Raw genomic sequence first — 121,896 nt, forward strand, 5'->3', positions numbered from 1 at the left:
TTCCAGAAGAATCTTACCTCTTTCCCCACCATTAGATTTTAAACTTACATGGGTCCCAGATTGTGGAGGTAACACAACATTAAGTTTGGAATTTTGATTATTACTAAGATTGAATTGTGGCATTTTAGAACTATAATTGGTTGGAGAACTTTGTATTATCTGAGAGTCATGGACGTGTTCAATGGAAAAGATTACACCAATAAATAAATGCATAAAGAGAAAGTAGGAGACAAAATTGCATTTTCTATGCAATCAAAATGTGTCATGTTTATTTAACTTACCAGGTACACACAGAAAGGCATATAAACACACACAAACGATTTTTCTCTTTTACGTAAATAGGATCACATTATCTCAGTACTTTGTAACTTGCTTTTCCCTTTCAACAATGTCATTTTTTAATGATATTAAATATTCTTACACTTTATCATTTTAATGGTTCCATAGGAAACCACTGTGTAGTGGTATTATAATATTCAGCCAGTCACCTGTTGTTCTATTTGGATTTCCAGTTTATTATTATATAAATATGCTGCACTAAATATCCTAGAAGCTGTCTTGTATGCAACTATAATTATTTCTTAGAGATAAGTTCCTAGAAGTGGAATCACTGTGTCACAGAGAACATCTATTTTTTAAATATGTTTGATGTACATTTAATGATTGGTAAATCAATGTACAGCCTTTAAGATTTCCCAAATCCCAACTTGGTCTGTCCACTTCAGCCAGATCAATCTCAGTAAGGTAATGTTTGAATATTTTACTCTCTTTCAAAAATGCTTCAGCAGTTTCTAGCTTATTAGATCAATTTCAGACCACCCCTTACTCAAATTCTAGGGGACTCTTGGGAAAGCATCTTGCCTTAGCTGCCCAACCTGACCTACTCATTTTAACTCCAGGTAGAGCAGACCCTTCATTTCTGTCCATTCCGCCACTTGTTTTTTTCTTTGTCTACATAAGAATCCTGTTCCCTTTTTTTCCCCTACTAATCTAAATCTTATACATCCCCTGAAGTCCAGATCAAATTATACCTCTTACCAAAAGTGTTGCTGGGATAATCCCACCCCCAAATTATCTTTTCACACATGAATCATATTCCTCTATAATTTTAGATATATACCTAAAATTTCCTTGGGGTGGGCAAGCTGTTCCTAGCAGGTTATTTTTTTTTCTTTAAATCTGACTCCTACAGCAAACACAGTGCTAAGTACTGAATCTTGAAAAGGATTGTAAAATTGTGCAATATGTTCCTGGAGAAAGTTCTAGAATATTCTTTGAATGTGTTTAAAATTAGTCAGAGTCCCCTTTGAAATTAGGTGAATGGACTAGATGAGTTTGAAAAGTGGTGTCAGCCATACTTTTCTAAGAGTGTAATCATAATTGTCATGGATGAAATATAAATAATTTTTTGCTGGTTCTACGTAAAACACCTCTACTTACAGAGTATGGAATTCCATAAAAGACAAAAATCTCTCAAAGATGACTGAATCACCACAATGAGTAAAATATTTAGTGATGATCATATGATATGGATTTTGAAAATCACATTAGTGAGGTTCCATTGTCTAAAGATACATTTGTTCATGACTTATAAATAAAACAAAACCAATGAAATTTAAAATTATCCTAGACACTGAACATTAAAAAAAACTTAGTTCATATAAAAATACACAAATTATTTTCATCCCACCTCCCCAAAGTATGGTACTTCACTGTTCCAAAAATACTACGCATTCAAATAAACTGTAATTAGGAACACATATAGCTTCTCACAGTTAGAACTTTAAAAATGGATTGTGCTTTAAAAAATGCATGTTGTGCAATATTTAAACATGCTCTAAAGTAAAGCATTATTGCCGTTGCAGTGATACATACCCCTAATCTCAGCTACTCAGGAGGATGAGGCAGGAGGATCGCAAGTTCCAGGCCAGACTCAGCAACTTATGGAGACCTTATCTCAAAGTAAAGAATAAAAAGGGCTGGAAATGTGGCTCAGTGGTAGAGTGCCCTGGGTTCAATCCCCTGCACTGAAAAAAAAAGAGTAAATCATTATTTTAGTTAAGCATGTAATTACTACAGTTTTAAGAAAGTTTAAACAGGAACTAAAACATACACGCGCGCACACACACACACACACACACACACACACACACAAATAAAATTTCTTCACCTTTTGACCAATATTCGATGAATAGATATTGATCATAACTCAGGTCTCTTAACCCTCATTCAGGGTTGTCTTAGACAAGGTTACTGGCATGAAAAATTATGGAAGGAATAAGTACAGACTAAAAGAGAAGTTCTGAAAAATAGAGAATCTAGAAATAACTAAGGCTTTTGGCAATGTAGAATCAATTAAAAAAAAAAAACTATCTTTACTGGGAAAGTGGTGGTTTTGAATCGTATTCCCTATGGTTTAGAGTAAATATTAGATTTCCAAAAGAGGGGGGTGTGTTTTGGTGAGAGTGGCGGGAGAAGTTGTCTGTGGAACCAAGATGCATTCATCAACCTTCTGATGTTCATAATTTCCCCTGAAATTTGTATCCATTTAAATCCTGGATGCATTGGCACCTGGCAGCTGAGCTCTGCCTGCCTGGGTTCCCTGCAGCTACAGCAAATTGGCAGTAAGTCTTCCTTAGCTGCTGCTAATGGCTGAAGGTACCATCCAGCAGATCCCACTTACCCGAAATGAATACAAACCCATCTATTTTTTTTTTTTGTGTGTGTGTGTGTACCATTTCCATATGCAAATGAAAAATAGCTAACATGTTACTTCTGGTGAGAAGACTGGGGGAGAGGTCAGTGGGAATTTTCATATTATAGTTTGAATTTTTACTATAAGAATGTAAACATGTGTTCTCTGACTAATTTTCAAAATTAACAATCAAGAAAGCAACAGGGATGTCAGCCTATGCAGAGAAATGTAAAAAACATGTAGGGAGATTTTCACCTAGTAACAAGGTAGCTCACCACAGAAATCACATTACCTCTTTCTTGAAAGGCCACTGACTTTATGAGTGATTACATCTTTGTACCTGATGTCCTTGTCCTGGCTTAGGTACACCTTCCTGCTGAACATTTTACTAGAACATCTTGCTGCGACTGCAAACCCTTCCAGCCTAAAACCACATACACCATCATGGATCCCACACCACTTTCCATTTTTTTTGTCGATTTTATTAATTTTTAATGCTTAATATGTTGGGATATTTGGCCACTTTATCTTCCCTGCCCCCCATGTCAATTTAGTCATCAAGTTATGTTTATTCTATCTTTGTCATTTGGCCTTTCCTTGTCTATTGTACACCTTCAGGCTTTTATTATCTTATATGAGAACTCTTGTAACAGTTTCCCAAAAAATCTTGCTTCCAGGATCTCCCATTGGTCATTAATTTTGTACACTTGTGCCAGATTAAGTCTTCTGGTAGAGTTTATTTTACTACCTGGGCAAACACACACATGCACACAGAGAGAAACACATACTCCCCCTGTACTTGCCTACTTACTTCATATAAAGTCTCAAATCCATTCAAGGATCCCTGGGATCTTACCTTAAGGCTTCAGCTTTTTTTTGTTGTTGTTGTTGTTTAATTTTTTAGTTATAGTTGGACACAACACCTTTATTCACTTGTTTATTTTTTTATGTGGTGTTGAGGATCAAACCCAAGGTCTCCCACGTGCAAGGCGAGCGCTCTACAGCTGAGCCACAACCCCAGCCCACGTTTCAACTTTGTTAATATTTTATTCTTGGAATAATTTGTTCAAAATCCCCCTTTACTTTCCACTGAACATAGTCTCTTTTTCCATTACAAACTTTTCTTAAGTGGAAAAGTCAGCCTTTTATTTTTGTGAAGAGTTTGTTGTTTCTATTTTTAAAATTAGGTTAATATATTGGGTTTATTTATTTATTTATTTATTTATTTATTGTGTGTGTGTGTGTGTGTGTGTGTGTGTGTCTGCTGTGGATTATGCTGTCTTCAAGGCAGAATTCTTGCTTCTTCCTAGCCCCCAATCTCATCCCACCAACTCAACTATCACAATGTATTCATCAAAAAAGGCATTCAATAAATATTTCTGGGCAGCATTTATAAGGATGTTTATATGCTTCCAAAAGTAAAAACAAGTAAAAGTTAATATACAGCTACAGTTAAAATGCACATTGTATGACTTTGAGTTGGAATATATGTCATGGGAAGTTGATATTTGTGAATGCCAGTTCCATTCTTTCAATAGCATTTTTTGAGTGCATAATGTGCCAGGTACTTTCCTAGACTCTGGGACTATAATAGTGACCAGACTGACTAAAATCGACACTTTCATGGAGCTTATATTCCAAAGAAAATAACAGCACATGAAATAAGTGAAACATAGTTTGTCAAATTTAATCAATCAAAATGGGTATTTAGAGGGTGTAGGTAGTATAGTTGTGTGTGGGGTCAATAACTGCAATTTAAAATACGATGGTCAGTACTTTCCCTATTTGGCATAGAAAAAAGTTGATATATCTAAGTATAATATAATCAAGTTTGGCTTGAATCAGTTTGCTTCAGAAAATATGACTAGAAATATTTTTCTCATGATTTAATTTTAGTTGGTTTTTAACAAAGACTTCAAAATGGCAGCTCAGGTTCATTTTTAGTTCAATGAAGAATAGCTCTCATACATATGCAGCCTGGAGTCAATTCTATTTCTTGGGTTGGATTATTACCAAGATCTTAACAAGGAAAAGGAAGAATTATGGATGCCTCAGGAATTGACTAACCACTTACATCCTGCATTAAACACATTGCTCTGAATCCAGAAGCTCACTAGTACCAGATTAAGAACTAGAAAGGATTTCTTGGCAAAGGATCCTTACTTGCAAAAATAATTCCAAGATTTGGGCTGAGCTCAAATTTTAGGATTTATGAGAAAATTCAAGACTTATCTTTTTATATTACCATGTGAACAATTTGAACAAGTAATATAAACTCCTGGAGGTTTGGTTTCAAAAGGCCTAGAGTTTAAGATGAATATTTTTTTTCACCTCTTCTATTTAGCATTGTCCTTTTGCAAAGTAAAGCACTCCTTTCACAATGTTATACAGTAATACCACTAGCAAGGAAAATAACATTTGAACATCATAATTCATCATTAACAATTTTGTGATTATAATAATAGAGAAGGCATTGGAATGCATTCTGGGGGGTAAAGAGATTAGGTGATGGAGTATAATATTATTTAGCTAAAATAATACCGATATGAAGTTACCTCATGTCTAAAAGCCATTTATATTATGCGTAATTCATTAATTATTTTGTTAACTGATGACAGACAATTTCTAAGTTTTAATAGGGATGGAAAGAGGACATTGAGACCTGTAGACTGAGGGTTAGAGGTGAGAGATGTATAGATGCTAACAGGGAACAAAAGAGAGGAGGAAAAATGAGAATGCCAAAACAAACTTACTTCACAATTCTGCTTAGGGTTGGTGCTATTAGCAGTCTTCTGTGATGGATAATTGAAAGCTATGGTAGAAGTGTGTGTGTGTGTGTGTGTGTGTGTGTGTGTGTGTAATTTGAAATGAATGACAACAAGCTAATAATGCTTCTCATAATTTATTCAGAATTTTTTCTTGCTCTTTGTCTCCTCACTCAAGTATTGTTGACTGGGTAGGAAAATGTTTAGTCCTCAATAATTCTATAATGAGGCATTACATCACTGGACTAAATAAAGAGATGCCATATAATTATATAAAATAAAAATAGATTAAGTAAATTTCCTGTTCTTAAAAAAGCACAGAGAAACTGTTTACCTGATATACATTAGTGTGAAACCTATTTTTGGATACTTCCTGTACCAATTCAAACTGATTTTTCAATTAAACTTTTCAGCAAACAATTTGCTTTCATTTCTCTGAGAACCTCAGCTACAGGATAATGGGCAGGTGTGTTGTTCGAGAAGTAAAGCTGACATTTTAAAGACTATGGAAACAAGGAGGCAAGCCTCTGTAGGGTAACCTGAGCTCATGGAATCAAGGAACTCCTTCAATTAAAGATTTCTATTGGTCTGGAGCAGAACTCATATTGCCCCATTTGACAGCACAAAGCTTGTAATAAATACCTTAATGTATTGACAAATCCATTTGCTAAATAGCCAAGTCTCACAAGAATATTTAGAAATGCTTCATAATATATAAGTAAGGTGCTTCCAAATCAAAAGTATAAAAGCAAAACCACCAATTTAAAGTTAGTAAGGTAACTGAAGTAACACATTTTAGGCTTACTCTGTAAAATAGAAAATAGATTTTCTTTTCTTTCCTATCTCTGTATTTTTCTTTAGAGATGGGTTTTTGCTGTGTCACCCAGGTTAGCCTTGAATTCCTGGGCTCAAAGAGATCCTCTGACCTCAGCCTCCCAAATAACTGGAACTATAGTTATATGCCGTTGCACCTGGCTTATCTATTTATTTTATTTTTATTTTTTGTATCGGGGATTGAACTCAGGGGCACTTGACCACTGAGCCATATTCCCAGCCTTATTTAAAAATTTTATTTCGAGACAGAGTCTCACTGAGTTGCTTAGCACCTCGCTTTTGCTGAGGCTGGCTTTGAACTTGCCATCTTCCTGCCTCAGCCTTCTGAGCCACTGGGATTACAAGTATGCACCACTGAGCCCAGCCAATTTTGGAATGAGTGATTCTTTTCAAATTTGCCGTCTTTATACTGGAAGGAATTTCCAATGCAAGATCTAACAGTTATATATTATTTGGTGAGGTGAAGTGTTGTTTTTATAGGAGCAATTCTCAGTCTCGATTCATACCACGGGATGTATTTATGCCCTCCACGTCATGTTATGAGTTCTGGTGCAACATCTAATTTCAGCTGAGTCCAGGTAATTTTTGCCAACAGCTACTATGATGGATTAATTGATCTGTATAGTCTCATCTTCTTTACAAGTGATATATTCTGGTCATTTAAATTAGCTTTAGATTACAGGTACTAATGTGTCTAAGGAATTGTTCTATGTCAACAGTATAACAAATGGATGTACTTTTATAAGCTCTCATTCCTTTGCTGGGGGTGAAAGATTCAATTAAAGAAAGCAAAGAGCTGGAGGTGTTTGTTCAGTGGTAGAGAGTTGGTGTAGCATGCACGAGATCCTGGGTTAAATTCCCAGCACAGCAAAAACCCCAAACCCCAAACAAATGAATAAAACCCCAAGAAGTAGGTACATGGAGCTAAAAACTTGAGTAAAAAAAATTCCAGTCAGTTCTTATGTCAAGAGAAATAGAAGAGAGAATTTCTTAGTGGTCCTAAGTAGCTATTCCTCAGAATATGGTAAAACTGACAATCAAGGAAAGAAGTTATAGACCTCCCCATTCTACCCCCAGTATTGCTGGGTTTGTTAATCCTGTCAAGTATTTTTGTTTGCTTTTTCTTGCAAGTGATGAATTAGGGTTAAGTGTGGAGGCTGCATTTGGCCAAGGGCCAGTTCTGTGAAGTTACTTGGCCCAAATAAAGATGAAAATGGAAACTGTGGCCTCATAAATTGCTGCTCTTAGGCGGGTCTGCTTATGCCTGAAAAGCCAAGGAGGGTTCAGTCACTGTCTTTTCAGAAAACAACAAAAGCTATGTGGATTTCTTAACATTTTCAAATTGTTTCAAGATCCTTAGATGAGATACTTGATTAGATCAAAGCCTGATCTCGACTCCAGGCTCTAAATCCAGCTCTTCCTCTCGTCTGGAGGAAATGGAGTCTGGTGTGGAGATATGGAACAAGAATATGTATTGTCTTCAAATCTACCTGGAGCAACACACTAGGATACTAGAGCTTGCAGACTGACACTTAACCCATAGTAAGATTGAATTGCATGTTCAAGGGTAAAGTCCTCTTTCTCAGTTCATTTGTGAAGGCTATGAATGGGGGTGGTGGTAAGAAAAAAAAATTGGGTGGATATTAAGCATGCTAGATGAATTGGACCCTCTTAGAAGCAGAAAACTGTGATAAAACTAACTCAGAGGAGGAGATGAAAGGGGGTACAGTTTGAATGATATGCATACTTGTCCGATGGAAACATCTTCATTTTTTAAGTAGCTATTTATACATATAACAGTATTTTTAAGTAAAAGATACAAAAGCAGTAGAAGACCCTCCCACCCCCAAACCCCACAAAAAAAAGTTCCTGAAATGGTTGATCATCCAGCCCTGCAGCTTGTGTGCCAAAGGAAGGCCAAATGTTTGATCATAATTGAGTTAGTGTTATGTTCTGCTCTAGTACTTAACTCCAATTTTTAGTGGAATCAGGCATAACTGATGACATATAAATGTGTAGAAATAATAATAGAAACTAACATTTATTAAATATTTCTATTTATTAAATGTTTCACTTATGTGTATATGTTTACATAGATTATTTCATTTAATTTTACAATTTTTTTTTGGGGGGGGGATACCGGGGATTGAACTTGGGCACACTCAACCACTGAGCCATATCCCCAGCCCTATTTTATATTTTATTTAGAGACAGGGTCTCACTGAGTTGCTTGATGCATCACTATTGCTGAGATTGGCTTTGAACTCAGGATCTTCCTGTCTCAGACTTCTGAGTCGCTGGCATTACAGGCATTCACCACAGCGCCCAGCTTAATTTTACAACTTTATAAGGTAGGAAGTTTTATTTTGGCCCTGAACAAAACCATCATTAACACTAGAGAAACCATCCACACATGGTAGATCAATAACACCACCAGGACACATTAATGAGCTCACACTAAGGCATGCCAAAGTATTGGCCTTTTCCTGGAACACTTCACTAGGCTACCAAGACACCTTCCCAGACCTCTTCCTACCCCTCTGGCTGTTCTTCTTTTATTTCCTTTGCTGGATCTTCCTCATTTTCTTAATGTTGGAGTTTTCCCAGGCTCAGTTCTGGTTCCTTTGCTCTGGCTACATTATCCAGTTGATGTCAACCAGTCCCATGATTTACATACCAACTACCTACTCACAACCTTCAAATTTATGTCTACCCCATACATACATTTTAACTCTCTACACTTGTCTTCATTTAAATGTTTAACAGATCTCAAGTTTACCATATCTAAATCAGAGTTCAAATACTCCTCTCCCCTGTTTGTTCTTTCAAAGCCTTTCCACCCCCAGGAAAGCAACTCCATTCTCCCTAGAGCTCAAATCAAAACCCTTAGGATCAAGGAAGGTTCAATCCTCAGCACCACAAACAAACAAAATAAACCAACCCCCAAACCCATAGGGTCATGTTCACCTCCATTCTTTCTCTTTTGCTATATTGAATCTTAACAGCAATTCCTGATGCTTTTTCCAATAAATAGATCAGAATCTAACTACTTCTTTCAGTCCTTCTGACTCAAGTCCATACCATCCTTATTTTTCATCCCAGTCAGGCTAGTCTTGCTTGCTCTCTTGCCTCCTTTTGTATATTTCCCATACAGCAGTCATCTTTAAAACAAAAACTTTTGGACATTTTAAAACATGTACATAAATACACATAAATGATAATCATCTCCATACACCCACCACTTAGCCCCCCAAATTAACACTATGTCAATCTTCTTTAATCTATGCACCTGCCCTTTCTTTTTTTAAAAAACTTTTTTTTTTTTTTTTTGCGGAGTATTTTTAAACAAATTTCCAAGTCAAGTCATCCTTTTAATGATCTGATCAAGCTGCTCACAATTTTCCAATTGCTTCTCATCTTAGTAAGCCATAGCTTTTCATCATGGCTTACAAAGTCTCCGTGGGCCTGACTATTCCCTATGCCCCCACACCCACTGCTAACTCTGTTTCCTTTGCCCTCGATCTGCCTCAGTTGTATGCTAGAGGGACTTTAGTGGGCACCAGAACCATCAGGAAGGCCTTGTCTAAGCACAGATTGCTGGACCCCACCTCCAGGGATCCTGATTCAGTAGGTTTTAAGTGGGACTTGAGAATTCCCATTTCTAAGAAGTTCCCAGGTGTTCAGCTTCCAGCATGCACATTTGAACAACCAGCCACTTCGGTCTCCTTCCCATTTAACAGGGCAGGCAGGACCTCGGCATTACTCTTCCCTCGGCCCTGGGGCAGTCTTTGTATAACTGAAGGTTTATGTTATTTTATCTGTGTTTAACTGATACCTTTTGAGAGGCCTTCCCTGCCCACTCCTTCTAAAACAGCACCTCCTCGGCTCACCGGATTTATTTTTCTTCATAGTAGGCATCGTTTGTCCATGGTTTCTCTTACCACGTCTAGATGGACAGCTCCACAAACGCAGAGACTTGGTTTTTTTTGCTCTCTGCCACGTTCCCAGTACCCGAACCTTGCCTAGAAGGTGCTCACTTCACTTATCCAAGGCACAGATAGTATACTGAGGAGGAGGACCTAGCTTCTTGCTTGGGACACCCTGGACAGGCATGTACATTTCTTCTGGCCTCGGTTTCACCGTTTGGATAGGCTGGGGATGGTTATGCCTACTCTTTCCATCTTCCTGGGCAGATGCTCAAATTAAAAGAATAAATGTGAACAAGCCCATGAACGCAGAGCAGCAAGTGAATACCAAGCGTCATTACGCGGTGCTTTCTGTCGCCTTTTTCTTGCACAGAGATACCCCTCCCCCCATTTTTCAGCTCCCCCGTCCGGGTGACCCACAGGCGCGCTGCGGGCGGCAGCCGCCCGCGCTCCGGCCCCGCGTCTGGGCCCGCCCGCTCCGCTCCGGCTCGCGCCCGCCCGCCCGCCCGCCTCCAGAAGCAGCACAGCAGAAGCCGCCTGGGCGGCAGCAGCAGCGACAGCACCACAACAGGAGGAAGGGGAGGCGCCGAGGGAGGGGTCCCCGGCCGCCGCGGGAGGCCGCATCGCCGTCCCGTCACGGCGTCGGCGCCAGCCGGGGCCGAACCCGGAAGTGGCCGAGCCCGCGCGCCCGCCCGTCCCGCCGCCGCCGCCGCTGCTGCCGCCCCGCAGTCGGGCGAGCGCGGGAGCCGCGCAGGCACACGGAGCGCGCCCGGCCGAGCGGGCCATGGCCGCGGGGGCCGCCGCCGCAGGTGGTGGCGCGCGGTGAGGAGAGCACGGCGCCCCCTCCGGGGCGGATGGAACGCGGCTCGGCGGGCGGGCAGTGCCGGCGTCCGCGGCTGGAATGGTGCTGGCGGCGGCGGTCGGTGCCTGCGTTCTGAAGCCCGAGAGGAGCCACAATGGAGACGCCGCCGCTGCCTCCCGTGTGAGTGAGCGGGCGGGCGGGTGGCGGGCGGGCTGCGCCGCTGCGGATAAGCGCGCCCGCGCTGCGGCGCGTGTCGCCGGCCACGGAGCTGCTCGGGGACGGCCGCCGGGTGCCGGCCGGCGGAGGACGCCGGAGGCGGCGGGAGGTGGGAGATGCGGGGCGTGACGAGGCGCGGTGCCCGCAGTCTGGAGCCGAAGGCGACGGAACTCAGCCTGGCCAGGCAGTGACTTCTAACGCTGCCCCGGGTTTCCAGGGTAGTCTTCCCAGTCCCAGGCGAATAGAAGATTCGGGATGGGGCTGTGCTTGGGGTGGGGGGGACTCTGCCCATTCTGTGATTCCTCCCTGAAATGCATGGGCTGCCGGTGCCCGGCTCGCCCACCCCTTTCTAATAGGTACAGACAGGCTGCTCGGACTCTGGTGAAAAAAGGAAACTGGAGAGTACCAGACGCCCGGTGTCTAAATGAACTGGTCTTAGGTCGCATGTTTCCCCCAATTTCTAACAAAATTAATATCTGAAGAGCTTTTACATCACTCTAAATGAGCTGCGGCCGTTCAGGGCATGTGACCTCCTACCTGGCACTGCAGAAAATTTTATCCAGAAATCAAGAGCATCTTCTGTTTCCTTGTTACCTGGGGCACATTAGTAGTCTGTCGACCTGCCAGGCACAGGTGTCTTTTTCCTGGGTGTTCAAGTACATTCAAAATCACCTGCAACAAAATTTACTTTGTAGGAATAATAAAAGCTGAAAAATTATGTGTGTACGATATTGTATTATTCAGTACGAGATTTTTTTTTTAATTTTAAAATATGTTGGTAAAAGCGGACTGTAAATCCCCATGAGTTTTGAAAATTTTGGTTTTGATCTGCTTTCCTTAGTTAAGCCTTTATGAAGGAACAAGAGCCCTTTGAATTTGACTTTTCAAAGCGCAGACAAACCTCATTCTAAAGAACGATGTACCTTTTCATGAGAGGTGATTCATGAATCCTTACCGTTTTTCAGTTAGATTTGGCTAGCTTCACTCCATGGCAGTTGTACCACATCAGCCTCTTGTGGCTAGTTGGCAGAATTCCAGCCAAAATATGGCTAAATTGTTCGGGCTGAAAATGTCTTTGATGTTGAGCCGTTTAGGAGAACGAATGAGATTCTGGAGCTACAATTTCTCAAAGTGCATTACAGAATTTTTAGCTGGAGTGGAACAGGTCATGGGGATCTGAGGGACAGATGATAAAACTCTTGAATTGACCCTCCTGGGCTGATAGAAAAAGCAGGAGCTCAGCTGCTTCTTGATTGCTGTGGCTTTGAGGCTCTGTGGTCTGATCCTGTTCTCCAGCAGGTTGAGGGTAGCCTCCTGAACCCCTAGGAAACACCATAGTGGATTCAGCAGCAAGAACATAGCAGAAGCATATGAGGTGTCTGCTCAGGTTCAGAAGCACTTATGGTAGATGAGTTCTCTACATAGACAACACATAATATATAATATATAGTATGTAGGATTGTTATGTGTAGTAAACCTGCCCCCTTTTTATATCAGTCCTCGTAGTCCCTTTTACTTTTGGAACAGAGTGAACTAAAGCAAGAACAAGGGGATCTTAGAATGCAGATGAAAAGAAAGGTGTGGAAAATCAGGCTGTGGAGGGAGGGAGTAGAGACAGAAAATGACTTACATTGAAGTATAAAAATGAGATAGATGTGTGCATGCTAATGTTGATAAACTGAATTAGGGCAGATCTGTTAGCTGTGATTTTGATATTCAGCACAATTCTTTGGTATTGAGACTCCATAAATAGTGCTGGAAGGGTGGTGGATGTCATGTAATTCCAGGGACTTAGGAGACTGAGGCAGGAAGATTGCAAGTTCAAGGCCAGCCTGAGCAACTTAGTGAGACCTTGTCTCAGAAAAAGATAGGGATGAAGCTCAGTTGGTAAATTGCCTCTAGGTTCTGTTCCCACTACTGGAAAAAAAATGCTGAAACAATGTGAGACTGAGATATAAGGGAATACCTGGAATGCCAGCCAGCAGGATGAAAGAATTGTTGGAACTCCTTTCAACCATGGGTGGCTAAAGTTGCTGAGACTTTAAATTTTTTCCACCCATTTAATTAAAAATACAAATAAGTTTTATTTTCATTTGGTCTGTCTGGAATTAACCTTAATTCCAGACCCTGTTATAGTATTACTTATCTTTGTGTAGGTCAGAGCTAGTTGTTTTTTTTTTTTTTTTCCTTCCCCCTGTGCTCTATCCTGTTGCCTCTGCTCCCATTAACTTCTTCCCATCCAGGATCAAACGTACCAGATTTCAGAAAGGCAGGTAGGGTCTTTGAGAAGAGACTTCACTGCTAGCCCTGGTATAGGACAGAGACTAGTGGAAGTTATTGGGAACACTTGGCTTTTCATGGGTTAGATTTTTAGCTTGAGCGTTAAGGCAAAGAAAGATGTTCTCCCTGGACTTAAAGTGCCATGGATGATGTGGTTGGAAGCAGAGACTCAAAATTCTCTTTGTGTAAGTGTTTATTAATTCATTCACTCTGCAACTATTTGAATGCCTGTCTCTGCCTGGCACTGTATGTGGTGCTTTTTTAACAGCCAATTTTATGTTGTTCTCCAATCTACCTTGCCCCCCTTTGGCCTGTTAGCATCTTGTAGCAGGCATCTTTGCCCAGATTTCTTTCCCTTTCGAGATGATCTCCTTGACCTTTTGATCTCTTGTGCTCATTCCTTGCCTCCAAGTTATCCTGTCCTTTTATGATTCTCATATTGTCAGTGGACTTTGTATTTCTGCTTAATATTTTCTGCAACCTTGATTAGATGTGGCATTTAAATTCTGTTGCATTTTGAAGTCTGGGTATATTAAGACATGTGACATTTGCTTTTGGTCAAACCTGAAGGGTATGCAGCTATACCCTAAATATAGATTATTAGTAAAGGAATTTCAGGTAATAAACTGCTACATGCAGAAGGAAATGTAAAATGATCAGCCCTGTCCACAGGACTGTTTTATACCTTCTAACTTTCATAGTTATTTGTTTAAAGGATTTTCATAGTTGTTAAGTTGCAGGAAGACTGTGAGGCATAGGACTGAGTGCATCCCTTTTATCTCCCCTCACTGAACAGTTTTCTTTTCTTTTTTTTTTTTTTGCCTTTGTTTTCTTACTGGCTTCTTTATCTCAAGTGAGGTTACGTTTTATTTTATTTTTTAGAGTACTGGAGAGTGAACCCAGGAATATTCTACTGCTGAGTAAAAAAGAGCTGAGTAACCCTAGCCCTTTCAGATTTTTTTTTTTTTAAATTTTGAAACAGGGTCTCACCAAGTTGCGGAGGCTGTCCTCTGGCCTCCGCCTCCCAAGTTATCACCATGTCTGGCCCAAGTCAGCGTACATGCTATAGGCTTTCCTTTTTTGCTTTTCCTTAACAAAACCAAGCAAACATGCCTCAGATAGAATGATATATTTTTCAGTGGATGATTCTACATCACTGGAGACCTCTTGTCATCAAAGGTGTTCAAACAAGCAAACAACTTGTTGGCCATGCTCTAAGGAATTTGGGCAGCAGAAGATTGGTTGGATTAGAGCAGAGGTTCTCAGATTTTGGTTTTCTTTGAGCTGCTTTTTTTTCTTTAAGTGAAGTCCAATTACTGCTTCTTGTTTTGTCAAGTAAAATAATTATTGACAAAACAATAATTACCAACTATTGTCACTTTTTTTTTTAATGAAAGAAAGGGCATTTTACTATCTTCCTCAAATATAAGAAAGGGTGTAATATCTGAATAAAGAATAGTCCTTAAGTTGAATACATTTAGTTTTATGAAAGCTTGTTGTTTTGTCTTCATTTTGTCACAGATAAGTAAAAAATTAGTGGAGGGGCTGGGGTTGTGGCTCAGCAGTAGAGCGCTCTCCTCGCACGTGCAAGGCTTTGGGTTCGATCCTCAGCACCAATACCTTTATTTTATTTATGTATAAATAGGGATAAAATACATAAATAAAATAAAGATATTGTATCCAACTACAACTAAGAAAAAAGTTAAAAAAAGAAATTAATTGAAACCTGGTATTTGTAATCCATTGAATCGGATGACTTTAACGTTCTAAGAGTCAGTGATGCTCAATTGGGAACCTTGTTATGAGTTACCCCAATATGCATTTGTTTGTCTTTTATAAAGTGTATTGGAGTGTATTTTTCTTTTGTAACAATTAGTCCTAAGAGTATGCTGTGCATCTCTCATAGATGAATCTCCCCAGTAATAAGCAAAGGTATTTAAGATAGTTAGGAGTAGTAGTAGCCCACAGGATAATAGTGAAAGAAGACTTATAGATATCAACATGTGTTAAAGGAAGTGTTCTCTATAGGCCATGCATTTGGAGATGTATTTGGAAACTTAAAAAGTGGATTCTGAAAATAGGTAGATTCAGAAGGTGGATTCTGAAAATAGGTGTGTAATGGTCTTAACATTTTCTAATGCTTAGAAATCTACCTCCTCCTCCCAAAGCCCCAAACCTCTTGTTTTTGGTTCTATTTTGTAATGCCTAGTAGGCATTCAGTAAATATTAGTAAGTGTACTTTTGTGAAGGTGCCTGTAAATTTACTCCTGTGTGGTTATTTAGGTTTGCACTGGAGTGTTTATAAAACCATTGAACTTAATATCAGGCAGAAGATTCTTTGACAGTGATACAGAAAAGGAAAATTGGCCTTCAGGTGCTTTTCTAATGTATTCCACAGAATCCTATATGCATTTACTACTGTTTATGATGAAGCAGTGCAGGATTTTTTTCATATTCATTGAGTCTTTAATGAGGACAGGTTGGGGATATCTCAGAAAGCAAAAGTCCATTTTCCTCGTGGTCAATTTTATTTTGAAAGAAAATAATTTATAAATTGGGAAGAAAAGACAAAAAATATTCAATAAAACATGAACAAAGGGAATAAAGATGATCATGGTCTAAATTAATAGTAAACAAATATATTGATACTGGTAGAGAGTAATGAGGGGCAGAATGATAGTTCAGATAAGGTCAGGACATCTTTGATGAGGTGATATTTGAGCAGAGTTCAGAAGAACAGTATTCCAGGTAGAGGGAACAGAAAGCACAAAGGTGCTCTTGCATTCTTTCCCCACTGAGATAATTGCTTTAGTGAGTGGGTCAGTACACTTTCTGTGTGTTATACACTGGACTTTCTTACAGTTTGGACTATTGGCATTTGGTAAATGATTCCTTTTCTAGTTCCTTTCACTGATTCTGTCTTGAAAAACAAGCCCTTGCCTTCACTTTTACTTGTTTTTCTCCTTTGGTTTTTAGTTTGCTAAATATGATTTACATACTTTGTCTCATTTAATCTTAACAATCTTATAGTGTAGTTCTCTCTTTTTTTCTTTTTAAAAAATTTGTTCTAAATAGTTATACATGACAATAGAATACATTTTGACACATCATACAGAAATGGAGTATAACTTCTCATTGGTCTCTTATCATTATATATTTTTCATCTGAGGAAAAAAGAGATTAAGTTACTTTCCCAAGCTTGTAAGTATTAGAAAAACTGGGATTCTAATCTCTCATGTGGCTTATCTTCTATTACTGTTCATGGGCAGCAGTTATTCCTTACAGAAGTAGATATTGGTCAGTTCTTCTTTTCAGTCAGTCACCTATTAATCTCTGTTATGGCTCAATCTGTATCTTAAGTCTAAGTCTCCATTCAAATCTATAATTTGTATTATTTGGAATTTTGAGCTACAGCTTTTTTTTTTCCCCCAACTGGGAATTGAACCCAGGGGAGCTCTTTCACTGAGCTACATCGCCAAGCCCTTTTTATTTTTATTTTGAGTAGGGTCTCCCTAAGTTGTCAGGGCTGATCTTGCATTTCAGATCTTCCTGCCCCAGCCTCCCAAGTTGCTGGGATTATAGGCATGTGCCACTGCACCTGGCTGAAATTTTGAGCTTCTAATGGAGTATCTACTCTTAGCTCAGACCTAAAACTCAGTATCTCTAAAATTGAATTCATGACATTTGTTCTCAAACTTCCCTTTGTAACCTTTCCAGTCATCAGTGGGGCAACCATTCTTCTGGTTGTCAGTACACAAAACATTGGAATAGCCTTTGACTTCCCTCTATTTGGCTTCCAAATTGTAACAGTTCAACTCAGTTTCCACAGGAACTGTAGTGTCTTGGTTTCAAGTGTCTGTTTGACTGTTGTCATTCTCACAAGTGGATTTCATCTCTTGATACCTGAATTTTGTTAGTCGTCTCCGTGTGAACTCTATTCTCTCCTCTCCTTTCTGTCTAATACTGTTTTAACTTCCAACATTTTAGATTCATGCAAAATGACTTATCAAAAACAAAGTCATATCCCTTCATCATTTCTACCTTGTCTTGTACATCTGGGGTCATTAAGTACTTTAACCTCCTAGACCAAACACTGCCTTATCTTAATCCAGAATTCTCTATAGTCTTCCTATTGTTGCCATCATCTTAATCCAGAATTCTCTATACTCTTCCTATTGTTGCCATCCTCCTGTTCCCAGTAAAAATGACTTGGAGTTCCTTCAAGGCCCATTTGGAGGCCCACTCTTATTTACTCCAGCTCTTTCCAGCTCATAGTTGCATTCCTATAACATTTCTAATCAGTAGCCCGCAATCTCTCAACTGTATACCTATGCGGGCCATTCCTTGGTGTTTTCGGATATGCCTCCTAGACAGATGGAAACTTAAGAAGGTCCTGATTCAACTTCCCTTAAATCTCTCATCCTGTTTAGTACAAGTTATGTAGTGGATGTCTATGCAGCATTTAACATTTGATTTATTAATAGCACCGGTCATTTTGAGAATTACTAAAAACTTTGATTGAATGTTGTAATTTAAGTTGAGGAAGGCCAGTAACAATCGATAAAAACATATCTTCATATTTAGTTTATCTTCTAACCTTAACATTTCTCCTCTGAACTTCATGTTTATATCATATGGTATTTAATGCTTATAGAGCTTCCTGAGATAAGTAGGTAAGGTGTTGTTATCTTTGACTTTCATATTACATTCCATATTAGACATATTTGTTGGCTAAGTTTTTAGAAGTAAACAGTCTTAAGCTCAGAGAGGTTAAGTGACTATCCAGGGTCATTTGTTTAGTATTTGGCATAGACAGAGCTACAAATTGGGTCTTTCACCTGTTTCCAGTCCTCTTCTTCGTTCAATTGTTAGAAACTTTAGCCCATCAACTGAATTGCCAGGCAAGTCATATTGCTGCCTCTTCTTGCCAACAAACTGAGGGCAATACTAAGAAAAGTGGGAAAAGAGAGGTTGAAAATATGAGTAATAGAAGACACGGACATATTTGAAATGGATCATCATCCCCCCTTTCCTAATTTAGAATTTAGAATTTCACAAATATCCTACTCTGCCAGTACTTTGTTAATTGTTTATAAAATATTCTTTAAAAGATTGACCTTGCATAAGATATGCTTTTACCCCATCCCCTTCCTGGTTAATAGTTACTGTCAGGGACAAAAAGTGCCTGATTGTGCTGTTTGTCATGTAGGTGGGAGGGAAAGAGGGAGAGAGCTGAGTTGAACTGAAGCAGAGCTTTTTACAGCACTATTGTTCTACTATCAGAGAGCAATTATACTCCAACTTCCATCAACCTCTCCACCTCAGACATCCAGCCTCCTCCTCCTGCCAGTGCTTCCCCACACACTGAGCATAAAGCCATACTGCTAACTCCAGGAGGGACGGGAGGGGAGGTGTGCTTTCCCTCTGTCCTCCAGGAGGCTCAGGGCTGTTTTTTTTTTTTTTTTTTAACTGCTGATCCATTTTAATAAAATGAGGCATTTCTAGCTTTTTTAGATTTTTTTTTCCAGCTGTGGGAATCATAAATATATCTTTTAGCAACATATGTATTACAACTAATGTATTCAGTGGTATTGTTGTAATATTATCTGTGAGGTATTCTGTGACTTGATGGAGAATAGGAAGTTTTACTTATAAGATGCTTCATATTCAGTTCAGAGGGTTAAAATTCAAGTTTTTTTCTCCTTTGCAGTGCTGGGAACTGAACTCAGGGTCTCATGAATGCTAATAAGTACATGCTCTATCTCAGAGCTATATCCCCAGCGTAATTCAAGTTCTGTGTCTATAAGGCAGACAACAGCAATTTTTTAAAGCCATATTTATTTTGTAATATGTTCTCAAGTTTGTGGATTATAATTTGTCTACTGGCTTTTTGCCTAATAATTAAAGGTTTAAGTTTCATATACTTGAAAAAATTTTGCAGAGTGTCTCTTTTGCCTTTATGTGATTGCAAAAACTGAAGCCACAACCCAGCACAAACCAAAATATGGGCTTTCCAATGAAGAAAGCCCTCTACTTTCACAGCCTTTAAGTAATGTGTGGTTATTTGATTGAGGAGAAGCATGTAAGAGCATTTTGTTGGGAAACCATAGAATGACATAGCAAATACTAGTTATGATATTAGGTGTGGTTGAATCTGTACTTCTCATATCCTATACTTGTGTGTGGGAGCAATGTTAATAAGATACCAGTTTCTTAATGCAAGTTGAGCTGGGAAGACAACAGAGAAAATAGGAGAAATATTACAAAGTAATTGGGAAACTTCAAAGCAGTACAGCATGGATGGTGACTTTGAAAACAACAGCTGCTGACGTGAACTTGGCAGAAATTTGTGAGTAATGGTGGGTGACTCATTGCAAGCAGGGGAGTCTTGCAGCTTTTGAGGTGAACAGGCAGAGGGGAGAACAGAGATGGCGGCTACCCAGGGGCCAAGTATTTATGTCCTGAATGTGAAAATGTCTTTAGTCCCCTGTTAAATTTTACAGCTGTGTCATTCTCATGAATTGTAGCATTGTTTCCACCAGAAAAACCTAAAAAACATAAACAGCTCATATTTTCAAAAGTGCTACATCGCAATCTGGGATGATTGTCCTGGGGTGGGAGGGAAGTGGGTGGTAGAGCATATTACATCACCTATTTTTTGGGGATTGTTGTTTTTAAAAATAATACATAGCTGCCTTTTGCTCCTACCCCTGGAGATGCCATCATTCTGATATACCCGGTCCTAAAAAGGACTTACCTGACCCTTTTTGTGAGGGTTGTGTGTAGTTTGAAGAAATTGCTTGGACTAGTCACATCTGTCTGTTCTCTATTGAAAATCATGGTTCCAAAGCAAATAAAAAATATCTAAAGAAATTATCTCTTCGAAGGTGTCCTCAAAATTGTTGTAGTAGGTTTAAACTATTGCCTGGTTATGAAATCTTGACTCTCTGAGGAAAACAAACCTGCTAGAGTATTTTCTTCCTCTCTGAGAACTTAGTTATTGCCAGTAGTGTGTTTTTAGGCAATGACCAAGTCATCTCATCTGAGAAGCCAGCCTTGCCCACAGCTGAAAATTGGTGGAAGTCAGCCATTTAAGAAGGGTTTTAGGATTATCTCTTAAGAGCATAGCAATACACCAAAATCTAAATCCTTGGAAACCTCAACTTTTTAAGAATGTTTTGATAACAACAGGCTGTTGGGGGGCTGGAGTTGTAGCTTAGTGGTTGAGTGCTTGCCTCTTATGCATGAGGCACTGGGTTTGGTCCTCAGCACCACATAAAATAAATAAATAAAACAAAGATATTAAAAATAAAAAAACAACAGGCCGTTGGATAATTGCAAGACTAGCTCTGGAGTGCAGAATTGGGGAAAGATCAAGTTGGGTGAAAGAACCGTGAAAAAGCATCTCTTTTTGATATTTTTAAAGAGGGTGAGTCTCAGAATGAGAAGCCTTTCTGGAAGGGATAAAGCTTATTCCCTTTTTTATCAGAAGGGAAGAAAGGAAAAGGTGTAACTCTGGGCTTGCGTGGTATAACTTAAAGGGTAAACCTTTACCTCCCACTTAGCTCGTGTTCCTAGTATCTGTACATTTTTCACATGTATAGTTTTAGACTTGATGTGTCATTTTCTGTTACTCAGTTCTGCTTCTGAATGAGAGATCATCTAACACAAAGCCACATAAGAAATGGAAAATTATGGAAAGGGCATCAGTGTTGAAAATAGACCTTTGCAGTAGGGGTGCTGTGTTTGTAAGTGGCTGTTAGTATAGAGAACACTTAAAAAAGAAAATTCAGTGTAATTTTGTACTTATTCTTTTAAGCATTTGAGAAAAGTCTTTGCAGAGTTTCTGGAGCACATCAAAAAAGTGGGAGCTGAGAATAGCTTTTCAGACAACACTAATATGGGTATTGATTGTTGTGTGCAGCTACTTTAAAAGTTAATTCTGTAATGCCAGGAGTTTAAATTCCTAATTTGTTAAGCAAATATAAACACACTTGACTCTTAATAACAACTTTTTCTTTTGAGGACAGAATTTTTTATTATTTTTGCTTCTACTCTTGAGCATTGGAAACTCCTCTATGACAGTTTTTGCTAATTTTCAGTTTATTTTCCCTTTATTGCAAGCTCTTAGTTATTAAACTAGAAGCAGATATAATTATCTTGTTATAAATGGAGGTATTCAGTGCTTTATGGTCAGAAAGTTTATATGGGTTTCTTATATCTACACAAATCTCCCTTTTACCTGGTTTCCTACTGTTTTTTTTTTTAAACAGTGAAAATGAATATCTTCTTTACATCCTATAAAGTATCTCCTCAGTCTCTTCTCCAAATGTGACTGTTCCTTTATTTTTGGCTTCTAGATTTACCCTTCCTAAGGCCTTAACCCATCCTCCACCTTCTTCCCCAACTCTCAGAGGCTGTAGTTGGTAGAGTACACCTCATTCTCCCATTCCAGCTGTGAACGAGCGTTGTTTCTGAGGCGGTGGCCTGTGCTAATTAATTTTTAGATTGCTTTAAAAACTCTCAAGTGGTGAGGAAGTAGAATTGATGTCTACTTCTAGTAGGCAAGCCCTCACAAAATCAAGTACCTCAACTAGTGCTAATTTGTATGGGGGAGTGAGCAAGGATAATTTATATGGTTAATTTCAGAGATCATCTTAATATTGAATGCCTCATTTTCTTGGCTTCATACATCATCCATGTAATCAGTGATTCCAAAATTTCCATCTCCAGCTAGATTTTTCTCTCCAACTCTAGACTCCAATCTTTATCTGTTGACTTGATATCTTCACTTGTATGTCAGATGTCTTAATACCAACATGTATAAAAACTGAGCTGTTGTATCTTCCTACTCCAAATCTGTAGCCTTCCCCATCTCAATTAATGGAAATTCAATTCTTCCACTTGCTCAGGCCAAAAAAATTGGGGTCATTCTTTGACATACATATTTATTCTGTCAATGAATGGTTTTTGGCTGTATCTTGAAAATATTCAGAACCTAGCCACTTCTCATCACCTATTGCTACTACCCTGCTCTGAGTCACTGTTATTGCTTACGCATTACTGCAACACCCTCCTAAATTCTTTCTCCCTTTTCATCTTTGACCCATATAGAGTATCTTCAACCAGTGGTAAAGTGATCTTTTGAAAACATAAGTTGGATTGTGTCATTCCTTTGCAGTGCCTTCCTGTTCCACTCAAGGTAAAAGCTGAAGAAGTTAAAATGTCCCTCAAGGCCCTACACAGCTGCATCTGCTTCTCTGCAGCCCCACCCCTTTGGTCCAGCCACCTGGGCCTCAGAGTTCCTAGAGTATGCCGGACACATACTTCCTTCCTTCTGGACTTTCTTTCACCTTCTAGTTTCTTGTTCAATGTCAGTTCTCATTTTGGCATTGTCTGATCACTGTATTTCATACTGAGAGTTACACCCTTCACTACACCCTCCATACTTATGCTTCTCATTCTATTTTCCTTGCCCTACTTTTCCTAATAGCACTAATTTTCCAACATGCCTTCTACTTTACTGATTGGTTTTGCTTGTTGTCTTCTCCATCCCACAGCTAGTCTTCAGGGACAGTGAGGACAAGGGTCTTTGTTTTATTCATTGATGCATCCCAAGTGCCTTAAAAGCAGTGCTTGGTAGATGGTTGGCACAAACAAATTTGAATGAATTAAGAACCACAATACAGTATTTAAAAAAAAAAAAAGGAATCATCTTTTTTTTTTTTTTGAAAAAGGGTTAGGAAAGCAAACAAAGCACAGCAATAAGTGAGAATAGTGCAGCTATTCCTTATGTTTGAATGTTATTCTTTGTGTGATTTATATATAAGTATGGTCTTTTTTCAGGCTTGATTTGGTATCCTGATTTTCATTGAATAGCTTTATTGAATAATAATTTATATACCATAAAATCCACCCATTATAATGATACAATCCAATGAATTTTAGTAAATTTATAGAGTTGTATAACTATCACTTCAAAAATTTTCCATGTGTCCATTAGTTTGAGTTAATTCTCCACATTACCCCATATTCTTACTTTGTCAAGTTTTGGCCCCAGCTCTTGAAAGAATAATTCATAAAACAATACTAACATAGCTTGTCACCCTTAAATGTTGTAAATTTAAATATGAAATTAAATAACCTTTGTTTAATGTCAGAATGACTCAGATTGGGAGCACTCTTATCCAGGTGTACCATTTACCAAATGACCCAAACTTTTTTTGCCTTAATCTCTTCATGTGTTAAATGGGGATAATAATAGTAATTAGCTTACAGAGTTGTGAGGATTATAATGAAAGTAAGCACAATGAATACCATATGGTAAGTACTTGATAAATGTTATTTAACATGATTAATCTCTTATTAGTGTAGCTCCAAAATATGGGGGGGGGGAACTATCCTTGTGGGTGGAGAGCAAACTTTAAATTGAATTCTAATTTTTTGAAGTTTGTGTAAATGATGATCCTGCTGCTGTCTTGGTTTGTAAATAAAGTGTAACTACAGCAGATTTTAAAAGCAAGTCAATTTCTAACTGACGAGATTTTTCAGCATCTTCATTGGGAGATATCTCTAAGCCACCTTTGTTGATTTTTCTGTTTATCTTTGACATAACTTTTGACACCAGGGAGGTAATTAGCCAGTTTTTTTTTTTTAATGTCAAAAGCATAGTTACCATCAAAAAGTGTTCTTAATTGTGTCTTAATCTTACATTGGGATGTCCTGTGAGTGAGACTTGTAAATGAGTAGAGGAGGGAAGCATTCATTTTATATCTCGATAAGCTAGAACCAAATTATCTTTAATAAGATCTTTTTCTGTTTTTTGTTCTTTTCTTTTGTGTACAGATGCACAAAGCAAGGTCATCAGAAGCCTCTAGATTCAAAAGATGATAATATTGAAAAACACTGCCCTGTGACAGTGAATCCTTGGCACATGAAGAAAGCTTTTAAAGTCATGAACGAATTAAGAAGGTATCATTGCATTAATATACTTTACTGTCAGTCTTTTCCCTTTATTTTTGAGTTGTTTGTAGTGAATATACACCCTCTTCCCTCATTGTTCTTTGTTTGATACAGGGAACATCAAAAGTTTTTTTGTTGTTGTTTTTTGCAAATTTTTTAAAGGAAGAAAGAGAGCATATAATTTATCAGAATTATAGATGGTTTAGGACACTCTGTCTAACGTGATAGCCACTAGCCACTGTGGCTAGTCTGAATTAAGATATTATATAAGTAGAAAATACACAAGATTAGCGGAAAAAAGAGTGTAAAATATTTTATTAACAATTCTTTAAAATGATGATTACATATGAAAATGATAATTTTAGATATTTTGGGTTAAATAGAATAAAATGTAATTCTTTTTGGTAGTCATGGTGGTAGTAGCAGTAGTTTTTAGGAGTGGTGACTTGTCCATTGCTGAGGTAGTTCTCAGGTGTGTTTCATTGCCACTACAATGAAAAGAGTGACATTAAAAGCTGATTGACAAAGGGGAGGGAGGGTAAGGAGGGGGTATGGGGGCAGGAAAGATGGTGGAACGAGATGGATATCATTACCTCAGTTACATGTATGACTGCACGTATGGTGTGATACTACATCTTATATAACCAGAGAAATGAAAAGTTGTGCTGCAATTGAATACAATGAATCAAAATGCATTCTGCTGTAATATATACCTAATTAGAATATATAAATAAATAAAAATTTAAAAAAGCTGATTGAATAGTTAAAAGGATTTTAACTATTAGTTAAAATAAATACTTTTAACTATTAGTTAACTAATAGTTAAAAGTATTTATTAACCGTCTTGGTTTTTCTTAGCATTTTATGAAGGATTTATTGTTTCCTAACTTTGCTTTTGTAGAAGTACTTTGTATCTACCTGAAATATTGAAAGCTTGGCCAAGCAGGGAGTGGCTTAAATTGCTAAGTTTTCCTAAAAGCCCACTCTTTAGACCCATCGTTTGGATTGTGTCTTCTTTAAGTAAATTAATGATTCCAAACATTTATCTTCCAGGTACTAGAGATACAATGATGGGCAAAACCAGAAAGGATTGCTGTGCTGTCCGCCTGGGCTTATGGTTGACTGTAGGAATTAGACATTAAGCAAAGAGTCAAAAAATTTTTTTATTGTAAATTGTCACAGCAGTAAGGAGGGCTGTTTTGTGCTATGAAGGTGGGGATTCTGGTCAGGAAAGGATTCCTTGAGAAGACAGGATTCACTAAACTATGAGGTGGTAACACCTAGTGTCCTGAGGTGAATGACCTGAGTTTGGGACAAGCTTTCTGGCCTTAGACCAATTATTTCACTTCTTTTGAGCCTTGATTATAAAATGTAGGGAGTAGAATGGATGGTGTCTGAGGTTCATTGTTGCTCTTAAAATTCTTTGAGCGTAGGAGATCTTTTCTTGCTTACCTGCTAGTCTTGTGGTGTGCTTGCCTTGTCCTGGTATCATTTAGCTCTAGCTTTCATTCACCTATTTGCCCTATTTTGGGTATGGATTATATGGCTGTGAAATAGTACCTTGTTCTTTGTATTGCACCATTTCAGGCCAGTTAATGCTGATTTTCAAAACAAAGAATAATCTTTGAGTAGTCAGAGCTTTTACTGCCAGGTCTATTGGGGTTGTTTTAATGAAGTTACTAATCAACAGTGTTTTTTTAAAAAAATGAACTGTCTTTAGGGTTCATCAGAACATTTTTTTTCCCAATGTCATTCTCTTCTTAACTTTTATAGCTAATTTGAATAGTTCTTAAAAAGAAAGAGAGAAAGAAAATCTCTGAAGAGGCCTATTCCTTGTACAGCTGAAAGTCACTAATATTTCCTGTCTTGTTTCAACTTCCTGTTGCCAGGAAAGGGTAGCTGAGAGTGGTTTCCTGACTTCTGGGAAGGGAGAACTTCTTGTTTTCACCATTCTGCTCTTAGGCCCTCACCTCCCGGTGGAAGAATAACAGCTATGCACAAGAGAATGCTTTTGGGAACCTTTGGCTTCTGGAAGCACAGTTTGAGGAAGAAAGTCAATTTCAGTTACAGTTGGTGTAATGTTTAATTGTGGGAATAGGGGTGGGAAGCACAGGAGTTTTGTAATATTTAAGTTAGAACTAAAATTGTTTTAAAGAAAAAAAGACAACATTTTCTTTATTTCTCAAACTAATATTAATTTTTTTAAAGATAGGAGGCCTCGCTCTATAATTCCGCCTATGAACTTGAAAAATTTAAAACTATTCAGTTTAAAAGCCCTTTAGTCCTTTCTGAACAATATATCATCAAATGTCTGAGTTCTTGGTTCTTTGAAATTAACTCACACGCCCAAAAGGCTATATGGGATCCAAAAACTGTTATCAGACTTTTCACATCCCTTTGGGTATCTGGTGAGTTATGGAGACAACAAAGACGGTGGGATAGTGGAAGACTGTGCAAAATGTGGGGGCCAAAAAGGATTTTCACAGGAGAATCCAAAATGGCCCAGAGAAATCGTGTTCAGCTGGGACCTGCTGTAGGATTCATACAGGAACAAGAATGCCATTCCAGGCCTGATAAACTGCATGAGCTGGGGAAGGGATAAATCTAACATGTTGGAGGAGTCAAGCATTAATGCTGAGGAGTCTACAGAAAAGATTAGGAAGCAAAAGGACAGACTGGAGGCAGGCTTAAATAATGTGGTAAATTTGGATTTAATCCTCTGGGCAGTGGGTAAAGATTTTTGAAACAGAGTAGCGTGGTAAGATTGGGGATTTCAAAGGAGCAGTCCATCAGAGCTATGAAAGAATGTTTCTCTGGTGGGAAATTCAGTTCCTAACTTCACATTTCCCAAGCATGGAAGGAGACAAGTTTTTCAAAATAGCTATGTTGTCCAAATCAAATCAGTGGTTTCTTGCAGACTACTTATTTGTCTACCATGGTGTATTTGGGTCTTTGGAGGTCTAAGAGATGGTAACACCTAGTGTTACCAAGGAAGCAGGCCATAGAACCAGATATATTTTATTGAGAAAATTAGATTGCCAGCTTTTTGAGATGACCAAAAGAGCAACTGTCAAAAGTAGTATATTGCCTATAAAATAAATTTCAAAATTCAAATTTTTTTTTATAATGTGAAATAAGGTTCTATTTGAGTAGAGGGAAGGAAGCCAATCTATTAGTTTTACTTACAAGAAACATAATTTTGATTCTGAAGGTATTTTTGGGAGCTGAAAGTATTCAGTAAGCATAAATCATTATTTCTTATATGCAAATGTTTACCTGTATGTTTTGCACAATCTCCCCTAAACATTTAGTTTTTTAATTATAATAGCAGTGCTTACATTTTTAGGAGGTGATTAAACAGAAAAATCTGAAGTTCTCTTAAAGAAGTGGTTGGGCAACCCTGTTGGATCCCTCTTGCCAAGGGGAGCTCTGTCTCTTTTTGTCTCACTTGAATAAATCCTACTGTCTTACACTAAAAAGAAAAAAAAAACGTGGTTATTGTATTTTTCCTGAGGATTTATACATCATGAACCTACATTACTACTATTTTATCTATGAAAAATTTAAATTGTGGCTCTTCTTTGGTTGTTCTTACTTTGCTACTTAAATGGCAAAGAAATTGAACTTGAGTCTGCCTTTCTTTGCATAGCTTTATAACATTTTTAAAATTTTTATTTTTGTTTATTATCAGTATTTTTGATACTGGGATTAAACCCTGGGGTGCTCAACCACTGAGCTGCATTTCCAGTACTTTTTTTTTTGTTTTGAGATAGTGTTTTGCTAAGTTGCCAAGGCTGGCTTTGAATTTGAGATCCTCCTATTTCAGCCTCCCTAGTCACTGGGTTACGTGTGGGGCACCTTGTCCAGCTATAACATGGTTTTTAAAAAGGATTTTATGAAATTACATAGGATGTCAGTTTTTAAATTCAAGTACATATTTCTTTCTATAGTAGAACACCATCAGGTTCTTTTGTTTGCATGTTGTGGTAGAGGAATGTAAGATATTCCTTGAAGGATAGGGCAGTTGGGAAGATCCTTCAAATCAAGCAGACTTATGTGTTTAAGAAAGCTTAAGAGACATTTTAAAGCCTAGAGTTTCAACTTAACTGGTAATAGTCTACAGTGTTTCCTAAGTGCTCATGATTGATTTCTTTTTAAGTGGTGTTTATTGAGCATGGAGAGGATCATTAAACACTTCGTACAATGTGAAGAATGGACAGTGGTAAATGAATTTACTAAACCAACCTCCTTTCCTTCCTCTCTCTGTTGCTGAATATTTACTGCGTACAAAAGACTGCTGCCTCGGTTGCCTTCACTATCCAGTCTTAATCAGAAATTCAGAAGCTCTTACTATGGCTATTTCCTTGGAGATTACTGTAGTTAAGAATATCTTGTGATTTAGTTCACCAAATTCTTTCTTTCTTTTTTTTTTTTTTGGCAACGGGGATTGAAAACAGGGGTACTTTACCACTGAGCCACATTCCTAGCCCTTTTTTAAATTTAAAAATTTTTTTTGGTAGTTTTAGATGGACAGAATGCCTTTATTTTATTTGTTTATATTTATGTGGTGCTGAGGATCGAACCCAGTGCCTCATGCATGCTGGGCAAGCTTTCTGCCGCTGAGCTACAGCCCCAGCCCTCCCAGTCCTCTTTATGTTTTATTTTGAGACAAGGCCTTGGTAAGTTGCTGAGGCTTGTTTTGAACTTGCAATTCTCCTGCCTCAGTCTTCAGAGTCCCTGGGATTATAGGCATGAGCTGCTGTGCCTGGCTTAATTCACCAAGTTTGAAAAACAAACTTATAATGAGGAAGTTTCCTTTATTTAGATTCTACCTTTTCTACCCTGTAGCCACACTTTTCACCAACATGCTTGGAAGCTCATCCTTTTGTGACCAGTTCCCTTCTGAAAGCCTTTAGTTTTCTCATCTCTCAACTCTGTCCTCTCCCTATTGTCTTTCTCCTGTCCCTAATATCGTCTTTAATTTTATTTCTAAATAATCATCTTCTCCCTTTCTCAGCTGTAACCCAGTTCTTTCAAGTCCCTAAATGTTGACATGTCCCTTCCCTTCAGATAATTCACTGACATGCTTTCCCCATTGTGTTCTTGTGCTCCACTTCGACATTTTTCATGCTCATTCTGCTATTTTCATTTTATCTGAAAAGAATGATAGATCCTCTGTTCTGGGACCCTTTACTCATTTAAAACAGTTTCTAAATCACTGAGTGTAATTGGTTTTCCTGTGACTTTCCAAGTTGACTATCATTTCTTCCTGTTTTGTGTTTCAAAAATCTCACGAGGTGTACATCTCTTGAGGGGGAGAGGGTGGTACTATTTTTCAGGACTCAGTGTGGCAGGAATCTGATTAAACCTAACACCTAGGTTTACCCTAATCCAAGAATTCTCAGATGCCACTTACCATCATGGTTTTAAGAGGAAAAAAAAAAAAAAAACGAAGAAGAAGAAAAGGAAGATAATGATGATACGTAGTATGGGACTTGGCTGCTCTTTAGCCAGATGTATCTGCTTGTCTATATAAATGATATTGTCAAACATAGGAAATTTGGTTAAATATGAGTGATTAAATCAGCAGTCGAAACCTTATCACTCATCATCCTATCCCACCTCCCTAGGTACCCATAGCCAGCACTGGATCACGGGGCCATGTCCCAAACAGTGGCTCCACATCCGCTCACCCTCTGCTTCCTAACCAGTTTTTAATTCCTTTGGCTTCTAACCTCTTCCCTCCTTTCTTTTTCATTTTTATGTCTGTTTCTTTATCCTAGCACCTGCTGCTATTCCCCTGGTGCTGACTTTGGGCACGTTCCTCTGCTCTGGTGTGTGTGTATTTCATGGATACTGGCTGACAACTCATCTTACTAGGTGCCAGTGGTGCTTCAGGTGCCATTCTGATTCTTCGCCACATGATAAGAAGTGCCTCCAGGTTTTCACTGGCACCTGAGGAAGAAAGCGGGACAGATGCCTTGTAATTTCCTCACCACCCCCACTTCTAGTTGAAAGTAGATTCTTGCTTCATATGACAACTAATTATTTTTGATATCTCAGAGTCTGCTGACACATTTTACTTTAAGAAGATATGCACTGTGCATTTTAAAAGCAGTGATAAGTTTTTCTAGTCTTAGGAATTCATTCCTTTTATGTCAGAAAATCAAAGGAAGTCTTATATACTCTGACAAATTTCATTCATTTTCGAAGTCTCCCCCCACCAGAAGGATCAGTGTTCATGATATTGTTTCAGTTAGGAGACGAAGTGCTTTTCTTTTTATCTGAGTCATTTGAGTTTTACATAAGGTCTGTTTAATTCCCATTCTTTTTAAAAATTTGAACTTGGAAGCTACCTCCATCCTGAAGTTTTCCCATCAGCTTGGGCTCAGTGTCTCCTATGTGTTCCCAGATACCCCACACTTACCCCATTGTGTCATCATGAGTTCATTTTATAATTACCTGTTCCTTGTATGTTTCCCCACTTAGTTGTGAACTCTTTGCTATCACAGACATTCTCTTGTTTGTTATGGTAAGCTTACACAGTGCGTGGCACCCAGGAAGCACTGTCTGGATATGAACAAATGAAGAAATGCAAATTTTGCTAAATAACAATTTAATTTACTTCTTTATTTTGAAAGTATTTTATTTCTACAGTCCATTTCTGATTAGATTCCAAATAATAGGAATAGAAGCTTGGAAATAAATCTTGGTAGATTCGGGGTATGGGCTGCTAAAACAAATCTTTTGTTTTATTGTCAAATTTTAACATTTGTAGTCCTCTATTCCTCACCTAAAAGTCATTCAACTTCTTGTAAGAATGCACATGAAAGAGGTAAGGGCCAGACTTGTGGACACATTGGTTTGTACTCATTGTATTACACTCAGTGGCACACACTGATAAGATTGGTCAGATGTCTGTCATCTTTGAGTACTGTTTTAAAATACATTATTGCCCGAAGGAAACAATTAGGAGTGTGAAGAGAGAACCCACAGAATGGGAGCAAATCTTTGCTAGCTGCTCCTCTGACAGAGGATTAATATCTAGAATATATAAAGAACTCAAAAAACTTTACATCAAAAACTCAAACAACCCAATTAAGAAATGAGCAAATGAATTAAACAGAAGTTTAAAGAAGAAATATGAAATATATGAAAAATGTTCAACATCATTAGCAATTGGGAAATTCATATCAAAACTATACTGAGATTTCATCTCATACAGTCAGAGTGGCAGTCATCAAGGATACAAATAATAAATGCTGGAGAGGATGTGGAAAAAAAGGAACACTTTTACACTGTTGGTGGGATTGTAAATTAGTATAACCATTATGGAAATTAGTATGGAAGGTCCTCAAAAGACTAGGTGTGGAACCATCATATGACCTAGCTATACTATTCAGTACTTATCATGAAGAATCAAAGTCATTATACTACAATGATACATGCATACCCATGTGTATAACAACACAATTCACAATGGCCAAACTATGAAACCAGCCTAGGCGTTCATTGGATGAATGGATGGATGTATAACCAGTGTGATCCTGCAATTTGTACACGTGGAAAAATGAGAATTCATACCCTATTTGAATCAAATGTATGATATGTCAAGATCATTGTATTGTCTTGAGCAACTAATAAAAAAAATGTGGAATATATACACAATGGAGTTTTACTGTGCCAAAGAAAAATGAAATTATGTTATTTGAGCAAAATAAGTTAAACTCTGGTCAGGGGTCATATATTTTCTCGTATATGTGGAAGCTAGACAGGAGAAAAAAAAAAGTTGGAGCTTATGAAAATCAAAGTGAGATCAGTAGCAGAAAGGTGCTGAGGGGTGGGAGGTGGGGAGGGAAGGGGGAAGCACTGGGGTGGGAGGTGGGGAGGGAAGGGGGAAGCGCTGGGAAGTATCATTGGCCAAATTATATTGTCATATTATATGTACATATGAATATGTAACAACAAATCCGATCATTATGTACAACTGTAATGCACCAATAAAAGTAGGGGGAAAAGTATGAAACAAAAAAAGAAATTTTTTTAGGGGGGGATAAAATATGTTATTGCTGGAGATAAAAAGATGAAAAACTGAACACTAAAACTAAGTATGTCCTTGACTTGCAATGTGGCCCTTAGACTCCTTGGGACCTAACCCAGGGTGTGACTGGATATAATTTTGGTGATGATTTACCTTATTAGTTAGCTAATATCATCTAATAAGCCAGTAAGATCAGGCTAATTATGTGACAGTCAGCAGGTGTTTTGCTAGAAAGATTAGATCAATGAGTAATGGTAATTGAAGCTGAGTAATTAATTGTGTGATTTTTGAGATATTCAACTGTAATTCCACTTAAGTTTCATCCTGAAAGGAGAGCAGTAGAAGGGATTATCAACAAAAGGAATGTGCACATAAAAATGCACTTGATTCATTTTTGAGTTGTGTCTAGACCCCTGATCACCAGAAAACCCTGGCTCGTCCCATTCTAGAGAGACTGTGTAACTGCCCACCTTCCTTCCCTGCTGCCTCTGTCTCCTCACTCTTCTTGGTCTACAATTCCCCTGCTGTGCTTTGCCGATTCTGGTCTTAACAGCACTTAACTGTTCTCTTCTTCTGTTTGGAATCTCTTGCTCCTTGATCCAGCTAACACTTTGTTTTTAGAACTCAACTTTAATAGTAGCTACTGGAAGCTTTTCTGACCCCCTAGTCTGATTTAGCTGCTCCCCTTTTCTCATAGCATCTTTATTGTATTGCTTTCCAGTTTAGCCAGTAATGTCAGTCCTTTTTGCTGGTTGCCTAAAGGGCAGGGATGGTTTGTTGAATGAATATATAAATATTTGATTTTTCTAAATATTCTGTAGAGGTAGTACTAAAAGTCCATTAGAATTGACCCTTTTATCAGCTATATATAGAACTTAAAAAATAGTTTCTAATATATAGCATGTCAAAAACCAAATTGTGATATTTTAAATTTATAATTTCTATTCCCTGTTTTACTCAAGCTTTAATAAATCTTAAAACAACCCAACTTCAGCTGGTTTTATGTAGTGTGAAGAGACTCTGGAATGGGTTCTCTGGATTTGAATGCTAATATTGATACCTCCAGGGACATTTTAGGCAGATTATTCACCTTTTGTTTTGTTTTGTGGTGTTGTGGATTGAGCCCAGGACCTTATACATGTTAGGCAAGTGCTTTACCATTCTTAGCCTTAGGTTATTCTTTATCCTTGGTTTCCCCAGCTACATATTTTGGGGGTCAAAATAAAAATAATGCCTACCATATAACACTGTGGGTCAAAATAAAAATAATGCCTACCATATAACACTGTGGTGGAAACAACTGAAAAACTTATAAGCAATCGAAGGTTTTGCATAGTCTACTCCTGAAAATGCTGCTGACGTTCTCATTCTCATTGTTTGTGAACCCATGGAATTTATAGAATGTAGAGTGGTTTTTTTGTTCTCTGAGCTGATGGTAGACTTTGTTAGTTCTCTATTTGATCTAGAGGAATTCCAAGTTAATGACATTGTACCTCCTTTTTTGACTTTGATATGGGACCTGCTTGATGTCTCATGCAGCATCATGAGCCATTAAATCAGTACCACCCATGAGCCATACTTCAATCTAAATGGCAAAGCAGCTTAGAGATGATGAGGCCCTGGAAGGCAGTCATCCCTGCTGCTGTGGTACTGGTTTGTCTCCCAGTTTTTCCTGGGCTAGAGGGAGAATAGATGTTAGTTTGCTTTCCAGAAAGTTTCACTGTGAGCCCCGTGGGTAAGGCGTAGCGCCAGCACCTTGCCAGGGTAATTTTTCTTGGTCAGGAGTAAGCCACCTGAGAAAATAAAGTCTGAAATAAAATTAGTGAGGAAATAAGACAAAGTCAGAATTATAGTTATGAGCACCTAATGGGTCCAGTCCACACAGGAACTGGAGCTGAAAAACTAAAAAATGGCTCTGGTTTTTTATTTAAGGGGGTATATCAAAGGCAGGGATAAGGTTTCAGGGTGGAATCTTGCTTCATGATGTCTTTTTCAGTTAACAGGTTGATTGGCATTTTGGCAGGCTCCACTCATCTGTGAAAGGCTGTGTAGGTCACCCCATCTCCCATGCTGTGTAGGACCTGGCAGAACTAAATAGGACTCACATGTATCTGGGCAATCTTACCAGCAGGATTGCTGCTGGAAGTTCCCAAATACCAGATTTTCCTTTTCAATGGGCTTCCATGCCAATTTGGTCTACACATAGTCCACGGGCGACTTTTGACATATGAGAACAAGTTTGTGAGCAGTATGGTCAGGTGGAAAATTGAAGGACATGTGTAACCTCATGTGAAAATGTTGCTGGTAAGGTACTAGGGAGTTACAAAGGAAACTTCTGGAAATATGCAGGATTATTAAAGAAGGGGGCCCAGTGTGAGATGTGTACTCTATATATACAGAGAAGTTCAGTGCTTGGATATTTGGGGTATGGAAAAGATGTTTACATCCACCACTCCTGTTTCATTCATGACATGACTATCAGCAAGGCAGGATTAGGCTTTGAGACCTTCTTGTTCTAGAATAAATGTCAGCAGTATTTTTTACAAAAAAAATATTCTGTGACATTCTTAGTTTCTTGGCGAAGTCTTATCTAGCACCACATATAGCATGTACAAAGTGCTCCCACAAGTTTTTAAGGGAATTAAAGTAGATGTTTTAAAATTGTAGGTATAATTTGGTGGTTGAATAATGGTTTGTTTTGAGGTAACAAAATACTTTTTAATTTTGTATGTGGTGTGGTAGTGTATTTTGGTTTTGAGGAATGAGACATTTTGCATTGGTAAAATGTTCTAAGTTAAGCTTAAAATGCCCAAATGCCTTTTAAGCAGCATATGTAATGTAATTTTACCTTTGTTTGGTGACCCAGGGTCATTTCCAATATCTTTTTTTATTTTTTGGAGGCGGTGGGGGGTGTTGATTCAAGTCAGTTTTTGACCTTTTTTATTAAAATTTTTTTTTGCTCATTTGTTTACATAGTATTTGAATAAATCTTGAATGTGTTTTGGAGAACATTTTAATTATGAATAATTTCAAATAAAATAATCAAACAATAGTACAATGAACTCAGAAATTCCATCATGTAGACCGGTGACCATCAACAACAATTAGCCTTAATGTCAGACTGCCATCTCCTGCTTCAGTGGTAGTCTGCTGTTTAAACTACCTCTCCTTTTACACAGTTCATTGGTGGTTTGCTGCCAGAATTTCTTTTAGTTTAGAAATTGGTAATCAACTCTGGAAGATTTCTGGGTTAAACAAAAGCAAGATTCTGAGTGAGGGCCCAAGGTTTTTTGGGCCTTTATCACAACTATTTTTTGTATTTCTCATATTTAGGGATTCTGTTCTAAAGAATGGTTAAGTTAGTCTCAACTTCGAAAAGTGAGTTTTATTCTAATAGTTTTTCATAGGATGTTTAATACATTTATTATTAGAGGAATTTAAATTTTTTTTCTCTCTGCTTTGTGAACAGTCAAAATTTGCTGTGTGATGTCACAATTGTGGCAGAAGACATGGAAATCTCTGCTCACAGAGTGGTGCTGGCCGCCTGTAGTCCTTATTTTCACGCCATGTTTACAGGTATGACATATTTAATTTTGGATTTTTTTAATGTATACAGTCTTGAGCTTTTCTTCCTGTTTTGTTATTAGCATTTTACTTTATGAAAAGAATTGAATTTGGGAAAAAATGCACTTGCTTCATTCTAAATTCCTGCCCATTTTTGTTTTTCATTGTTGTGATCAGTAAACATGTATACACATATACTCACAGGTCTATTCCCAGCTTAATATTTGTGCATATTTGTTCACTTTGCTATCCTAGTACTTATGACAGCTTTTTGCACTTGGGCAAAAAAGGCAATTTTTACTGTTTTACATTTTTTAAATGATTTTCACATTTGCTTCATTTATTAAAATGTTTAATGTCTTGTTTGGAAATACAAGAAAACAGGGTGATTTATCTATAAGGTTACATTTTACTTTGGCATCTGTAAAAACATACAGCATTAATACTTTGGGAAAATAAGTGACTTATGCCTGTCATACTTAAAGCTATAACTTCTTTTTCTTTCTTTCCTTTTTTTTTTTTCTTCTTCTTGGTACTGAGGATTTAACCCAGGGGTGCTTTGCAATGAATTAGCTATATCCCCAGTCTTTTATTTTTCATTTTGAGACTGGGTCTCACTAAGTTGCCACAGATCTTGCTAAATTGCTGACCATGGTCTCAAACTTGTATCCTCCAATGTCACTGTCCTGAGTTACTGGGATTACAGGCATGTGCTAACATGCCTGGCTCATAAATTCGTTTTTTAAAAAAGAAATTTAATTATATCGTTCTTCCTTATTCATGTGGAATATCATCTAAGACCCCTAGTGGATGCCATAAGTTGTGGACAGTTTCAATCCCTACTTATATATATACCATAAAGTTTAATTTATAAATTAGGCACAGTGAGAAAATAACAACAGTAACAACAGAACAATTATATTAACATAGAACAATTACATCAACAGACTATAATGAAATTTTTAGCTTCACTGCCTTCATGCTTTGGGTCCATTATTAGGTACAATAAAGGTTACTTGAAATAAGTACTGAGATACCGTGACAATTAATTTGGTAATCCAGACAATTACTAATGACTAATTGATGGGTAGCATATATGCATGGATATGATGGATAAAAAGATGGTTCATGTCCCAGGTGGGACAGAGCAGGTAGCCCTGGATTTCAGCATGCTATTCAGAATGGTGCACAATTTAAAACTCATGAATCCCATTTCTGAAATTCTTCATTTAGTATTTCTAGGCTATGGTTGACTGTGGTTAACTGAAACCATAAAAAGTAAAACCTTTGATGGGGAAGATAACTGTACTGATGTATAAAGCAATGAAGTTATTTCTTCCATCAGTGAATTTATAATCATTTTTGTATTGGTACACCAAACAGAAAATACAAATTTAAATAAAATGATGACAAAAGGCAAAAACAGAAAGCTATTTATGCTTTCAAGACTGTTACATATTTTTTGTGCCTAACTACAGAATACTTCAAGGAATACAAAATCAATATGAATGTGCTTCCTGCCCCAGTAATAGTTGGGGAAATGAGATGTGTACATCTAAAATAGGTAATAGTGTGTACAGACTATGTTCCCACACCAGTGGCACAGGTGGTACGGACTGTGATGGGCAGCATTGAGAGAAGGGTTCTGATGTTTCACGTACACAGAAGGTCAGTGCAGTACACTGTTTGACAGCTTTTTGTCTCTGTGACCAAAGCACCTAACAAGAACAATTTAAAGGAGGAAAAGTTTATTTTTGGCTCATGGTTTCAGAGCTCTCAGTTCTTGGTTGGAGGACTTCATTGCCCTGGATCTGAGGTGAGGCAGAATGTTCTGGAGGAAGGGAATGATGGAGGAAGGCTGCTTAGCTCATGGCAACTAGGAGGTAGAGAGGTGGGTGAAAGGGGCCAGGGACAGGTATAGTTCCTAAGGCCACCCCTCCGGTTTCCTGCTTCCTTGAGCCCTGTACTACCTGCCTGCTGTTACCATGCAGTTGTCTATTCAAATTATTAATCCAGCAAATGGATTAACACCAGTGAGGTAATATCCTCACAATTCAGTCTTTTCACCTCAGAACATTACGGCAGGGTCTTGCACTTGAGGTTTTTGGGGAGACATTCCAGATCCAAACTGTACGAAGGGCCATGTGGAAAGAATGGACTTAGGGAAAACTTTCCATGTGTCTTGGAAATAGACAGGAGGCTGGAGTCCCCCTCACTTTTCAGTCTTATGCAGTTTTGCTGTTCCTGAACAGAATTAAATAATCAGAGATGGATGAAAGACAGCAGAAGGGCTGTGAGCCAAGTTGAGGAAGTAATTTGAGAGGGCTCCTTCAGCTGAGGCTGATCTCACTACTAATGAACTGAGCAAGGCAGAGTATTATGTCCCGTGGTTCACTTCAGTCTCTTGGTTTATATCTTATTTATTACTCCTGGACACTTTTCTAGAGTTTGTAAGAAGAGGCTCCAATCTAGAACATGTTGGCCTAATTTAGGAATTTCCTAATAAAGTGCCATCTGTATGAGGCTTTCCTTGTGGTTAAACTGCTATTGCTTCTGGATTGTTGGAAGTGAATTGAATGTCTCAATTGTGTTTTTTCCCCCAACTTTATTGAGGTGTAGTTTATATATTTATAAAAATTGGGCTGGGGATATAGCTCAGTTGGTAGAGTGCTTTCCTCACTCTATAACACAAGGCCCTAGGTTCGATCCCCAGCACCAAAAGAAAACAACAACAACAAAAAAAAACTACTTTAAAAATTTACCCATTTTGAGTGTACAATTCAATAATCATTTTTAGAACACTTTCCCCACATAGCATTTTTCTTATTTTTTTTTAAATTAGTGCATCATAGTTATACTTAGTAATGGCTTCATTTGGACAAAATCATACATGCAAGTAACTTTATTTCAAGCCCATTCCCCCCTTTGCTTTTCTTCCTCCCTCCCCTATTCTTCCTCCTCTACTCGATTAAACTTCCTCCTTCTACATATACATAAAAATGAAATTCCCTTTGTTATCTTTATATGAGCGTATAACACGACTTTGTTAAATTCGTTCCATTGATCCTCCCCTTTTCCTCCCTCCCTCTCTCTCCTTCTCCTACATCTGTGTTCCACTAATCTTCCCTTTATCTTTGATATCCCATTCCTCCCCCACTGCCTTCTTTCCCTCATTTTGCTCTAGCTTCTGCATATGATAGAAACATTGGACCTTTGATTTGCTTATTTCACATAGCATGATTTTCTCCATTTTCATCCATTTACTGGCAAATGTCATTATTTTATACTTCTTTATGGCTGATTAAAACTTCATTGTGTATGTATGCCACATTTCCCTGATCCATTCATCTATTGATGGGCATCCGGGTTGATTCATAATTTGTCTATTGTGAATTCTGCTGCTGTATCTCTAAGGTATTGCTGATATTAGATCTTTTGGGTAAACATCAAAGAGTGGAATAGTTGGGTTATGGGGTGGTTCATTACTAGTTTTTTGAGGAATCTCCACACTGCTTTCCAGAGTGGTTGTACTAATTTGCAGTCGCACTAACCATGTAAAAATGTACCATTTTCCCCACATCCTCCTCAGCATTTATTATTGTTTGTGTTCTTGACAATTGCTATTCTGACTGGAGTGAGATACAATTTTGGTGTAGTTTTGATTTGCATTTCCCTGATTGCTAGAGATGCTAAACAGTTTATCATGTATTTCTTGGCCATTAGTGTTTCTTCTTTTGAGAAGTTTCTGTTTAGTTCTTTTACCCATTTATTAATTGGGCATTGCTTTTTTGGCATTGAATTTTTTGAGTTCTTTATATATTCTGGATAATAATTCCCCTGTCAGAGGAGTAGCTGGCAAAGATTTTCTCCCTTTCTGGAGGCTGTCTCTTCACTCTCTTGTTTGCTTTGTTGGGCAAAAGCTTTTTAAATTTGATGGCATCACACTTATTGATTCTTGGTTTTATTTTTTGAGCATTAGGGGTCTTGTTGCAGAAGTTGGTGCCTGCATCTATACAGTGGGGCATTGACCCTCTTCTTCTAGCAGTTGGAAGGTTTCTGGTCTAATATCTAAGTCTTTGATCCATTTTGATTTGACTTTTTTGCAGGGTGAAAGATAAAGGTCTGATTTCATTTTTCTAAGTAAGGGCATCCAGTTTCCTCAGCATCATTTATTAAAAAGCCTATCTTTTTTCTGGCATATATTTTTGGCACCTTTGTCAAGTATCAGACGGCTGTATAAATTGGGTTTGTCTCTCTGACTTCTATTTTATTATATTGAACTTCATGTCTGTTTTGATGCCAGGATCATGCTGTTTTTGCTACAGTAGCTCTGTAGTATAATTTGAGATATTGTGATGCCTCATGCATTCCTTTTCTTGCTCAGTATTCACATAGCATTTTTGAGGTTCATCCATATGTTTCAAAGGAAAGTTTATTCCTTTTTAATTGCTAAATAGTATTCCACTTTATGAATATATCACATTTTGACTATTCATTTATCAGTTCATGGACATTATATTATTTCAGTCTTTGGCTGTTAGGAATAATGCTATTGTGAACATTCATATGCAATTCCTTATGTGGACATAGATTTTCATATTTCTTGGGAGTACATAAATAGAAGTAGAGTTTCTGAGTTACATGGTCAATTTATATTTAGCGTTTTAAAAAACTGATAAGCTGCTGGGTGTGGTGGTGCATGCCTGTAATCCCAGAGACTGGGGAGGCCGAGGCAGGAAGATCTCAAATTCAAAACCAGCCTCAGCAACTTAGCAAGTTGTTAAACAACTTAGTGAGACCCCATCTCAAAATAAAAAAATAAAAAAAGATCTGGGGATGTGGCTCAGTGGTAAAGTGCCCCAGGTTCAATCCCTGGTATCAAAACAAAACCTGCTAAGCTGTTTTCCAAAGTAGCTCTCCCATTTTATATTGCTATCAATAATGCATGGTTTCCCATTTCTTTACCTTCTTGCCAACATGTGTTATTGTCTGTCTTTTTAAATATATTTTTTTTATGTTTTATAGCCATTCTTGTGGGTGTGAAGTGGCATCTTATTGTAGTTTTAATTTGTGTTTTCCTAATGACTAATGTTGTTGAGCTCTTCACCCGTAGGTGCTCTTATCCTTTTTGACAGTTTTTATACATTTTTCTTCTATTTTTGAATCCACTATATAGTAAATAGTTTATAGAGATTAGTCAAAAATGATAAAGATTTTTGCCAGAATGTGAACCCATTCTTTTCTGTGTGTGTGTGTGTGTGTGTGTGTGTGGTACAGGGGATTGAACCCAAGGGCGCTTGACCCCTGAGCCACATCCCCAACCCTATTTTGTATTTTACTTAGAGACAGGTTCTCATGAGTTGCTTAGAATCATGCTTTTGCTAAGTCTGGCTTTGAACTTGCAACCCTCCTGTCTCAGCCACCTCAGTTGGGATTACAGGTGTGCTACATTGCACCCGGCCTCAGCCTCTTTTCATTTTTTATTTTGAGACTGGGTCTCACAAAGTTGCTCAGGGCCTTGTTAAGTTGCTGAGGCTGGCCTTGAATTTTCCATCCTCCTGTCACAGTCTCCCAAATTGCTGGGATTGCAGGTGTACACTGCTATGCCCAGCCCATTATTTCTTTATCTGTTGTTCATGGTTTCAGCCTTGTTAAACTTTATTGTAAAAAATATAGTAAGGCCAAGAAGCAGACATTTGGATGTTTCCATCCTGTTAAACACCATCATATCTATTTATATTCTTTTATTCATGGCAAGGTTGTTTTCCGGTGACAAGCCTATTTGGAAATGAGGAATGTGCAGTTGTTCTTTCTTGGCCCTTATTTTTAATTTACCATAAACCATAGGTGAAATTTTCATTCAAATTAAATACCTAAAATAGAATTCTGTTACTCATTGTAGTTCCAAGTATTTGAGTAGAGAAGGAAGGTGAAAAATAATTCTATGATGTAGTCACAGTTTTACTTTGTGAAGTGTGAGCCTATTTAGAGCAAGGCTGGGTTTAACCTTTACTTGAGAAAGAACACATGAAATTGGGTTCTTGTGTTTTTAGATTACTCGTTTGTTATAAAGGTGGTATTTAAAAGGCTGTTTATTTAGTGTCACAGGGCTAAAATTTCGGAAATCTAGTGGGAAATAGTAAAAGTTTTATTTCTATCATTTTTGTTTGTGTTTTTTGATTACTATTGTCACAATGAACATGATTCAGTAAGGTAAATTAGAATCAGAAAAGACAAGTGATTATTTGAATGATTAAGAAATGCAGTTTTTAAAAGTTGTATGTGTAGTCATGTTTGTCTAACATTTCTGCTTTTGTTCATCAAGAAGTATTTATTGAGCCTCTTCCATGTGCTAGACATTTTCCTAGGCTTTGGGGACCATAGAGATTAACAAAGCAGACAAATCCCTGTTCTCACTGTTCTACCCAGGGAGAGGAGGAAAGGTTAGAAAGTCAGTAAACTTGTACAGAAAAGATAACTTCTGATAGCGATGACGGCTGTGAAAAAAATTAAATAGGACATTGTACATAAAGAGCATAGGTCAGAATGCTTCAGGCTGCAATAGAAAATACCAAACGGGTTTAGTAAGAAAGTTGCTGGGCACCAGGCCTGACTTGATCTGCAGCTTGATAATTTCCTTAGGAACCTGCTTCCTTCTCTCTACCCTGCTTCCCTCAACAGAGATAGTATCCTAAGGTTGATTCTCCTTCTGAATGTAATAAGGTGCTCACAAAAGTGAAATACCAACATTTTGAAGCAGAAGGAGTATTTTTTCCCTCTCTCTTTTGAGGAGCTAGGAAACCTTTCCAGAAATTCTCCAAACTAAACAGAATTGACTGGGGAATGTGGTTACCATGTTGGCCTTAGATCATTTATAGAGTTTGTGTAGCATGACCACCATAGAGAGTTCTGGGGCTTTGGGGCCACCTTGGCAGACTGAAATTACCTGTGTGCCAGTAGCTTCTTTGTAACCCAAGACCACAAAGAACAAAAGGGCAATAATGGTTAAATGACAAGTGGAAAACAATGAAAGAAAATTTATTTATTAAATATAGTTATCAATTTGTCTCTAATTTCTTAGGGATTCAGAATAGTCAAAGCTTCTATATTGTGTTTTTTCTCCCCAGTACTTTTTATTGGTAAACAATAATAAAAATTGGAATCAGAATTAATTAATTAATTTACTTACTTATTTATTTATTTTTAGTGAATTAGATCTTAGGGTTTGTCCTCCTAAACCTATTCATTTACTTTCCATTTATCCTATCAGAATTGATAAATGAAGTTACCAGTTTGTTCAGGGTTTCAGTGTCCTGAAGATATATATCATATATATTGTATATATTACATATTAATACAATATGTTATCTTTTTATTATATATGTTTTATTTATTTACTTGTATATATTTTATTGCATATCTCTTATTATATATATTTATATATTATATATAGCATCTGTCTTTAAGCTTTTACAATTCAGAGAACTTCATTTTTTATGTAGAGGTGACACAGTATTTGCTTGTGGAAGTGCTTAGTTCAGTTTGAAATGTAGAGTGAATTTTCAATAAATATTTGTTCACTTAAATCCTTCATAGCTGGAGTACCCATGTTCAAGATTAATACTAACATGTGTTACTAATTATGTTAAGTAATTCTGCTGCTTTCTTCTTTTGTTTTGGTGGTACTGGTGACCAAATCTAGAGTTTTACACATGCTGGGTAAATGCTCTACCACTGAGCTGTATTCCTAGAAAGATGCTACATTTTAAATTGGCACTTATTTTACTTTGCATTCATCTATTTACTCATTCACTCAACTAATATTTATTTGGTTACTGTATGTTATGTCAAGCACTGTCATAGCAAGCTCAAAAACCCAGGTGTGGAAAAGTAGGTAAAGAGTTGATTTTGAGAGAGTGGATTTGCATGAGAAACCCAAATGTATCTAGGATAAAGGCCTAACCTATCCATGGAGCACCCCCGATAAAGCTACCTGAAGAGGTTCTACCTAAATCTGGAAGAGTGTGTAGGGATTAACCTGGGGAAGGGGCATGGCGGGAGAGCCACAGGAAAAAGCTCAACAAAGGTGAGAAATTGCTTGGTGTGTGTAGAAAACTATAAGCAATTCTTTATTCGTGTATTTTAAGTCTAAACTGGGAGACAGGGTTAGATAATGAATCAGGCTGGATATGGAAGGGGTTGGTGTGCTTGAATTGTGAGAAGTTGAAGGATTTTGAGTTGTGGTCAGATTTGTGGAGTTAGCTTAAGAAGCAGGAAAAGAAATGACAGTGGTACTGTTGCAAGAGGTGATAGGACCCCAATGGCACAGTGGTAGAAGGGATGAGAGAAGGTGGGGGGATTGGTTTCATATCCATCTGAGGCTAATTCTGCAGGCTTTGGTGAATGATGGGACTGGGAGGTAAGGAAGAGCGGAGAGTCAAGGATGAATCTTACTCAGGTTTCTAGTGTAAGTATCCCTGTGGATTTCCCAGTATATCTTCAGAGTTATCTAATTATGGGTTTGGAGATATGTGACCAAAACAGATAAACAAAAGACTAATGTGTTGGGAGACTGCGAGAAGTTACAAATGGTACAGGAAAAACTGTGCACTATCATTAGCTTTTTAAAAATGCATTATCAAATATAAATCTCACAAAAACATACTGTTTAAAGATTTACTCTATAAACAGCAAAGGGCAGTAACTAAGATATTATGTAACAATGACAATGAGAATTAGATATAAGTAGCTTTTACAATTCTCTTTAGTATGTGCTTTGATTCATAACTGTTAGAATTTTTAATTTATTAATGCAGTTAGTGGCAAGCTTTTTGCTTTTATTACTATTTTTTAAATTAATATGAAATAATAAAGATTAAGAAGCTTTAAAAGCACTATATAATTGAGATTGAATTTGTTGGAAGCAGATAAATTTTCAGAGGAAATAATTTAAAAATTACACATAAGGAAATACGCAAACTAACAAAGTACATAGTATAGCTATACCTTAAAGTTCAAAATATTAAATTGCACATGGTGGTGCATGCTTGTAATTCCAGTGACTTGGAAAGCTGAGGCAGGAGGATGGCCAGTTTGAGGGCAGCCTCAACAAGTTAGTGAGAACTTGTCTCAAAAAAATAAAAATGGTTGAGGATGTGGCTCAGTTGTAGAGCATCTCTGGGTTCACTCTCCAATACCCCCAAATCCATAATATTAAAAATTGTTTGGCAGGGGGCTGTTTTTTCAGTCATGTATGTAAATTAAAGTCAGCTTTTGTTTTGTCTAAGCTAAATCATGCCTGAGAACTAGGTACATGGCTTTATGCTCAGATGGCTGCAGGCCCTGCAGGACGTTGCACCTCACAGGGGCCCTCTAGATGAGGTAGTTAGACACAGCCTACTGTATACAGTCAAGTGGGACTCACCATAGTGTCCTAACTTCAGATTATGCAAACCCCATCTGTCCACAAAACATAGAATACAGGAAGGTGCCATTTAAACAGATGAATTATTTTTCCATATTCCTCCATTCTCTTCTTTCTTTAAAGAGAAAGAAAAAGAATTTGCAGTTTCTTTTTTTCCCTGTTGTATAGGCCATGTATTCCTTCTCATTAACAGCCCCCTTCCCTTGTATTACAGATGAATGTTTTCCCCCTGGGAAGTAGCAGGGTAGTTTTCAAGATATTTTGGCTTTAAGAGGAATAGCTTCTTTCTGAGATCTTGTCAGATAATCTCTGGGGAAGCATGCCGTTAAATGTACATCACGATTATTATTTCTTTCCTCCCAGGATTTGTGTTTGCAAAGAATTTTGTGTAATTATGAAGTCCCATAGGTTTTTCTGATAGTTTATGATCACTGACAGCACACCACATCTGAAAAAGAAATGAATTTTCAAGAAATCTTGAAGTCACTATAATTTTTTAGTGGGAGAAAAATAGATTGAGGTCAAGGAAATCAATGGTGGCATCATTTTTTATGCCTTTAACTTTATTCATTTATTCATTTATTTATATATACGTACATACCAGTGATTGAATACAGGGGTGCTTAACTACTGAGCCACATCCCCAGCCCTTTTTATTCTTTATTTGAGACAGGGTCTCACTAAGTTGCTTAGGACCTCCTTAAATTGCTGAGACTGACTTTGAACTTGTGATCCTCCTGCTGAGTGGCTGGGATTAGAGGCATGCACCACCACACCCAGCTTCTTTAACTTTAAAACCTAGTAAATTCTAGAAGCAGATCTTTTTGCTGAGAGTGTCTCATGGCACTCAGAATTATTCTTGGATTGCCCTTTTAGTTTATGATTTGAAAATTTAAGATTTTCTTTCCTCCACATCCAATTGCTTGTGTCTTCTTATATCTTAGGCCATTTTGTTATACACCTTAGACCCTCAAACCTACTCCTATTTTCCTCAAGCCCCCTTCGTTTAAAGCTCATCCATTCTCTGTTTTGCCTCTTGTTCTAATTCCTTATTTCTTTCCACAGTGGGTATTAGGAGGAAGTCTTGTGCCACTTTTTGTCAGGCAGTGTGGCGAAAGGGCACCTGAGTATGGTAATAAGTACTGGTATGGAAATGACCTCAGGGTGAGGTTATTGCAAACAACAAACAGGAATTGAATGTGGGCTGGAAGATCTCTGTAACAAGCTTTTGCCATTGACTAATCTCAGCATTTTATGTAATTTGTTTTTTCCTTGTTTCCTGCATAAGGCTTCTGATCTCCCACTGAGGGTTGAGTCTCTGTGTCTGGTATAGGCCTCATAGGCTCCTGTCAGGCATCTGTTTGCTGCATGAATGAACTAACCAAGTGGATCCTTTTCAGCAAGTGCTTATTGCTATTAGCCAAAGGAAATGACATTCTTCTTCTAGTAATGACTAGAAATTCATAAAATACACTGTTTAAAAGCATGGATAGCATTAGATACTGATAATACAGCAACAGGTGTTGTAGTTCATGCAACTGGACACATGACATGTTCATTGTTGTGACGCGATTTTTTCAGGTACAAGTGGGTAGCAGAAGTACATTTTGTGATTTGCCTCAGGTAAGCTTTTGGGAGAGTTAGGGGAGTGTTTTAGGGTAGCAAAATTGGCTGGTCGTTTTGCTTTCCAAATACAGAGTGTGGCAAGAAGGTGGATCCGTCTGTCTTGGCACTGATATTTCCATAGCAGTGTCTGGCTTTACCATCACTTTACTTCTTCGTGTTTTAGGTGAGATGAGTGAGAGCCGAGCAAAGAGAGTTCGGATAAAAGAGGTGGATGGCTGGACCCTGAGGATGCTAATTGATTATGTTTACACTGCAGAAATTCAGGTTACAGAAGAAAATGTACAGGTAAGAGCGAACACTTTACATCTTTTAGTTCTTTATACATGCAGTTTTTTAAATCAAAAAAGCATACCCACACAGTATATATTTTGTACCAAAGTAGCAGGATTTGTTGTTTAGATTGTAATTCTAAGGGACATTTGGAATGATTGCATCTTTTTAATAATGTTTGTGATTTCAGTATCTTTTGTATTCTTAAAGATTTGAGTTACAAATCCTTTAGTATTTGGAGTGTTGCTTGTTCTTTCATGAAAATACTGTCATATTCATTTATCACTACTGATTGATACTGCCCAGAATTTTTCTTTATTCCTTTGAAGGGTAAAGTCTAGAAAGGATGTTTTTGACTGCCAGTGGTCTTTTTACTGTTTTGCCATTTTCTTTAAGTAATTCTGCAACTTAGCTAAAAATTGACACTGTATATCTTTCTTTCTTAAAAAACATTATATATATTCCCTCCCCTCCAAATAATACAAATGGATGTGGAATAAAAAGTGAAATTTCCTCCTCGAATTTTTTGACCTATCCTAACCTACACATGTTGATCTACTCTTCTTCCCCAGAATGCAACTTCTGTTATCTGTAGGGATGAATCCTTTCAGACCATTTCCCATGCATTCATTCAAAGATGTATGTGTGTGCGCACACACAGAGTTTTCTTTACGTGATAATTATGTTTCTTTTGTACTTGGTCTATGGCTTGCTTTTTTCACTGAACGAAGTATTTTGGTCTTTAATATTATAATACCTGTAGGTTTGGATCATTCTTTTGAGTGGTAGCCCATATGGTGGTAGCATGTGTGATTTTTCACCTTTATAAAAATGCTATAGTGAATGGATGTTTTGATATTTGTATTCAAAAATTTCATAGGCTAAATTTCTTAAATTGGATACCAAATTGCCTTTAAAATATTTGTGTTTATTTATATTCTCTTTAGTTGGAACACTGTGTTTTGAAAACAATAGAAAGAACTTAGAAGTAAATTCTTAAATAATTTGTAAATTCTGCTTGCACAAAAAGGACTTCAGGGTTTAATCTTTTATCCCTTCTAGCTAATTGAAATATACTACAAAATATTTGTAGTTTGTGTTTGAACTTGCTAAGACATGCTGTGGTTTGTTAAATGTGAAATATGGGCAGGGATAATGTCTCCAGCTCGTCTCTGTAGCTGTTGCTTGGAAATCCTGTTTATGAGGTAAAGCATTTTAAAAACCTCCATGAATATTGGGGTGGTATATAAAGGTATATTAATTATATGCTAGATGAATGTTGGTTAGCATAGAAGAACATGTTGGGAGTCCTGAAATCATAGTATTGACATGACAGCTCATTCTGGACTTTTTTATGAAGTCAAACTATTTGCTGGATTCTGGGGCGTTGTTTTCAACAAGAATTTATCTTGGTTTCTTTTTTGCTTCTTCTTTATTGATTTTAGTGCATGCATGGCTCTCATTGTGTCCTATATCTACCTTCATCAAATGAATTACTGAGTTCTTTGATTCACATAATGGGCCACATGGGGGAAAATTGCTAAAGATGATTTAGGCCTAAGAGACCAAACTGTGAGTTCAGCCCTGAATGCTATTTGTAGTAGTTCCAACAATGAGGACATTGGCCCATTAGGAATTAGAAAACTCTCATGTTTCTTTTAATAACTATCACATTTCTATTCTGAAATATTAGTCACAGCCTTTCAGAAAACCTCTTGCCATGCTAATTTGCCTTTTGTTTACATTGCTTAGCTCTTATAGAAATATATTCTAAGAGTTGCATTTGGCAGACTTGTTAAAAATTCTTAACATTTGTATAGTTTATTTTTTTAGAGGGGGAGGATTGTCTCTTAGCATAGGGATATCCATATGTAAAGCCCTATTTTTTAGTCCTTTGAAAAGCACTTGTTTCGGAAAAGACAGTTTAGAAATAAAACTGCTTAAAATAAGCTGCCCGTTCCATAACAAGTATTTTCCAATGAACTAAAAAATGAAATTTTGCATATCAAGATATACCAAACTGCTCTTGCCTCTGTTTTATCTGTCTATACTTTATTAAGTAATTCTTGTAAAGTGCCATACACTTTTTAAGTAAAGGAGCAGCATGGTAGAGTGAGTTATCTGGTGTTATTAAAATGTTAAGCTGAAGTTTTAAATGAGTATGCCTTACAGTGGAACTGCTCTGAGTGTGTATTTCTTTAGAGTGCTGAAAGTGGGGACAGAATTTTCTGTAATTCAATTATTTATTGTTGTTGGTATATTTTCTCATTAGACCTAGAATAAAATCTTTTGCTAGGTGACCTCCCTTTTTTTTTTAAAGTTTCTATTTTAATAATAAAGTGCAGTACATAAGGAAGCAAGTGTCTTTGGGATTTCCATGTTTTTCTGGAGAACTCATAGCACGATAGGATGCTGAGTTCCACCTGCCCCAGAGTTAGCACAGCACCATAACCCTTCTTTCTGTGATTCCTGGTTTTGTTCCCTTCTATGGCACCATATGATCTCCTTATTATACAGGTTTGAAACAACATCATAGCTGTTTGAAGTGAAGGCTGTTGACTTTGAGTCAGAATGAGGGAATGAGTAATTTCAAAAATTAACTCCAACGAAGGAACAAGTGTTACTGTGTTATGTAAGCAATAAGGCTATTTCAGGTTTCTCTGATTTTGTGTGTGTGTTTCACTGATTTTTTTTTTTTTTTTGCTAGGTTTTTAAAGTTTGGGTTTTGATGTTATTTATGGCAAAGTTGGATGATAATTTGGGCTAAACAAATTTATAGTAATTTAGTTTTTCTGAAGAGAGAAGAAAAACATTTTTATCATGACTATGCTTTTTTTTTTTTTAAAAAAATATATCTTTTTAGTTGTAGTTGGACATTTATTTATTTATTTTTATGTGGTACTGAGGATTGAACCCAGTGCCTTGCACGTGCTAGACTAGTGCTTTACAGCTAAGCTACAACCCCGGCCCCCGTGACTATGCTTTTAATTCAACTTCCTTGTTGCTGCTGAGTAAATTAAAATTTAACAAACTCTAGAGTTTTCAAGCAAACTTTATAAACTTTATATATCCGGGGAGTAGAAAAAATAAAGCTAAAGTCTACCATAAAGTAGGCTTTTGAACTTTTGGGAGTCACGGATGCCTTTGAAAATCTGATGAAAAACTGTTGACCCTTTCCTAAGGAAATGGCATGTAAGCCTGTGTACACAAAGCTTTGCATATTTTCAGAGAATTCGTGTACCTTTGTTGCTCCTTCCTCATTGTTAGAATACCTGGCTTTGGCCTGGAGTGATGGTGCATACCTGTAACCCCAGTTTTTTGGGAGACTGAGGCAGGAGGATCACAAGTTCAAGCCAATTTGGTTAACTTAGTGAGACCCTGTCTAAAAAAATGGCTGGGGATGCAGTTCAGTGGTTTGTACCCCTGGGTACCACAAACAAAAATAAAAACAGACAGTACCATGATCCATCAATCCCAGTACCACGAATGAATGAACAAACACAAACCAGAAGCAAAAACTTGCCTTTAGATATAAAAAAATATAAATGTATGTATGTGTATATATGAATATGTATTAAACAGAATTTTCAAATGTATATATCTTCAACTATTTGCTTGGCATTATGTGTGTACATGTGTATCTCATTTGATGTTTTTTATGCCATGTAAGTTAGGTATTAACCCAATTTTAAATAGAAGAAATAGGCCTAGAAAGGTTAAGTATTTTTTCAACATCATAGCAGCTATGAAGTTGTTAACTAATTTATATTGCTTACAAATTTAAGAGATTTTGTGAATTGGAAGTATAAATACCTTTGTAATGGAAAAAATTTGTTCATTATTCAAAAGCTATTTGAACATTTTTGGAGTACCTTTAGATCTTGAGTTTTTTAAAGCATTTACTTCATTGCTAAATTTGTAGTTTTGTTACATACATTTTGACATCTCAGCTTTTGCATCATTGTTTTGGCTTGCTAAAAATAGGCAAGAGTTTTTCACTTGATGTAAGTGTGAAAAACAAAGATAAGGATTTTAATAAACAGTGCCAATATAAGAAGTGCTCTGATTTTCAAGTTAATATTATAAATGTTAGTCAAAAAGTACTGTCAATATTAATACTTTTTCATTTCAGAAGAATTTAAGAAATATCAGATAATTTTGAATGAATGGCTTTGAACAGTTCATTAAACTTCTGTGTTGCACAAGTAAGAATTATTTGAGACAGAAGTATCTCATCTTTTTAGAAATGGAACAGAATTCAGATGAGTGTTTCAAGAGACATTTAAAATCATTATTGGTAACACATGCACTGAATTTTTAACAAAATTTCAGTACAGAAGAAAATTCAGCATAGGGTATCTTGTTATTGGTGTAAAACAGGTTGTTTTTGAAGTGCTAGAAGTGATGTTGTATAGTGTTTTATCCATGTAGTGTTTCTAAAACGAGTATACTGCATAGAGGGTCTTACCTGGTACCAGGCCCACTGGCATAATAAAAAAAAATTAATTAAGCTGACTTAATCAATAAAAGACTATTAAGTGGAAAATCATTGAAAAAGAATATGTGCATGTCCTAGATATTTTTTTAACCTAAGACATATAAATGTACAACTGTATATCAATCTTTTATTCTAAAACTAAGCACAATCAAGTGATTGGAGACATACATGTTCTTTCTTGCACAAACCAAACCATAATCTTGCATGAACTATAATTTTCCAGTTTTTGAAAAAATATAGCAAAAACTGAGACACTTAAAAAGAAACCTCAGTGCATTGTCATCTTTGAATTATATACTTTCTTTTTCAATCCTCCTACACCTACTTTGATACACAAATTATTTTTGTGCAGTCACAAGTCACTCTAAAGCAATCAGCTTAGTTTCCATAGAAACAACTCTTTTTCCATTCACATTTTATTGGATTACATATATTCATTTAAATTATGTAATTTTAATAACAAGTACAGTTGTCATAAATAGATGTGGGAGCAAATCCAGCGTGTGTGTGTGTATGTGTGTGTGTTGGTAAAATACAGCTCACCTGGCAGAGCAAATTTGTGCAAGTATATTACAGGGTACGCTTTTCTGAGGTCATGGGAAGACTTGATTAATTAGGGACAAGGATTAAGGAGAGGTTGGCAAAGGTTGCTTTTGCTCTGTGTATTTCTGTTTTACATAGGTAAACACTGAAATGAAATTCCCATTAGATTTTTAAAAACCAGACATTTAAGATAACCTATCAGTTAAACAAATGTTGGTGAAGTATCTGCTAAATATCAAGTCTTGGTGCTACAAAAAATGAATAGGGAACAGAGCGTAATAAATATATACTTGACTGAGTTTGGATCTTAGCTGTGGCATTTCAGTGACATGTAACCTTGCCCAAATTGGTTAACCTCCTTAACCATTTTTTCTTGTCTATAAAAGAAGGATAATGCTATTATTCCTTACATAAGAACTTGTGGAACATAATTATGAGATAACTGGTTTATGTAAAAGTGAGACATAGACCTCACCAAAAACCTGGTTGAGATTAGAATTTGAGCCAGAAATGAGTGGGACTAAGAATAGGATCACTGACCTAAGGGAACAAGCACTTAATAACCATTTTTAAAACTGAGGGTAATATACAGTCCAAATTAAAATGTTCAAGAGTGAGTGACAAATTTAGTTCTGGGGGCATGGCAGTGGGAGTGTCATGGTGTTAGTGGCGGTGGTACCTACTGTTGGACTGCTTACAGTGTCTTTGATCCAGAAAGAGCTGTTCTGGGTGCATACTGATTCAAGCCTATAGCTCCTATTTTCTAGCTTATCTGCAAAGAGACTTGGTAGGGACTAGATGATTATCATGACCAGAGTCAACTAAAGTTAGGAGAGTCTTCCTATGGGCAATTGGATAGCAAGCCTAGAATCTGGGACTTGTCATATGGGGCTTTGGGGCTCATGTCAAGGCTTGGTAAGCATGAATGTGCTTAGGGGAGCATACCAAGTTTAGGACAGTAAGATTAATGCCAGACCATAAACACTGATTAGGTGCCAAGTAAACTTGACAGTCTTGGTTAGGATTGTTTTAGGACCAAATTGGACTAAACTTGAAGAACTAAGGTTTGTAAGATCTGTACCTAGACTAAGCTAGATCAGGTAAGAATTGATAGCCATTTTACTGCTTTTTATACATGACTTGCCTTTTTCCTTCCCTGCTTCTACTGTTGAGTTTGCAGGTTTTCTTCCACTGCCAGTATTGATCCTGATGAATTCCAGTTTTTAATCAATAGTTTATTAAACATTTATGGGTCATCTGTTATATGCTAGGCAGTGTTTTAGCCACTGACAAATGCAGAGTCAAGCAGGGTTGACAAGAAGATTACTGTCTTGAAAGCCAGTGGAAGAGAAGTCAGGGCCAGACAAATAATAAACCCACAGATAAATTTACATGGCCATTCTCTGGGGAGAAGTCATTTGAGCAGAGCTGAATGAAAGGAAGTAGGGAGTGAGGCAAAGATCAAGGCAGAGAACATTCCACCCAGAAGTACAAAAGACCTGAGAATGAGTTTGGCATATTTAAGAGTCAGGAGGAAAAGAAGCATTATTATTTAAGGAGAGTAGATTATGGAGAGAGTAGAAAAATATGAAACTGAAAATCAGATCAGAAAAAGTAGGATTTGTAAACTATGGTAATGAGGTTGGATTTGCTCTGTTTGTTGGGCTTTAGAAGGGGGGTTATGTTTTACACAGATTGCTTCTGTGTTCAACTGCTGTGTGGAGGAAGGACTTTAGGAGATAACAATAAAAGTTCATTTAAATATCTGTTGGAGTTGCCTAAGTTAGAGAATGTGTGGGTTGGGTATAGGTTTTGGGTACGAGATGGTGAACAGTGGTCAGATTTGGGAGATATTTGGATGTAGAGCCAATGAAATTTACTCATGGATTCTCCCCTCCCCTCAGTACTAGGGATTGAACCCAGGGGTGTTCTACTACTGAGCTATACACCCAGCCCTTTTAATTTTTTATTTTGAGATAGGAGCTTTCTAAGTTGCCCAGGCTAGTCTAGAACTTTTGGTCCTTACTTACTCAGAAATATTTGAGTGGGGATGGTGAATTATAGGGTTTTGCTTGTCTTCAATGACCTTGAAAAAAAACCTATTTAGATGTGATGGTGAAAATGAAAGCTGGATTGGAGTGTGCTGAGGAGAAGTAGACTTAAGAGAGCACAGAGAACCCCTTCAAAACACTGCGATGAAGGTGGATAGCAGTGTGCTGGCTGAAAGGGTCAGTGGGTTTGGGGGAGGGATTTTTTTTATATGGCAATATGTTAAAACACATTTATATATTAGCTAGAATGACCCATTAGAAAAGCAGATGACGATGAGAGAAAAGGTGTAATTGGGAAGTCCTTACAAAAGTGAGAAAGGTTGAGATCTAAAATAAATAGAGGGTTTTGTCTTGGGTAGGAGCTAAAAGATGTGCCACATCGTTAACCAGAGGAGAGAGAGACTGCTTACAGGTGCAAGCAGGTTAGTGGCTTGACTAGTGGAAAGGTTAGGTACCTCCAGTTTGCATCTCTTCATAAAGACTGTGACAAGTCATCAGCCAAAAGGAAGATGAAGAAAAGGGACACTAAAGATATTTAATCATAGTCTTGAAAGGGATGCAGGTCGATGCAGATGGATTCTTCTACGAGTGAAGTGTAGGAGAATTATCAGGCCATATTGGGAGCTCACCTGAGATTTGTTAGTCATAAAGATCAGCAAGAGTGGTTATATGATGTTCTTAAGCCATTTTTAGCCACTTATATAGTGTTAACGGAGATGATGAATGTATTAGCTGTTGTCATAAAAATGCTGTGAAACAAACTGCCAAAGCTCCATGGCTTAATAAAAAAAAAAAATCTATTGATTCTTAGGAATTTACACATTGGTTGAAGATTGGCTAAAACTAAGTAAACTTGGATGGGTGATTAGCTATAATCTACATTTTCTTCCTCTTACTCTTTCTGGTATAACAAAGTCTAGAACAGAACTGCATGAGTGGTATTTGAGAAGGGGTAGAGGAAGAGATGGTTGGAATTAAAAAACTGAGGTGGTCTCTCTGGTTGGAAGTTTGTTATCAAAAATTGTTAAATTGTGGTAGAGAAGAGAACAGTGATTTAGGTTTGAAAAAGTGATCAGTAAATGAATGGGACCTGACTGAGATATTGCAAGATAATCCCAGTAACGAGGGTGAGAGGACTTCAGAGAAGGTGAGTTTTGGGAAAAAAGAAGCATCAATGGGGAGCAACATTTGTGGCATTGAAGAAACATTTTTTTTTTTTTTTTTAGGTGTGGTTGGTGATCAGTGGTCCAAGAAATAAATTTAGCAGGTTATTAAAAACACTTAAAAAGATTAAGAAGTTCTACTCAGATTCCAGAGTCTAGGTACATAAGTGATAGAATTTGTAATCAGAGGATCATTTTGGTGAGCACAGAATCACAGGGAGGGCATTTTAGTTCAAAGGGATAAGAGAGGGCCCTTCGGAACTATTGTCCCATCATGGAACCTGTGTTTTAATTGATGTGTACCATGAAATCCAGTATCTCACCATTTTACATAATAATTGCTCTTCAGATAATTCACTTCTGATTTTTTTGCAGTATAGTAGTTGACTTGAGGATGTGATAAACTCTGCCAGCCATAGTTGCTCAACAGTAATGATTCCCAGCTAGAGAGCAGAATCCCTAGTATTTTGGATTTTTATGCATCTCCTTTTGGAGATTGAATAATGCAGACCATTTTAAACCTTATATTAAAAAATAATTTCTTCGGATAGAAACTGTAACCATACACTTGATTGTGTTTTAAGTTTAGTTACAGCCACATTCCAGATCTGCTCCACATTGCCCTTCAGTCATCTTGATTGGATGACCATTCTTCATTCCCAGCCACTCATTTAGAAGTTGCCCAAATACTAAAGGAGTTAATGAAGTTCAGTACAAGACTCATCTTCAAGGAGAACAAAAACATCTACTGAGCAGTTTCGTAAGTATTTTCAGTGGCCTCCTAGGATAAAATTATTTAAATTAATGTATAAAGCTGCATATTTAGGTTAAATTGAACAACTCAGAAAATAATAATAAGCCCTTGGAATGGTTCTGTGCTGGAAAGCTTCATGGGCCAGTGGACTGTAGCTAATTATCATATTAGAATTCAGAGCTCAACTCCTAAACTTACCATTGACTACAAGAATGGCCTTGAGTAAGACATTAACCTTTCTGTCTATTTCCCAGCAATTAAATGAGGCTAATAATGCTTTGCTGCGTCATAGAAATGCTATAAAATGTACCAGTTAAAACTTGCAAAAATTTTAAAATTCCTAGTGAATATTAAGTAGAAATAAGAAATGTGCAGCAATAAAAGACTTGAGGCCATGAAGGAGAAGAAGTCATTAAGATTGTTTGAGACCACTGTGTAGAAAATGGCTTATCTGACCTTTCCCTTACTCTTGTATGTTCTGAATCAGGACATATAAAAATATTCTTAATTTTTCATAAGGTTCTCTTTACTCACTGAGTCTTGTGTGTGTGTGAGTTAAAACATCTGTTTTCCAAATATTCCAATTCAGTTATGTTTTACTCCATAAGTTAAGAATATAAAACAAATGAAAAACTTATAATTTAGTATGAAAAGGCACTGGAGTCAGCTAGTTTGAGAAAACCTTAGAAACCTTATTATTAGGACATTTCGTAAAACTAGATGAGTATTTAAAGTTCTTGTTTGGGACAAAGGTAGGTACTTCAGAAGCATTAGTAAGTAAGTTACTTTTTATGGCTTTATATCTGTGTTCTGTTTCCCTTCTGAGATAGAGTAAGTCGTTTGTGAGCAAAAGGGTTTGGTATATAAGGTATAGAATCTTTGAAGATGTCCACAGAGTTGAATCATTTTGAGATTTATGTTTCAAGTAACTCTGTGTGGTATGTAAAAAGCATTTATCTTGATGAATCAAAAATGACTTCATCCTGATTATGACTTAGAATGTTATAATAGCATTGTAGGTGGACTTTTTTTCTTTTTCTTTTTTTTTAGTTGTTGACAGACCTTTATTTGCTTATATGTGGTGCTGAGAATCAATCCCCAGTGCCTCACAATGCTAGGCAAGCACTCTACCACTGAGCCACAACCCCAACCCCCCGCCCCCCCACTTGTTTTCCTTGATCTTTGATACTTGCTTTATGTTGTTTAGTGTGGAGCTAGCACATTTGGATCAGGCTGGTTGCCACTGTTCAGGCAGGGTATGTCTCCAATTCAGTCTAGGTGATAAAGAGTGTAGAGTTAAATTACCTATGGTTCTGGCATGTTTGGCTTGAGGTTAGCCAAAAGCTTAAACTCTAGGAATTTTGACATACAATTTTTGAAAATATGATTACCTTTTGAACTTGGATATCCTAATTTCATTGTTAGGTTAGTAAATTTACTGTGCTTTTGATAATCTGGATTAAGTGTACTCGTTCCTTTCCTTAGAATATACAATTTACTAATTCTTTATTTCTTGTGAAAATAGCATGTAGCTATATCACTAACATGTATTCACAAAGTTAGCGAACCCTGTTTTAAGTTAAGTTTACAAATACTAGTGTAGAAATTGGGTCAAGAAGTTAATTTCATTTTATTTTTGTTTACTTCTTATTTTTGGTTATTATTTTCCATTATAAAACTCTGTTTATGAGTGCCAACCTTTGATGGTTCATATCTTAGTGGTGTGTGTGTGTGTGTGTGTGTGTGTGTGTGTGTGTGTGTGTTGCTAGGTTTTGATCCAAGGGCCTCCTTCCTGCTAGGCAAGGGCTATACCATTGAGCTGCAACCACAACCCCTTAGCATGGGTTTTAAGTACTTTAGGTATAATTCACATACCATAAATCAAAACTGACATTTTTTTTAGATAAAGGCATGTACTCAGAATGATGCAAATCAGTTTTGAAAGATTATGGAAAAGTGCAGTCATAGAGGAAAAGGTAAGAAGGAGAGAGAAAAAGAGGAAAGAACAAGAAGAAAAAAGAAGAAGGAGTAGTATGTGATGTAGTAATATGGTGCCCTGGGGAGATGTTTAGATTACTTCCCCTGGCCTAGGGCATGACTGCCACAAAAAGAAAGAAATGAAGACAAATTATTTTGACAATTGTATTTGGCATGTAATTTGTCAGTTACCATCCACAGTTGTTATAAAGATACCCATGCACCACCTTTGAAAAGCAAGAGATATCTTCTTGTATTAAGAGTCTCATGTCTTAACCTCTGTTTTTTGAGTTAACTGATAATTTTGGTCTCTTAAACTTGCTTTCTTATATTTTATTTTATTTTTATTTTTATTTTTTATTTTTGGTGCAGGATTTGAACCCACTGAGCCACATCCCCAACCTTTTTTTTTTTTTTTTTTTTTAATTTTGAGAAAGGATCTCACTAAATTGCTTAAGTCCTCAATAAGTTGCTGAGGCTGGCTTTGACCTTGCAATCCTCCTGCCTCAGCCTCTCAAGCTGCTGGGGTTATAGGCATGCACTACCATGCCTGGCTATATTTTAATTTTTAAAAAGAGTTTTGAGGCCTACTGAAGGTAATTTTTGGTCCTTATTTTTTTCTTTTTTCTTTTTCCTTTTGATGCCTCAACTTACCACTATAATTTAAATCGTTTAAATTCTGTTTTTGGAAGGTAGGTGTGAACTCATGTTAGTCTGTTCTTTAGTTATTCAAGGAATTCTGAGGGGAAGGAAGGAATTCTGAAGGATCCATTGGAGATACAGAAGGAGATTTTGATTATTAGGAGCAAAACAACATTTGTTGAGAGACTTGAAGTCATTTTTTAGAAATTTGTAGTGATTTTAAAGAGAAGGGGCCAAAGGAGAGGAGATTGAAGTATTGGATTCTTATAAATGATAATAGAAATAGTACACATTATTCACTTGGGAAGAAGGGACTGCCTGCCTTGTGTTTCAGTCACTTTGCCAAGCATTGACCTCATTTAGTTTTTATAACATCGTGGAGAAAGAAGTGTTTCTACAGATGAGAAGATTGTAGTTCAGAGGGGCTGAGTGATTTTCTAGGATCACACAGCTAGGGTGAAATTATCCAGATCCAAGCCCAGACTTCCTGATTGAAACCTATGGTGTGGTTTTCATTCTGCATTCTTTTCATATTAACCATTCTGCCCCAAGATTTTATAGGAACTCAGTGACAGATTGGGATTAATGTCTACAGCTCCTACCTCTCCCAGCTTCATTCCCTCTGTGCCTGTGGAGTACAGACATTGGGATACAAAGACCACTTTGAAGGGCAGAGTGTTGGAATGAGGGAAACTGTATATACCTCAATAAATGGAAGCACTCACTTGTTAGAATTTGAGCTCTTAGATGGCTGGTATATTTGTATGTTTTGTTCACTGCCATATCTTTGGAACCTAGACTAGACATTGGTACATATTAGGTGCCTGGTAAATAAATAGTGAGTGAATCAGTGCTCATTAGGATAGACAGGGCCTGTGATGAGTGAAAGCTGAACTACATAAAGGTCCTGGCTGGAATGAGACAAAAGAAGAGTCTGAGAGCAAGTTCTCCATGTCCTGAACAAGGAACAAGGGACAGGAGTTTGGGGTCTGGGAGAACTGGTCAGTGCACAGCAAGGTAGAGCGGGGAACTGACGCCTAATAGGACAAGGTCCCTAGTTAGAGGTAAGGAAGGGCAGGTGGGCGGGAACTGGGACTGGGGAGCAATGTATTCTAGCGCCCAAAGTCACATAAGCACTGGCATAAAGTCAGCTGTGTTGAGCTGCTTAAGTAGACCTGGATATTGTCTCTGACTAGAGGCAGTTGAATCCAAATCTAGTGCTACCAGCTATAGAACTGAAGAAGGTAAGGGCAGGAACCATGATCAATGAGACCAGTAGGTCACTTTCTTTACTTATGTCCACTGTGTGTTAGAAGAAATTGTGTTTGTTCTTTGTGTGACTTGATTTCCATTAAGTTTTCCTAATATGGTTATATGTTAAAGATGTATCTCATTTAATTCTATAATATGGTTGTATGTTATAGCAAACATTTTATAAATGTTATTTTTGCAGTTAGTCTTATAGTTTTCATTATTACTGATCATAACATTTTATCATGTGTATTTGCTGCAATTTACTCACTTGTTGCCATGTTGTTGGATCATTAATTGTTTCTGTTTAAAGTTCATTGGTTGATAAGCATGTTCTGTTTTTGAAATTATTTTCTCTGGGTGAATTTATAGAAGTGTATTTTCAAGATCAATACTTTAAGCTTTTGTGGTTTTTGGATACCTCTTAATGAATGGCTTATTTGCTTTCTAGGAGAGTTGACTAGTTATAGTGATAGCAAACATGTGCTAGGGGCTAAGGCCTACCGTACCTTGACTTGAAAAGGTATATTATATCTTGACTTGAAAAGATGTATTATTACTGATAAAAATTTTTTTTAAATTGTATTAAAATTCATCTCTCCTACATTATTCATTTTATAGCTGTTCCTTCCATCATTTTTAACCCAAGGTTTCTCTTAAAACTTCAACTTCCTTGACATTGGCTCAAATGCATTATGAAGACAGCACACCTACCTTGAGTTGTGGAGAAACTTAAAAGTTGCTCAGCCATTTATAAGAGCATTCATTATGTGACCCTATAGCATACTACCTCTATGTAAGTCAGGACTTTTTCCCCTTGGACTTGACAGAGCACTCACAATGGAATACTGAGATTTAACTCCCTCCCTCACAAGATGATGTTCAACCCCAGATCATTCACAACACAGTGGCTTTCTGTTTTGATCAAATATTCCTATCATAAAAGATAAAATTATGGGCTGGGGTTGTAGCACTGTGGCAGAATCTTCTAGTCATCTTCCTTAATCAGTGGTGGCTTTTTTACCCCATTTCTTTGTTCATTACCAAAAGCATTTTTGAAAAATATTTATTTTTTTAGTTGTAGTTGACACAAGACCTTTATTTTATTTATTTATTTTCACGTGGTGTGAGGATCCAACCCAGGGCCTCATACATGCTAGGCAAGTGCTCTACTGCTTTCAACCCCACCCACCAAAAGCATTTTCTGAGTATAAAATATGTAGCCTTTCATTTGTCTTCATGTGTTGGAAATCAACATATCTAAATGAAAAATTTTTTCCCTTTTTTTACCCAATCAGTCATAAACTGCTCTCATTGTTTTTATTTACATTAATTTTCTTACTTTTACATACTCAGTTACTTTGGCACATTTTGTAAAATTATGATTTTATCTTTTAAAAAAGTTAGTTTTTTTTTTTAGTTGTTGATGGACCTTTATTTTATTTATTTTTATGGGTGCTGAGGATCAAACCCAGTACCTTACACATGTTAGGCAAACACTCCACCACTGAGCTACAACCCCAGCCCATGATTTTATCTTTTATGTTTGGGAATATTTGATCAAAACAGAAAGCCACTATGTTGTGAATGATCTGGGATTGAACATCATCTTGTGACGGAGGGAGTTAAATCTCAGTATTCCATTGTGAGTGCTCTGTCAAGTCCAAGGGGGAAAAGTCCTGAATTAGAGGTAGTGTGTTATAGGGTTACATAATGGATGCTCTGGTAAATGGTTGAGCAACTTATATTTAAGTTTTTCCACAATTCTGCAAGGTAGGTGTGCTATCTTCATTATCCATTTGAGCCAATGTCAAGAAAGTTGAAGTTTTAAGAGAAACCTTGGGTTAAAAATGATGGAAGTAGCAGCTGTAAAATGGATGAATTAGGAGAGATGTCTTTCAGACTGCCTGCAGGTTATATTACCTCCAAATTTCTTCTTTCTGTAATCTCTTTGCCTTTGTACCTCATTGATTATACTGTTGGAAATTCTCTCGGTTGCAGGTAAATTCTGCTTCAGAGTCAGTCTCTCTTAAAACTTTAAATACCTCTGGAAGGAATTTATTTTGGGAGGCCGTGCATTATTAACTATAATGTGAGCCAATAAGAAGGTTTTTTTTTTTGTTTGTTTGTTTGTTTTTTTGTTTTTAATTAAATCCTGCTGGCAGCAGCTATCCCAAGAGATGGAGCTCAGTTAAGTGTGTTGGGAGGAAAAATACTTAGCATTCACAAAAGAAAGACAGATCAGATCTGGGTGGAGAATCATAGTTGGGTGCAGAGAGCAGAGAGGAATGGTTCCTGGTAGCTGAGGCGTAGTCTTGAGAGGCAGAAGTGTGGATAAGGAGATGGTAAGATGTCAGGGACTGATACTTCCTATTTCAAAACTAGGCCAGCCCTGTATTCCAGAAAGAGGAAGGAACCTCTTCCTCCTTCTTTTGTGCACTGCCCCGCCCCCAGGTCAGAGCAGTCAGGTAATACTATTAAACTTTTGATTTTGTGGCTTATAACCATTTATTATACTATTTCTGAGCTATGGTGGCATAAATTGGGTACTGAGTACAGATTTTAGGAGGTACATACTAGTCAAAGTTACTGGTATCTTCCCTCTGCTAATGACCTTTGGACAATTGTTTCCTTGTTTGTTTTTAGGTCATTTCTGGCACATTAAGTAAATAGGTGCTTTGATATAGATGTAAAGTGACTGGCAAATTAATAAAAATCATCTTGTAGCAGTGTACTTACAGCAAAGTTAAACAGAGACTGAGCTGTGAGTTTCATGTTTGCATGTGTTCTTAGACATCTGCAAGCCTTATATATGGAGCAGTCAGCCACTTGGTAGTCTTTTCTTAATAAACAAATGGCTCATGGCTCAGGATTTAAGTCTTACTACATAAATTATTTCCCTCTATGGAGTCAATGCCCAAGCTGAAAATAAACTACAGATCCTAATAGCCAAGCAGAAGGAATGTACTTGTCTAAGCGAAATATCTTATATGTAATTTGGCTTGTCAAACAATGTGAAAGAGGATGAAAGCATCTTACTTTAAAATGTGCAGCTGGTTTGTGTACAAGTGTCACATGGATGCTCATTGTATGGCTTGGGCGTCGTCCTTGTCTAGTGTTCTAGTCATCTTCCCTAATCATGATGGCTTTTTTACCCCCTTTCTTTGTTCAGTGCTGAAAGCATTTTCTGAGTATGAAATGTGTAGCCTTTAATTTGTCTTCGTGTGGTGGAAATCAACATATCTAAATGAAAAAAATTTTTCCCTGTTTTACCCAATAATAGCACTTTGTTAGTTTTATTTAATTAGTGACGATGTTCTTCTACTTCATATTTCTTTAGATATTTTAAGGTAACTGCTCTCACAAGAATGCAAATAATATATGGAGAGCCTATTCAATGTCCGTTTTGTAGGACAACTTGATGATGAAAGGCCTGTGAGACTCCTGGTACTCAGAGGATGGATGGGCCAGTGTGAGGCAACCTCTGGTGACTGGGGAGCTACATCTCATAAACAGCTCTCCTTACCCACTGTTACCTTGGCTAGCATTCTACAGATGTAGAAAGTCATTCCTTGCTTCTTCCTGACTTTCTTTTGAATGATATGATCATTTAAATGGTACACATTCATTATAGAACACTTAAAAAATTTTGCAAATAAATAAAAATAAGTAAATAGAAAACCTCCATTCTATCACTAACCAGAGATCATACTTACAAACAATGGCAGTATATCCCTTGGTATTATCCTTGTGTTTATGTATTGTGTGTTTTACCAAAAAATAAATAAAAAAGAATCAAACTGAATATTCTTTTTAAAAACTAGCTTTTTATGCTGATTAGTGCCATGCATTGCTTAATGATGGGGGTATAATCTTGAGAAATTTATCATTAGATGATTTCATCAGTGTGCAAACATAGAATGTACTTATACAAACCTGAATGAAATAGCTACTACATACCTGGCTATATGGTACAGGTAGCATCTTATAAGCAGCTTATTGTTGACTGAAATGTTATGTGATGTTTAACTGTATGTTAGGAACATTTTCCAAGTTATTAAATGTTTGCCTACAAAATCTTTTTTTTTTTTTTCATAGTTTCTTGATGAAGCCTTTATTTTTATGTGGTGCTGAGGATCGAACCCAGGTCTCGCCCGTGCTAGGCAAGCGTTCTACCGCTGAGCCACAATCCCAGCCCCCTACCAAATCTTTTAAAACTTTTTTTGTGGTGTTAGGGATTACCCACTGAGCTACATCCTTAACTCTATTTTGAGACCGGGTCTTGCAAAGTTGCTGAGGCTGGCCTTGAGCTTGGAGTCTTTTGCTTCAGTTTCCTGAGTAGCTGGGATTCTATATGTGCACCACTGTGCCTGGCCCCCATTTTTTTTTAATATCATGATTTATTTCCAAATGTTTTTTAATAGCTGCAAAGTATTCAGTTTCATTGACATTATAGAATTTGCTTCATTATCTGCCATTATTGGACATTTAAATTCTTTTTAATTTTTGATATTGTAAATAGCATTATAGTTAACATTCTTATAGTTAAAATATCCACATTCACAGTTTAATTTATTGCTCAGTACAATGATTGGGGGCTCCTTTGAAAGCAAGTCTTATGTATTTAGTTTATTTGGGCACTGATTCCAGGGAGCCAGGAATGAGTGAGTTGGGGTTTGAACTGGAAAGGAGGGAATCCAGTTCAGAGGTATGGTATTGATCTAGCCACAGCTAAGTGTGATGTGTTTACTCTCCCTTTTGAGGAGCTGTATGAAATATGTCTCTGAACTATCTGCTTAGGGATTAAAGGGAAAAGTCTTTATTTTCCTTTGGACCATTCTGTTTTTTTTTTGTTGTTGTTGTTGTTCTAATTATCTATACATGATAGCAGAATGCATTTCAATTCATTATACACAAAGGGAGCACAACTTTTCATTTTTATGGTTGTATCACATGTGCAGTCTTACATGTACCTAGGGCGGACCATTCTTTGCTAGTGGAGGGTGGTCCTTCAGCATTATTTTCCATGCTTCTGTATGTGCAGGTCTGAGTGCCTAGTGCCAGAGTCCCAGGTAGGAAGCTGGACAGAGGTATGGCAGAGACTGGGGTAAAGAATTGCATTACATCTTCCCAAAGATGATCAAAGTCTGCTCAAACCTGCTGATGGCCTTGGCAGCTTGAGCATGAGGTAGGGCTGAGAGGATTTGATACAGGACACAAGAAGTGTCCCATACAGATGCATTCCTAGAAATAGAGTGTTGGTAATTCTGACACAGAATTCATCAGAATTGTACCCCTTTCATTTTTTTTTTAATCTGGTACTGGGGACTGAACCCAGAAACTCATGCATGAGGTGCTCTATCACTGAGCAACATCCCTCGCCCTAAAATTTATATACCTCTGAAGTAACAAATGAGTTTACATTCAAGTTGATTTATTTATGAAGAATATTTTCCAAATCATTAAGTATTTGTCCACCAAATCTATGTATTGCTATAGACCTGGGGATACAGCAAGGGATAAAATGTGATCCTGCTGTTACGTATTCCTTTGCAGGGAGATGAACACTAAACGTGGGAACAAATACACAAGATCAGTTCGTTCCAGTTGTGTTAGTCCTGTGAAGCAAATAAAATGAAGCAAAGCTATTAGTAGTGACTTGAAAGGGACTGAGCCCGTGGTAAGAACACCAGGGTCTGAGTGGAGACTCTCAGAGAGTCACCTACTTTACATTTCCCCTGGCTTTGGGAGTGTGGCTCTCCCTGTATAAATGTGCTATTGTATTTAATCACTCTGAGATTCTTAGACTCTATGATTAACATTTAAGTATATAGAAAATTATAATTATTCTTTCTTATATGTTTTAGAATATACTTCATTGTCTTAGATCATTAATCTCAAGAGTTAATATTAGTGAAGTATAAATAAATGGAAAATTTCCATTGTGCATTTATTTTAACTATAATCTACTTCATGTAAGAATTATCACTGTTCATGTGCTCCTTTGCCCTAGACAACTCAGAAAAATAAGTTTTTAAGATGAAAATTTATTTGTTGGATCTTGAAGTGACAATGCCCAAGATATTTTTGTGACCCAGAGCAAATTAAGAAATCACCTCTTTGCTTTGCTAAGTATTTCCACTTTTTTATTAATAGTATAATTTAGCCACTTCAGTAGAAAATAAGTCCTGGGGTTAGAGTACCCCAGGTAAAAGCATGTTCTTATTTGTCACTTTTATGTGAATCATAGGAATCAGCATGTTATTAGATATGAAAGATTAGAATATTAAATCTCATTTTTTAAATCAACATTTTCCAAATTTCAATCATTTATGTGCATCCTCTAGAATTTTGTTATATTCTGTACCATGAATACTGTTAAATATTTAATGTTTTTCTCTACATTGACTTCATTTTTATTTAAATAAATTTATTTAGGAAAGAATATTTATATTATTAAAAAAGTGAAAGGTAACTTTTAAAATATATTCCTCTTATATTCATAGCCACGAACACAAGGTCTGTGTGCCTTCTGAAATAGTTGTACCTGTCTTAGTTAATACTGCTCACGTAGGAGGCTTGACCTGTCCCATTCCAAGTACGTGACCTTAGGCAAGTCAACCAACTTTTCCAAACCTCTAGACGAGTGTTTAGCTCCATACTTGATACAGTAATTACTCAGTAAATGGAAGCAACTAAGAATGCATTATTGAAGTGGTTGCTGTCTTTATTACTATGATGAAAAGAATATTAGATATTTAGAAATTTACACAAGTACCTTCCTTCTGCACCTAAATATGGAGTGGAAGGTATTATAACTGACTAAGGAGTTGGCCAATCTAATTGTATCCATAGGTTTCAATGGCAAGCTGTTTGACTTATTTAACTCCTCATGAGTTTGGTTTCCAAAACAGTTTATTGGGAACCTTGATTTAATTCTAAAGTATCCAGTTCACAGATTGCCAGCTGTCTGAGTAGTTTTGATCATGGAATATGTTTCACCTAAAGTCTGAGTATCCTTTATTATTTTTTATTTTAACTGGCTGTTCGACTAATCCACAAAATAAGCAAGGTCATTGGTGAGGCCCTGACTACTTTCCTGTTTTCATTTATGAGTGACTGTTGGTCACCAAATGTCATGTTTAGCAAGTTGGACCAATTAGTGATTGTTTTTGAAACTGTATGTAATTATGTAAGCTAAATAGTCTAGCACTAGTAAAATTACATCATAAAACTGACTCATTTTGAAAGGATTTATTGACAAAAGAAAAATAGGAATAAGCACTTTTTATACATTTGGCCCAGTTTATAAGTTTAACGTATATTTGCCAAGCATGGAACCATTTGTCTCATCACTGCCATCAATAAAAATTATATGTTTCTAGCTGCACAGCACACTGATGAAATAACTTTTATATTGGACTTATATTAGTCCTTTCCAGATCTGAGATTCTATGATTTTATGAGTTTTGATCTCCTCTAAGGTAGATCTGGACTTTGTAGTGATGAAGTTGAAAACAGTGAAGGGAAATAAAAATTTAAAAACCTGTTCTAGCTGCTTTTTTTTAGATGGCGTATATGTAAATGTGAATATATATCATGTGTTAGCATAATATGTACTAATTACTGTTTTTTTTTTAATACTTAAAAATATATTGTATTGTAATCCTAGCAATTCAGGACCCTAGATAGGAGGATCGAAAGTTGGAAACTAGCATCAGCAACTTAGCAAGGCTCTGAGCAACTTAGTGAGAACTTGTCTATAAATAAAAAGGGAGGATGTGACTCAGTGGATCTGAGTCAGTGGGTAAGCCCTTTGGTTAAATCTCTGGTACAAAAAAAAAAAAAAGAATATATCTTATCGACTATCCCATTTGTATAATTTCTTTGTTTGAGTAACTGCCAAGTATTCCATTGAATAGATGGTTATAGTTATTTAACCAGTCTCTTTATGATTCAGGCTTTTCCCTAGCTTCTCTATTAATACTACAGTAATGCTGTAATAAAAATATCTGTACATATAAAATTTTGCATGTTAGCGTATCTGTAGGTTAAATTTTTGAATCAAAGATTGTGTTAATTTGTAATTTGATTGAAACAGACAAATTGTTCTTCATGGAAGTTGACCCAAGATACACTCCCACCAGCATTGTGTAAGCAGGCCTGTTCCTGATCAACCACTTTTTCCTCCCTGTTTTTCTGTGTTACCAAACAACTTTGAATACTACTGAACTACACTCTTTTGTCCCTGGGAAAGTGCTGATTAGATGAGTGATCTTTACCATTTATGTAAATTTCACACACTGAGTATTACACCGAAGACCATTTTCCAAACTATATGTGTTTGCTGAATTAAATGACTGTGCTGTTAAGCATCTTGGAATGTGCTTTATATTGCTTTAGAGCACAATTATACCATCATAGAAAAACCTCTAATTTGAAAATTATCAACAAATTAAAAGTCTTCCATGGAGATTCATTCTCATAACATAATGAAGCACACTCCATATTGTGCAAAAGGTTTGACTATAACCACGTTATTTATACTTTATTTTTCTTCAAAGAAAAAGGCAGTTTCTAGTTACCATTTCCCTTTTTCAGAGAAAACTATTAGTAGTTGATAGATTTGGGTTAAAATACAAAACATCACCCTCTTGGTCTTTAGTTTTATTCATTAATATTTGGTTGTGTTCAGCAGACACACCCAGGGCTTCTAGATCCCAGAGTGAAAGTGTCCGTGTTTCATTTAAGAAAATACAGGTAGTTTGTGATATAGAAAGACATATGAGTACTATGATTCTTTACAAATTTATATCTTTTTACATAGATTTAGGAAAATCGTAAAAGGTATTCATCAACTACTGTTTCCTCTAATTATTTTCTTTGGACTACAGTGTGGTATATATATTAAAGTAACTCCTGAAGGAACTTAGAAGGTTTTTTTTTATGCTAACATCTTTTCTAAAATTGACCATTGTTAAATAGTTGATTTTGCGGGGAGCGGCCTTTTTGAAAGAATGGTAGGTATTCAGTAACTTACTTTCTTTTTATTTTATTTTATTATTATTGTTGTTTGAACCAGGGATTGAATCCAGGGGTGCTTAGTCACTGTGCTACCTCCTGAGCCCTTTTTTTATTTTTGAGACAGGATCTTGCAAAATTGCTTAGGGCTTTACTTAACTGCTGAGCCACTGTGTCTGGCATTCAATAACTTTTTAAATGAAGTTTTTCTCAATTTGATTTTCAAATCTGGTCCTTAAAATAGTGCTCTCCTCATTCACTTATAAGAAAAAAATGGCTCCATTATTGTTCTATTTGAAAAGGAGTATAATCTTAGTTGTAGTATTTATAGTGAGGATAGTGCTTAAATTCTACAAAACAACTGATAATTGATATCAAATTGCTTGGAGTTATTGGAATACAAATATGAATTTAAAAGTTATTAGGCAATTACTACTTATGCTTTTTATTTCAGTAATGTATTACATTCTAGAGAAATTGCTTGTAACTAGAGATTCATGTTGAATTTTAAATTATTGTACCCTTATAATTATGATCAAAGTATGCTATATACATGTATGGGTATGCCTCAGTGAAACACATTTTCTGTATAATTAAAGTGCACTCTTAAAAAATGGCTAAATAAAGTTGTTCTACCCCCTAAAAAAAGTAGTTTGTTGTATTATTCAGACAGTGGAAAAGCAGGCCTTCTGAAAAATGTGGCTTTGTTTGGGTACACCCCTTACTCACAAAATTCTGAAGCTCAGGACCATTGCATTAAGCAAACAAAACTATTTTATTGAATGATAGCACCCCCTAGCTTACTAATAATGGATGTTTTTAAAAATTCAGGAACATTTTGTTTATGCTTATCAAACAAACCATAAATATAATATGATCTGATATCTTATATTCTTGAGACTGCTGTGAACTTTGAACGATTCCTTAGAAATTATAGAGAATGAAGAGTCATTACCACTTTTGCAAATAATTGTTACATTTGTTTTCTATGGAATACTTGGGTGTGGATGACTGGACCTCTTGTGCCCTTTGGAGAAGCAGGTAAAATAGCAGTGGCCTAAGACTTTCCCTTGTGTGTTACAGGTACTTCTCCCAGCAGCTGGTCTGTTACAGTTACAGGATGTGAAGAAGACTTGCTGTGAATTCTTGGAATCTCAGCTTCACCCTGTCAACTGCTTAGGAATTCGGGCTTTCGCTGATATGCACGCATGCACAGACCTCCTGAACAAGGCCAACACCTATGCAGGCAAGTGGAGTAGACTTCAGCTGAATTGGAGACCAGGAGGAATATGGAACTCTTGTTCTCATGTGCTTTTGCAGTGGTCTCTGTAAAGTCATATAATGTTTATGGATATGAGTTTTATAAAAAATACTTATTAAAATCTTATAATGGTAGCACGGCATAATTGAAACATGAAATTCTCAACTTAAGAGTGACTGTAAAAATGTAAATTGGTGTTGGGACTGAATAATAGAATAGCTAGTTTTGTGGAAGTATTGATCCCTATGTATTTTTCTTTCAAATTGTCAAAGGAATAGGCATATGAGAAAATGCATTCATGTGAAATTAAGTTATTTGTCTTTGTGATTTTTTTATGTCTTTTTCTTGCATCCTTAAAAATAGTTCTATGTAATGTTTTGAACAACCAATAAAAAAAATAGTTTTGTGGATTAAAAAAAAAATCTGAAAATCTAGATGTGTTTGGGTAGAGTAGAAAAGTAGGTCCCAAGTGTAGGCAGCCCTCTCCTGAGATAGCAGTTGCCAAGACTTTCTGGCCTTGGTCCCTGGCATAGGGATGCCTGTCAGCTGCTGTGCAGGCTCCTTCAACCCGCACCCCCAATCTTATAGTTGGGGAGGAGAGGTTATTGTTAAATCTTTGGATGTATCTAATATTCACAAAAGTAACCTATACTTTATTTTTCTTTGAGTTTATGAAAACTTAAAAATACATAATTAAAAGTGATTATTAGGACATTTCTAAGCTTGTTAAAAAAAATCTTTCCAGCTGTGCAAGTGGCGCACACCTGTAATCCCAGCAGTTTATAGAGAATTGCAAGTTCAAAGCCACTGGAATGGACTTAGAGAGGCCTTAAGCAACTTAGTGACACCCTGTCTCTAAATAAAATATTAAAAGGTGGGGGATGCTGGGGATGTGGCTCAGTGGTTAAGCACCCCTGGGTTCAGTCCTTGGTAGCAAAAAAACAAAATGAAAACAAACAAACCATCTTTCCAGGAGACAACTGGTAGAAGTTATAATACACCATTTGCTTGCAAGACTTTTGTCCTGCATCTTTAAGATTCAGTAGCAACCAATCCTATAGAAACTTCTAGTGTTCATTGCTTTTTAATAAGCTCTAGCATACTACCTCTCCCAGCCTTCAGATACAAGAATCTTTTTTCTAAGCTCTACTTCCTTCATTGTGCTTACACTAAAGAGAAAAGGAGCTTTCTGTTTTATAGGTGTGGGTAGATGGTGTGTGTGTTTGTTTTTACGTGCATAGAGCAATGGAGAGACATATTTCTAGAATCTGTTGTATTAACCAAGTAATGATTCCGAGTGGTTAGTTTAAAAAAAAAAAAAAATCCTACAGTGTTTCAGTAAAGCACAATAGGTTCTATGAATTTTAGCTTTATGGATTTCTTGAAGATGGCCTTACTACTCTTTATAAAATTGTTTCAGTGGGAAAATGTAATTTGAGTTCCATGAAGCTGATTTATGGATAAGCTTTTATAACAACCTTTCTATAAGTTGAGGAATGCCTACATTACAATGCAAGGTGTACACCTTTTGCATGGGGTAAGGCATTTTAAGAAAAAAACAGATAATTTAATTCATTGGTACATTCCAGTGCAACCACTTACATTCTTCAGTTAAGTAGAAAATATTTCTTCTAAATCCAGTCTCCATTAACTGCTAGACATAATACACCTGTTGTAATTGACTTAAATTAGGAAATTCCAGGAAACTTATATATTTTGGATAATTTTTCTCTACATGCAGCAATTGCTATTTATATCTTTTTCAGAATGCTAGTTGCATTCTGTAGTTCCTCTGTAGTTCTTGAGAAATGTAAATTGACTCTTAATAGGGGCCAAGTCCCTCAGGAGAAACCAAATAAAACTGGATTCATGCAAAAGATACCTAAACATAATTCTTAGGATGTACTAATACTCTTAGTTTTGCGTATATTAGAACCAATTCATTTGCTGTATTATCAGGAGATAATTAGATTTGATTATTTCCTTTATTGTATTTTACTACAAAATAAGAAGAAATTTCCCCTTGAGTTAGAACATCTCTGTATCTTAGTTTGTAGAGTCCTTCTACAAATTTTTTTTTGGAAAAATTCTTGTCACTTTTAAGAAAATTACGCAGAAACGTTGATTCCTCATTTTTAGTGTACTATATTTTAATTCAGAATCTACTCTTAAAGGCTGCACTGCTTTTATACCATGATTCTGAATTTTTTATTTAGAATAAAAAGTTCTTAGGGTTGTAAGTACCATTTTAAAACATCTTTTATTATGAAAAATTGCAAATGTACAAAAATAGAATAGTACTCATCATCCAACTTCAAGAGTTGTTAACTTATTGGGTAATCTTGTTTTAGCTATAACCCTTTTAACTTCCCCCTCTTCGATTATTATTTTTTGCTATGTAAACTTTTTAATGAAATCTAAGATATATACAGAAAAATACCCAAATCACTAGTCTCTATATAGCTGGACACATTTTATGCATCCTCCTATATTATTTTGAAGCAATTGTCAGTTTCATCTATATACTTTCACCATTATACTTTTATTATTATTTTACATATATAATTACAAAATATAACTTTGTATAATGAAGCCATTTCCATATCTTTGGTGTATTGATACCTGTGGCAACAAACTTTCTAAAATAAATAATCCAGAATAATACTAAAAAGCAGTTATTCTTGATAGTGAAGGTTTTTATTTTTATATCCTACGTACTAGGAGATGGGGAGGTAAGGAGCCCACGTGGGAAGTTGTCCATAGCTCTCTTTTACCTCCAAAGAATTGATTTTTAGTTTATCTTCAAGCATTTTATGTGTCCAGAATATCTATCCAAACTCCTAAATTACTTCCTAGTCAAATCATATACCATCTGAAAAGATTAGAGAATGAAGGGGACAGTAGCAATAGAAAAAGTCAACATCTTTTTCTTTATCATAAGGTGTGGGCTGAGCAGAGCCTGTGATGAGCTTATCTGAGCAGGAAAGTAAAAAAGGAAAGGAAGAAAATAGCAATAGAAGTGTCGATACTTATACATACATAAATACATAGAAAGAAGGGAGGAGAAAGAGGATCTGAGGGAGAGAAAGGATACGTAAGGAAAGAAAGCCTTCGTACCCATTGGGGTGCTTTCCAATCCAAGATGACCAGGCTTAGAACCCTCTAGAAACTACAGAGTATGCATACTCCTTAAAACCCACCAGAGAGTCTGGACTCAGATATGCCTTATTTCTTTCACATGGAGATTGGAAATAAGCTTCCTAGTGTTCACAACATGGGACCTCTGTAGAGAAGGTAAAAAGCTGAGAAAGCAAGTGGGGAGGGAGCAGAGGCCCAGCAGGAGAGGGTGTGGAGTCCACAGGGCTCCTTCTCTGCACCTGTGCTGGCGTGGTTTCAGCAGTGGGGTGCTGCCAGTCACAGCCTGTCTCACTGGTCCATGTGCTTCTCCAAGGCAAGTGGTGATCTGCTTCAAACCAGTGACAACAGAAGTGATCAGACCAGCCAGGTTAGTGACTGCTTTGAGGCATGGTTGTGCTGAAATGAAGTCAGCCTTTGTTATTTTTTAAAAATGAAAAATTCTAGTTAAATCCAAGTGTACTGACTTCTTAGGATACTGCTTGTTTATGGACTCTTTTTTTACTTCTCATAGAGAAGTGTTTTAGGTGGTATTCATATTTTAATGATTTCTCAAATCATGAAAACCTTTGCTTTTAGCATTTTGGGTAGCCCAGAACTATAATGGAGATAAAAATTGAAATTATCAGTTTAGGCATATTTTTTTTTATTATTATTAGTTGTTCAAAACATTACAAAGCTCTTGACATATCATATTTCATACATTTGATTCAAGTGGATTATGAACTCCCATTTTTACCCCATATACAGATTGCAGAATCACATTGGTTACACATCCACGTTTTTACATACTGCCATACTAGTGTCCATTGTATTCTGCTACCTTTCCTATCCTCTACTATCCCCCTCCACTCCCTTCCCCTCCCATCTTCTCTCTATCCCATCTACTGTAATTAATTTCTTTCTCTTGTTTTTTTTTCCCCTCACTTCCTCTTATATGTAATTTTGTATAACAGTGAGGGTCTCCTTCCATTCCCATGCAATTTCCCTTCTCTCTCCCTTTCCCTCCCACCTCTCATCCCTGTTTAATGGTGATCTTCTTCTCATGCTCTTCCTCCCTGCTCTGTTCTTAGTTGCCCTCCTTATATCAAAGAAGACATTTGGCATTTATTTTTTAGGGATTGGCTAGCTTCACTTAGCATAACCTGCTCTAATGCCATCCATTTCCCTGCAAATGCCATGATTTTGTCATTTTTTAGTGCTGAGTAATACTCCATTGTGTATAAATGCCACATTTTTTTTTTTTATCCATTTATCTATTGAAGGGCATCTAGGTTGGTTCCACAGTCTATTACAATGTTAATTTACTGATACAAAAGATTCTTTCTTTGGAGAACTGTGAAAGCGTTGGATGTATGATGCTTCTTAAATAAATTCATGCTGACTTAAATGACTTGTCTTTAAAAAAGCAACCATTTTTATATTGTACTAGTTGTGGACCTTATTTATGCCCTAGTAAACAAAGTCTTTGCTCCGCTTTTTTGTTAGAGTTCTACTGAAATGAGCTGTTTTTTGGTTTCAGCAAAACTGTCTGAGTTAATGAAACTGATGGAGATACATATGTGAATTATTTTCCCTGAGATATTAATAATGTTGAGAGTCAAAGAACACAGAGTGTCGGCACTTGTCAGAACCTTAGTAGTTGTCAAACATTACACTTTCATTTATTAATTAGGAAAATGAAGATCAGGTATATTTTTATAAAAACACTTTGTCAAGAATGAGAACTTTATGGATTGAGATACTATAATATAGTCATGCGCTTTCCATCAATTTTCAGATGGGATTCTGCCTCAAGGTGCAGTGTAGAGGAATTACAGAGACCTCTCTTGGCATTTAGTTGTGAAGAAAAAGGTCCTTGGTCTTTAGAAATCAAATACAAATGGTACTTTATACATTATTACAGGATACAAAATGGAATAGGAATATTTTTTACTTATACTGCAGATTTCACTGTACTTACTTTGGTGTGAGAGCCCTGAACCTGATGAGCTCTATTGGCCTGGTGTGACAAATCCTAGGGATTGTCCGTTGTTTATTGATAAGCTTAATTTATTTGCTGGAGAGAAGCAAACAGGAAAGTTAAACTGCTTTAGAGAGTGAGAGACTCCTGCATACATGTTCGCCATGGAAAAAAACATATGTATGCTGTACGTGTACAACACATGTGTTTAATGTCTATGCATATTGATGCATAGTCTTTATGCCATCTTGCATATTTTTTCAGGGAAAAGAAACTGATTTTTAAATACCAGTAGAATGGGGTTGACTTTTATTGAGTCGTCAGCAGTAAACTACTGAAGACAAATGAATGTCACAGTGAAGCTGCATGTTATAAGCAGGATGATTTGACAATATTGGGTGAAAGAATTAGAAGCAATAGTCAAGGTGGGTAACTAGGTGAGAAGAAGGGTAAAGAAAATAGAGAGGAGTTGAATGAAACAAGATTATAAATATAGCAAGTAACCATAGCTGAGAGGAGACAGACTGTACTCTTGAGATGACATGCTCTTTGGCTTCACATTTTAGGTAAATGCTTTTCTATGTATGTTTTTATTAGTTCCTTTTATATCTTTTTAATGTACAATGTATTGTCTCTCTTTCCTCTTATATAACAAATAGCTATCATGCTGTATTTACTGGTCTATGTTTTGTTTTTACTTAGTTGGCAATATTTTCTAAAGCTTTTTTTGTATCATGAGCTTCCTTGTTTTTTTTTTTTTAATATTTTTTAGTTGTAGATGGACACAGTACCTTTATTTTATTTATTTATTTTTATGTGGTGCTGAAGATCGAACCCAGTGCCTCACACTTGCAAGGCAAGTTTTCTACTACTGATACTACTGAGCCACAACAGAATAAAATATATTGTATTTTAACCGATTCCTACTGATTAGCTCTCTTATATAATTATAAAAACAGTGCTCATATCATACACAAGGCTCTGGGTTTGATTTCCAGCACTGCAAAAACAGAAAAACAGTGTAGGAGAGAATAACATAATGACATAAGTGTCATTTTATAAGTGGCCAGGTATATTTGCAGGATGAGATTTCAAAAATGTTTTCTGTAGACTTGTGCTAATTTATTCTCCTACCAGCAGTATGAAGTAGCACAATGTTTCATAGTTGGGTATTTTGTTTTTCAGTTTTTTAAAATCTTTTGCCTTATGGTTTTATGGCTTGAGGCTAAGCAAGAAATGTTCAGTCATATCATTTTTATTCTTAGTAGTAGTAATATAAAAGCATTTAATGTCATGATAGATGATGGATAAAGAGCATTAAATAACAGATGGACAGCAATACCTTCTTGCCTTCTTCCCACAGAGTTCCTGTGACCCAGTTTCTATCCTAACATGTTTTCAGTTGCTTTTTGATACTTAAAATTTAAATATGTATTTCTTTAAAAATTTTTTTGGAAACCATACTCAATGCCTCACTAACTGGCTTTGGTAGGCACCTTTGATTTTTTGTTACTTAGTTGGTCATATGTATTTGGGAAGTGACCTACATTATGTATGTATCTCACATAAATGGGCTAAATTTGTGGTCTTATTCAAAGTTTTTTTTTTTTTTTTCTGAGATAACCAAGGGATTCCCTTTAGAGATGTATTTTGGCTCTTACATGTTTCCATAGCAGTTTTGTGTAGCATCTTTTGCCCCGAAAATTTTGACATCAGCTGCTTTTTTTCCAGCAAATATACCCCCACTCCCTCAAACGACAAGATTGTTTTTTATTTTAGTTGAAGAGAATTAGATATTCTAGATATTCTAATTAGTTTTATTCTAAACCAGACTCAAAAAGCAGGATAGTTTGATGGCAAAAATGGAAAAGTCACTTTTAGCATAAAGTTTGAGAATCATCATTGTGAAGGTGGTGAAGTACATCCAGGTCTCAAAGAGAGGTTATTAGTATATTATTTAGATATGCTTTAATTAGTGTGTGATTCAAATATACATTCTCTAGATCACTCATTAGAAATAGTTAGAAATAGTTCATTAACTGAATAATAATCAATTTAATTTTTTATTCACAGTTTTCAGTAGTGCTTATCAGAAGCTTACGTCTTTTTTTTCATGAAATCTCAATTTTGTTATGCTACAAGGGTTATAAAAAAGAAAGGAAAAATGATAGATGCTTTTAAAAATACTGTAGTTAGTTTGGATGTGATTTTTAATGTTTTCAGTTTGATGCTAAGTGAATTGGTAAGTTTTAGGATTGATAGGATCATGCAGGGCAATCATGGGTTACTGAGAAGCAAGAAGCAAGGGAAACTGCAATCTAGGCATCAGAAATGTGTTTGGCAATGTCTGAGCACACAGCCATTGTGAAGACAGAGGGTTGGGCCAGTGATAACAATCATAGAATATTCTTGAGATATGTTGATTTGTGGATAGACTCATGCTATATAAATTGTGTGAATTGTTGTAGGTAAGTGTGTAGAATCTTATTTTAGTAGGAAAGATTAATAAATACTCCAATTAGATTATTTGAAGGACAGACTTGAATAGCCAGAGTTTAAAATATCAAATGCCTTAGAATGATTCAGCTAGTCATCTGGGGCTTCCTGATTGCCTTGGGTCCTGGGTCATGGGTCCTGGGGAAGTATGCTAAAGGCAGCAATCCTGTTAAATTGCCAACCAGTTAATGCAGCAGAACATTTGAAGAAATATGTAGTTAATCTAAATAGAGGAAAAGAAGACCCTAAAGTAAACCGATTTCCAACAGATATTTCGAAACAATGCCCTCCATATTTAGGGATGTGCCACATATTTACCACATTCTTTCCAAAGAAAACTTAATACAGGAGTGTAAACATCAAATAATAATACAGAAAGATTTTCTAAGAAGGAGTGATGGTTTCAGTAGAAAGTTGGCAGAAGTTGAAAATAATTTTAAAATATGTGTATGTCTACAATCAGTTACTTTGAACTTGAACATTTCTTGTTTCTTCATTTTTCCTTTAGAGTAATTTGTATAGTTGGTGAAGGACAGTGTTCATTTGTTTGAGTATTAGCTGTTCTAGTTTTGTCAGTGCAGTAATAGTTGATTATTGACCATGTCCTCTTGACCTCCTTTGATCTACTAGTAAGGAGTACATAATGAATTTAGATCCCGGACTTGATTTTAGATAGGGTGTACTCATGTCCTAACTTGATGATTTTAAAACAAATTATACCCACTTTGAAAACTTCATCTTACTTTACTGAACCATGTGCTTTGAGAAAGACATTTGTCAATGACAAATTAGTGTATTCATAGTGAGGCTACCATCATGCTACTAAGTAAATACTATTGTTAAATAATTCCACAAAAAAAACCACCAATTTTTTTTCATATTAGATTCAAACAATTTATGTAAATTTATATATAATTTATATAGATTATTCTATTAATTCAATTTTATTTTTATTTCTTCTTTCCACATTTTCAAATTGGTACATTATAGTTGTGCATAATGATGGGATTTGTTGTTACATAATAATGTATGCACACAATATAACAATATCATTTGGCTAGTATCACTCCCTAAGTTTGTTTTTTTTAACAAATTCATTTTTTTTCTGATCTGTGAAGCAGAGGCTAAGTAAGATAACATATATAGTCACAGTGTAGAAAAGTTGTGTTTTCTCTTTTCTTCACCGTCCCTGGAGAATTTCTTCCCACATGAAAATTATAAGGAGGCCAACAATTCCCTTACTTCCATTTGGATTTATAATTTATAGGAGAAACTTAGTACACAACAATTATAGACATATATTTGGAGGTGAAATATTGTTACAACTAGGGAGAAAGAGATTTATGTTAGTATCTCTTTTATTCAATATCTACTGTGTGTTTTCTATATGAATGTCTAAATTGTTATACATAATTATTTAAAAGTTATATGCTATTTTTCCTTAAAATTGATTTATTTCTCAGTATTGTAGAACATTTAGTCTAAAGAATCTTGCTATGATTTTCTTATGTTCATTTTTCAGTTAATAGATTCAACTATTGAAGACTTTTTTGTTTTTGTTAGTGTACCAAAAAAACTTTTGAAATGATTTTTTGCATGAACTTCTAGTAAGGTCAGAAAATAGTAGGAGTTTTTAGATGTAGAAGAACATGTGCCATTAATTGTGATAACATTTTGCAATCTGTAACCCTGTTAAAATTCTTTCATATTAAGTTTTGAAGTACTATTATACTGTAAAGACTAGATCTCTTAAAGGTAGGTATTTAGGTTTTATCCTTAGTTTGTATTATTGACTTTCTTTGTAATTTGAGTTTTGACCATGTTCATGTTTAATCACAAATTTATCACAATGTTGTTTTTTATTCATTATTTGTAAACATTATTTGTAAATAATATACTATATTTTTACAATAGGTTTAGATTTATGGAAAATTTGAGGGGAAAATGCTGTTTTCATATATTCCCTGAGTCCGCCACTCCACCAGTTTTCCCCGTTATTAACATCTTGCATACTGTAGTACATTTGTTAACAGTTGATGAGTCAATATCAATGTCTTGTTAACTATAGTTTATAGTAGGGTATTCTTTGTGTGGTATATTCTGTAAGTTTTGATAAATGTTTAATGATATATATCCATTATAGAATAGTTTTTACTGCTCTACAAATCCCCTATTCATCTCTCTTCTTTCCTTTGATATATGCTGGCAACCACTGATCTTTCTATCATCTCTATAGTTTTGCCTTTTTCATAATGTCTTATTTTCATAATGTCTTATGATTGCAATTCAGGATACACACACACACACACACACACACACACACACACACACCCCAGGGTAGGCTCTAGCATGTCTTCAAAACAAAGGAAAATGTTGAATTGCGGGGGCGGGGGGGGAGAATGTTATATACTTTTTTCTTTTTTTTTTTATTTTGAAAGAGAGTTCCTTGGTGATGTAGTGTCCTGATTGGCATATGACCATGATTGCTAGGTAAGACTTGTAATATTGGAGTTAGGCCCTCAGGGTTGTGGCTTGGGCTTGCAAGACAGTTTTGAAACAGGCATACATATGCTTCTCTTGGCTCCATTTCAGTTGGATGTGACACAACTGACCCTATTTTGTATACTTAACCTTTATAGATGCTATGAAAATCATGTATAGGTTTTTGTTTGACCATAGATTTTCAACTCATTCCAGTAAATGACAAGGGGTAAAGTTGCTGGATTGTATAGTAAGGGTATGTTCAGTTTGGGAAGAAACTGCCAAATTGTCTTTTTACCAGCGATGAATGAGAGTTTCTGTTGCTCCACATCTTTACCAGTAGTTGCTGTTGTCTGTTTTGAATTTTAGTTGTTTTAGCAAATGTATAAATCTTATTAATGTTTTAACATGTAACTCTATGAGAATATAAAATGCTGAACATCTTTTAATAGGCTTATTTACCATCTTTACATCTTTGATGAAGTGTCTGTTCAGATCTGTTTGGTGCTCGTTTTAAAATTAGGTTACTCATTTTCTTTGAGTTTTAAGTGTTCTTAATATATTTTGGATAACAGTCCTTTATTAGATATGTGTTTTGCAGATATTTTCCCCCAGACTGTGGCTTATCTTTTTATATCTTTAGTATCAGGGAGAAGAAGTTTATAATTTTAATGAAGTTCAACTTATCAAATATTTTTTTCATGAATCATGCTTTCATTATTGTATCTAAAAAGTCATCACCAGACAGACCCAAGATCTATTAGGTTTTCTCTTCTGTTAACTTTAAGGAGTTTTAAAGTTTGTGTTTTATGTTTAATTCTATGGATCATTTTGAGTTAATATTTGTGAAAAATATAAGGTCTTTACCTGGATTCGTTTTTTGCACGTAGATGATCTGCTGTTAAAAAGACTACCTTTTCTGTGTTGAATTATTTTTATTTGTCAAAGATCAGTTTGTGTAGTGCTACTTCTGGGCTCTCCATTCTGTTCTATTGATATGTTGTTTTCATGATTTTTCATTTTTGTCTCAATTTCATATTTATTTCAGTGTGATACCTTGTTTAACCAAGACTGAGTTTAAAAAAAAGTCGTATCTTTTGGATTTTTGTAAAGCCAATCATTTTGTAATCACTCCAGAGCTGCTTATTATATTTAAAGTCATCTTGTGATGAACCTTTTATAAGGTGAATAGTTATTCATGAAGTTTTTGAAAGTAGATTTTTTCCAAATGTTCTAAAGGGGAAGCCAACTAGCCAGTTCTTCTTATGGTATTTTATGGTGTTTATATTCATTTTTTATTTGAAGCAAATCTTTAAAAAAATCTTTTTTAAGTAGTATTAGGATGTGGTTAATTGTGAGGATCTAGAAGATAATCTGAATTTTTAAAGCAAGTTTTTACTTTAGAACTTAGGGATAACAATAATTAATAAGCACTATTTTTAGTTGGATATGGATACAATACCTTTATTTTATTTACTTTTATCTGGTGCTGAGGATCAAACCCAGTGCCTCACATGTGCTCGGCAAGCATTCTACCACTGTGCCACTACCCGAGCCCCCAGCCCTAAATTATTGAAACCTTATTTTCTATCAGATACAACTCTGATATCAAAAGGTTTTACAAATGCAAATACTAATTGGGTCATCACCATGAAAAGGATTACATGCTTAACTCCAAAGTGCACCGTATAGAAAAGAACTGATACAGCTAAATGACTGTCCATTAAGGCAGCCTTCCACACGTGCTGTTGCTTTGCTGTATCATGAACTGAGTTTGTGAAGTTGGTTAGTTCTTGCCTGGAGGAAGTGCAGTTGGTTTTCTTATTTGTAGGTTAAACAAAGTTAAGAAACTGTCATAATTGGATATTGGTATAAATGCATTAATTTTTATTTTAATTCCCAAACAGAGCAACATTTTGCAGATGTCGTACTTAGTGAAGAATTTCTCAACCTGGGCATTGAACAAGTGTGCAGCTTAATCTCAAGTGACAAACTTACCATTTCTTCAGAAGAGAAGGTAGGTATGTTTTGTTTTTTTTTCCCAGTGTATGTTGACAGAGTATGTTTTTTCCTTTCTTTCAATTTGTTTCATAAATTTATGATCTTATGTTTATAGTGACAGCCTGTCATATTTTATCTAGAAGTTAAGAAACTCATCTAGTTGACTTGTTGATTGACTCTGTATATTCACTTCTTGGAAGGTTTCCCAAATTGTTAGACATTAGAGTTTTATACTTGACCCCCAGCAAGAGCTTACACACATTAAACTATCTGAAACAAATACCCTTTGTGAAAAGGGTTTCTTCCTGCAGTTAGATTCCTATCAGAATTGTGATCTAAGTCATTTTTTTAAATGAGTTTGAGTTTGCCAGAAAAATAAGGTTGGGTGAGAGTAGGAAGAGCATTTCAGGGACAGGGAATAGATTATGCAAATATAAAGAAACATAAAAGAATAAGTGCATTCAGTTCGTTTAAGTATGATTGGATTTGGGACAGTGGTAAGAGAAGAAATGGGAAAATGACATCATAAAATAACTTCTTGTTGTGTTAAAAAAAATTAACTTTCTATAGTGATGAAGAGTCTTTCTGGGTTTTAAGCAAGAAAAAGATAACCATGATAATATGTGCATTAGAGAAATATCGTGAGGGCTGTTCTGTTTTCCTCCTGCTTCCTAATAAGACAGCCTAGGATGTAGTGGCACAAGCAATAACCAAATTTTATGGTCAGAATTCCTGTAGAGCATAATAGAGAAGCTTATTTCTGCTCCACAGGGTCTGAGGCTTCAGTTAAGGTGGCCCAAATGGTTTAAGATATCTGGCATAGTTACCCTTGACCCAGAGATCTGTGGCTTCAGTTCTTCAGCACATGGCATCTTGTGGTTCTGGAATGTTCAAGGTGGTTCCTTCACTGACTTTGTTTACTAGGCTGAGGGTTGGCTGTTTTCTGTTTTTCTCTATGTCCTCATCTCTTCTCTCCCTTCTTCTCTGTATCTTGATTGGGTTTCTCATAGCATGGTGGTTTCAAGTAATCAGACTTCTCACATGACATCTGGCTTGCCCAAACGAGCATAACACGACACCACTTACAAAGCCACAAGGCTTCTGATGACCTTCAGAAATCACACATTCTGCTTCTGCCACTCTCTGTTGTTTGCACAGGGCCATCTTAGATTCAGTGTTGAAGGTTAGTACCTGAAGGTTTGGGTCCTGGGAGTTGTGATAGAGGATGCTGAAGTCATGCTGGTGAGCAGTAGGGTCTGATGTAGGATGGTGGAAGCAGGAGAGAAGACAGAACTGAGAAATAATAGACAGAATTGACAGACTGCAGACTATCTTGCTCACTAATTTATCTCAAACACCTGGCACACAGAAGTACTTAATAAGTACTTGTTGACAGAAGGAATTAAAGAGGGAAGTTAATTATAATGTGCACTATTTTTAGTTTCTTTCTCTATTACTGTATTTTTAAAAACCATTTATTGCCTCCACTAATTCATTTACATGTTATTTTACATTTTTCACAACATTTTAAAGTTTTTAAAGTAATATATTTATCAGTCTGGGAGGAAATTATGTGGAAAAACATTGTCTTCAATTTTTTTTATTAGTTTATTAGCTTTCTCATAGAAATATGTTGTGAGTAGTAATGCCCTTCTTATTTAAGTTATAAAAAAGTTCAAACTATTATTTTATTTTAATATTCTGCTATTGTGAGAGTGTAGAATTAACCTATTGTGCAGATCCTAATTTTATAAGCGTGTGGTCCAACATTTATTTGTTAACTAAAGAAAAATTCAAAAACGAGTTTTATGTATGTCTACATGGTTTTCATTCCAAATATTACTGTACTTTAATATTTGGGTGCTTTATTCCAATGGAACTTGAGATTTAAATCTGTGTAAGTAGAACAAAATTCAATTTGGAAAGGTTATTAACAGTGAAATAGATCATGTATCATCATATTATCACAGCTACCATTCAAATTCAGTAAGCTTAGATGATATACTTGGTAAAATGCTTGGTAAATACTAGCCAGATGTGATGGTGCACATCTGTAATCCCGGTGGCCAGGAAGTTGAGGCAGGAAGATCAAGAGTTCAAAGCAAACCTTAGCAAATGGGAGGCACTAAGAAACTCAGTGAGACCCTGTCTCTAAATAAAACACAAAATAGGGCTGGGGATGTGGCTCAGTGGCCGAGTGCCCCTGAGTTCAATCCCCAATACATGCCTTCTCCCCAAAAAAATGTTTGGTAAATACCAAATGAAAAATATTTACCAAGTATACAACGATACTTATTAAAGTACCTACTAATCCCACATTTAAAAAAAAGAAAGAAATGAGTGAATGGCTTGGTAAGCATGTTGCAAATCAGGATTTTGAAAAAATTCAAACTATTGATTAAACTTGGGTGTCTTAGCAAGGGTTGTATATAACGTGTAGTATATTTTGTCCAGATGCTTAGGTATATAATTCATTATTTATTTTTTTTTCTTTCTCCATATTTTCTTCAAGGTATTTGAAGCAGTAATAGCATGGGTGAACCACGACAAGGATGTGAGGCAAGAGTTTATGGCTCGACTGATGGAACATGTACGGTTACCTTTGCTTCCTCGGGAGTATTTGGTTCAGGTAAAAGCATATGCAAAACATATGAATATGCATAATGCCCTGTCACTGACCTGACTGTGTGGAGATCCCCACCACACGCTGATAACATCTGCAGGATACAGATCCATGGAGTTCAAGAAGGAGGACAATTCAGACACCGCGCAGTCTTTGAGAGCTGCTCCCTTTACATCACTCCCCATTCTTAGAAATTTGTTTCAGCCCCTTTTTCTTATTTGGGTAAGCAGGTACTACAGCTTTAAAAGGTAGTATTTGTGGTCATTTAAGTACATATGATAAATGGGCCATGACTCTGTGTTACTGTTCTACATCTTCTTTGCTTTGTTCTTTTGATTCCCCAGCAGGAATGGAATTTTAAGATTTGACCCAAATACTATTGAGATGTGTTTAGTTTTTTTTTTTTTCTTTCTTAAGCTGAATAAAAAAAGGTTATTTGAAATAAAATAGGAATAATGATTCCTTAATCCCTGACCAATTTTAAATTTACTCTTTTATTGGCAATCTTCTAGGAATATTTCAGCATTATTTTATCATTGAAACCATCTAAAGAACATTTCTTTATTGAAGGTTAGATCTGAACTTTTTAGAATTTCTAGAAACCACATTATTGAAATTGTTCTGTGTAATCATTGGTCCTCTGTTATTAAAGAAATGAATATAAAAAAAAAAAAACCATGTCTTGCATTTGAGGTCAGGCATAGTAAGGACAAGATTTATTTGTGATGCAGACATATTATTTTAAAGTATTTTGAGTTTTTTCCAGATATTTTATTTACTCTCTTAGAATTGAAAAAAGTATTATTAATTTATTAGTTTTGTCTACCTTATTTGAAGGGCTCATTATCTAAATTTTGTTTCTTAGGTTTTTGTTTTGCTAATTTTTTTAACTGTGTGACTTAATGTTTAAAGATAAGAAACAGATAAGTATAATATTATCTAGAGTTCATCATATTGTCTAGTTGACCTTGGAAGTTTTTCATTTTCATTGCAGTTCTTCTCTATTACATGTGTTTTTCTCTGCAAGCAGATACATGAGCAGAAGAGTGATTATAGAGAAGATGATTACTGCTATTTCCTCTTCTTGAATTCTGTTTCTTTAGTAGTTTTATTGTGAAATGGCTGTTTGCTTATGGGGTTTATCTCTTTTCTTCTTATAGAGGGTTGAAGAGGAGGCATTGGTCAAGAATAGCAGTGCTTGCAAAGATTACCTAATTGAAGCTATGAAGTATCATTTGCTGCCAACAGAGCAGCGGATATTAATGAAGAGTGTCCGGACCCGGCTGAGAACACCCATGAATCTTCCCAAAGTAGGATCTACTGTTCGTACTTGTTTTTACTTCATCTAAATCCCCTATGGTGAACTGTTAATGTTTTCGATCATCCAAAATTCCATGCTTATTTTAGTTCCTTGCAAAATACAGTGTGCTGAAGAATGCATTATTGACTATATGATTTAATCTCCTTGTTAATTTTATATGTTATGGGTGGGGTTTGTTTGCTTTATTTAGTCTTCACAAACTGCATGATAGTACTATTTTGGAATGGAAGGCAATTGGGTCTTGTCCCTTTGAATTTTACTAGCTCTTTTTATAATAATAAGCACTAGCTGTGGTCAAAAGAAGAAAATCATACGAGGCAGAAAGATTTCTCTGTAAGAAGTTATAGGATATATAACTGAAAACCTGGTAGTTTCATGGAATTACATATTAGAACTAAGGATAATAAAATAGTTTGTTGGGTTTTTCTTCCTACTCTTTATTGTATACTGTTTGACAGTTTCCCATACTACATATGTAGCTATTTCAACTTACATTTCCCATGTCTTCCCATCTCACTGGTGTCCATATTTTCCTGTGCACAAGTTTATATTCTACCTTCATTTTCTTAGTTGTGGCCATTCACGATTTACTGCTTTGATTTTCCTTACAGAATGACCCCTCATTTCTTTCTCTTGTTTGCAATTCTTTATCATCTATTTGCCTCTTCACAGTACTGAAAGACCAACACTTTTAAGCAGCATTTTGTGTATTGGCTTAATCAGAATGATCCATAGTATAATGTTTTATTTATGTTTGGGGGTTTACCTCTTGGAGCAATGCTGGATTAAGAAACAAGAATTAACTTGTTTTCCCACATCATCTTTAGTTATACTTCTGTCCTTTCCATTGAATTAGATCTCTCAAATTCTTCCACTTTAATGCTTTTATATATTGTTTTTCCAAGTTTAATTTCTGTAGTCAACATTTTTAATTGGTTCGTATCTTAATTGGTGTTTTTTGTTTTGCTCAATGTTAACATCAGTTCCCAATTTAGATCTCACTGCAAATTTTGCCATTGTACCATTGTAGTTAATTTTCTAGATTATTAGTAAATATATTAATTTAAAATGGGCCTCAGCACTTTCCCTGGTAATACCTCATTAGAAATACCAACCCACTGGCATAATCCATTTGTAGAAAATTTCCGTCCATATGATGACGTTTATTATCTTAGCCAAAAATGAGAAATTTGGCATATGACATTTGGTGAGATTGAGAATCGAATGGATTCAGATTTGTTTTTTTTAAAACATCCTTTTGCATGTTTCTCATTATTTTATTGTTACCTAGAAGTTTGAATGCTTTTCTCAAAATATTCTAAATTTTTACTGAGAATTATTACTACTTTAAAAAAGGTCTTTACAAGGCATTCACTCCTACCGTGTTTTGAAAATTGGTATTTGCCTTTTTAAAATTTTCTGATCTCTCCTCAGTTCTCCAAGATTTTTCAAAAATAATTGTAAGTGGCTCAGTAAGTACACTAACTAGTTCCCTAACACTTCAGTATGCATGCCATCTGGGTCTGCTGATTTTATGAGTGTTTGTATTTTACAAATACCCCTTTACCTGCTTTTATAATAGCTGTTGTTATAATTCTCTGTCACTTCATTTTTGTCCATATTATTTGGTGTTTTTATTCTAAAAAAAAAACAGTTTATAAAAAGTGTTCAGAGTATTGACCATACATTTAAAATTACTTTTTTTTTTTAAAATGCTAGTCTAACTTCTTTCAGGTTTAATACTTTTTAAGTACCTGTCTTCTTAAATTGTATATTCCCTCTTCGGGCATCTTTAACTTTGTTATCTTTAACTATACTGCTGAGAATTTTTGAGTGAAAGTGAATTTATAGTTTCTGAAATACATGTCACTTTTGTAAACCTCCTAAAGAATTCTTGGTAAAATCCTATCAAGTGTTTTATTTTCTCTTTAATGACGTTGTACCTTCTATTCAGTTTCAGTTTTTTGGATTTTACTGGTATGACTTTGCCTTTCCAACTGTGTTATACTTTTCAACTTGGCAATTCTGTTGCTTATATTTTGTGGTGGGTAGACAGATGCATGGAGGTTCTCTTGTATTCTGCTTTGTCAGTTTGCTGGCAAGGTGGGCAACAGGCATGGTAGATAATAGAGCAACACTGTTGTTTCAACTTTGCATGTCTCACCTACGTGATCCCTTCTCACTGTTTATTTATCCACACATATTTTTGAAAAGGTGCTTGTGTTGGGAGCTTTTCAGCAGCACTGTTGGTCCTTCTACAGTGGCTGTATTCAGGACTAATTCTAAGCGAGTAAGAATGAAGCAACAGTTAATTTCTTATGCATCTATATTTCATAGTCATGATACATTTTATCATCATACAGATGAGTCAAAGGGAACAAGATGTGGTGGTAGTGCTGAGGAAATTATTGTAAGGTTTGGATAATTTTTCTACCACAACAATGACTTAATCCTTTTTATATTAGGTTCTCATTTTATGAACTCATACCTATTGCATGTGTGAGTCTTTTTTATATGTTAAACATTAGTTTTGCATTCTCAATAAACAGTATTAGATTGTGTAAGGCATCCTTGGATTTGAACCTCATAATGAGAAAACAGTGTTTTGTAGTGTCCTTCGTTAGTTCTTTTTTTTGCTTTGGAATCTATACATTTTACAAATACTGTCTTATTTTTAGGTGTATATTTTTACCCAGTGTGTCTATTGAAATTTCCAATAAAAAATTATAAAACTTGGTTTTTCAGGAAACATTTAAAATAAATATTTAATAGGTAGAGAAAACAAAAAGAACAAAATTTAATTGACCCACCTTCCAGGATGATTACTTGAATCTGCTTAACTCCATAGCTCTTACCCTTCTCAAACATTACATTTAACTTTTTCCTATGTAAGATTTTTTCTGTTTTAATGTTCTTTTATAGCATAATTAGTGTGCTGCTTCTCAAATGGGGTCAGGTGTTTTTTACAAATAAGTGGGGTGTCAGCATTTTGAACAATTATTTTGTGGTTAGCAGCACAGGTTTCTAGCACAGTGCCTTGATCTCTGTAGCTGCTTTCTTGTCTTCCCATTGTACATTCTCTCTTCTTTGATTCCTGGTCTCCCAATCCCCACCTTATTTGCCTCTCTTGGTAGTAAAGGACACGTTACTACTATTCTCTGTAATAACACATTTCTCCTTTCATCCTCATTTGATATGCAAAACTGAACTATTGTTTGGAAATCATGAGATTCAGAATTTGAGTATCATGAAGTCTATAAATCACTGTTGTTTTATAAATATTTCCTCTGAGTTTTTTAATTAATCTTTATCAGATACCATATCTAAGACTTTTCATATAAATCATCAGGCAGTTTTGAACACAGATCTTTAAATGCAAGGTTGATCTTGATGTCATTATAATTCTGTTAATAACATAGCCCTCCTTTTTTTCTTTTGGGGGTGGAAGGGGAGGGCATTATGGGTTTTCTTCACTAATTCTTCCTTTTGCTTATTTGAATTCAGCACTGGAAGAATGATAGACTTAAAATAAATTGTGTGGTTGGTCTATGTTCAATCTTATTTTAAGACCTTTAAAAATTCTTTCTGCCCTCTAGCTATTAACTAACTAACATAGGCTTCTTTTTAGAAACTTGGGATTTGCTCTGATTTAGGAAGCACTATTTTCTATGTATCTATCTTTGTATAGTTCTAAGCATAGCTAGGTAAGCCATTGCTCAAAGTTGCAAATATCCCTGGTTTGCATGTATGAGTTATTCCATCATTCTGTTTTGATTTTTTTTTTGTTTTGTCTTTAAAATCTGTTTTTCCTATAATCATCTCATCTTTTTCCCCCCAAAGTGCTGGCCATTCTTTACAGTTTTCCGTATAAGACATCGTTAACAGTGACACTTCCCTGATTTGTCAGCTGTATTTTCATTGGTGCCATAAAGTGCCTGGGTGTACTCAGTAAAAGACACACATTGGTTTCTAAATTCCATACATCTCTCAAGGCCCTGATTCCTCTCCTTGATTGAAGCTTTCATAAATCATGGCAGCTTTTCATTTTCTGATTAGTTGAAACAATTACTGTCTGTACTAATCATATACTTTTTTGATCACGTATAATTGTATTTTGTTCTTTAATTACTTCATGCATGGGTCCTTTTTCTTTAGTGAGATGTCTAAGCTCTTGATTGACAGAGACCATGTCCTACATTTCTTATGTATAATACCTAGCACAGTTTTGGGCAGATACACATGGTAGGCACGTAGTAAGGAGCTGTTGAATTGAATTGAGGACATTTATAGACCTCATTATTCTCAGTAGGAGAGTATTGTGTATTTGTTTGTTATGATTTCTAGCATCTCCATTATTTGTCCTATTGCTCATTTGTTTGTTTGTTTGTTTGTTTTTTGGTAGGGCACCAAGGGAGGTCTATTTCCTTGAAATCCAGGAATCTATGCTCTTTTGTCAACAGCAGTTCAATCACTCTTCCTTTCTGATAATTTTTTTTGTCTTTCTTTTAATACCTTACTGTCCTTTTCACCTCACCTACCTAGTAACATATATTTATTTCTCTCTGTCCTCCTTGATTGTGAAAATCTAATCCTTGGTTATTGTCAAACCAGGATCTGGTTTATAGCAAGCCCTGTGATTTTCCGCAGCCTTGCCAGTGCTGACTGCCTGCTGTTTTTTGGCTTAAATACTGCTTTTGCTTGAAGGATCAGAAACTTATTTTAGTTTCTGAAATCCTTATTTTTGACTAAATGTGCTAGATAATGAAATTGTAGTTCTAACATGTTCCCTGTTGTTGATGTTTACTACATGTTGTTAGGGGATTGTTTTCCTCAGCTCACTCTGCCATCTCATTCTAACACCTCACACCAATCTTTGTAGGAAATATTAAATTTCAGAACGTGTAAGTGTTTGTTCAAGTGCTTATATTTCTGCCCTTCCAGTTGATGGTGGTAGTTGGGGGCCAAGCACCAAAGGCTATTCGAAGTGTGGAATGCTATGACTTTAAGGAAGAACGATGGCACCAAGTGGCAGAATTGCCTTCTAGGAGATGCCGAGCAGGTAGGCGTGATGCATTATGCACAGTTTTCTATTAGTGGGTCTTTGAGAGCTTCTCTCTGAGGTCTTATTTTATTAATTAGAAGACAGACTATTAGAAAGGTTTGATTCAAGCAGCTCTATGGTTAAATAGTGATTCAGGCCTTATATAGTTTACCTGAGACATTGATAGGGCTAGCTGCTCTGTCTTCATTTTTAGATGTCTTTCTGGTTCTCTAGAATGAGCTAGAGGAGCTGGCATTTTTAAAAATACACATATTTTTAGTTTTTAAAAATTTATTTAAAAATAAAATAAATTCAAAAATTTATTTAAAAATTTTTTTAATTCATAGGAGCTGGCCATTTGCTGGATATTTTTCTTATTACCCTTACAGAAATGTAGAGAAGGGAATTTTGAGCTTGGGACCCTTAGTTCTAGGAGATGTCTGACTCAGCTGTAAGTCACAGTTGCTTTCATACAGGCATCTGTTTCATGAACATTTATTGAAATACATCTTATTTAGCCAAAAATGTGATAAGAAGAGGCATTTGCAAATGTTGGGAATCTTTCCCAGGACTTAATCTTAGATCCACAATTCCTATCTCCCTTAGCAAAATCAGTGTTTTAAATGAAATGGAACATTTCTATGATGGTTGCACTTCAACGGTATATATTGGAGATTGTTATATATTAGCATATCTAGAGTTACTTCATTCTTTTAAAATTTATCTTAGACTGTGGTGTAACTCAGTGGCATGGTGCTTACCTAGCATGTGTGAGGCTCTGGGTTTGATCCCCAGTACCACAAAAGAAAAGAAAGAATAAAGTTAGCTAGTGCTTTATTTTGGTCTAGATGTGGTATAATTTTATTAGGTTGTGTTTTTGTTTTTCTGTGCTGGGCATCTAACCCATGGCCTCACACATGCTGGGTAAGTGCTTTGCTACTGAGCTATACATATCCTAGCTCTTTCATTTTTAATCAAATATTAAAACTTATCAATCTATGTTACTATATGCAGAGCTACAATGAGTTCCTTACACATACATCATGGTGCACTTGTGATTATATATTCTTACAAATGAATAGTATTTTTTAGGACTTATTCAGTCAGCCTCCACTTGTGAGTAGCATTTTCTAACAATCACAGTAGACTTACTAGAAAGTACTCTTCATATTAGTGGTGGTAGTTGGGTCACATATTCATCATCAAATGCTGCATTCTTTTTGCAGGAATGGTCTACATGGCTGGGCTTGTTTTTGCTGTTGGTGGCTTTAATGGCTCATTAAGAGTTCGCACTGTAGATTCCTATGACCCTGTGAAGGACCAATGGACCAGTGTTGCCAATATGCGAGACCGGAGAAGCACGTTGGGAGCGGCTGTGTTAAATGGATTGTTATATGCAGTGGGGGGCTTTGATGGGAGTACAGGTAATTTTCTTTTCATCTTTTCTACATTGCTGTTACAGTTAACATAATAACCACATTTATGGAACAAATTATAGCAAAATTAGAATACATTTGAGTGTTTTAATGGGCATTGTATTTAAAGATGCTTTAAAATTGTATCAAGAATTTCTTTAAATGATGTATGTAAGAGTGCTGAGTATATAAATTTTCTTTATTATGCATCAGTATCGGTTATCTTACCATGTTTGAAAAGCTTGTAAATGACAGTAGCTTGAGTAGGAGCTCCTTGAAAAGAAGCTGTTCCTATTTATCATATAATTAAAATGATTTTATTCCACCATTTTCCCCTTTTAATTTTAGCCCAATGTAAAATGCCTGAAGTATTTTTCCCTAATAATATCTATATAGAGAACAACTACATTTTTGAGAGGAGGAAATGAAGAGTATTGTACTTTATTATAGGTTTATCATCTGTGGAAGCATATAACATAAAGTCTAATGAGTGGTTTCATGTAGCACCAATGAACACGAGGAGGAGCAGTGTTGGTGTGGGCGTTGTTGGAGGTAGGTGCTGGCAGTTTTTTCAGGTGAACACTTTCAGGTACATATTGTTTCTTGATTCTGGAGAGTTCTAGTAATATAACCACCCATCTTATAAATGGGCAAGCAAATTATCACTTTAAAAGAAAAATAATAATTACTGTAAAATTGTACTTATTTTCTTAAATTAGCTTGTCTATATAAACTAACCTATATAAGGTCCTTTCTGTATTCCTCTCCTCCTCTCTGTTTGTGAGTGCATGTGTGTATAATCTATAAAAGACTTATCAACTAATCTTAATACTTTTGTTTGAGAAAAAAAATCAGGTGACATACACAAAATTTTATAGCTAGAGAAGAAAGGCTGTTTAACATTTTAGGGATGGATTGCCAAAGTTACTTATTTATATCCTACCTTATTCCCCAGTAGAATTTAGGAATCCTACAAATACTAAGCTTTGTGTGACCTTTTTTTTTTTTCCCCTTTTTAAAATACTGGTTTACACAAATTTGTAGATTCTCATTCCCTCCTTACTACAGGTATAATTCTCTGCACTTAAAAAGAATTTTACTAAAATGTAATTTACATACCATACAGTTCATTCATTTAATACATACAATTCTTTGTACATCTGTCACAACACTTCATTTTAGAACATTTTTATTACCCCAAAAGGCAGCCCTACTTCCCTTAGCTGTTATCCTGATCCTCTTTGGCCCTCAACAGTCACTAATCTATTTCCTGTCACAATGTAGATTTGTCTCTTGTGGACATTATATAAATGAAATCATTCAGTATGTGGTGCATCATGACTTGCTTTTCTCACTTCTCACTTTTCAACATCATTTGTATTACAGCATTTAGTACTTCATATGTTTTCTTATTTTTTTTTTTTTCTGTGTCTTAGCACAGCAGTTCTGAGGATTAAACCCAGGACCTTACACATGCTAGGGAAATATTCTACCTCTGAGCTATATCCCAGCCCACACACATTTTTTTTTTTTTAATTTGCCAAGTATTTCATGGCATTCTTGTATTAACTCTTGATTAAACTTTTTCCAATTTATTTAAGATAACTTTAATATTTAATTCTGTTTTCTAGGATGATGCCCACTTTTTACTAGTGTTATCTGGAGATAAATGAGTATACTTTCTGTTCTATTAAGTTATTGATGAAAATATAAATTAGCATCATCATATATATTCTGTAGATCTTCATAATTTGATCATTTATTACCATTAGGGAAGGGATTAATATATTTTATAAAAATCAGTAACACTCTAGGGCTGGGGCTGTAGCTCAACAGCAGAGCACTTGCCTACCGTGTGTGAGGCACTGGATTCGATTCTGAGCACCACATAAAAATAAACAAATAAAATAGAGGCATTCTGTCTACAACTACAAAAAATTTTTTTAAAAAAATCAGTAACACTCTAGAGGGAAGCTCTGCTACCATGGAGGAAACTATGTAAATATTGTATGACTTTAAAAAGTAGCATTTTTGTAAGTTTGGATTTTTCTTTGTGATTCCATGCTTAGGTTTGCTCTATGCTGTAGGGGGTTATGATGGAGCTTCACGTCAGTGTCTTAGCACAGTAGAATGCTATAATGCTACAACAAATGAGTGGACCTATATAGCAGAAATGAGCACCAGACGGAGTGGAGCAGGTAAATATGAACCCTATATAGCAATTGGGGCACAAAATGAAAACAATTAAACAGATATAGTGATGCATAGACATTTTTTTATGATATCTGGAAATATATGCTGATTTTAATGGTACAAAATGTCTTTTGAATTATGCAAGTAGTGGTTGGTAGCACTTTTATGAACTTTTATAAAGTAAAATTTAATTTCTAAGTGCTTTTTTAAACAGTTCCTTTGCTGGGTACAGTGATTCACACCTCTAATCCCAGCTTCTCGGTTGGCGGAAACAGGATGATTGCAAGTTTAAGGCCAACCTGGGCAACTTAGCAAGACCCTGTCTCAAAATAAAAATAAAAAGGAATGAGGATGTAATTCAGTGATAGAGCACTTCTGTATTCCATCCCTAGTACCATCAAAAAATGGTGGCTTTGTTTTATTTATATAATGTTCATCATTCCTTTTATTATTTCGTTTTTAGTGTTTATTTGGGGACTTTCTAAATAATAAGCCCTTACATACTCATTTCTTAGAAATTGAGTGCTTTAATATTATACTGGATTACTTTTATTATGGAAGTTGTTTTCAAGAGGATTCTATTAAAGGACTTTCCCCCTGTATTTCACCTGTATGTCATTTTTACTCTGTTTGACATGTCTCTTTTTTCATAGTAATAGTTCTTATTTAGGTCCTAGTTTATTCCATTCTATTCATTTTCATTTCTTAAATTGTATGCTTTTATGTTGACTTCTATTATGAATTATAATTTCAAAAATTTTAGTTATAATTATAAACTGTTATATATTTCTTGTCACTTTTTCTCTACTATAGTTGGTTGGTTGTATTTTGTAGGTGTTGGTGTGTTAAACAACTTATTATATGCTGTAGGAGGTCATGATGGCCCTTTAGTACGAAAAAGTGTTGAAGTATATGATCCCGCCACAAATGCCTGGAGACAGGTAGCAGATATGAACATGTGCAGAAGAAATGCAGGTATTATCTAGCTTTAAGATTATAAAAATTTTAAAAGTTTACTAGTATTGCTGTGTATTTTAATTTTTCTTTTTCTGATCTGGGTTTTCTGATGGACTTTGAATTCTTTAAAGGCAGAAACTTACATAATAATAATATAATATAATAATCCTATAAAGTGAACACATATTATCTGGAATATAACATGCTGTTGTCACACTTCAGTTAATTTATAATTTCTACTACCAAATAACTTTTGGTGGTGAATGTGGATACTTATTGGTTAAGGGTATATATCTTCATTTGATATATGAATTAATTTATACTTACCACAAGGCATGTATCACATCCTGGAGATCCCAGTTCTCAGGTAATTTGTCTATTTAATTAAATATTTATTCCAGGTTAAAAAGCTAGTCGATTATCCGAATCTGGAGGAGAAATTTGAAGAGATAATCCTAATTTGGTATAGTTCAGGATCTCCAGAAAATGGAAAAAACGGAACCAACAACAATAGTTAGCTTTTTTTTTTTTTTTTTTTTTGTTAAGAGAGAGAGAGAGAGAGAGAGAGAGAATTTTAATATTTATTTATTTATTTATTTTTAGTTTTTGGCAGACACAACATCTTTATTTGTATGTGGTGCTGAGGATTGAACCCAGGCTCCACGCATGCCAGGCGAGCGCGCTACCGCTTGAGCCACATCCCCAGCCCAATAGTTAGCCTTTTTTGATTGTGACAGACCACCTGAGGAGAACATCTTAATGGAGGACAGATTTATTTTGACTCATAGTTTTAGAGATTTCAGTCCACAATCCTGGCTGCATTGTTTCTGGGCCTGTTGTGAGGCAGTACATCATGGTGGAAGGTGTGACAAAGGAAAGAAATGGCAGTCAGGAAGCAGAGAGAAAAGAGGGGGCTGGGCACAAGACATACCCTTCCAGCATATGCCCCCAGTGACCTGCTTTCTCCAACTAGGTCCCACCTCGAGCAGTGTCCACCACCTCCCAGTAATGTCCTCAGCTACGCACCCATCAGTGATAACCCATTAGATTAGAGTCAGAGTGCTCATGATTTAATCACTTCCAGAGAGCCCCACCTCTGAATGTTGCTGCACTAGAGACCACACCTTTAACACGCAAGTCTGTAGGATACATTACAGGTCCAAATCATAACAACAACAACAACAACAAACAGAAAACAATTTCAAGAATAGAACAGTGTTCAAGATTAGAAAGTAACTATAGTCAACTTTCACTTAATGACAGAGACAAATTTTGAGAAATGCTCATTAGATGATTTTCTCATTGTAGGTCAGTCACTTCACATGTCCTCTTGATGCCATCAAGAGCCACAGTAAACACAGATTTCATTCAGTCACCTAAATTGGGACAAAAGGACTGAGCTGGCAAGGAGAGCAGGGCATGAGTTCCGTTTTTTTTTTTTTTTTTTTTTAATACCTTTATTTTGTTTACTTTTTTTATGTGGTGCTGGAAATCGAACCCAGTGCCTCACACGTGCTAAGCAAGCACTTTACTACTGAGCCAAAACCCCAACCATGAGTTCAGTTTTAAGTAAGTGAGAGCATTGTGTAAATTCGAATTAGCAAGCAACATTCAAATCAGATTTCCCATGTTTTTATATGTATGGTGAATTATGACATTAAGAATGGAGGAAAAATTTAATTAGATTATAAATAACCTGTCAATACTTAGCACGTCTATAATAGGTTCTCAGTACATGTTTGAACTGAGAACAAAGTGAGGAAGTACACCAAATAAACTGGAACCGTTACAGACTGCAGGAAAGCACATGATTTGGCTTTCATCTGCCTAAAAGAATTCTGGTGTTATGAATTAGTGGATTAATAGAATTGACATCTTTTGGATATATAGCTTATATATTTAAATGTGTGTAGAGACTGATTTCCTTTTCTGTGGTGGAGTTTTCTTTCATCTATGAGCTCCTTGTAGATGTAACTGGAGAAGCTCTTTAAGAAAGCAGAAGCCAGGTGTTGTGGTGCACACCTGTAATCCTAGTGGCTCGGGAAGCTGAGACAGGAGGATCGAAAGTTCAGAGCCAGCCTCAGCAATGGTGAGGCACTAAGCAACTGAGTGAGACCCTCTCTCTAAATAAATATACAAAATAGGGCTGGGGATGTGGCTCAGTGGTTGAGTGCCCCTGAGTTCAGTCTCTAGTAGCCCGCTGAGGCCCCCAGAAAAAAGAAAACAGAGCCCCTTACTCATCTGTCACAGCCAAGACATTCTAGAGGCCATTTTATCTTTTCATAGTCATGTGTCATCTGTCAGTAAGCTGTAATACAGACTTGCATACAAATACAACAACTTTGGGGAACTTGTATGCAGCAGTATTTGGCTCTTGGCTTTCAAGTATTTGAACTACTTCAAAGTGATATGAGTTTAGCCAGGTATATGGTGCATGTCTTTAATCCTAGCTACTTGGGAGATTGAGGCTGGGGAATTGCAGGTTCAAGGCCACCTAGGTAACTTAGCAAGACCCTGTCTCAAAATGAAATATAAAAAGTGCTGGGGATATAGCTAAGTGGTAGAGTGCTTGCCTCAGATGTGAGGCCTGGGATTAATCCTCAGTGCCTAACGAGGTACAGGGAATAAAAGGTAGGAATTTGCTTCCTGTGACAATAGTAACACAGTTGAGTAAAACAGAGACAGTCCACTCCATTCAAGTACACTTTTAAATGCTGTGTAGTAATGTGGGCTTGTTATTTTATGTTAAAAACTCTATAAGCATCTATTAATTAGGTTAGCAAAACCATCTTTAAACCTACGGAGACTAGTATGGAGCACCATTCTTGTGGATTCTTTGACATCCTATAGTATCAGTTCATAATATTTCCAAACATTTATTAGGATAGACAAAAGTAAATTGAAATAAAAGGTATTTTCATTCAGCAATTTTCTTACTTAAAATGTATATTGAGAAACAATCACACATGTATTCAAAAAATCATGCAAAACAATCCCTATTCATTGCAACACCATTGATGAGCAAAAAAAAAAAAGGAAATATCTATCAATAAAGGAGGAGTAAATAAATTATGGTATTGAATATGTGGGATACTATACAGCCATTGATATTGAGTGGATCAATATTTTTTAACCTGGGGAAATATCCAAGGTATATTGTTTGTTGGGGTAGGTATTAAGTAGCATGTATAGTGTCAGCTACTTTGGGGTTAAAAAAGAAAGTGTTTTGGTGTATTTGTGTGTATGTATATGTATATGTATACATATATATATACATATATGTGTGTATATATATATGGGACAGGGAGAAGTCAGCCAGAGTTGAGGTCAAAATTTAAATGATGATTATTATAGAAGTTTTTGAATTTTTGCAGAAATGAGTTATTTTAGTAATCAGATAATACTGTTCTCTGTGTTTAAAGGAAGTAAGATAGTTTATTATTCAGTATAAAAATAAAATTAAGAAAAATTTTTATCCTTTATTAATATATATTTTTTCCTTAGGAGTTTCTAAGAAGCTAATTTTGTGAGGGTTACATTTTGACCTAAATTTAATTTTTTTTTAAATAAAATGAGGAGCAAAATAGTTTCTAATGTATGAAGTAAGGTTGTGAGGATTAAATGAAATAATGCATATATAAAGCAACTGCTGCATAAGTGACATAACAGTAGTTGCTTAGCAGTGGAATTATACTCTCAAAAACAAAAGGAATTCTTTACATGTTCATCTTTTCTTACTGCCTCCTTTCAAGGAAGAAGTTTCTCTTTATCACCTCACCAAACATGTATAGGGTAGTTCTTGATTATCCAAAGACTTTCAATAATTTTTTTCTCTCTGCATATTTTTTTAAAGGGGTTTGTGCAGTTAATGGTCTGTTATATGTTGTTGGAGGGGATGATGGTTCCTGTAACTTGGCATCGGTAGAATATTATAACCCAACAACAGATAAATGGACAGTTGTGTCATCTTGTATGAGCACAGGGAGAAGTTATGCAGGTAATAGTTGTCTCGTTTTCTTAGTCTTGTATTATAAAAAGTTGACATCATTATGATTAACAGGTTTTTCTAAGAAGAAAGTTTTTTCTCAATGTATATTTTTTATCTTATTCTTAAAATAATTTATATTGGATGTGTAATTCTGAAATAAAGCACCCGTATTTGTTTGTCATTCTATAGTCATTTAGTTAAAATACCAAGTCTTTGCAGTACAGAACATACAGTAAATTTTAATATGACCAAAATCTGTATACTACAGTGAGGAATACACTATGTGGCCAGGCTTTATTTCCTCAGATAGCCAGTAAATATGGTTGCACAGGCGCACACCTGTAATCCCTACTGCTTGGCAGGCTGAGGCAGGAGGATCTCAAGTTCAAGTTCAGCCTGGGCAACTTAGACTCTGTCTCAAAATAAACAGAAAAAAAGGGTTGGGGATGGAGCTCAGTGGTAAGAGTGTGTCTGGGTATGATTTCTGGTAATCCTTCCCACCCAAAGGTCTGATCCCTTCCCATGGCCAGGCTACAAGAGATAGAATAGTTAAGCTATAGAGTAATTTTAATTTTCTTAAACCATATCATTAGTTGCATTATAAAATAAAATTTTCCATTCTCTTAGAGAAATGAATATATATATATATATGAAGTCTTTAAAACTGTATGTTGTTGTTAATTATTCTGATGACAGTGTTTAAATATTTGTATGTTTCTAGAATGTTTCTTTAACAAAATCGATCCAATAGTGGAGAAAAAAAGAAGTCTATACTAATTAACCATCACTGTTGTTTATGCATCGTCCAAAACAACACTTCATAGAAGAACTATTACAGTAGGATCCCAGAATAACATGACTCAATAATAGGTGAATTTTTTCAACAGTTTAATTGAGATATAACTGACATACAGTAATGTATATTTAAATATACAATTTGGTTACTTTCAACATATGTATACATCCATGAAACCATCACCATAATCAAGATAATAAATGTATCATCCCCTATTTTCTTTCTGCCTTTTTGTGTAGTAGGTGAATTTTGGTATTTTCTAAATAAAGTTATTTTCTCCAAATTGTGTCTGTAAATTCTAGTTATGGATTAAGAAGTCAGATGTAGTCCCAGTTTGTAACTAGAATTCACTGTGATTTAGATTGAAATGATAGTAACACTAAACTGTAAGAAGGAGATTTTGAAGCATTATATTTGTTCAGTCCCTGTGGCTTTGGTAATGTAGAATTCGGTATCTTCGTAGAGTAACAGAATGCTGCCTGTGATGTCTGATTTATTTCTTCATTTTTTGCTCAGGGGTCACAGTTATTGATAAACCATTATGAGCCTGAAGGACATTTTCGGCATATTTACACATGAGAAACAGGCTTCAACAAGTATTTCTGAAGTGACTGAGAATCTAGCACTTCTCCACTTGTAGCTGCACTTTAAGTCTCAGCAGAAGATAAGATCGTCTGCCTTTATAGGCCTCGGATACTGAAGATTATTTTTGGTAGAAGCACTGTGTAGGCTTTTTCTGCAATGAGCAGCAGCTGACTGAATTTTAATAAGAAACCTGGACTGCAGTACTTACTCTGTAGTCTTTAGCTAACAGTTGCTTTCATAAAGACTAGTTCTCATCACCCTGGAATGACTATGGATTATTTTGTGAAGGAGGATGAAGTTAACGTGTGTTCTTGTAAAATTAAGTTTTATCTTTATTCCTTCTCCTGAAAATCTATATACCCAGGAACTGAAAATCTTTGAACAGGTATTAAAATCTGCGTAAGTATACAAAGTGATTGAGGGATAAAACTATTTGCTTTTATAAATATCTTTGATTACATGAATATAATAAATTGTGTGCATATAAATGTGTGTCTATATGCTTTCCTTTAAATGTTTGAAAAGATGTTTGAAACTTGATTATACTATTTATAATTGGCACAGTACTTTGAATTATGCCAGTACTACATTGTAAAACAGAGTTGTATTTTTTGATATTTAACAATGCTTAACACTTTAAAATGCCACTTCTGAGGAATGAACATGGTGTAACACACTTGAATATGTGTGATGCCAAACTTTTTAAAATAAAGTATAAATTATGCTTATTTATTATTTTCTTTAGTTTAATCTTGGTCATGTTTTGGTGTGTATTTTTAATTTTTTCTTAAAGTAACACTTTGGCATGAATATAACTGCAGGTTTTTGATGAATATAATGAATGTATGGAATTCAACTGAATTTGCATGGTCTTAAGACTTTTTCTGTGTGTATAAATTTAGCTGCTATTAACAGAAGGAGAGAGCTTTCTGTGAGTAGCCATGTGCTTTGATCAGATACAGTTTTTCTGAGATCTTCAATTAATCTCACTTTAAAGATGACCAAAACATGTCTTTCTTGAATTATCTTTGAATAAAAGTTTGTATATTATTTGTTTTACAATGTCCTTGATTTTTATCTATTAGTTTGATACTAACAAAGTTGTTTGTTGAAGATTTCTGTCCTTTTGTAAAAATTTGCAATTCCCAACTTCACAAACCTGTATTTTTAAATTTCTTGCCAAAGTAGCAGGTAAGGTAATGCATTAAATCATTAAGTGATAGCACTGACATTGATTCATCAAGAACAGGTAACCATAACCATCAAGGAAAGTTTCTGAAGGATCAGTAAAATGTAAGGTTCATAAATTTCTCTGTCCTTCACAGTAAGCAGGACACCAGATAAAGATAAAGCAAGTAGCACTGGATAAAAAGAAAATCAAAGGCAAAATACTCTCTCTAAAGAAAACATTATGTAAGAATACCTAAGAAACTAAGAAATATATAAAAAAGAATCATGGAAATGTGAGTGGGATCTTGGGGTAGACAGCTGTGATGGCAGACAGAGTAAAAAGGAAAGAGAAGGAAAGGAAGTGAAAGAGGACTGTGAACATTTTTCATGAGAATCACTTGAAAAGTTAATAAGAAGAAAGCATCATAAATAAATAAATAAATAGAATGACCATTAAAACAGAGGAAGGGAATGGGGGGAAGGAGAAGGGGAGAGAAAGAAGATGCACCAGGGACTGAAATGCAGCAAATGTAAGAATATGTCAGAATGAATCCAACTATTATATATGATCAAAATGCACTATTAAAAGCATCAAAAAGGGCCTGGGGTTGTGGCTCAGTGGTAGAGCGCTCACCTAGCATGTGCGAGACACTGGGTTTGAGCTTCAGCACCACATAAAAATAAATAAAATAAAGGTATGTCCAACAACAACTAAAAATATATTTTTTAAAAAAACATTGAAAATAAATTTTAAAATGCAAATTTTATATTATAATGCACTAATAAAAGCTTTAAGAAGTTGGTAATCATGAGGAAAGATAGGATTTTTACCTAGTTAATATAGATTCTTCAAATCTAAACAGAACCACATTAAAATACTTGGTTGAACCTTCTGTTATAAATGAAAATATAAGGAATTTAGCCAGAAAATACCTGTGTTCACTTTGAAAACATCAATTTCTGCATTAGTATGACTCCTGGCAGGCCTATTGTCAATAAACACGCTATAGAGGACTGGGGATATGGCTCAAGCGGTAGCGCGCTCGCCTGGCGTGCGTGCGGCTGGAGTTCAGCACCACACAAAAGATGTTGTGTCCCCCGAGAACTAAAAAATAAATAAATATTAAAAAAATAAATAAACACGCTGTAGGTCTAATAAAACAGCAGAACCAAGAAAAGGGTGAGGATATTATCCTTTCTTATAAAAATGTAGGGGAAAAACCCCTCAGTTTCTCCTACTGTACTCACAATGCAAAACACTTCTATGATCAGGTGAATGTGGAGTTTTCCCCATACCATATGATTCTCCGGTGGACACCCTAAAATTCACTTCAACCTCTGCCTGAAGACCTACTTGTAGATAGTGTCAGATCCCACAGGTTGAGTCTGCAATCCTAGAAGATTGCCCCCACTTCAGAAGCTTATTGCAGGTCTGAGCCACTAGTACTTAAACGACCAATTGGCCACAAACTGGGTTTCCCAAGACATCCTCCTTGGTTAGATTAATTTGCTAAAATAGCTCATAGAACTCAGGGAAACACTGGTTCAAAGGTATTATAAAGGATACAGATTAAGAGAAAGGGGGAAGCACGGAGCTTTCATGCCCTCCGTGGGCCCACTGCCCCCTCAGCACCTCAGCACCTCTGTGTTCACAACCAGGAAGCTTATCAAACCTTGTTCATGAGTTGTTTTTTTTTTTTTTTTAAGAGAGAGAGAATTTTCTTAATATTCATTCTTTTCAGTTATTGGCGGACACAACATCTTTGTTGGTATGTGGTGCTGAGGATCCAACCCGGGCCGCACGCATGCCAGGCGATCGCGCCACCGCCTGAGCCACATCCCCAGCCCGTTCATGAGTTTTAACAGAGCTTGCTCTCTAGCTCTGACCCCCTTCCCAGAGGTTGGTGGTTGGGGCTGAAAGTTTCAATCCTCTAATTCTCTAATCAACTGTCTTTCTGGTGACTGGTACCATCCTGAGGATATCTAGGGATCCCACCCTAAGTTATCTCATTAGCATAAACAGGTGTGATCATTATGCTATTTATTAATTATTCATAACTATTAATAATATTGTTCATTATAAATAAATAGCAAGACATTATCACTCAGGAAATACCAAGGGTTTTAGGGGCACTGTTAGTATGAACTGTTGGTGACAGGAACAGAACAAAGACCAAGCATATTTCATATCATATCACAGTTCTAAACACAGATATTCCATGAAACTATGAATGTGAATTAAAGATTTATTTAAAAATTTTAAAATTTTTTCTTAAAATATAATCTATTAGGGTAACGAAGTCTTAACTACTTATGTCTTAACACCTGTCTTGATTTTGTCTTTGAAACATATTAGTTTGCAGAAGTTTGTCAGTAGCTGGATTTGTAATATTGATTTCAAAGGCCTTACACATAACCTCCCCTCCCCAAACCAATCTGTCTTTCCAGTTTGAAACATCTTGTGTTTTTGTTTGTTTGTTTGTTTCGTTGTGTTTTGTTTATTCCTCTAACACAGAAGTGCTCCCAGCTGTTCTATTGTATGGAAAAAAAGAGGTCAGAAGTTAAGTCAGAAGGTATCTTGGAAACCTCATCAAGAAATCAGTCCCAGGTTTGAGCAGAGTTCAGGGCTGATTAGTGTACCTGTGCTGTGAAGTAGCTCTGCCACCTACTTGGCTTAATTTGCTTTGTTGGCTGTTGTGATGGTTAGGGTTAAGAAGATTGATATAAATGCTCTCTTCCTGTTTCTTGAAGACTTCCTGAAGGAGATGGTACTTAAGTTGATAGGGAAGGGAAAGGATGGCTGATTATTCCAGGAGGAAGGGCTGGTCTGTTCAAAAGCAAGGAGAGGAGTAATAGCAAGAAATTAAGAAACCATACTAAGGGCCTTTACATGATATACATGTATTAAAACATTGCATGCTGTATGTATTTACAATTTTATATGTCAATTATACCTTATATGAAAAAAAGGGGTTTTCAATGGCTCAAATGGTGCCCTTATACAATTTATTTTTATCTGTGTATTTTTGGGTAGATTATTTTATTGTTTAATAATTTTTAAAATTTATAATGACAGCGGAATACATTACAATTCTTATTCCACATATAGAGCACAATTTTTCATATCTTTGGTTGTATACAAAGTATATTCACACCAATTCATGTCTTTATACATGGACTTTGGATAATGTCCATCACATTCCACCATCATTTCTAACCCCATACCCCCTCCCTTTCCCTCCCACCGCTCCCTATCTAGAGTTTGTCCATTCCTTCCACATCACCCTCCCTACCCCACCATGAATCAGCCTCTTTATATCAGAGAAAACATTCAGCATTTGTGTTTTGGGGGATTGGCTGACTTAACATTATTTTCCTTTAACTCCATCTAATTACCTGCAAATGCCATGATTTTATTCTCTTTGAGAGCACTAATCTCTAAGGTATATAAAGAACTCAAAAAGCTAAGCACCAAAAAACAAATAACCCCATCAATAAATGGGCCAAGGATCTGAACAGACACTTCTCAGAGATGATGTACAATCAATCAACAAATATATGAAAAAATGTTCATCATCACTAGCAATTGGAGAAATGCAAATCAAAACTACTCTAAGATTTCATCTCACTCATCAGAATGGGAGTTATTATGAAGACAAACAACAATAAGTGTTGGCAATGAAGTGGGGTAAAAAATACATTCACACACTGCTAGTGGGACTGCAAATTGATGTAGCCAATATGGACAGCAGTATGGGGATTTCTTGGAAAGTTGAGAATGGAACCACCATTTGACCCAGCTATCCCTCTCCTTGGCCTATACCCAAAAGACTTAAAACTAGTATACTACAGGGACACAGCCATATCACAGCACAATTCACAATAGCTAAACTGTGGAAGCAACCTAGATGCCCTTCAATGGATGAATGTATTTTTTAAAAAAATGTGGCATATATACACAAGGGAATATTTATGTATTTTTTAATATCTTTATTTTGTTTATTTTTATGTGGTGCTGAGGATCGAACCCAGTGCCTCACAGGTGGGAAGGGGCACTCTGCCACTGAGCTACAGCCCCATCCCCTACCTGTGTATTTTTAAATGCACCTTTTTCTTAAGTAAAAGCTTTGGTTCTCTAAATATGTATTATAACATCTACACACAGTACACAGTATGAAGAAATAGTGTGAAATATGCCTAGCTCTGAAGACAAAGTATGTTAAGCCCCAGCCCACGTCCTCAGGCCATCATTGTCCTGGGAAGGAATTGCAATGCCCACACATGGGCATGCTCAGCTCACTTTCTGGGTTAGGTTGAAGCTTCAACGAACCCAGGTTAATTGCCATCTCCTTTGATGTAGAATTACCTTCTAAACCTTTCTGAGCCTGTTTTCTCATCTGTAACATGGGGATAATGGCGACTACCTATCTGGGTTGTTGCAGGATTTATGTGGCATTTGAAATTCTCTACTTGGTTCAGGGGTTTATTAAGGGATACCTGGGGCTGGGAAACAAGGTGGAAAAATAAAATCCAGTCACTAGCTGTGACTTACATTATCTACCTGTGATCCTTATTTTGTGATCACTAAAATGACACAGTAGTGTTATGTCACTAAGTTATCGTGGCATTTTAAGAAAGGATGCATGTTAATGTACTCAGAACAGAAAGCCCCCAATAAGGTAACAGCTGTTGTTGCTGGTGACCGAGGAAGGCTACACCGTCTGTAAAGAAAAACATCCAGAAAACTCATTTGTACCATTATCTTCCTGGGTTTTGATGATATAACCTTCCCGGGACTTTGGCCTGGTACTCTGTTCCGGGCAGCACTAGTGCAGGACAGGGACTTGGCTGGACCGCAGTTGCCAAGGCAACGCCAGGCGGCGAGCGGGGCGGAGTTCGACCCCGCCCCCTCACGCTGTCAGGCGCTTCTGCGCTTCCCCGCCTCCAGGCGCGCTGCGGGCCCGGCCACTGGCTGGACGGCCGGATCTCACTATCCTCACTCCATCCGCGGAGCCAATGGCTGGAACCGCCAGGGATTCGTTGGCTCGAGTCACACGCTGCCGGCAACGGCACTGACCAATCATCGTGCGGAGAAGGCGGGGCTAGAGCCCTTACAGGCCAATAACGACAGGAGGAACCAGGCTCACCCTCTAGGCTCCACCCCCGAGCTAGGAGAGTTAGCTTCAGAGGCCGCAGCACCTGGCCGAGTGCGGGCGACGGTGGCCTGCGGTCTCTTCGCTAACGTCCAGGTACGGGGGCCGGGAGAGCGGCTCGTGCGCGAGGAACGGGGAGCGGGCCGGCTCAGACCCGGTGATCCGCGAGATGGAGAGGAGCGGGGTCAGGTTGTGGATTCGCGCGCTGGGCGGGACGCTGCATCGGTACCGGTCACCGGCGCCCGCAGTATGTGGGGTTAGGAGCAGAGTGCTATGGAATCGCTGTGACGGATTCTCAGGTGCCCAGGAAAGCGGGTAGATGCCGCTTGATTGGAAAGGAACAGGTGAAAACAGATTCCCGAGGGCTGGAACTGGGCGGAGCATGTTTCTTGACCGCGCACATTAGAAGGTAGTTGAAGCACTGAGTTGTAAGAGTCTTGAAACTTAGAAGCACTACAGGGGAAACACGAGGTGTTGTGTATGCCGTGCGGCTAGTGGGACTGGGAAGGGCGGCTGAGAGGTTACCGACGGATGAATAGGAGTTCCTTAGGAGGACCCTACCGAATGCTGTTTCCTGGGGTATGGAAGGAAGAAGCTCAAAAACCTGCAGTGCTCAGAAATGATATGAAGTGTAGGATCGTGAGAATGGGAGAGATGAAGAGCCGAGAGGTCTGACCGGGCCTCTTGGGCTTCTCAGAAGGCCTTAGTCTTTATCTGTGGGGAAGCTGCCCCCTTGAACCTTGAGTGTTTTAACCCTAGTGTTTAATGCCAGTTTCTATCTAAAGAGGCCAATGCCGGAGACCCAGCATCTCCAAAACATGAGGGCGTTGGTACAATCTGGGTTTCATTAAGGTAAAGTGCCACGGGACAGACATTGGCAGACAGCTGAACTTGAAGGTTTCTCAGAGAATCAACAATAACTAAGTCTCTTCTTCTTTTTTCCTGAGAATCTAATCAGCCTGCTCCAGAGCAGCTTTCAGTCAAGCAGGTGGTCCAAGGGTGAGAAAACAGAAAAATCATTCTTGTAAAAGCTTTTTTCCTTTCTCTTCTTTAATTCCTGTTTTTTGCCTTTGTTCAGTTGACAGCAAAGTATCTGTTTCCCTCCCTTGTTTATGGCGGGCAAACTCCTGAACGTTAATTGAACCAAGTGTCTCAGCATTGGTGAGAGCCGGAGGACATTAGTCCGGGCAGCTCAGGTGGGAGAGATTTAGAAGCTCCTTTGAGATGATTTAGTAGGTGAAGGTGTGATTCACCCAGTTAGGCATTTAAAGAAGTAGAATATTTGGGAGGGGTGGGGAAGCGGTTGCTGAACTTGTGTATGTTGAGTGTGATACTGCCTCTGAACTGTCTTAGGTGGAGATGGCTGGTGGTCTTTTGGGTAATCAGAACCTAGAGTTTTGGGGAGAGGGCTAGAGATAGAGATGGCAGCTATCAGGGTATCTTTTTTTAAACAGGAAATGGCTTGCCCATGGTAAGCTTGAATCGTTGGCATCACTTGGAAACTTTTCCAGCTTCCCTTCTTCCTCAGAAGCTATGCCACACACATGGGAAATTGGAAAACACTCATCTCCTGAGGGGTCTTTTGATCTGCTGTTCCCTCCACTCAAAACATCTCCTTGATTCCCCACCCCACCTTACTGTTTTAATCTGGTCACTTCCTTCTCATGTTCCATGTCTCAGTTGAGATAGCACCTTTCTCTAGAAACTTAACTTGCTCTTCTGTGTCTTCAGAGCACTCTGTACATTCTCCCCTGTATTGTTCTTATCACATAATGTTATCATGATTTGGTTACCTCTCTGCATTCCTGACTAGATTTTGTGTTTTGGGAAGTCGGGTGAGGGCAGCTACAGCACAGTGACTGCACATAGTAAGCGCAAACTGAATATTTATCAGAGTGAATACCTGTGAATCCCAAGAACTTAGGGAGAATTAAAGAATAGAAATATCAAACCTTCCAGTTTTGTTAAGTACAATAAACAGCAAAGAATGCTTATTGGATAGGCAGCTAAGAGAGCCTAATGATTTTCATTAGAATAAATTCATTGTAGTGATGAGGATAGAAACTACCTGGGCAAGGTGGCACACACTTGTAATCCCAGCTACTCAGGAGGCTAAGGCAAGAGGATCCCCTAGTTTGGGGCCAGACTGGGCAACTTAGTGAGACCCAGTCTCTAAATAAAATTAAGAAATTTTTAATGTAGCTCAATGGTAGAACATTTGCCTGACATGCATGAGGCCCTGGGATTGATTCCTAGTGCTGTAAAAAGAGAAAGATTGCAGTTTGCTAGGAAGTAAACAGGAAATGAGAAAATGAAGACAGCTCACGTAGAATACTTGGTTCAGGAACCTATAGTAAACTATAAGAAGGATGTCCATTTTATTTATTTTATTTCTTATTTAAAGTAACAGTATAGCATAATGAATCAGTCAGGCTTTCCTCCACTTAACATTTGTATAAGTTCTTTAAGATTTCTAAACCTCAGTTTTTCATTTACAAAGTGAAGATGACAAAAGTACCTACTTCATGAAGGTGTAGTAAGGATTAAAGTTAAAATGTATGAAGCGTGTAGCACTCTTAGAACACAGATCCTGGAACATAAAAAGTGCTCATTAATTATTAGCTTCTTGTAGCTGCTATGTGCCTGGTCCTAAGCAAAGTACTTTACATGTATTATTTCTTGGACTTGCTGAAAGAGCTATTATTTATTTTTGTAGATGATAAAACTTGGGCTCAAGAGAGGTCACCTAACTTGCTCAAGGTCACACTGCATTGTAGAGTTAGGCAGTGACCTCAAGAAAAATGAAGATGGGAATGATTATCTTATTATGCAACTTCAGAGGACAGTGGAGACATTCTTGGTGTGGGAGGATTGCTGAGTGACAGGAGTCCAGTGCGGGTGTGGGGAACAGTTCAAGCTTGAAGCCCAGCTCAAGAGGCTATGAGTCCAAAAAAGAGAAATGCAGCAGTGGCCTGGGAGAGGTGATAGAGGTTAAGAAAGCTTTTCTCCAGAAAGGAAGACTTGAGGGAATAGGCTCAGGGAAGAGGAAGTTCAAGCGATGAGAATAGGATGGAAAGTGAATTCAGAGACCTGGAAGAAGTTAGCTATGCTTTCTCTTATCTCCCATGTGAAATGGGATGAGAGGTCAGAGTTCAAAACATTTGAAGAACTATTAAGAACTTTTCCATGGTTTTAAAATTATTATTATTATTGGACTAGAGATCAAACGCAGAAATGCTTTACCACTTAGCCACAATCCCAGCTTATTTGTCAAATTTTTTGTTTTGAGGCAGGGTCTCATTGAGTTGCCGAGAGTCTTGCTATTGCTGAGGCTGGCCTGAAACTTGGGATCCACCTGCCTCAGCCTCCCAAGTCCTTGGGATTTCAGGTGTGTGTCACTGCACTGACGAAATATTTATTTTTTGAGTGACTGTCATAAATTAGGTACATCAGTGAACATTTTCAGAAAGTGACATTCTTAATAAGGTTTGTCATATGTGTGTGGTTCTGGGGATTAAACCTAGGGACCTTGGTACTGCTCCAGCCACCTCCCGGCTTTATCCTCCAGAGTAGCTGGGATTAGTTTGGGATTACAGGTGTGTGTCACCATATCTTGCTGATTCTTTTTCATTGTTAACCTATGAAACTAATATTTGTCATATATAATACAACATGACAGTTTTAAAGATGTAAATTGTACAGAAGGTACAAAATGCAAAGTGAGATTTTCCTCTTCTCTTCCATAACCCTCCACCCCCTAGAGAGAGAGAGAGAGACATTCTCTCTTTATATAATCTCTCTTCGTAGATTACCACTCCAAATTGTTCCCTTTGTGTCTTTGTGTACATTTTTAAAATTTGTATGTATTTCTGTGCACAAGCATGAGAATGCTTAGATAAAATACCCAAGTATACTTTGTAACCCTTTAGCATATATTGGAAATAGTTTTCTGAGTTTGTCATTTGATCTCTGACTTTGGTTATGAGTATCTTTTTATTCTCCAGTCAGAAGAATTTAATTTTTAGGTAGTTATATTTGCCAGGTGTGTGCTCATGCTAACCCCCTCCCCACATCTTATTTTGAGACAGAGTCCTGCTAAGTTGCCCAGCCTGGCCTCGAACCTGTGACCCTACCACCTCAGCCTCCCAAGTAGCTGGGATTACTGGCACAGGAGTGCCACCATGCACAACTCAGTTGATTTTTTTTTTTTTTTTTAATCACGTGTTTAGAACCTGAGAAATTGGTATTTGTTTAATAATTATCCTTTGTATAACTATCAGAAAGTACATTTTGAAAACTGTTTTTCAGAATTTCATTATTCAGCTTATTTGTTCACTTGTTACAGAATTGTAAGGCTTCGTGGTGCTGAGATTTGAAAAATGGCAACAAATGAAAGTGTCGGCATCTTTAGTTCAGCATCGCTGGCTGTGGAGTATGTAGATTCACTTTTACCTGAGAATCCTCTACAAGAACCATTTAAAAATGCTTGGAACTACATGTTGAATAATTATACAAAGTTCCAGATTGCAACATGGGGATCCCTTATAGTTCATGAAGCCCTTTATTTCTTGTTCTGCTTACCTGGATTTTTATTTCAATTTATACCTTATATGAGAAAGTACAAAATTCAAAAGGTAAGTATGATGGACTAAAGTGTTATAATTAGTATTGGTGAATATTATTAATGTGAATATAGTTTTGTTTTGAAAAACTCTGAATCAGTACTATTCAGTAGAAATATAGTGAAGCCACATATGTAATTAGAATTTTTAATCCAGTAAATCTAAATTATCATTTCACCAAGCAATCAAAATAAAAATATGCTTAACGAATATGTTGCTATTTCATGAGTTTTGAAATTCAGCATGAACTTTGCACATATTTTAACCCATCTCAATTTAAAGTATTCAGTAGTCACATTGTTAGTTGATACTCTGTATTGGCTATCACTGCCTTAGATCATTATTGATAATATTTTGGGAATTGCTTATTAAATTGGGCTTTAAGTAGATGGGATATTTGTCTAATTTGGGCTTCTAACGTTTCATGTTTAAACTGGCTGGACAGCTGGAAGTGTAGCTCAGTGGTAGAGTGTGTTCGTTGCCCTAAAAAGTCACATCTAACTACCACATAGTCTTGGTATGAAGTAGACACATGAGGGTGTTCATCTGTGGAGAGCAGTTTGCATTCGCTGAGTGTGTGCATTTTGTGTCATCAGTCTGTTGACTTCATCACATCTCCTAGTGAGCCACTTTTTAATCTCTTGGGATAATGCAGGGGAGTCAGGGAAAAGATGAAGGGAATTAAAAGGGATATGGCCCAAAGGAGAATGTTCTATCAGCCTCATTGAAGGTCACGTAAGTTCCAAGGTACTTTTAATAAAGGTGCCTTCTATGAAAGGTGGAATTTACTTTATTTGTCTTAAGGTCTGATGAATCTGGGGGTGATTCTGGCTGCTGGCAGGTCATCCATGGGTTTATTTATAGGGCTGATTCACTGTATGACTGGCTAGGTAGAAGCATCCTATTCTTTCCTTGTTGGCCTCTGCAGTTGACTCATTGATCAGAGGAAGTAATCTTAACAGAGGAAACAAAAGGTTTTCAGTCCTGGGTATGTGAATGGCATTAAAATGATATGTGGCAGAAGAAAGAGCAAGTAGTGATCCAGTTAGGTACAACTAGTTCTTTATAAACAGATTAAAAGACTGACTAGTCTGGCTATAAGCATTGCTTAGCACATCCTCCTTTTTACCTAGTACTAAAAGAGTAATGTCAAATCAGCACAAGTTTTCGCAACATAAAACCATGTGTTAGGGGTTTTATTACAGTAGAGGGTTGTTTACAACAACAACAAAATATATCCCAAAAAGTCAGTGTAGGTTTATACAGGCTTCTTTGTTTTTTTGGTACGGGGTATTGAACCCAGAGGTTCTGTACCGTTGAGCTACATCACTATCCCTTGTTATTTATTTTTTGAGTAAAGGTCTTACTAAATTGCTAAGGCTGACGTTAAACTTGTGATTCTCTTGCCATAGCTTCCTGAGTAGCTGGGAATCACCACACCTGGCAGTTTTTGCATTTTTAAAGCAAATATTCTGATTAGCATTGAAGTTACAAGAAGATTTCCCAGTGCTGTATAAATTCTAAGATAGAATATTTTTAAATTATATTATTTAACACAGAGAAAAAGCATTTTTCTTTTTAAAATTGCCCCCCCGCAACAGAAGCTGCTAATTGGTAATGAAGTAGTACTAAATACTTTCTGCTTTCCAAAGGAGTAGACAATTTGACAGTTAACACATGTGTTTGCTAGTTAGAAAGAAATATTATGGGAATGAAAAAGTGAAGTAGGCCTTGTAGGATCTCTTTCTTTTAGAAAATCATACATTGTAATAATTCTCCAAAAATTTTCTCAAAGATATATGTGCTAAAAACTTCTGAAATCTGTGGCCCTAAAGAAGGTATTCCTCCTTATTAGGGTATAGTTAAGAGATATCTTCTTGACAAAAATAGAAAAAGCAATATTTTAAAGTAAAATATAGTAATCTTTGATATTGCAGTAGGCTTGAATTTTTTTATTGTTAATAATCTTTCTAATTAATATAAACTAAACAGTATAAGCATTATGGTTTTATTTACTATCATTGATTAAACTTTTTAATTTTTATAGCTACCTGTGCATCAGCTTCTATCTAGGAAATTAGAAGCACCTTCGCCACCCCAATCCGAATCTTCAGTTTATTTTGTCCTCAACCACAGACTGAAGTTTTAGAGCAATGGGGCCAAATAATGCTCAGAGTAGAAATACAATTGTAAATTATTTTGTATAATCTCCACATTTATTGTTGAGGAAGTAAGCATCCCAGGTTAGTTAATTGGTTAGTGGCAATCTGGTATTAGAGCCCAGGTCTCTGGATTAAATCTTAGATAAAGATTTTTCTTTTGTTGGGAAGATATCCTAAGAATTTCAAAAACAACTGTATCAAGAACCTAGATTTCTGTTGCTAATAACTGTGTAGTCCTGGTCAAGATGGTTGACCTCTTTTGGGACTCTGATGAGCAGTAGTACCCATATTTTGGATATTGTGAGGACATTGTGGTTAAATTTTTATTGGCAGATTTCTTAATTTTTCTTTCTTTCTTTCTTTCTTTTTTTTTTTTTTTGTGGTGCTGGGGATTGAACCCTTGTGATGTGAAGCAAGCATTCTACTGAGCTATATCCCCAGCCCAGATTTTTTTAAGTATAAATGTTTAAAGCAATACTACTGATAACTAATATTTGTTATCAACATCTTTTTATAAAACCAAAAGTACTTTTTCTCAAGCAGCCCTTTAAATTAATAGATTTAGTGTTTTTGATAATGATTTGCTAAGCAAGTTGGATCCTTATGAGTTTTTCTGAACATCTCATTACATTGATCTCTCTTTTCATCTTTCTTAAAGCTGTGAACTTCATCTTCAGGGAACATCTCTGAAGTTCTTCCAACTCAAAGTTGAATATAATTCTGCCATTGTATGTGAACAAAATGTATTTATATCTTGGGATGAATACTGCCAGATGCTGGGCGCATCAGTTTGCCTGAGTAATAAAGCTTCTGATGTTGTGTGTACAGTTGCATCAGTTGGGGTCACCCAGCTGTAATCCTAGCATAACTTATTTCTTTGAAACTTCTGGCAAAAATAACTGCATAATATCTTGGCAGCAGACTGGAGAATTAATTCATTCTGCAGTACTCCTTTGGTTTGTTTCAGATCAGTATAACTATTAACAATTATTTTTTATCTGTTTAAAGTAGCAATAGTAATTGTCAAGAATTTAGAAGAAAGGATGTTGTGATTCCAGAGTCTTAGCTACTATAACATAAAATTCACATAACTAAGATAGAATTAAGGTCTGTTGAAAATATTAAAGAGACTAATATTAAATATTGTGATTTTTCTCCTTAGGATAAACCAGAAACATTGGAAAACCAATGGAAATGCTTTAAAGTACTTCTTTTTAATCACTTTTGTATCCAACTGCCTTTGATTTGTGGAACCTATTATTTTACAGAATATTTCAATATTCCTTATGATTGGGAAAGAATGCCAAGATGGTATGTCCATAAAAATTTGATATTTGTACTCAATTCTGGCTTATCATCCAATTAAATTATGCTTAATATTTGATCTTTATTTGTTTGTTTCTTCTAAATATTGGAAGTAAATAAGTATTAGGAAAGTAAATGATTGAGCATCTTTTTATTGGGTTTGTGGATTAGTGGTAAAGCACTTGCCTAAGCATGTGTGAGGCACTGGGTTCAATCCTCAGCCCCACATGAAAATAAATAAATAAAGGTATAAAAAAAAAGAAAAATAAACTCTTGCAGAAACTTAAAGGATTCCTAGGTTTTCTGTATTTTAATGTAATATTTTATTGAAAGGTAAGTTTCAGGCATTACAAGTTTCTGTGGCAGCCTTTATATAATTGTGTACAGATATACATGCTTATCCTAAGAAATGGCACATACGTGTAAGTATAAAAATCAATGGAAGATGGGAGAATATGTATTCAACAGGCTGCAGATGCAAAATATTTTAAAAAAGAAAAATATTACCTTTACTGAACACTTCTCATTCACTAAATAATACAGTATGGCAATTATTTATGTTAGGTATCATAAGTAATCTAGAGATGAATTAAATGATGGAGGATATGCATCATTTTATGTAAGTAGGTTGAGCATCCGTGGATTGTGGTATCTGTGGGGTGTACTGGACCCAGTTTTCCTGCAGATAGTGAGGGATGACTGTTTTTTCTACATTCATGGGTATTCATCATATAAAAGAAGTCCTAAGTATTGTGCATGTGTATTATAAATTATTTTTTGCCATTTCATTTCAATTATGTTCTTGGTTGGAAAGGTGATTTTACTATTATTAATCTGAATTTATTTTTTATTTTTTATTTTTTTTAATTTTGAAATAGGCTTTTCTTATGTTGTTCAGGCTGGCCTTGAATTCAGAATCCTCCTGCCTCACCCTCACAAATCCCACCTGTGGGATTACAGGTGCACCCCAACTAGGGATGCTTTCCTACATTTCCCACCCTTTTTAATTTCTTATTTTGAAACAGGTTCTAAATTTCATAGGGTCTTATTAAGTTGCTGTGCTGGCCTTGCACTTGGAATCCTCCTGTCTCAGCCTTGAGTAACTGGGATTATAGGCCTGTGCCACTGAGCCTGACTAGTGGTCTTGAACTTTACTTCAGGTTATATCATATAGCTGTACCTAGCAGTTTTGAGAATTTGTTGATTAATATGTATATAATCATGTCAAACTGGTAGCTGGGTATTTGGTTTTTAATAATATCTCAAGTAGTGATTCCAAGAAGTCTGGGTTGTTGGAGTTGTTTCATATTCATAATATTACAATATTTTCATCCCAAAGGTGTATGCTTTTGGCAAGATGCTTTGGCTGTGCAGTCATTGAGGATACTTGGCACTATTTCCTGCATAGACTTTTACACCATAAAAGAATATATAAATATATTCATAAAATTCATCATGAGTTTCAGGTATGTTAGAATCATATTTAATGCTTTTTTTCTATTAAAGGCAAAATGTCTACTTTTATTGCCTGAACATTTCAAAAACTTGTTGTTGATGTTTTAGTTCCTTTTCTTTCATCATCATTATTAAGAACATAGCACACATACACAAGCAAGTTTTAAAATTTTCTTCAGTTTCTTAATTTCATGGTAAATTTAGAACTTAAGGAAAAACATTATAGGAAAAAGTTCAGATTTTTATCTCATTCCCAGAATGCTATATTGACACAGATACCTAGCAATTTGATAATGGCTATAGTAATGGTAGGATCATTTAAATGAGATCCCCAAGTAATAAATCTTTAATGTTTAAACTTCTAAAACAATTATTGACTTAGTTTTCACATAATTTTAATCACAGAGCTGATTCTAACAGAAACAGTTAAAAAAAAATCCAAACTACTTTGCAATAACTGTACAATTGGATTATAGTGGTCTCTCCTCATCCATAGGGTGCACTCCAAGAGCCCCAGAGGATGCCATAGATGGGATACTATACTAAGTACTGAAGCAGTTACTAAGTGACTAACCTTTAGGTCATGCATACATGGACAAATGCATGGGATCTATTGGACAAAGGGATAATTCAAGTCTTAGAAGGAATGAACCAACATTTCATCACACTACTCAGAATGGTGCACATTTTTAAGAACTTATGAAATGGAAAATTTCAGAAATAAACAATTCATATTTTTGAAAAGTGGTTGACCTAGGATAACTCAAATCTTAAAAAATGAAACAGTGGGTGAGGAGGGTACATGGTGTGCTAAATCAGGCATCCCTTTCTTGGCAGAATAAATACAAATTCATAAATAAAAACTTAGAGTCCAGGTAGGGTGACACATACTTGTAATCCCAGCCACTTGGAGACTGAGATAGGAGGATCATAAGTTTGAGACCAGTCTCAGCAACTCAGCAAGACCCCGTCCGTGGTAGAGTGCCACAGGGTTTAATCCCTACTACAAAAAAAAAAAAAAAAAAAAAAAAGTTCAAAGTCAGTTGTTTAATGTTATTATCTTAAACCATTAAAGACAGTTTTAAAGATTTTTATATCCCTAGACCTTTTGATTGGTAGGAACAAAAAGATACTTATTATTGAGAACTACCATTGTTTATATTTGTTGATAGATGCCATTATTACGTATAGAAACAATGTAATTTTATAAAACTATGAATAAATAGAATAAATGTGTTAGTAAGGGAGTGAAATCAATTACACATACATATGCATGCAGAAAGATTTATTTTAAGGAATTGGCTTGTGGGATTTTTGCTCCCTGGCAAGTCTGAAATCCTGGCAGGGCAAGGTTATAGGCTGGAAATTCAGGTAAGAATTGATGTTGCAATTTTGGGTTCAAATTCCACAGAGCAAGAAGCTGGAAACCCAAACAGGGTTTCTGTATTACACTCCTGAGAATTCCTTCTTGCCCAGGAAGCCAACCTTAGCTCCTAAGGCTTTCAGCTGATTGGATAAAGCCTGTTTCATTATAGAGAGTAATATCCTTTACTCAAAGTCTGTTGATTTCAGTATTAACCACATCTAAATAATACCTTCACATAGAAAAGTCATAACAGCAAAAACTAAGTGGTATTAGACCACACAATGAGCATTGTAGCCTAGCCAAGTTGACACGTGAAGTTGTCCATCACAATGTATTAATGAATTTGTGCACTATTTGTTTAGGCTCCATTTGGAATGGAAGCTGAATATGCACATCCTTTGGAAACCTTAATTCTTGGAACTGGATTTTTCATTGGAATCGTGCTTTTGTGTGATCATGTGATTCTTCTTTGGGCATGGGTGACCATTCGATTGATAGAAACCATTGATGTCCATAGGTGAGTTGTGGTTTCTTTGGGCAGAAGATGTTAAATATATTTATTTTCACAGTGATAAGATTATCTTTATTTCTAAGTAGACTAATAGAAGTTGATCTTTTAAGAATATAATCATGAGATAAAAGTTCCAAGTAATTGAGATGTTTTTATATCCCAATGTTATCGTTTTTATAGTATAGTGGTAGTATATTATTTAGGCAAAGTAAATAAGACCATCAATTTCTAGATCCTTCTATATTAAACCTAAATCTGACTCTGATTTGAATAAATATACTGAAACCTTTACCTTTCACTGAATAAAGCTGTTTCTAGCCTCTGCTCCTTAGCACTGATGAGAGTCTTGCTTGTAGTATAGACATATTTGGATGCTTCCTTTCTGAGAAAGACGTGATAAATTTTTCATATTGAATGTCATTTTAAATGCTTAATATCCTAATTTTTCATTAGTTTAAAATCATGTTCATTGCATTTTGACTTGGGATTTTGAACTAAAACAGGGAATGCAGAATATCAGATCCTGAGAATTGTTTTTGAATGACTCAAGTGGCAAAATTAATGCTTCCAGACCTAGGCAGAGAATATCTTTCAGTAGAAAAATGATTACCAATATCCCTGTCATTTTTTTTTTTATTCTTTTACTCCTGTCTCCTTCCTGCTCTTCAGCCTCCTAAAGGGAGGGAGAGTTTGGGGTGAGTCAGACTAGTATGACTATAGATATCCCATTTTGGATATGTGGTGTTAAATAAAGGAGGATGCTATAAGACCATCATATAAAGGGGGCTCTTTTTGAAATCATTTATGTTCATCCAATCATTTATGTTCTATAGAACAGCACACTAGTATTTTAATTAATTGTGACACATTTAATTTCAACTGACTCAGAAATCCTAAGAAGGTGCTTTGATACTTGATGTTAATTTCATGTAACTTTTCCTAAAAAATGCATAGTGGTATGGGCTTTATAACTCCTCTTTCATCCTCTGATGTATAATAGAATTTTCATAGATTGTTTTTTAAGTTTTTCTTTTTTTTTTTTTTAATGGTGCTGAGGATAGACTCCAAAGACGTCATGCATGCTAGAAAGTGCTTTGCCACTGAACTATGTCCCCATCCCTTAAGCTTTTTGCTTTTTTTGTTTTTAAGTTTCTTCAAGTGGTTTCTAAAACATGCACCTTTTTCCATTCAATCTTTGCAAACATGTCATAAATTAAATGATATAGGCAAAGTGGAATGTTCCTTGAATTAGTTAATGAGCACATGACTTGATGAAAATGTCAGTTTTTCGAGGTGTGTTTCTTTTTCCTTAACAATCTTTGTCATTTTGTTTCAGTGGTTATGATATTCCTCTGAACCCTTTAAACCTCATCCCTTTCTATGCTGGTTCTCGGCATCACGATTTCCACCACATGAACTTTGTTGGAAATTATGCTTCAACATTTACGTGGTGGGATAGGATTTTTGGAACAGACTCTCAGTTTCATGCCTATTATGAAAAGAAGAAGATGGGAAAAAAGACTGAATAAATAACTCTTGTACACATCCCTGAAGATTCACTTTTTCCTGAATTGAAACTGGTAGCTAACATTGCTTCTGGGGAGCAGAAATAAGCATGTGTCTTGGCTGCTAAATGATACAACAACATTAACAACCTTTATCTTCCTAGTGGGAACTTTTTCTACTTTACATACAAGTTCTGTATATGTAGGAATAAATAAATATATATTTGAGTATAATTTTCATGAGGAAGTTTTAAAGGCCATGTTGTTAACCTTACAAAAAAGTTTTCAGTGATGGAAGAAATATACTCCCCTACCCCTCACCTTCCCCTGGTAATACCAGAGGCCTGAAGTTGACATTGGTCTTTGGGTCTTTAGGTCTTTTAGATATTTGTCATTTTAGAAAATTTTTAATAATGGTCCTGGCCTTATATTTAACTTGAAACATTTATTATAGATTTTTGCCTAAAATTGAAATATCATGAATTAAACCACATCAGCTGATAACAGTGAGTGATGGATCCTGCCAAATCAGAAATGGCCAACATCAACACCTTCTACTCTCATTTGGAACTGATGAGTCTGGGGTGAATCCTTCTCTGAAGAGTCATTATTTATTGCAATGCGGCATAAGCATCTATAAATAGTGTTTCTGACTTCAGATATAAGTGAAATATTTTGGTCTAAAGTTTTTTCAAAACTTGAAAATTTAAAAAAATATTAAGGAGCTTTATTTCTGTTATTTAACCTTTCATTTTTGTTTATCAAGTTTTCATTAAGGATGTATCTTTGAAATTTTGTGAACTGACTTGCTGTATTTGCACTTTGAGCTATTGAAATAAATGTGATTCTTGTCTGATTATCTGGTTTCCAGTTTTGAACATTAACTGTCAACTTTTATTATAAGGAAAAGTACAGAAGTCATTAAATTATTGTTTCATAATAAAAGGACTTAGTTCTATTTTCTGAAGTGCCTCACTGTTTCCTGACAGTTTCAAAGTGTGTTTATCAGGATTATCTCTCTATTGTGGGAAATTCCATTGACCTAGTAAAGTAGCAAATAATGAAGTCCGTTATGCTTAGAAAATG

At 36.2% G+C, this 121,896-nt stretch overlaps 2 protein-coding genes across 8 annotated transcripts; both read left to right on the forward strand.

Moving 5' to 3' along the window:
• The first annotated feature begins 10,958 nt into the window (after positions 1-10,958).
• Klhl2 (kelch like family member 2) lies at positions 10,959-102,623 on the forward strand. 3 transcript variants are annotated; one of them, XM_076853644.1, is made up of 15 exons: positions 10,959-11,202; positions 24,364-24,489; positions 35,991-36,097; positions 47,299-47,420; positions 70,389-70,551; positions 82,549-82,658; positions 85,155-85,271; positions 86,426-86,587; positions 91,528-91,645; positions 92,854-93,051; positions 93,493-93,594; positions 95,112-95,240; positions 96,070-96,210; positions 100,046-100,189; positions 101,493-102,623. In XM_076853644.1, exons 1-15 carry the CDS (start codon positions 11,177-11,179, stop codon positions 101,519-101,521), a joined length of 1,794 nt encoding a protein of 597 aa, XP_076709759.1. In that variant the 5' UTR covers positions 10,959-11,176; the 3' UTR covers positions 101,522-102,623. The 3 variants fall into 3 exon arrangements, with proteins under 3 accessions (XP_076709759.1, XP_076709760.1, XP_076709761.1); XM_076853645.1 differs by having other exon boundaries at positions 86,426-86,575; XM_076853646.1 differs by lacking the exon at positions 100,046-100,189.
• Positions 102,624-107,892: 5,269 nt separating this feature from the next.
• Msmo1 (methylsterol monooxygenase 1) lies at positions 107,893-121,669 on the forward strand. 5 transcript variants are annotated; one of them, XM_076852342.1, is made up of 7 exons: positions 107,893-107,980; positions 111,178-111,272; positions 112,230-112,518; positions 115,831-115,979; positions 117,313-117,439; positions 119,157-119,311; positions 120,642-121,669. In XM_076852342.1, exons 3-7 carry the CDS (start codon positions 112,264-112,266, stop codon positions 120,832-120,834), a joined length of 879 nt encoding a protein of 292 aa, XP_076708457.1. In that variant the 5' UTR covers positions 107,893-107,980; positions 111,178-111,272; positions 112,230-112,263; the 3' UTR covers positions 120,835-121,669. The 5 variants fall into 5 exon arrangements, with proteins under 5 accessions (XP_076708457.1, XP_076708458.1, XP_076708460.1 ...); XM_076852343.1 differs by having other exon boundaries at positions 107,895-107,980; positions 111,174-111,272; XM_076852341.1 differs by lacking the exon at positions 111,178-111,272 and having other exon boundaries at positions 107,902-107,980.
• The last annotated feature ends 227 nt before the right edge of the window (positions 121,670-121,896 follow it).

This window comes from Callospermophilus lateralis, chromosome 4, assembly GCF_048772815.1.
Source record: "Callospermophilus lateralis isolate mCalLat2 chromosome 4, mCalLat2.hap1, whole genome shotgun sequence".
NCBI classification, from domain to species: domain Eukaryota; kingdom Metazoa; phylum Chordata; class Mammalia; order Rodentia; family Sciuridae; genus Callospermophilus; species Callospermophilus lateralis.

Bases quoted from the DNA above. Each gene is read 5' to 3' on its own strand.
- Klhl2 (XM_076853644.1), top strand. From the start codon at position 11,177: ATGGAGACGCCGCCGCTGCCTCCCGT. The intron at 24,490-35,990 runs GTATCATTGCAT...CTTTGTGAACAG, and splicing joins GTCATGAACGAATTAAGAAG to TCAAAATTTGCTGTGTGATG. The intron at 82,659-85,154 runs GTAGGTATGTTT...ATTTTCTTCAAG, and splicing joins CCATTTCTTCAGAAGAGAAG to GTATTTGAAGCAGTAATAGC.
- Msmo1 (XM_076852342.1), top strand. From the start codon at position 112,264: ATGGCAACAAATGAAAGTGTCGGCATCTTTAGTTCAGCATCGCTGGCT. The intron at 115,980-117,312 runs GTATGTCCATAA...TTCATCCCAAAG, and splicing joins TGGGAAAGAATGCCAAGATG to GTGTATGCTTTTGGCAAGAT. The intron at 117,440-119,156 runs GTATGTTAGAAT...CTATTTGTTTAG, and splicing joins AAATTCATCATGAGTTTCAG to GCTCCATTTGGAATGGAAGC.